General features: G+C 39.0%; 18 protein-coding genes and 1 long non-coding RNA gene across 37 annotated transcripts; 12 read left to right on the plus strand and 7 right to left on the minus strand.

Annotated features, from left to right (window-relative positions):
* Positions 1-4,143: 4,143 nt before the first annotated feature.
* LOC135582284 (zinc finger CCCH domain-containing protein 54-like) lies at positions 4,144-9,172 on the plus strand. The gene is made up of 8 exons (XM_065160450.1): positions 4,144-4,344; positions 4,868-5,792; positions 5,877-6,044; positions 6,121-6,300; positions 7,355-7,431; positions 7,542-7,709; positions 7,808-7,922; positions 8,753-9,172. Exons 1-8 carry the CDS (start codon positions 4,332-4,334, stop codon positions 8,823-8,825), a joined length of 1,719 nt encoding a protein of 572 aa, XP_065016522.1. The 5' UTR covers positions 4,144-4,331; the 3' UTR covers positions 8,826-9,172.
* Positions 9,173-9,474: 302 nt separating this feature from the next.
* Positions 9,475-11,736, minus strand: LOC135643464 (putative polyol transporter 1). The gene is made up of 2 exons (XM_065160462.1): positions 11,428-11,736; positions 9,475-11,200 (listed from the first exon to the last, which is right to left on the minus strand). Exons 1-2 carry the CDS (start codon positions 11,696-11,698, stop codon positions 9,786-9,788), a joined length of 1,686 nt encoding a protein of 561 aa, XP_065016534.1. The 5' UTR covers positions 11,699-11,736; the 3' UTR covers positions 9,475-9,785.
* A 5,180-nt stretch (positions 11,737-16,916) lies between these two features.
* LOC135672347 (uncharacterized) lies at positions 16,917-19,224 on the plus strand. The gene is made up of 2 exons (XM_065180808.1): positions 16,917-18,821; positions 18,907-19,224. The coding sequence occupies exons 1-2, from the start codon at positions 17,057-17,059 to the stop codon at positions 18,990-18,992; spliced, it is 1,851 nt and encodes a 616-aa protein (XP_065036880.1). The 5' UTR covers positions 16,917-17,056; the 3' UTR covers positions 18,993-19,224.
* Positions 19,225-21,162: 1,938 nt separating this feature from the next.
* On the plus strand, positions 21,163-26,868 carry LOC135643467 (protein SYM1-like). 2 transcript variants are annotated; one of them, XM_065160468.1, is made up of 4 exons: positions 21,163-21,780; positions 22,531-22,762; positions 26,337-26,461; positions 26,540-26,868. In XM_065160468.1, the coding sequence occupies exons 1-4, from the start codon at positions 21,424-21,426 to the stop codon at positions 26,636-26,638; spliced, it is 813 nt and encodes a 270-aa protein (XP_065016540.1). In that variant the 5' UTR covers positions 21,163-21,423; the 3' UTR covers positions 26,639-26,868. The 2 variants fall into 2 exon arrangements, with proteins under 2 accessions (XP_065016540.1, XP_065016544.1); XM_065160472.1 differs by having other exon boundaries at positions 22,534-22,762.
* Positions 26,869-28,150: 1,282 nt separating this feature from the next.
* LOC135672348 (uncharacterized) lies at positions 28,151-28,986 on the plus strand. Its single transcript, XR_010512951.1, has 2 exons — positions 28,151-28,598; positions 28,683-28,986. It is a non-coding gene; the product is annotated as an uncharacterized LOC135672348 (long non-coding RNA).
* A 2,898-nt stretch (positions 28,987-31,884) lies between these two features.
* LOC135643480 (QWRF motif-containing protein 2-like) lies at positions 31,885-44,332 on the plus strand. 3 transcript variants are annotated; one of them, XM_065160490.1, is made up of 12 exons: positions 31,885-33,532; positions 34,362-34,481; positions 35,543-35,659; positions 35,748-35,837; positions 36,513-36,620; positions 36,704-36,863; positions 37,006-37,074; positions 37,428-38,120; positions 38,217-38,301; positions 42,191-42,301; positions 42,481-42,552; positions 42,723-44,332. In XM_065160490.1, exons 1-6 carry the CDS (start codon positions 32,150-32,152, stop codon positions 36,764-36,766), a joined length of 1,881 nt encoding a protein of 626 aa, XP_065016562.1. In that variant the 5' UTR covers positions 31,885-32,149; the 3' UTR covers positions 36,767-36,863; positions 37,006-37,074; positions 37,428-38,120; positions 38,217-38,301; positions 42,191-42,301; positions 42,481-42,552; positions 42,723-44,332. The 3 variants fall into 3 exon arrangements, with proteins under 3 accessions (XP_065016562.1, XP_065016570.1, XP_065016576.1); XM_065160498.1 differs by having other exon boundaries at positions 42,726-44,332; XM_065160504.1 differs by having other exon boundaries at positions 42,236-42,301.
* LOC135643475 (formin-like protein 8) lies at positions 39,077-44,227 on the minus strand. Its single transcript, XM_065160484.1, has 4 exons — positions 43,107-44,227; positions 42,811-43,010; positions 40,660-40,901; positions 39,077-40,251 (listed from the first exon to the last, which is right to left on the minus strand). The coding sequence occupies exons 1-4, from the start codon at positions 44,225-44,227 to the stop codon at positions 39,454-39,456; spliced, it is 2,361 nt and encodes a 786-aa protein (XP_065016556.1). The 3' UTR covers positions 39,077-39,453.
* Positions 44,333-51,151: 6,819 nt separating the features above from the next.
* On the plus strand, positions 51,152-52,112 carry LOC135672027 (cyclin-D5-3-like). Its single transcript, XM_065180481.1, has 3 exons — positions 51,152-51,415; positions 51,506-51,598; positions 51,679-52,112. Exons 1-3 carry the CDS (start codon positions 51,152-51,154, stop codon positions 51,973-51,975), a joined length of 654 nt encoding a protein of 217 aa, XP_065036553.1. The 3' UTR covers positions 51,976-52,112.
* On the plus strand, positions 52,051-52,459 carry LOC135672028 (cyclin-D5-1-like). Its single transcript, XM_065180482.1, has 2 exons — positions 52,051-52,182; positions 52,277-52,459. The coding sequence occupies exons 1-2, from the start codon at positions 52,051-52,053 to the stop codon at positions 52,457-52,459; spliced, it is 315 nt and encodes a 104-aa protein (XP_065036554.1).
* Positions 52,191-56,936, minus strand: LOC135582299 (uncharacterized). 5 transcript variants are annotated; one of them, XR_010498277.1, is made up of 4 exons: positions 56,446-56,935; positions 55,841-56,007; positions 52,584-52,924; positions 52,191-52,498 (listed from the first exon to the last, which is right to left on the minus strand). XR_010498277.1 is itself a non-coding variant. In XM_065160513.1 (3 exons), the coding sequence occupies exons 1-2, from the start codon at positions 56,854-56,856 to the stop codon at positions 55,843-55,845; spliced, it is 576 nt and encodes a 191-aa protein (XP_065016585.1). In that variant the 5' UTR covers positions 56,857-56,935; the 3' UTR covers positions 52,191-52,924; positions 55,841-55,842. The 5 variants fall into 5 exon arrangements, 3 of the variants coding, with proteins under 3 accessions (XP_065016585.1, XP_065016598.1, XP_065016607.1); XR_010498278.1 differs by lacking the exon at positions 55,841-56,007 and adding an exon at positions 53,035-53,324 and having other exon boundaries at positions 52,191-52,924; positions 56,446-56,936; XM_065160513.1 differs by having other exon boundaries at positions 52,191-52,924.
* Positions 56,937-57,371: 435 nt separating this feature from the next.
* Positions 57,372-62,237, minus strand: LOC103980825 (tryptophan synthase beta chain 1). Its single transcript, XM_009397338.3, has 5 exons — positions 61,852-62,237; positions 60,332-60,688; positions 59,166-59,608; positions 58,970-59,064; positions 57,372-57,718 (listed from the first exon to the last, which is right to left on the minus strand). The coding sequence occupies exons 1-5, from the start codon at positions 62,194-62,196 to the stop codon at positions 57,543-57,545; spliced, it is 1,416 nt and encodes a 471-aa protein (XP_009395613.2). The 5' UTR covers positions 62,197-62,237; the 3' UTR covers positions 57,372-57,542.
* Positions 62,238-71,271: 9,034 nt separating this feature from the next.
* LOC135586847 (protein SOB FIVE-LIKE 5-like) lies at positions 71,272-72,648 on the plus strand. Its single transcript, XM_065180809.1, has 4 exons — positions 71,272-71,975; positions 72,063-72,170; positions 72,259-72,336; positions 72,444-72,648. Exons 1-4 carry the CDS (start codon positions 71,574-71,576, stop codon positions 72,510-72,512), a joined length of 657 nt encoding a protein of 218 aa, XP_065036881.1. The 5' UTR covers positions 71,272-71,573; the 3' UTR covers positions 72,513-72,648.
* A 3,366-nt stretch (positions 72,649-76,014) lies between these two features.
* On the plus strand, positions 76,015-82,592 carry LOC135643512 (NAC domain-containing protein 72-like). 3 transcript variants are annotated; one of them, XM_065160555.1, is made up of 6 exons: positions 76,015-76,128; positions 76,937-77,106; positions 79,186-79,436; positions 79,542-79,721; positions 80,685-81,027; positions 81,851-82,592. In XM_065160555.1, exons 1-6 carry the CDS (start codon positions 76,106-76,108, stop codon positions 82,135-82,137), a joined length of 1,254 nt encoding a protein of 417 aa, XP_065016627.1. In that variant the 5' UTR covers positions 76,015-76,105; the 3' UTR covers positions 82,138-82,592. The 3 variants fall into 3 exon arrangements, with proteins under 3 accessions (XP_065016627.1, XP_065016630.1, XP_065016635.1); XM_065160558.1 differs by having other exon boundaries at positions 81,908-82,592; XM_065160563.1 differs by having other exon boundaries at positions 81,837-81,986.
* Positions 82,593-84,065: 1,473 nt separating this feature from the next.
* On the plus strand, positions 84,066-105,292 carry LOC135643520 (myosin-11-like). Of its 2 annotated transcripts, XM_065160569.1 has the most exons (40): positions 84,066-84,204; positions 84,312-84,390; positions 84,905-85,033; positions 87,691-87,834; positions 87,929-88,074; positions 88,155-88,311; positions 88,419-88,477; positions 88,582-88,741; positions 88,873-89,022; positions 89,111-89,247; positions 89,337-89,483; positions 89,597-89,698; positions 89,798-89,855; positions 90,122-90,223; positions 91,933-91,970; positions 92,111-92,237; positions 92,315-92,485; positions 92,610-92,741; positions 92,849-92,958; positions 93,076-93,136; positions 93,512-93,689; positions 93,764-93,969; positions 94,091-94,210; positions 95,088-95,186; positions 95,395-95,616; positions 96,257-96,396; positions 97,863-97,974; positions 98,063-98,113; positions 98,221-98,304; positions 98,422-98,592; positions 98,675-98,830; positions 98,940-99,146; positions 99,337-99,480; positions 99,723-99,793; positions 99,872-99,971; positions 104,047-104,103; positions 104,506-104,562; positions 104,645-104,725; positions 104,798-104,880; positions 105,015-105,292. In XM_065160569.1, the coding sequence occupies exons 2-40, from the start codon at positions 84,376-84,378 to the stop codon at positions 105,136-105,138; spliced, it is 4,608 nt and encodes a 1,535-aa protein (XP_065016641.1). In that variant the 5' UTR covers positions 84,066-84,204; positions 84,312-84,375; the 3' UTR covers positions 105,139-105,292. The 2 variants fall into 2 exon arrangements, with proteins under 2 accessions (XP_065016641.1, XP_065016645.1); XM_065160573.1 differs by lacking the exons at positions 99,337-99,480; positions 99,723-99,793; positions 99,872-99,971; ... (3 more) ...; positions 104,798-104,880; positions 105,015-105,292 and having other exon boundaries at positions 98,948-99,141.
* An 872-nt stretch (positions 105,293-106,164) lies between these two features.
* Positions 106,165-110,856, plus strand: LOC103980829 (methyltransferase-like protein 2). Of its 9 annotated transcripts, none has more exons than XM_065160587.1 (11): positions 106,165-106,556; positions 106,652-106,865; positions 107,221-107,363; positions 107,452-107,472; positions 107,576-107,645; positions 107,754-107,847; positions 108,756-108,933; positions 109,064-109,153; positions 109,315-109,411; positions 110,064-110,310; positions 110,547-110,856. In XM_065160587.1, the coding sequence occupies exons 1-10, from the start codon at positions 106,278-106,280 to the stop codon at positions 110,213-110,215; spliced, it is 1,338 nt and encodes a 445-aa protein (XP_065016659.1). In that variant the 5' UTR covers positions 106,165-106,277; the 3' UTR covers positions 110,216-110,310; positions 110,547-110,856. The 9 variants fall into 9 exon arrangements, with proteins under 9 accessions (XP_065016659.1, XP_065016654.1, XP_065016665.1 ...); XM_065160582.1 differs by having other exon boundaries at positions 110,562-110,856; XM_065160593.1 differs by having other exon boundaries at positions 107,772-107,847; positions 110,562-110,856.
* Positions 110,857-114,087: 3,231 nt separating this feature from the next.
* Positions 114,088-115,353, plus strand: LOC135643566 (homeobox-leucine zipper protein HOX14-like). The gene is made up of 3 exons (XM_065160667.1): positions 114,088-114,389; positions 114,505-114,806; positions 114,882-115,353. The coding sequence occupies exons 1-3, from the start codon at positions 114,320-114,322 to the stop codon at positions 115,113-115,115; spliced, it is 606 nt and encodes a 201-aa protein (XP_065016739.1). The 5' UTR covers positions 114,088-114,319; the 3' UTR covers positions 115,116-115,353.
* Positions 115,354-116,657: 1,304 nt separating this feature from the next.
* LOC135643563 (deSI-like protein At4g17486) lies at positions 116,658-124,303 on the minus strand. The gene is made up of 4 exons (XM_065160657.1): positions 123,995-124,303; positions 122,788-122,999; positions 122,140-122,427; positions 116,658-116,905 (listed from the first exon to the last, which is right to left on the minus strand). Exons 2-4 carry the CDS (start codon positions 122,993-122,995, stop codon positions 116,661-116,663), a joined length of 741 nt encoding a protein of 246 aa, XP_065016729.1. The 5' UTR covers positions 122,996-122,999; positions 123,995-124,303; the 3' UTR covers positions 116,658-116,660.
* A 4,588-nt stretch (positions 124,304-128,891) lies between these two features.
* On the minus strand, positions 128,892-130,772 carry LOC135643556 (scarecrow-like protein 15). The gene has a single exon (XM_065160647.1). The coding sequence runs from the start codon at positions 130,631-130,633 to the stop codon at positions 129,065-129,067; it is 1,569 nt and encodes a 522-aa protein (XP_065016719.1). The 5' UTR covers positions 130,634-130,772; the 3' UTR covers positions 128,892-129,064.
* A 4,586-nt stretch (positions 130,773-135,358) lies between these two features.
* LOC135672349 (zinc finger protein GAI-ASSOCIATED FACTOR 1-like) lies at positions 135,359-137,921 on the minus strand. The gene is made up of 4 exons (XM_065180810.1): positions 137,643-137,921; positions 137,149-137,545; positions 136,825-137,024; positions 135,359-136,360 (listed from the first exon to the last, which is right to left on the minus strand). The coding sequence occupies exons 1-4, from the start codon at positions 137,779-137,781 to the stop codon at positions 135,591-135,593; spliced, it is 1,506 nt and encodes a 501-aa protein (XP_065036882.1). The 5' UTR covers positions 137,782-137,921; the 3' UTR covers positions 135,359-135,590.
* Between the last annotated feature and the right edge of the window lie 37 nt (positions 137,922-137,958).

The following is a 137,958-nucleotide window of genomic DNA, read 5'->3' on the forward strand; positions in this document are numbered from 1 at the left end:
CTAATTGCTTATCCTAAACCTCTCTGCTCTCGCCTATAAATAGATAGGACCTTTACGTACTATGAAAACAGGAGAAAGATCTAGTTTCTCTTTACAGATTCACAGTAATCTTGGATCTAAAGACGGTGTCATTGTAAATCAAATAGAGATATATTTCAGATGACATCAAAAGGTACGCATCATAAAATCAGAGCTAATTATTTGATTTTAATCTTGACATAAAAGATTGTTTCTGCATTTCATATAACATATTATAGATTTTATTCCAACCAATATTGCATTATCATCATTTGTATCAATTATAGATTTTATGCCAACCGATATAGCATATTATAGATACCACAATGTTACGACCTTAACTGGAATTGCTTAAGGCGTAAGACATCCTTGTGACAAAGACGCGAACTTAGTTTGCGTTGACCCTTACGGCAAAGACGCAAACTTAGCTTGCGTTGCCTAAGTCACGCTTCGCTCTTGCGATTTGTGTCCGCAAAGATCAGCCCACTTACAACCTCTTGTAGGTCCTGAAGAAACTATAAAAAAAGAAAATTGATTAGTTCAAAGAACGAGCGATGGAAGTCGTCTCACGAAAAGTGAAAACTTTAGAAGTAATTTAGCGAGCCCCTTCCGCGCATAAGAGAAAAGAGGGAGAGAGAGAAAACAATTACTTTAGAATGTTGAATAAACTGAAAGTCCAGAAGAATACCTTTTTTTCTATATTTTTAATATGAGAATTGAAACGTGCACCAACACTTCAGCACAATATAGCTAAAACGTAAATGCTCCAAGGATAGACTCATGGCCAACAACTCAAAAGCTACGTACTCGACACACATCTGACACTTCCGCATCATGAGGATGACACACCATAACATCTTATAGCTAGGTTAATCATGTCGTTGCTATATGTCAGATCTGATGGTGATGTTATCATTACATATTATGATAGTATAGTTAATCTCCCAAGCCAGGATTCTACTTGGATAGTTGATGATTCAGTTGCTTTATTTTATGTTGTTTGATGGTGTGGACTTTTTAGAAAGATTTATGTAGAAATCAATATTGAATGCAAAATTGTATTAAGCAACGTGAGATATGTTTTTGAAATACGTCTTAAATTAATTTTTATAGATGATAAAGGTTATGTCAACATCTTTGATAATGAAAGTTGAAAACTCTAAGCGAATAATCATGTACTTAGTTAAAAGAAAGACAATAACAAACAAGTGAAATCAATTCAGGGAGAAATTAAAATAGTTGATGACTCTACTAAATTATAACATAAAAAATATGGCCATATTATTCAAACTTATACTCATTGATTGTTTAGCTAGTAAATAATATAGAATTATATTTCAAATATTATTTTCTTCTAGAAAATCAAATATTTTAGATTTAGTTCATACTTATGAATGCTTAAACTCTTGGCGGTGCTTAATATTTTAGTTTTTTATAATTATTTTAAAAAGATTTGGACTTTTGCTTAAAACATAAAGATTAGATACTTAATGTGTTTTTATGTCGAATGAATAAAGAGGGTCATTTAGAACATATTACAGAGAACATAGTATCGGTTTTGAAGAACAGTTCCTATTTAGGAGAATTTAACTATAGGGCATTTGTTCATATTCCAAAAGTTGATAAATCAGACTATTATAGGTTATATACATAAAAAAAAATTAATTATAGATTATGGGGCCCTAAAAAGAAAAGATAAAGATATGATATTTTTTTTTAAGATTAGACTATTAAAGATTTTGAGAAAATTCAAAAGCAAAGTCATTCAATAAACATCCTATAAATCTAAGTCAGTACCTTCTCCTACAGTAGTCAATGATGATAATAAAGATAAATAGAAAGATTATAGTTGTATGCCCTTAAATGATGATAAACATGCTGAGTAAGGTCTTTTAGAACCATAACCTAGACATCAATTGAGAAGATACACTAAAGGTATGGCAGATAATGGTATAAAATATTTAATTTTTTTATGATAGATCATAGGTATGGCAGGACTACTTATGAGATACTTTTCTAATATCATTCTGTCCTTATATATGTTAATTATTGATAATTATACTAAGAAAATTATAGGTCTAAGGAGAATTGGGTAAGAGTTTTACTATAAAAGATTTAGGTTTAATTAAATATATTCTTGATATAAGGTTTATTTATGATAAAAAGAATAATAAACTTTGATTATCTTAAGATAGATATATTAAAAAGATTCTTAACAGATTTAACATGAGCTAGTCAAAACTTATTTGCTATCTGCTTATAGGTCATTTTAAGTTGAGTTCGAAATAATATCCTACGGATTATGGGTGATAAAGATAAAAATAATATATACAGAGTATCTTATGCCTTCGTAGTTGATAAGTATGTCATGGTATACATAATATCATATATTGTTTATATAATTGGTATGATCAGGAACTTCTAGATTATGTTTACGCTTTCGAAAAACTTGTGTTAGTTGGCTATATAGATTGAGAACTAACTTGTAATATTGATAGTAAAGATTGATTTGATTTGATTATAGTTTTTTCCCTTCAAATATTTTTTTTATATAAATCTTATCTCGTGATTTGCTTATGTCATTAATTTGATTGGCTTATATTATTAGATTATTTATAATATATTTAAAATTAAATTATATCTTATTTTATTCACATAAAAGAGAAAAAAACATATAACATTTGTAGTTTTCATAATTAAAAACTCTTCAAATATGTTTTTTTTTTTTCAATACTTATCACCACGGATTCTTTTCCTTAAAGTTATTGTCATTTGATTCACATAAAAAAGAAAAAAAAAATACTTTGATGTTTGTAGTTTTCATAATTAAAATCTCTTCATATTTTTTTCAACACTTATCACCTCTGATTGTTCTCCTTAGAGCTCAATAGCCATTCTAGTTTAAGTCACTGGTTAGAGCTCATCTGGTTAATAACTTGTTTGACGATCAAATCTCACGGCACCATGGTTTTAAATGATGAAACGCAAGTTAACATCACATTGTTTTCATCATTGAAATCTTCTATATCCATGAAGATCACTTGAATCACTCTTGGCCTAAATTGATTGGGTCATCGCATCCGGCCACCCAATCAATCAAACGTCAATCCAATTGCCTCATCTTGATAAGGTCAACCTTTACGTTTCTCATATTATTGGACGGAGAGAGAGAGAACGTTTTCTCTCTTTGCCAAAATCTCTTATATATATGCCACTATCACCCAATCAATCGACTAAACTAAGATTTTGCTCTATTTTCTTCTTACCTTCTTTTAAATAAATTCCAAAGTAGTTATTGCTTCACCCTCACAAAATCCAAACCCATCGATCTTTTCTTGTCTTTCTCATATATAAATAAATTATAAGAATACACATTATTATTCTCGTATATATGTTGGATTAAATTGAAGTGTCACATAATTGTAATAAAGAAAATATTATATAAAATAGACCCAAAAAAAAAACACACACTTTGAGGAATGTAACAAATTAAGATATGATGGGACATGGATCCATAATATTTACCATAATTTAATTTTCAAAAAAGCATGTTCTAAGCTATCCCCTAAACTCTCTCTCTCTCTATACTCATATATTAACATTTGGTATTCCAATACATGATTGACATCTTCATATCAACAAACAAATGTGACACAAGAATAACCATAATTAAGACCTGAAGTGAGAAGAGGCTGTGTAGTTTATAAGGTTAGATGAGTCAAAATCTTATGTTAATAGTTCAGAGACATTAATTACTCCCATTTCATACTCTAAAATCTCCCCACCCTGTGTTTTAACTCACAAACCTGATATGTGGAGCCCACGTGTCGGTACGTAAGAGAGCCGCGTGTATATATATATATGTATGAATGTATGTACACGAAACTATGCATAATGGAGTCATAAAGGATAGGAGGGAGATCGTAACGGAAATGGCCTGTTCTAACGGGACGCGATAACGGCCCGGGATTTCCACCTCACCCCGTTAGCGCCAATCCCCGGTTCGTAGCCGGTGGAACCGGTCACCCTAATAACGCGAGCAACTTTAATGACCATAATGCCCCTGCAGCATGTCATTACATATATGGATAATGTTCTGTCATTTGGGAGAGTGGCGGTGTCACGGGAGAGCGACTAAATCTAGCACCCAGATTTGCTGTGAGGACCAGAACAGCCGGCCAACCTGTACGCCGTATACAAATAGACGAGCCAACCAGAGAATGTGAATGTCGAGGAGCGGAACTGGGAATTGGTATCGGAGGGTTTGGGGAAGGCAGGTTCAGAGTCTCTTCTTCTGTCCATGATGCTGTGACATGGAGGGAGGAGGTACGCTGTCCCTTTTGTCTGGTAATTGAGGAAGAAGAACAAGTTGTCAGCTTTCTCACTTGTGAATGGTTTCTTCTTCTTCGTCCTCCTCTTTCTTTCTCTTTTATGGGAATGCGCTGTTTCTTGTTGCGGTAGAGAGATTTGTTTGGTTTCTCACAGTTTCATAGTTCTAGGTCATGATCTGTCATACTAACATATCACCTGAAATGGCCGTGGAGTCAATCCTAAATGTAGGTTATGGCCTTGCATTTTGGCCTGTGGCATCCTATATTGCCTTCTTATGTTGTAATTCATGATGATAGGCCTAAGAATGTAATGGGTATGTTGTGAATTATCTATCCATTGATAATGGACAATAATTTTCTTAACGAAATGAGCTTTGCTTTCTTCATAGTTCAGATTTTCCTCTTCATACCATGTCTTTTACCTGTTGAAGATGTCTTTTTGCAGAGCTAGAAAAATCCTTTTCCCTTTTATTTTCCCTTAAAGATGTTTTTTTTTTGCTTTTTTTTGGCATGCACAGAGACTAGATTTTATAGTATGGATTTCTTCGAATTGGCCAAGATCATCTTCGGTAGGGTCCAAAAGCTGGAACCTGAGAATGTTGTGAAGATCATGGGATGTATTTTCCTGAAGGAGCCTAGTGAGCAAGAAATGATGCAATTGGCATTCGGCCCTGACGCCATGTTGCTCTCTAAGATCAGTGATGCCAAGAACATGCTAGGGATGTTCTCTCCCAAGAACTCCATGTCCGACATGCAAATTGGTTCTTACCCTCCCTCTGTATCACACACCTTCTCCTCTCCCATCAATTTTCACATCCCAGCACCTTTTTGGGATCCTCAGCTTTCTTCTGAACAGCAATGCCCATCCCACAACTTTGATTTTGTTCCGCGACCATACAACACTGATTCGTTTGGGGACAGGAACTCACTTCAAAGTCAATCTCAACCGATGGAGCAACTGGATGCTGTGAACCACATCAACAACTACTACTACCACCCAGAAGCTACTGCATTCGGTGGTGGCATGGCTTCAAGGACGGGCAGGAGATCACACAGCCTGTCAGATTTACCTACCAAGGCTTGCCATTATTTCAACAAAGGTTACTGCAAACATGGGATGAACTGCAGATACTCTCATGCCCAGTCCTTTCCAGATGGTTACTCTCATGCATTTAGCTCCAACCTGACTGATTATGCAAATGAGGACCATGTGTACACGCCTAAGTCACTTGAGAACCTAGAAATGGAGATCACAGGGATTTTGAGATCAAGGAGAGGAGTGCCTGTTTCTATTGCCTCATTGCCCATGTTATACTATGAGAAGTATGGAAAGAACCTCCAGGCTGAGGGTTATCTTACGGAGAGCCAGCGGCATGGGAAGTCTGGTTTCAACTTGACAAAGTTGCTTTCCCACTTGAGGAAGAGCATCCGACTAATTGAGAGGTACTGCAAGTATATTTTTCTCATCTACACTGCATTCTCCAACTGTTTGCCTCTTTGTCTTATTCTTGGATGTCTTAATGACAGACCTCATGGTCAGCATTCGGTGATTCTAGCAGAAGACGCTCCCAGATATATGGAGTGCAGGAATGAGAGAAATGATTTATGTTCAACGGTTTCTAGTTCACACCAGATTTATCTTACATTCCCAGCAGAAAGCACATTCACCGAAGATGATGTTTCCAACTATTTTAAGTAATTTAATAGCAAGCACATTGAACATTCTGAATGACTCCATCAATGCTATTTCTCACTGGCAGCTTCTTTTCAGGCAATATGGTCAAGTGCGTGATGTTAGGATTCCTTGCCAAGACAAACGTATGTTTGGGTTTGTCAGCTTTGTCCATCCTGAGACTGTCAACATGATTCTTATGAAGAGAAATCCCCATTACATATGTGGAGCCCGTGTGTTGGTGAAGCCATATAGGGAAAAAACAAAAATCATTGACAGGTCAATTTCTTTTTTTTTTGCATGGTTTATTACTCTGAGTGTGCATTGCCTTCTGTAAAACTGCATTGCCTTATAAAATTGATGTGTTGCTTATTTTTTATAACTATTCCATAAGTGATCTCAAGAATGTAGAAAGTTTTAAGATTGAGATCATATGTTACCAAATGAAACATATGACTACCATCATATGGACAAGTCTACAGATTTGAGCTGATTTATTATAACTGTTGACAGATGTTAATTTTGGAAACTTGATCAAGTATTTGATAAGGTCAGGATTAACGGATATTAGCTGTCCTCTTGTTCCTAGTATATATCAAAATATAGATTCGTCATCAATTTGTGTAGCTGCCACAAGGCCTTGTTCTCCATAGAACAGTGAAATTTTCATTTCGATTTATAATTCAATCCAATGAAAATGTTGATTGTTTACTTAGGTTTTGATAGGATTTAGTAAAAAATCTGTTAATATTTTAGTTGTCTACGATATGTTGTTTATGCCACTATCTTTTGCTTCCTGCAGCATATGCCTGCAGAAATTTGTAGTATCATGGGGAGAAGTTTGTTATCTGGAAGGCTGAAGTCATGAAAGAAAGGAGGGTTCATGTAGAACTAGAATTGTATTTATTTGTGATAGTTGTAAGACTTTATATACCTGGTGAAAACCTGAGGCTTGATGAAGTAGCATATTTGAAATATTTCGTGTCGTATTTTAGGTTTAGAGGAAATCTTTAGCTATATAGTTAGAGTGGGGGGATATGTTGTAGACTCTAGAACATTCTGTTATTAACCAGTCATAGTTTGAATATCATGGTTCTTGCAATTCATTGTGAAACTTCATTATGAATAACTTTGATTGGGTGGTCAAAATTCAAACAATTCTTTTCTCATCCTTCGTAAGCTTCAGAAATGAGATTCTAATTTTTCATCACATTCAGAGAGTTGCTTGAAACAGTTTGGATCAGTTTAGAGAAACTCTTTTTTATAAAATCACACACATTTGTTCATCTTTATTAATGATCTCTTCTGGACTGAGTTATTTTTTATAATGTAGAATGTACTCAGAGAATATAAAGTCCATTGTTCGTTACCCTTCTCACCATCCTGACATGGATCGGGAGGTTACCTCTGGTGAGCAGGACTTTCATGTTTGAATTCATGCTTCAAATTAATTTTTTCCCTGTAAAGATTTTGATATTTATATGCTTTTATACTTCCACCTGCATGATAATTTTATCCAGTTCCTGAGGAATCTGAGAGTTCCAGGCTACTTAGATACCAGCTGATTGAAGATAAGGAGATGATGGAACTTGAGAGAGGGCATCGTTCTAAATTGAACTTAGCACCTAAGACATTAACCCATCAACATTGTCTGACCCAGGGCATGGAAGACTTGACAATTCTAGAAGGTACATACAGACAGTATCCCAATTTGGATTGAAAATTTTTCCTGCTGTTTTGATCAATTAGCTAACATCTAGTTTTTTACTTGTCAATTCTTGTTCAGGTCCCAGTAACTTATTATTAAATCATTTCAGTTATGCACTTGATACTCTGAACAATGGCTGTGCAAGTGACAATAAAGCTAGGCAAATAGGCAACTCATTCAGTGACCAGGAAAGGTAATCACAATGAGACCTTTTCTTGAAGATACTTGCTATTTTGATTAATTATATAATCATCATTGTATGTATTGCAATTATTTATATATATCTTGCACATGCAGTTTTTACAATAATCAGTAACTGAAAAATGATATAATAAGGAGTAGTGGTGTTCTTCTGGCAGATAATGACCGATTAATTCTTATCATCATGCCTTATCCCTCTTGAATACAATTCCAACTTCTGTTCTACAAGTTTCCTGCTCGTCATATGTTCAATTTCAAATCCGAAGAAAGAAATGTGTGAATTCTGAATTTTGTACTCAGTAGAAACTCTGCAATTTGACGGCATCCTTCACCATTTAACCAACAATTTTGTACTCAGTAGAAACTCTGCAATTTGACGGCATCCTTCACCATTTAACCAACAAGTGAGCTTTATACCTCCATTAGATCAGAAAGTAACAATTCTGAATTTTGTACTCAGTAGAAACTCTGCAATTTGACGGCATCCTTCACCATTTAACCAACAATTTTGTACTCAGTAGAAACTCTGCAATTTGACGGCATCCTTCACCATTTAACCAACAAGTGAGCTTTATACCTCCATTAGATCAGAAAGTAACAATTCTGAATTTTGTACTCAGTAGAAACTCTGCAATTTGACGGCATCCTTCACCATTTAACCAACAAGTGAGCTTTATACCTCCATTAGATCAGAAAGTAACTATGCAATCAGTCATTACATTTCTGCATTGTTATTTATGCATTCAGACATGCACTTATGGTTGACATACCTGTCAGAAATAATTCTTCTAATATGACTTTTCAATGGTGTATGCAATGCAGCAACCACCTCGAACTCCCAGAGAGCCCTTTTGCATCTGCTCCAGTAGGAAGCAGCATCTCTGCAGTCATATAAATACTCAGAAGAGAAGAATGGGAGCAGCTTTTCGACTCCTATGCATCAATGGCAGTTGATCTCTATACCCGAAAACAGAAAGATAAATGCTTCTCCTTTGTTGCTGTGGGAAGCCTAGGAAGATACAGCCACACATATAATGAAGCAATAAGCTTCTCATTGTAGATACCGAAGCAAGATTTCAGCGGTCTTACAAGATATGACTAACATATCATAGATGATTGGACAGAAGTCATCAGAAAGTAGAAATAAACATGAGATTGGTACAGAATATGTCATTAATTGCTAATTTCAGTGACTGTTTTATGTTAGTTGCAATAAGAAGATATGCCCAATCGATCATACAATGTTACATTTGTAATGGCATATATTCTTAGTCATCTGTTCTCCAAATAAAGCTAATATGGAGGGATGTATACAGGCATTACTGGTTTCAGCTTTTATGTGATATCCATTTGAAATGTACTGAAGGTAGAGAGTTTACTCGAAACATAGGATAAGGATTCAAAGATGATAATATTAATGATATTATCTCAAAAGAGGTAAAGCAAGAAATGTGGTGCAGAAAGAAAGAGTTGGGATTCCCAAGTCAAGGAAATGGGGAAACTCTACAGAGATAGGAAGACTTAGCTCACCAACACCCATATCATTCCACATAGCCATTCTTTGTCCTATACTTTTATTTGGACTCACAAGTCGGAATATTTCACACGAATCACAACCCCACCTCATTGACTTCATCACACTAATCATGCCATAGTTTCTATCTAATATTGCTAATGAGGACTTTTCTTCTTCCTGCCTTTTCCCGTCCACATCAAAACCTAGTAAGTACTAATACTGTCAAAGACAGAATCTTCTCATTTATGTCCGGTAGGTTCATTCTTCTTCTCTACTTGGGTCTTCTGGTAGGGTTTGGCCCTCTAACATTTGTTACTTACTACGACGTTCACACAGAACTCATATTTTCTCATTGCCCTCGCTTGCATTCACCATCTGAACTCCATTTGGTGCTTCCTCCGCGTCCTTTTTGGTCCCAAGCAACTCTTCCATGTCCTCCAGCGTCCTCCCCCTCGTCTCCGGCAAGTACGTGAAGAAGAACACCCACGCCGCCAACGCGATCCCGCCGTACAAGAAGAAGCTCCCGCCGATCGTGATGGCCTTGTAGAGCGATATGAAGGTCATGGTGATCACGCCGCTCGTCACCCGGTTCACTGCCACCCCGATGCTGGCGCCCTGCGCCCGCAGCCTCAGCGGGAGGATCTCCGAGCAGTAGACCCACGTGACGGGGCCCAGGCCGATGGAGAAGAAGGCGACGTAGGCCAGGATGGACGCGATGCACAGCCCGATCGTCCACCGGAGCTGCCCGTCCGGGTGGTGGTCGATCTCTGTGAGCCCCAGGCCGAGGGCGGCCAACGACAGGATCATCCCGCCGGTGCCGCTCAGCAGCAGCGGTCGACGTCCGATGCGGTCAACTAAGAAGGTGGCCACAAGGATGAAGAGAGTCTTCGTGAACCCGACGGCCACCGTCGTGGCTAGCAGCTTGTTTTTGTCGTGAATGCCGGCTTTCTCGAACACCCGGGGGCTGTAGAGCACCACTGAGTCGATGCCGGAGGCCTGCTGGAAGAAGTTGATCCCGATGGCGGTGAGCAGCACTCGCCGGACTCCCGGCGTCGGCCTGATCAGCAGCTCCTTCCACACGCCCTCCCCGTGGCTCTTCTTCGGCGCGGGCACGACGTCGTCGTTGCAGCCCTCAGGGATGCCGGCAGCGGCCTTGATATCTGCGAGGCGGAGCTGCGCCTCCTCGGGCGTGTCGGAGGTCTTGTCAAGAACCCCCTTGGCCTCGCCGAGGCGCCCTTGCATGACGAGCCACCGTGGGGATTCCGGCATGGCGAGGACGCCAACGGCGAGGAAAACAGAGGGGATAGCTCCGACGCCGAGCATAAAGCGCCAGCCAAGGGACTGACGGAGGTGGGCGAAACCATAGTTGGAGACGTAGCCGAGGAGGATGCCCGAGTTGATGAAGACCTCCGGGAAAGACGTGAGGAAGCCGCGGGAGGAGGCCGGGGCGATCTCCGCAGTGTACACCGGGGCGATCACGAGCGCGTACCCAACGCCGATGCCGGCGACGAATCGGCCGGCCATGAGGAAGGCGTAGTTGGTGGCAAAGCCCATGAGGATGGCGCCGACGAAGAATATGCCTGCCGCGAAGACGATGGTGTAGCGGCGGCCGATCCAGTCGGAGGTGAAGCCAGCGGCGTAGGAGCCGACGAGGGAGTAGAGGTTGAGGATCCCGAGGAGGATCTCTACCTGCACGTCACTGATCTTGAGGTCGTCCTTTATAAAGATTGCCGCTCCGCTCATCACTCCAATATCTGCATAGCAAAAGAAGAAACCACGTCACGATTTTTCCATATTACTTTCTATGTTATCATCCATCTTCTCGAATTGTGCATGTCATCACGTAATATCCGAAGATATAGTAATATAATCTTCTCTAATTCCTATCAAAATTACGATCTTGAAATTTCGATGATGGAGACCAGAAACCAAACTCTTACTTCTCTAAAGAAGAAAGGAGCAGAAGACACGAGCTAATTACCATAGCCCAAGAGGATGGACGCCATGGAAGCGAGAACGGCGCAGGCGAAGGCGAACATCTTGCTCCTGCTCTTCGCAGGTGCAACCGCCTCCATGATGTTCGCTTCTGGTTTCTGATCACCCATTACTGTGGATGAAGTGAAGGTTACAAGATGTGGAAGAGAGAGGGAGGGACCGAGCTGGTCTTGGTGAGCAGAGAGGCTTGCGCTCAAGGGGATTAAATAGGCGGGAGGAACTGGAATCACATCACCACCTTGATGAACAAAATGCATTTCTTTAAAGGCCCCAGATTCCGTGTTTGAAGAAGAACTACATGTGTGTAGTGGTGGATGATGTCTCTACCATCAATGTTTGCATGTATGGTACCGTCTTTTTCCACCGCTTCTCTCTTTGAAACCCTAATAACCTGCCTCCTCGATTCTACATCTGTATACTTGATCTCCAGATAAGGGTCACCGAGGAAGCGATGGTCAAATCATTTAGGTTATGGGGCTCGACTCACAAGACACAGATGTTGCTGTGGTCTATTATTTAGAACGTAGCGTGTGACGATATAATGTGTGTTCACGAGGACATACCGTGACAAAGTACTGTTCAACTGTTGTATTCTTATTCTAGTGTTCATAGCTCTACTCTCTCTCTCTCTCTCTCTCTTTCTCTCCCTCCTCTTCATGAATGGGACACGCACGGAAAATTTCTCTTTCACTCGAGCCTTTGGCTGTATTATTGAGGTGTGATGTGAGTGTGTGGATGGGGCGGACAAGTATTAGGTGGTCCTTCTCATCTTCGTAAGTAATGGACTTGTTTAGTGGTTCGTGGTTGGAATGCTTGTAGAGTCGTTCTTTGACGTGTTTCTTGTCGAGAGATGTATAATAATACTTCACTTGATGTGCACAGATGAACAGAAATTTGTGGAAGATTAAGATATCTATTTTGATGAGAATATTTCATACATATCCCTATAAAACTTACTATAATATATTCAATTGTTTTGAGAAAAAGTTAAAAATATTATGTATGATCCCTAAAACACTATTTAGAAAGTAACTCGAAAGGTGATAGTTGGAAATAATTCATAGAGAAATATAATAAAGAGATGAGAGAGAAAGATTAAACTCAAAGCTTTTAGAGTGAATTTTCAAAAAAAATCTTTTTTGTTTAAACTTTTCTCATTAAGTATAATCCATGTTCAAAATTTCTTAAGAGAACTCGATTTTTGCTTAATCCATGTTCAAAATCCCAGTCATCTATTCTTTTTCATCACTTTTCCTATTTATTGGTCCATAGCGTAAACCGGTGTTTTTATATTGTTATAGTGTTTTCAATAATACTAGAAAAATACTATAATTTAAAACATAGTGTTTTATAGTATTTTATAGTGTTCTATGATATTATTAAAAATATTATAACACAATGTAAAACATAGTGTTTTTATAGTATTTTTTTTATATTATTGAAGACACTATAACATAGTATAAAAATACTATAACTCGATCCATATGAAAAAGAAAATAAAAGAAATAAATGATTAGTTAGATATTTCAAGTATTAGAACAAAAAAAAGGAAGACTACTAGAGAATTCTGGAAACGAGAAGAACTTTATGGGGAAAGCCCATAAATTTTTCGAAAATTTTATTTTCTAGCTGATGTGAAATGTTAAAGTTTGATATTATCCTTATTAATTGGAGTATGCTTTACATAGGATCGAGGATGCTCAATGTCTGAAAATTTTATAGTTAATTGTTAATTTGATGATGCATATCATTGATCGATCTTTGTTCGATGTGAGAAAGCACCTTGGATTCTCAACTAAAGATTGATGGCTACCTGTGATGGCTTGCCACTGTATAATGGTAGTCCATTAAGATCGTCCTTGTGGAAACCTAAAGTGACAACCACCTCTATCATAGCCTCAACATCTTAAGATAGCCTATACAAATAAAACACAATCCTACCTGAGCAATAGGAAGAACACGTTACCATAAGGCTAATTTTTTGACATATATATTTTGTGAACCACATGAAACAAGTTTGCGTTGAGATATGCTTTCTATAAAGAAGAAATGAGTGGCAAGTAAATATACACGAAGACAACGAAGTGCACAGCTATCACAGGTCTCTATTGATTCTCAATGTATCGTATGATATGAGACCAATTAATCGAAGTATAATTAGGAAAAAAATCTACTTTTAAAGAACTAATTTCTTGATTATGAGTAATAATTTATGTTATTACTTTAGTTATTATTTTTGGCAATCGAGATTTTATACATGGAGTCCGCTTAGTCCGAAGATGATAGAGCAACAATTAAATATGCTATGCCAACATGATATCTTCTAAAGAGAATATTATCTCATTTTACAGGAAATCTTGCACTATGCAAACCAACAGATATCTCCTCACTATGAACTTATCGAACTGAACTTAAGCTCTTATGAACATTTTTCGTCCAACAAAAGCTAACTTGAGGAAGAGGTTTTGCTAAACACACCTTCGATATAATCCAACGAATTAAAACAAGACAAAAAAATATATGAAATATATATTTTTAGCCCGCAAGTTATGATTGCCATGTCACATTCTCTTAGAAAAAAATTCTTTATTTCTTCCGGACTCTATAACTCGAAATATATATTATATTCGATCAATTTTGTTACGTCAAATTAATGATCAAACTCATTTTCAAAAAGTGTGGTATAGCCTTATAATTTAATACGACAAGTAGCAAAATGTTATTGTGGAAGTATATATTTTAATACGACGTCGAGATAATCCTTAAATCATGACAAAATCTTAGTAGTCGAATATGAATTTGCAACCGAAGAAACAGGTGACTAAGAAATCAATACAAGCGATCAAAAGGTGTTCCGGGTTTTAAGGGCTCCTGGTAGAAACTAGGATAGGCGTCTCTATCGACATTGGAAGAGTAGGGGTGAAGTGAGTCAACTCTCGTGTCTTCCTCTTTAATCTTTTATGAGGGAGGATGAGGGCGTCACCGGTCAACGCGAGAGAAGTTTGCATGGATGCTTGTGGAGATACGTCCAAGCATCAAACTCATGTCATGAACGCTCTTTAGTCAACCAAGCTGAGCCTGCAAACAGCTTTTCTTTTGTCCTCTCTACATGTACATATAAGCTCGTAGCTGAGCTTGTCCTTTTGTTTGGGACATCATATCTTTGACATTTGTTTCAGGTGACGATCTCAGTGGGACATCATACCTATTTGCTTACTGGTTTGGTTGGTCCAAATTCTGAGGACCTGATCCGAGGTTGTCTTTTGTGTTAGCACGTTAATTAGATCATCTCTACATGCTTTGAAAGGTCACATATGTGATATGTCTGTATGTGTTGGAAGAATATTGATGTGTGAAATGAAGATAAAATAATTAAGATTAATTCTACATTGATAATAACATAAAGAGATATATCACATATATTTTTAAGTTTTTGGATTGAATTATTATCAAATAACCATCACCAATTTGACTCCTAACTCATCGTGATCTCCCGAAATTAATAGGAGAATCAATATCATCATCCAAGTTAGTAACGTCAAGATAGATAAAAAAGGATTGAAGGGAGAATGAGTTCGACCTCGAGGATTATACATGCAAACATTTTTTATACTTAGTGTCCCTCTAATCGCGAGTGATTTGAGAGATACGACTTTGAACAAAAAAAATATATATATGTGAAGAATATTTTATCAATTGATTGAGATATTGAGAGACATAACTTTCATGTGTCAAGTAGGAAAGTGGCAATCAATATTCCCCATATCACTCATCAATTTCTGATAGTGTTAGACTATAAAATCGTTATTATGTTCGACTTATGGGTTTGTAATGGAATCTAATATACTTTTAAGCCGCACTTAAGAATCTAAACAACTCAAGCCCAGAGCCCATACATGTAAGTAAAACATATATGCTAACACGGCAGATAGTGCTCAATCATAACCCATTGTCATCCACATCCCACTCAAGGAATAAAAAATCCCAATTTAATTTCAATTTCGATGCTTTTGTTGAATCGATGCAGACCGCGGCATTGATCCGATTGATGTTTCAAAAATAACAAAAAATATATATGAGTACCAAACTATATGGTTTGGCATTCAGATATATTGATATCATTAAAATTTAATCTATGAATATTTAAATAAAATTAAATATTTTTTGTCAGCCTAATCCGATTGACATCTTCACAGGAATAAAAATCTGATATAAAAATATATTTTTGGTCACCCAATTATTATAACAAGGAGTCATCTATTTTTCTTGGCATTAGTTTTATTCGACTCGATCAAGTCAAACCATCTCGTAGCTAGTTTGGCTACGTTCATTGATAATCCAATTTGGCTATGTTGATCGACAACCCAACGTGCCTTTTTCAGATAGACCGTCGCTTAAGGTATTGTATATGTTAATGATATTACATAGAATTATTACATTATGACACATTTGTATACGTTAAAAAATAGCAAACCTTTTTTACTTAGCCGTCGCTATTTTGCTTCAGCTCCACTCATCGCCGACCAAATCTTACACACACAGGAAAGCAAAGTAGTAGTATTCTTAATCCAATCTTGGAGGACCACATCTTTTTGCCAGCAGTCGTGCCTTTCTGAGGTGGGAAGCACTTTTGGTGGCATAAACAAACACAAGGAGGAGAAAAGCTTAGCTTTAGTGCCGTGATGGGAGTGTGTGTGTCCTTTTATTAGACTAGTATTAAACTCGGGGAAGAAGAGCAGCCAAAGTCTCCATGAAACACCTCCTTGGCTGGCTACCTTTCAAGGTTCCAAGTGAAAGATACTTACATGCTCGATCTTCCGATTGGATACGGGGATTAAGTTAATCGGAGGGGGTTTCCCTTCGATGATTACCCGCCGCAACTTTAGACTAACGTCATGTGGTTTAGATCCGTCAATGGAGTAAAAGATATGTTTGGGTGAGGATTAAGGAGATTACACTTGTTCTTTGGTTGAGTAACTCCTCAAGTACCGAGGGAGAGATAGAGTTAGTCATGTTGTTGTAATCACAATTACAATTACAATTACAATTATAATTATAATTAGCTCGTGCTTGGTTCGTTTGAAGTCACATTAGACCAAACTCAAACAAGATTTTATTATTACTTGGATCATTTAAAGCACAGTTAATTTAACTTCTTCATCGCAGGATATGGGGTGCATGAAGTAGAAGAAAGCATTCCCTTCGTGCATGTGTGGCTGGCTACGTGCACATGTACATACGTATGCACATGCATAAGCACACGTGCCAGATCTTCACCGTGACACCGGATTCGAAGGTTGTATTTAGAAGTGCCGTTGGACGGGATCCGTGAGTTCGGAGCAATGTGCCACAATCTTCACCGTGGCGTGGCGTGGCGTGGCTTAGCCGTAATTAATTGCACTGCTCCCGATCGGTAAGTACAACTAGATGTGCAAACAGTAACCCAAAGAATCCCACAAATCGGCCAATTAACTGTGTGCCCAAACCTTAGCCCTCATCAAAAGCAGCAACACGATCCCGTAGTTACAATCATGGCTCCCTTGTCATGCGCCGCTTCGCCTCGCTCTTCTATATCTCCTCCTCTCCTGTGATCTCCTCTCTCTACCGCTCCAAGTATGGAGAACACCACTTGGAACAAGAGGCTCAATAAGCACAAGAGCAAGACCGTGAGGATGGATGAGCAGCAGGAGGAATCTGGCTGTTGCTTCTTCTGCGCCATAAAGGAGCCCGACCCCAGGCTTCGGCAGCCGGCTGTCGCAAGCGTCTTCGATGAGATGCCGTACCGCGCCGACGAATCCGGCGTCCTGGTCCTGAGCGCGCTCTGGAACATCGCCATGACCCGCTCCGATGACCCCGAGCTTCCCTCCCTCGGTGCGCTCCGCTGCATGTCCCTCCTCATCGCCAGGGCCATCGCCGAGCCCGCCTGGCTCCTCCGTCACCAGAATATCTACGTACCTTACTATGCAGCGCACGTCCTCGGGTCGTACACCATCCACCTCCCCGAGCTCGCGGAGCTCGCCATCGATGCCGGCGCTGTGCCCCCGCTCCTCGACCTCCTTCGCGGGAGCCTGACCTGGGTCGAGCAGCGGGTGGCCGTCCGTGCTCTCGGCCACCTGGCTAGCTACGACAGCACGTTTCCCGCCGTCGCGCAGCACGCGGAAGAGGTGGTGGCGCTGGCCATGCGCGTCGCGTCCACCTGCCTCGACACCGTTTACACTGAGTTCGTCGCGGTAACGCCTTCGGAGCGGGAGCAGTACCATCGCGACCTCTTGACGAGGGGGCTCGGCGGGGCCGACATGGAGGACCGGAGAGCGGAGGAGTGGGCGAGCCAGCTCCAGTGTTGGTCCCTCTACCTGTTATGCTGCTTCGCGTACAGGGACCAATCCATTCATCATCTGCTTTGCCGTGACGTCGGGTTCTTGAAGGATCTGTGCCGGATGTGGGGAGGGTTGGTGAACAGCGACTCCCCTGCCGGGGTCGGACTGGTGAGGATACTTTGTCGAAGCGAGGCCGGGCGAGAGGCCATGGCGGGGTGTCGAGAAGTGGTCGAGAGCCTCTGCAACCTCTCGAGATCCTCCGACGATTGGCAGTACATGGGCGTTGACTGCCTCCTGTTGCTCGTCGACGACCACAAGACTCGGCAGATGGTGATGGAGATCGCCGCACCTTGCCTCGTGGACTTGGCGGAGCTGCAGAGCCTGAGCGCAAGGGAAAGGATCGGAGATACAATAACGAAGGCTCTACTGCTAGATTTCGACCATGGAGCTGGTGCTTTGGGTGGAGAAGCTGGAACAGCTGTCAAATTCCTATGGGAACTAAAGGTCGAGAGGAAGCGCAGAGAACACCGGATGTCAAACAAGGAGGCCACGGAAAGAACAGCGTTAGCTGCGTTGAAGAAGAGGCATGGCAACGAGAAATTCTGGTCGGGAAACGTCGAGGAGGCCACAATTCGATACACCGAAGCACTGGAGCTCTGCCCCGTGAAGATGAGGAAGGAGAGGCTGGTTCTTTACAGCAACAGAGCGCAGTGCCACCTGCTGATGCAAGATCCCGATGCGGCCATTAGCGATGCGACACGGGCGTTGGCGTTGGCTCGGCCGGCGAACGGGCACGCCAAAAGCCTTTGGCGGAGATCGCAGGCATACGACATGAAGGGCATGGCCAAGGAAAGCCTGATGGACAGCATCATGTTCGTTAATGTGCTGATGGACAGCGAGAAGGGGAAAGAAAGGAAACACACAAAGCTTCCTTACTATGCAGCACGTATGATCAACAAGCAGATGACAGCTACCGGTCTCTTCGCTGGATTGGCTTCATGGGACAAGAGAAGAAAGGAGGATCATGACAGGAAGAAGAACGCAGTAGCATCGTCTCCTTCCGGTAATCTCTCTACCATGATTCCTTGAGCTTATCATGTTTGTTTCCCAGATTACCTGGCTAAATGGATTTGGCTTTCACGTTGTAGGTTGTAGTCTGCCGACCATTGAAGAAGAACCATGGTTTTGTAGGAGAGAATGCAAAGGAAAAGGAGAGTGGAGTGAGAGGAGATAATGTGAGCTTTTGCGGCTTATATCTGTTCATACACAGACGAAAACGCTACCATTAACGTAGCAAAAGTTGCATGCAACGTGAGAAGCTATCTCAGACAATTAGACATAGTTCAACTAATTTCCACAGAAGCAAATGATGCTTCCCTCTCATGTAATTGTCTGCTGGACATGTTAGAGATTCATTATCTAGAAATAATTCCACATATCATGATAGATTAACGTTGAAATTATCGAAATTGAAGAAGCACACACACACACACACACACACACATATATCCATAAACAAAATGCTAGTGCTAGTAACCATTATTAGGATAATGGAAGCATATCATGTGCATCTAATTATTATGAAACAAGCTAGGGTTTCTGTCTTCATCATCATATATCATCTACATCACGAAAAGATCACGATATAGATGAATCATAAATCAAGTCCCAAAGTTCCTTAAAATGAACAGATTATTTCTCATGCTCAATACATTGAAATTGTCGAGGTTTTTTCCCCCCATCCTTTATTGGTTTTCTCTCATGAATTGGTACTATCACTAAATAACCCTAAAGAGTAGTTGTTGACCTCATCATTCATCTTCAATTAGACTCTAAGAAAGTGCAATAATATTTTATCATAAGCAAAAAACTACAATCCCTTGATAGTGAAAGATGAAAGTTTAAGCAATTGATTAGTGTGGAGAAACTTTTCCCATCAACTTGGTCAGCATCCTCCACCACAAGAGCTAATGAAGGGCCTAAATACTACAAATATTGTTTGTGATAACAAATTTACCTAGCTAATTGGTCCTCAAATAAAGTATATAATGCAATCATGAATGCATTGGCCATTTCCACACACAAATTCCTCTACAAACAAATGATGCCTTGGTTGATTTCGGTTGTCTATGCTAGCATTTTTTGGGATTCTCTTATTTTACTTCATGTAAATTAGGCTAAATTAACTTTCTTTTATAATTAGATAGAGATGGAACAATCATATGTCTGCCTAACTCCAATTGATCAAAACCAAGAATGATGACATGATAAAGAAGCACTTTGTTGGAACCTTTTCTAACTCTATGTTGCTTGTGACTTAATCAATGCTATTTTAGGACAGCGACCACCTGAAATGGCTTCATGCGCCCATGTTGAGACCCTAATAAATTGTCATATTAATGCCACTTAAGGCATCCATGGAATCTGTCTACTTTGTTAGCATTAATATATGTAAAGGTGCAATTGCCTTCCTAAGCCAATTTGATTTTGGATTAAGAAATGGTTAGCCATTTGTTCTTTGTTGATTAGGTATGCATTAAAATTACTCTCAGTTGGGTCCCCTTGCATTTTTTTTATATCATGCTTGTAGTGCTCATTTTGGACTTTTGATGCATGATGTGGAGAGGGGAAAAAAAATATACCATGAGGCTGTTGTAGCTTTTGTTTATTTTTGCCTCAAACCAATGAAGAAAAGAAGGTTGCTGACATGAAAGAAATATACAATAACAATGTATATAATTGGAAAATTAGAGAGAGAGAGAGAGAGAGAGAGGATAGAAATTAGCCTCAAATTACTAAATGATTAACACAAATTTCTTTCATATATTTGAGACCTTATATCTGGTTCATATATATTTTTTATATATTTTTAGGATAGAAATCCTAAAATTAATTTTAAAAACAAAAATAGAAACAAAATAAAAAATATTCTAACAAAAAGGATTATAAAAAACAAAAAAAATCAACTCCTTACAATGAAAACTTGAAGATAATGATGCTCAATGATCTCAGAAGCCTAGAAAGAATTTGTATTTATACTAATTTTAGATCTTAAAAATTAGTTAACTAATACTATGAGATAAAAAAAATATATATAAATAATAAATGAACAACTTTAGATTGTTTGAAAATATTAAAAATCTCATTCTTTACATTAACTGCCCCCATTATTCATTGGCTTCCATTAGCGTTCATATGAAACCGATGGACTCAAGAAGAGGCCTCCTCCCCTCCGGTCGTAGGCGAAGTGTTTTTGTTTTTGGAAACAAAGAAGGTACACGTCACAACTCACGTGACCCATGTCTCCTCAACGTTCGGCACGTCAGCGTCGCATGAGATGCTGAATCGCCCCTTAAGTCGCGACATAAAGTAGCCGTCCGCTGTTTCACGGGAACCCACATCCCCGAAATCTGGCAAAAAGTTCTCGCGATATGTAAACTCATACCTTTCTCTTTTCCACGCAATCGACAGCCATCGTCTCGTGTTGTCACGGGGACTTAAGGGGCGCGTCAGCCGCCCTACTAGGGCGTGTACTTATCAATCGCTCGCTTGCCCTTACCCTCCGTTCGGTACCGACTGACCGCCGCGGCCGCACTCAAGAACGACAACGAAAGCCGAAAGTCCCAACGATCGGCTACCGCCGCGGCCGCACTCGAATCGCAGAAATGAGCGGAGGCTTCCTGAGAAGTGGTGGCCGGAGAGCACACGGCCTCCTCCTCCGCCAGCTTCGACCTTCCCCGTTGTGCGGTGAGCTCTCCAAGTCCTCGTCGGCGCCTGTCAGAGCCTACAACCGCTCCCACCTCCTCTCCTCCAAGTTCAAGCAGACCTCGACGGGGCACTCCCCCGCCTCGCCTTCCCTGTACTCCCCTTCCTTGTCCCCCGCAACCGCCGCCGTATCTTCTTCTTCTTCGATCCGGAATGGGTTCGTGAGTTGGTACCTCGGCATGATCGAAGCCCGCCCTATCCTAACTAAAAGCCTCACCGCGGGGGCTATCTTCACCGCCGCGGATATCTCTTCTCAGGTCTGTTTGTTCTGACCTTGTGTCTCGTTATTGCTCTTTCTTGATTGAAAACCCTTTCTTGCTGCATGCGTTTGCGTAACTTGGAAAGTTTGGTTGTCTATCGAACTAGTGCGGGCCGTCAAGAATCAGGATTTTTGGTTCATTTGGCTGAATTGTGGTTTTTTGGTTGAAGGGGTCAGTAAATTTAACTTTGTTTGATGATGATTTTGGCTTTGGGAGGGTGGTGGCTTTGGTAAGGTGACTTTGTTATTGAATCTAGGGATTTGGTAGTAACTTGACATGCCATTTCTTTATAGTAATTTGGCATATCAATTAGTAATGTAAACTGATGACCATAGAGTTCAGACCCACTTTTAGCATGATTAGAAGCCCTTTGAAGACAAATTATTGCACCCCTTTTCACAATCAGAAGAATCAGCTATACAAATATCTTAGATGAGTCAGAATCTCGAGTATCATGCAGTTGGCTCCAGACAAGGCCATGCACTTGATCTGAAGCTTTGAATGATTGAGCAAAATGATTATCAATATGCCCTTACTAGTGTCATTTTAAGAACAAACATTTATGTTCTGTCCATCATTAGAATATCAGTTCCTTTTAATTAATATCTATAAATAAAATTCAACATACTTTTGTACAGTTTCAAATTCCCTTATACAGCATCTCCTTAAGAACTTTAAGCTCCATTACTTTAAAGTACTTCATACTTCTTGATAAAACACTGATCACTAATTTTTGTGCATTTTTAGCAGATAATCACACTCTCGTCCTCTGACAGTCTAGATCTCATAAGAACACTGCGAATGGCTGGTTATGGGATGTTCATTTCAGGACCATCTTTGCATTTCTGGTTCAATTTTGTTTCCAGAGTTCTACCAAAACGAGATGTTCTTACTACTTTCAAGAAGATGGCTCTTGGACAAGCAATCTATGGGCCTATAATGACTGGAGTTTTTTTCTCGCTAAATGCAGGATTACAAGGTCATATAGTAACATGTTCTTTTGTTTTATAATTTGCTTTGGTAACTGCATTTGTGTTGTACATGATGTACCATACTTTCTCATGCCTGATTATCATGTTCTTTAGTTGATCATTAGTAGATAATGTAACTTGGAAACGATTACTGTTTAGATGGTTTAAGTTCTGTGATGGAGTTATGAAATGGAGAGTTACATTTCATGTGTTGAAAATGAATTATTTTCAGCAGATCATGTGAGCACTTCTATTTTACTTAACCATATAACTAGTTTTGTTATTTAAAAAAAATCATTACATTAAATGACATATAAGATGGTCACACGTGAGTTTGAACTTGAGGCCTATCACTTGTGCCATAATACACTAACCAATCGGGTGTCTCAACGGAGACACTTCTATTGTTATTAGTTCATTTATATTTGTAGATCAATATTTAATATAATGTGTTGTGGCATACATGGTTGAGTGTCTTTGTAATTGTAGTTATAATCAAAGTTTATTGTGGTAATTGTTTGGTATGCCTGTAGTTTTTCTTCATTTTTAGGGTGTATAATGATGAATTGGCCTCTCTGTTACTGTGAAAAATAAAAACATCTTTTGACTATTTTTTCTTGGAATATTTTGGCATTGTACCATTGTGCAAATTATTGATTTTTCTTATTACATCTATCAAGGTAATTATAGCAAGAATATAAACAAAAAATTACCATGTTACTGGGCCTTGGTGCCACTGTAGTTTAAGATAACTTGGTGTAAGTTGCTGTAGTTGCAGTTATGTGTTAATATTAAGTTGCATGGAAGTGTGGATATCTACCTTTGGTTGTGCATTGTCCTTGAAGAAAGAAATATTTTTCTTTCCAAAATTTGTAATTTTCACTTAGGTGCAATACTGTTCCTCTTGGATTCAGAAAGCAGAGTGAGTTAACAGCATCTCCATATCTAATTAATAATAAGTTTCTAATCCTGAGAATCTCCTATTCAGATGTCTTAATTTATCTCAAGGCCTCTTGGGTCACTCTTATTTTCCAAGTGAGAAACCTTGCTGTAGTTCTGTGGCCTGTATGGAAAAGGTGTATTACTTGATTAAAAAAAATGATGTATTGCTTGGTGCAATGTCTACAACAGAATATTAACTAGAGCAGTCCAGCTGATCAGAGAAATCCCAAAAAAATAAGAAAAGACTCAACAGGGATGGGCAATATGCTTTGTCTCATTCCTGGAACCCTACCGCATGCTGTGAAGTAGGTCCAGCTTTGGTTTCTAGAGATGCCTGAGATGGTGTTTATGAGACTCATTGAACGTACTCAACAATGATGTGTCAGTTCAATATTGAATTGAATTTGCTTCTATGATTATATGGTGCAGAGCAGCTCTATGATTATTACTACTGAGTTGGCCCATTTTCCAGTCAATTTACATTGTTTACCGGAGCAGTGCACTTCTTCTACTTTTTCTCCCATTTTATTGCAATATAAGTTGAGAATCTATTAAGTTCAAAGTTCAAAAATCTTTTTTTGTGACTTTACATAATATTTATTCTGTTGTTTATGGGTCGCTTATATTTTAATCTTCAACCCAAGTTTCTGCTGGGTCCTGTTTCTTTTTTTCTTTTTTTCTGAGGGTGGAATTTTTTTTTAATGTCTGTTATCCCTTGAACATCTTCAGACCTCAGACAAATTTCTCTTGTTTTATTCATTGTTGTTGTTGATTGGGTGCCCAGATTATTATTATATATAACTTCTATGGATAACATCAGATGTGGAAGAGGAAATGACCTTAACTTCTTTCCTTCTCCCCTTCCCTCCCTCCTTTCTCTATCTACCTCTGGCACCAGACTCCACTGTGGCACTAATGAGGGCATCATCCTCTTTGCTGCCTCATCATCCTTGCCAAAAAACTGCTTCAAGTGAAAGGTTACTAACATGCCACCAATCCCGCTGGCAAGGCTGTTTGATGCCCACGGGTAGGGTGGGGGTTTTTGGTGTGTTCAGGTCACCACTGAACTGAGCAGTGATCAAGCGGCTTAAGAAGAAATATGGAGATCCTCAAGGGGTGCAATCTCACAAAGATGACAGGACTTGATGGAACATAGTGTTTTCTAGGACAACTCAACTACTTCCACTTCTCATTCACCACGGGATGCCTCTTTCACTTATCTCTCCCTTCCCCCTCCTTTCACTCTATTTTCAGACACTAGCAATTGGATGGGATAGGATAGTTGGATTTAGAACTGTGATCAAGATATTGTTCTGCTTAGAGCTGATTCTTTGTTCAGATTGGATCAACCAAGAATCAATTGTGATAAGGATTGGCTGCCCCAATCTGATCCATCTACAACCCTAACCCGGTGCTTGACTCTACTGAAAGTCTCTAACTAGGCAACCATTCAAGCAAGTAGACATTGCTAGGTGGCCGCTCAGCATTCGTAGTCAGGTACAAGGCATCATCCATGTTTCAAGGACCTAACTATCTAGAGGGCCTTATGCTAGGTGAACTACTTGAGCACCTGGGGCCTAGTAACCAGTAACCAAGAACCTCATTCTTTCAACATGACCATTTATCTACTATGGATAACTACTATAGGAAAAAGAGATGAAGGTAACTTATTTTAGTAACATAATATTTATATTCTAGCATGTTTTTAAACTATCATTAATCAGCTACAGATATTTAAAAGGAGAATAACTAATCTTTTATGCAGATTCTATAATATATAGTCATCTTGTATCAGTGAACATTGTTTTGTTATGCTATATTTTTCTGATGGCATTGTTTGTGGTCTTTATTATGTAACAATTTATAGCCTTATGTTGTTTGGAGATATCAGATTATTTGTGCAAAATCAACATTGTTATGAATGTAAATGTTATTTAAAATGTATGATGATGGCGTGTCTTTAACATTTTGTCATCAATGTTGTTTAACTTTTTTTTTTACAAACTTATACAAATTGATGCAAAAGGTTTATGGTCATCATCTTATAGAAAGAGGTAAAGTTCGATTCTAGTCACCCACCTAGCTTCTAAGGCATTTTGCCTAGGCTTCTAAGGTGATTTCCTAGGACCATGTAGGATGAGTGACAAACTTGGTTACATCAAATTATTTGTGCTTCTGTTAACTGCGGAAGTTAATGGGCCTCTATCTTCTCTGTTAATTCATTTGGTCTATGTGGGGGATACTTAAAACATTTGGATGGAATCAACTATGAATGTGACTTATATTCACTCACCCCCATGTACTGCTGGCATTTCCTTGTCAGCTTGTAGGGCTGGGTATCATAGGGATGCATGTGCCATCATGTATTTGAGGATTTTTTGGAGAGACGAAAGGTGTTCCACGCTATGCCATAACAGAGTTTGTTGTCGTCTTCACCCATAGATGTAACTTCATGTTTTGCTGTGTGTAATTGTCTTTCTTTGGCTTTTCTCTGTCTTGTTCATTGGTTTCTGTTCTGTGTGCCTGTCCTTTATTATAACATTAATGATAGTAGACATGTACTACTCATCATCTGTTTTGATTGGTTATATACAATGTTTTTTTTTGCTTGATAATGTTTACTGTTTTTGTTAACAATAGGTGAAACTGGTGCCGAAATCTTTGCCAGGCTAAAAAGAGATTTGATTCCTACTCTTAAGAGTGGGGTTGTGTACTGGCCTATATGTGACTTCATTACCTTTAAATTCATCCCTGTTCGTCTGCAGGTAACACAAAATCCTATATCGTCATTAGTTTCTGAATCTCTTAGCTCATCTTTAAGCGTTTCTCTTGTTTTCTTTCAGCCCTTGGTGAGCAATTCATTCTCATTTCTTTGGACCATCTATATCACATACATGGCAAGCTTGGAGAAGGCAGACGTGGAAAAGATATCGACTGACTAGATCGTCTTCATATCTCTGCCTTATCATTCGGATCCTTCCAAATTTTGTATGGCATGAAGATACTCGCTGCATTCTGAAAAATGAGTGCAAGTCATAGGATTAAAGAACCTAAGTCTTGGTTAGTATCAAGCATTATAGAACATCGTCAATCTACGAAAGATTATCATGACCAAGATTTCATTGTCAAACTCTTGCATTACATTTTTTCTATTAGTAAGTTTTCTAAATCATATGTTTGCTGGAATGTGGTTTTTAAGTATTCAGTGTAAGCAGTAGAATTCCTTTCCATGGCAACTCATCCCAGTCAATTGCTTGTGAACTATGTAGATTGCGATAGCTCAACATCTGAAGGAAAATGATGCGGATGTTATAGTCACCTTCTGAATATGTTTGACTTAGCCAAGGATTTGATACGACGCATTCGATTGCTTACCAATGCATATTCCATTATGATTCAGAATCAATTTCACCGAGCCGATTGCATTCGATGTTTGGAAATTACATGCCCAATTAGTCGGAAAATAACAATATTATTAGAAAGCAAATTTTGTATCCTTGAGCAAACTTAGAAATCACAAATATCACTTCATCAATACCCCTCTCAAATTGAAGCATGATGACGAGTACACTTGCTTATTTGGAAATATGTCAAAGAAAAAAATTACAAAGGGCAAGTCACAAAAGTAAGACTCTCGAAGCCAACACCTTATAATTAACTATCAAAATTTTTATACATTAGAGACTTGAGTACACATTAGTAAATTTTATATTATTTTTTAAGATGTGTTAAGTTAGTCTTTGGTTGTCCAATATGAAAGTTGAGTAGGATCTAACTCGATCCTTTGTTTGAGCATATCTCAAGTTAAACTTGTTATATTATTCAATTTCTACAATAGCTACATATGAGCCTCCTTTTATGATAGACTCTTTGAGCTGCCCATGTATCATGCGATGGGAGTGTTGGATTTTAACTATAATCATTGTTAGCTTATGTCTAAGTTCGAGATTGCATTGCCTCTTTAACACATGGTGCCAATCAAATATGACTAGTTGGCTCCTCCCGTAGAGGTGACGCTGATGGGTGGGCCAAATAACCCCATCATGTCGACCACATGGAGTCCAGGCCCTTACCTATGGGAGTCAACGTATCAGTTGCGTGGAACCTAAGTGTTTGCAATAAGAATCGATGTGTTGATCATATGACTCTACCATCGATCGTGTGGAGCTTAGATGGCTCCATCGTGTAGGCCTCGTGGAGCTTAGATGTTAATATATTTGCCATGTCATCTGTATCGACATCGTGCGAATGATTTCGTATACACCGTGTGGTGATTGAGATTACAGAATATGGTAACCCTTGGGTGGGTGGTCCCATCGTTTTCATATTACATGGACAGTGTTGCGGGCCCACACTGTACTGGCTGTTCCCTGGAGCGGTCCCCCGGACGGGATCAAATAACTAGCCCCGTAGCTGCCACGTCCAGCACGCATTGCTGCCCCCACCACCACCGGGCGTGTGTCGGTGTCGCCTGCGGGGCGCGAGTTTCTCCTCCAGTTATCTCACGGGTACTGGTTGCGGGTGACAACTCGGGGGTATTGCAGCGGATCATGCTCTGCGTCAGCGGCCTTAATCGCGTCCGAATTGGCGTCCACGCGTACGATTCAACCATCGCCACCCACGCGTCGATGGAGGAAAAAATATCTCCTGACGAATGTACGGTGAATGCTGACCGTCACCTGCCGGTCGAAGAAGGAATTAGCCGGTGAACAGAGAGGGTGGGCTTTTAAATCGGCGGCACTTGGATAGCATCAGCATCAACTGATTTCGGCCTCTCTCTCTCTTTCCCTCTCTGCGATTCTCGACTACGCCGGCGAGGGATGGCTTGGTGGGATCGGGTGGCATCACCGATGAGGAGGGTCTGGGCCGGCGTCGCCACCCGCGTCGGCATTCGCAAATCCGGTGAGTCCGACCCCCAACCGCAGCACGCCGCGATCTGACCGTGGCGGAGACTTGACTCCTCTTTCCCTCCGTGTTTTGCCGCAGGGCTGCTGCGGCTGAGGCAGGAAGTGAGCACGTGCGAGTACGAGGACGTGCGCGTGCTGTGGGAACTGCTGACCGAATCACAATGCCGACGGCGGCGACGAGAGGGATGAGACGCCGGGGAGACGGGTCGCACGCTTTGGGGCGGGCCCGCATCGGCTTCTGCCGCAGCCTCTAGACTCGTCGCACTCGTGCCGGCATCGTGATTCGGTTTCTTTACTTGGGTGGCCTCTTTGTAAATACCACCGGCTTGTATAATATAATACAGTAGTAGTATATAATAAATGGCCTCATAGTTAGTTACTCATGTGCATCATGATGCCGCTAGTAACTCATATTTTGGTTCATCTGAGTTAATCACATAATGTGCCACATTCCACGTAGAGTAGAAAGATGTCATGTTTTTAGTTTGCAAAACATCGATGTTGCTTTCATGGGTTTAATGCGATCATGTGATGATGTTTAAACAAACGCATCTTAAGAGTTAGCGCGCGTCTTTATCGTCAGGTACTACAACCGACGGCTTCGATTGCTTGAGCAACCCCGCTTGGGTTACGTGGGAATAGTGGCAATCGTGTCTTCTTCTGCGAGTGGCTCGCTTGTCTCCACCAAAAAGGGTAACATTCTTTTGAGGCCCTCGTTGTTGGACATGGCGGACCCCGTGCGCTCAACCGTCAATGTCACTATAAAGTCTTTTGGAGTGAATTTTCGAAAATACTTTTTATTTAGTTTTTTTGGGAAAATATTATCTTTTTTAGAAATTTTTTAACAGTATTTTTTACTTAATACCTAGAATATCCCTAATCATCTTTTTTTTTTTTTTTTCCTATGGACCAGTTTATAGGGTGAATCTAGCTATAATGTTTTTACAATGAGTTATAGTTTTTCATAATACTATGAAAAAACTGGAACATAGTATAAAAAATATTTATATAGTACTTTTATTAATATATTATAGTATTTTATTGGTGTTGTTAAAAATACTGTAAAATTAATATTTTGTATAATATAATATTTTTATACTACATTATAGTATTTTTATAATATTATTAAAAGCACTATAATACAGTGTAAAAATATTGTAATTGGACTGATGCACCCTATCTACTGATCCATAAGAACAAAAAGGGAAAGAGAGGAGAAAAAGGATAAGTAGTTAGCTATCAGATCAGAGATCTTTTAAGTATTAGACCAAAATGAGATACTGTTATGAAATTTTGTAAATGGAAGCACTTCTCAGGAAAATCCCAAAAATATATTTGTGTTTGAAAGTTTGTTAAAAATTTTTTCTTAAAAAATTGCTAATCTTATATATCTGAACGTTTTTTCATTCATGAATAATTAAGTGTTACTATGATAAAAGATTATATTTTAATTTATTTTATTTTAAAAAGGGTAAATTCCTACGAAAACATCTTTGGAGAATTTTCTTCAAAAACACATCAACGTTGAAAAATTCTAGCAAAATTTTTTTTTTTCCATAAATGATCATTTTACTCCTAGCCTCCACCAAATCTACTATTGTCTTCACTCTGTATTACTCTTGCTAGCGACTCGTGCACGAGGAAGGAAGGGGCACGGGGGCTGTCATAATCTCTACAGGCCTAATTGACCATCAATCGACTTGCCCTTGTATACACAATGACAATGATTGTCAAGATAGTCTCATATAAGGTAGAGGATGGGTGACAAGCTTGGGTTTAGGGTTGCAGACGGTCATGAGCAAAGTGTGTAAGGGCAAAGTTGGGAGGGTTAACAAAAGTAGGGGTAAAATGATCATTTCATGCAGGGTATTATATTAAAAATTCTCAAAGTTAAAAGGTTTTTTCAAAAATTCATTCTTTTAAAATATATATTAAATAAGATGATTTCTTGAAAAGAGCTCATACTTTTAGAATTTTTTATAGAGTGCCACTTTTTTGAAAAATTCTTATAGAGCGTCATTCCTTGTGTAAAAAGATTATTTTACCTCTATCTTTGTCATTGTCAACTTCACCCTGCATCGTTGTCCCCTCCTTTTAGATCTATTACTCACACCACAACCCTTGCACGAGGGAGGAGTAAACGTGGAGGCAACGATAGCTTTTGTATCCCCTTCTTTCTTATGCAAAGATTACAGGTGATTAGACGAATGGGAGAAGAGGCGATGCAAAAAGAAGATGACATAAGTCGAAGAAAGTGGTAACGATCTTCATGCACCCTCCTTCACACGAAGGTCGCGAGCAAGAACACCGTGAGATAGTGCAGGATGGAGATGACGACGGATCAAGAGTAAAATAATTATTTTATGAAAAAATTATATATATATTTAAAATAAAGATGCTCTATGAAAAAATATAAAAAATAAGAGCTTTTTGTTATAATTCACCCTATTTATTGTAATATCTAAAACATGATTGTGGACAAGGCAGAGGCAGGGATTTGCTGTTTACCTAAATAGTTTCGCATCTCGACTATCTAGTCTTGTTTTCCTTCAAACAAGACAAGACAGTGATACGCATTGCTTTGTTCTCATGAAGGAAATAATATTATGATTACTATGGTGTGTGTTTCTGCCATACTTCGCCTGTATACCGATGCTAACTTCGTCCCTACGCAAGTTTTACATCATCTACCCATAAACAAAGTAGCATAAAGAAGAGATACGAAATATGACATGAAAGCTTTCCATTTCTTAGGGTAGCTTCATATAATGTTTTAGTTATCTCTGCTATTATAATGCTCGAGTCTATATGACAGTGGAACGGAAGTATGGTTATTTCTTCTCTTTTCATTAACACACTGGTGAGAGGAGAGGTACGCATGTTACTGTCAGGTGTGTGGCCTCCTATTAAATGGAGCAGTTTGATGGACGAGTGTTGTTTCCTCATGCGTCTCTGCCTGCAGACAATTGGAAATGAGTCGTATGGCCAACTACATGCTCTCTTCCAGATCTCAACTCACATTGCTACTACTTTAATCTCCAGTTGACAGATGAAGAACTAATAAACTAAGCTTTGCCTTCCTAAGTTAGATTTAGCATGTAAAATGAAGTAAACAAATCTGCCTTCTCCTCATTCCAGCCACCCAATTCCTCTGCCCCATTTATTACAGTTCATGTGTGATCACTGTTGCGTCTTTGTCTTATGTACAATCTCCATAAGATTTACTGCTTTGAATCTGATGCCAATGTCTAAACCAACCCCATGCACAGCACAGTGACACTCCCATCCTATCTTAGCGTTACAGCAAAATATATTGCATTCATGACTGCTAACAATGGCTTAGAAGGGAAACTAAACCTCTGTCGACTCTTTCAGATGCAGGGCTTCTCGCACTCGTTCCTTTGCTTCGCCACTTTTCTAGTTCTCCTTATTCCAAGGAGTAGCGCCGAAGGTGGAGTCTGGTGCTCCGCCTGTGTGACCGCCTTCCTGTAATTGGAGAGGAAAGCCAGAGATCGACCGAGGGCGGCGAGCTCTACGATTAGATCGATGGTGGCCGCGGTCCCGGCAGCCGCCACCACTTCCCCCGCCGCGTCCCGGAACCCTCCCCGCAGTCACAAGAACACTTCGCCCCTTCCGCGTCGCGATGATCTCCAGAACCCTCGTCGCTCGCCGCTGATCCCCTCCGAGAAGAGCAATGCCGCGGCCGGCGCAAGGCAGCCTCGCACCAAGGAGATCGGTTCTCGCTACCTCTCATCTTGTGGTTCCTCCTCGTCCTCTTCCTCCACCTCCTATTCTACCGCCACTACGTTCTCTTCTTCGAGCGGTTCGTCTAGCTCGCGGCGCTTCCCGTCGCCGATGGCGGCCCCACGGTCCTCCACGCCGCCGGTATTGCCCCAGTCCGCCGCCCAGAAGCGGTCCCACTCCGTCGATCGGGCTCGGCCTTCCACGCCTCGCGCCGATCCCCGCCCGGCCCCTGCGGAGCCCTCCCCCGCCGCGCGCGCTCTCTGCTTGACGACCCGGAGCCTCTCCGTCTCGTTCCAGTGCGAGTCCTTCTTCTACCAGACCAGCCGCGCTAAGGCCGCCTCCCGCAGCCCCGCCAGGAAGTCCACTCCCGAGCGGCGGCGAGCTAGTGCCTCTTTTGCCTCTCCATTGAAGGTTGGTGATCATTTGGATAACTCTAAGCCCTTTGAAAACCACCACCGATGGCCCTCTTCCACAGCCCAGCCGTCAAATCCGTTGATGAGGATCTCGAATTGCTCTGCTGAGAAGAAAGAACCGATTTTGGCCACCGTCAGGTTCCAGCAGTCGATGATGTTTGATGATAGTGCGAGAAGGGCTTCGTTCGATGGTTGTGACCTATCAGCTTCATCCGATACTGATAGTGTGTCCTCTGGGAGCAATTCGGGGGCGCCAGAATTCAGTATGCGCCCGCGCGCAAAGGTGACTTCCAGAGGGATCAGTGTCCCAGCAAGGTTTTGGCAGGAGACGAATAGCCGGCTGCATCGTTATCCCGAAACTTGCTCCCCACTATCTTCGCCGGATTCAAGGTCTGTGGTACAGTCGAAGCTGGGTGTGATAAAGAAGTTGTCAATGGACAGCCCCTTGTCTTCTCCAAGGTCAGTTTCCTCACCGCTCCGTGGACCCGTGAGACCTTCTTCTCCAAACAAGCTTTCCGCTTCACCATCAAGGGGTATGGCAAGCCCTTTGCGGACAAGGAGTAATGTATCAATGAGCAGTTCACTGGTTTGTCAACCAGGCAATGCACCTTCAATTATAAGCTTTGCTGCTGAAGTGCGGAGAGCAAGGAAGGGGGAGAATCGGATTGACGAGGCTCACATGTTGAGGCTGCTTGATAACCGGCATTTACAATGGCGATGTGTTAATGCCAGGTTTGATGCTGCACTGTTATTGCGGAAACTAACTGTAGAGGTACTGTTGATGTTAATATCTTCCAAATTAGTGTTTCCTATATATTAGCTAATTTGTGATGGATTTCCTATTTATGTATTTTGTCCAGCATAATATGATCATAAATGTTATATACCTGTTAATTGTTTTTTCTGTCAAGTAGCTTGCTTTAGCTTAGATATCAACTTCTCTTGTTTCCTTTGGCACACTAATTTTGTTGTCATTTCAGTTTGGATTTCCATTTTCATAGAGAAAAGATCTAGCTTTCTTTATACATTTGAACTAAAAACACCAAAGTTAGTAGTTTTTTCCTTTTTCTCATGTGCCACTTATATGGTGATCGGAGTAAAGCTTAGTATATGTGATCAGTAATGTTTTTCATGCACTTCATTGTAATATTACAGAACTGATAAATTTGGTAAAACTTTGGAACATAATCATGCAATTGTCAATAAGCCATACATAGTTTTCCTACAACCCTCCTATTATGCAAGTGTTACCATTGCTTCATGGATCAAAAAGTTGAACAATTAAGAAGCAATGTTTATTAAAAGCTAGGGTAATAGATGTAGTTGAGATGGCTGGTTAGCGTTTTAAGAAACAACAAGTCGTATCGTTCAAATCAGATGTTGATTTAATTGTGGCTTTTCTTGCTAATATTGGCCTAAAATTTTAAGTTGTCCTTCTGGTCACATCATCTTTAATTTTGTGTTTCTTGCTTGCTTATTTTGTCCGAAATGTTATAGTTATGCTTTCAGTCCCTCTTATTTTGATCAGCCAATGCTTCTTTTTTATTTTCATTTATACCAGTGAAGTTATATTAGCTAATGCTTTCCTTTGATCCTTACAGAAAAATCTGACTGATGCATGGGTAACTACCAAAGAGTTGCGTGACTCCATTACTAATAAAAGGATCAAGCTACAAACTCTGAAACAAGATTTAAAGCTAATTTCCATTCTTAAGGAGCAAGTAAGCCTTTGTTTCTCAGTTTTCACTTTGTTTTAAGATGCCTGTGAAAGTCCTTTTTGTATGTTTTAGTTTCACTCTGAATCATTCTTTTGGTCATTCTGATTAATCAGGGTATGACCTATCAAACTTTTAGCAAGTTTTATAGTCAATTGTCAGATCAATAGCCAACTGCCTGTAAAATATGCCATTCAGAAGTTTCAGGCATTCTCTCATTATGCAATATCATGGTGCTAAAATGCCAAAGTGAGACCCTCCAGGTTTTCTCTCTTGAAAAGTGTGAATCATGGAAAGGAAGTAGATAATAAGATAAGAATATGAAAAGTGGACGACAATCATCTCTTAGGCACAACTAACTAGCCATGGAGCCAAAAGGTGTATCATGTCCCTCTTTGTTCAATGTTAAAAGACCACAAGTGAAGAGTATCTGAGAATACTTAAGTAATTTATGGTGAAATATAATGGACAAAATTAGCTAGAGCTAGTTATTCATTGTTGAATTGTTTCTCCTGATAGTATGTCTATAGAGTATTGAACTTGAGACAAAAAATTATCAGTTTTAAAAATTTGTCAATCTTGCCGCAGAAATTTAATTCAATATAGAGTTGCTTGAACTGGTCCTGGAGCCCTTGAATTTACAATAAATAATCCTATATCAGGTTTCTCCAGGATCGGTCAGTTTGGCAACTGTGAATTACTTAGCTTCTTCGAGAATCACCATGGTAGGTTTGTCTTTTGCAACCTGGATGACTAGGGTTTGAATCATAAAATGTCTCTCTGCTTGCAGACATAAACCCTCCCTAGACCCTACATGGTTTGAAAATCATGCACTAGTTTTTCTTTTCAATTAAAAGATCAAGCCAATAACTCTGACCAAACTACATTATGGATGCAACCAAGTAGTGGAAATTGCACAATGTGAAACTACAAGCAATTATCATTAGAATTAAAAACTCAACCAAACATCAGTAAAGTTGCAAAAAACAAATCTCGAGCTCTCGTATTGGATCAGTTTATAAAACCTTATCTGTATATTTGCACAATTTACAACTTGGTTAATGCAGATGGCCTATCTAGAGGAGTGGTCTCTTATGGAGAAAGATCACTTAAGCTCATTATCAGAAGCTATTAAAGCATTAAAGGCTAGCACACTTCGTCTTCCCATAGTTGGTGGAGCCAAGGTTTGTATTTCCTGGCTTTTCATATCAACAAATGAACTCTGACATCAATCCAGCTTTTGGGAAATACTATAGTTGTCTCATTTCACAGGCTGACCTTCTGGAAGTTAAAGATGCAATTAGTTCAGCACTTGATATAATGCAGGCAATGGGATCCTCAATTTGCTCTCTATTGTCCAAGGTAAACTGCCTCTACAACATTCATCTAGTCACATTTCATCAGGCCGAAAGTGATTTTGTTTTATCTTCCATCATCACTTTTGATGCTTTTGGAGCACAAGTCCAGTGTGTGTTCTAAATTGTTTGTTAGCTACCAATAATTTGCTTTTTCAGTATCTGCTTTGCCATTGCCATCTTCATTTAACTTGAACGTGGTTATATTTTGACTAGAATCACAGAAGGTATCTCAAAAATAGGTAATGTTTCTAAGATAACCTTTTCAATCCAGCAGTTGCACCAAATCATATATGAACTGCAAAGCATGAGAACTTTCAATTACTTATCTAAAATTCGCTCATAAATAAAACCAGATTTACTGCAAGGAATGGTGAAAGGATACGAATATGTATCAATGGGAGAGAGAGGCACAAGAAGCTTTAAGACATGCAAGCATGCAACTTAATGACAAATGAAGCATCACATGGTGCTATCTCAGTGCCTGACTTGTGTCCTTATAATTCACTGGCATGACACAGTGGAAGCTTTTCATTTGCCACCTTCAGTTCATTATTCATTCTACTGTATTTTGCCTAGAAAAGCCCCCTCTGATATCAAATGCATAGTTTCAATTATCGACCACTGGCTTATCTGATCACAGGAATTAGCTTAACTACATTGGTATTTCGCATTTGTACAGGTTGAAGGAATGAGTAACCTGATATCAGAAATCACTAAAGTGGCTGCACAAGAGCGAGCACTAGTTGACCGATCCAGAGGTCTCTTGTCCACCGTAGCAGCTTTGAGTGTAAGTCTAACTTCAGTCCCTGCTTAATTTTTTCGCTATTCCAGGTTTCACATGGTTATTATTAACACAAATTCATGAACCAGATAAAGCAATGTAGTCTGCAAGGACAGTTAATACAACTGAAGAGAAGAGCCAGCCTGATATAGATACAGAGCAGATGCTCTTACCAACCTTGTGATCACTAACATCACATCATACTCTACTTCTTCTGACCGGAGAGTTTGGAGGGAAATAAAGCACGAGGTATGCCTACCTATCTTGCCTGGGGTGACTGATTTGTGTATTTTTCCTTCTTCCTCCTTTTTTTTCTTCTTCTTCTTCTTCTCTCTTTGCCTTTTTTTCCGGTGCATTTGTATCACCACAAGGATGGCCTTTTCTGATGCAGGGATTACATTGCCTGCCGACAGAGTGGTTTTCTTCTGCTGCTGCTGCTAATAAAAGAAAAGCTCATTGTGTACGTATGTGATGCCTTTGTTTCCTTTTGTTGGGAAGAATAGGAAGCTTCTTCACTCTGCATCTCATTTACATTTAGCCGTGCATGCTTCAAACTGCTGATGAGTACATCACATAGTCGGTCACAGAAGCTCAATGCAGCCGACCCAAATGGTGATGATGAATATTCAAATGAAACTATGTTGCTGTAATAGTGATGATGAATATTCAAATGAAAAAGAATATAGGAATGGTTTGGTAAACCGTAGAGGAGGAAATTATAGAGCACGTGTCAAGAGGTGACGAGTGAGTGGACAAAGATAAAATCTTTGTTTTTCTTTCAACAATACACTAACGATTGCTATGTCTCAACAGAGGATTTGTATGAGTGGATCATTTCTTATACAACAATCTATAAGCAATCACTCAACAACGACCGAGCTTGCGAGTGTTGTGAAGACCGACACACGGTTCGAACGAATGAGACCCAATCCTCACAGACACAGGTTGAGGAGCCTCTCGGCTCGACGGCGCAGTGGTCGCCTCACCGGCTCTCACCGCTAGTTGTCACTGATCCCTCCGTGTTTGTCGGCGGCGTGGCTGGACGGCGCCGCTTCTCCTCCCTCCCGCCGCCGGGGGACCGACGACACAGGTCCGGATCACAGGCCGCCGCATCGTCTTCGTCGAGTGGAGCACGCCGCCGCTCGGGCACGGAGAATGAAGAGAACCCCCTGTCAAGAAGGAGGGTAGTGCCGCCGTAGAAGACACTTTTGAGTGTGGCCTGATAGAGGTGCCAGTTGCGGTCCGCAGCAGGCCCACGGCGACGTTCACTGGGCTGATGTTTCACCCGTACCATTCGTACATGTGCAAAGATTGGAATAAATCTGCAACCAGAGACTCGTCAGAATGGAGGAAGGGATCGGGAAATGAGAGCATTTGGAATCAAATCGTGACTTGTAGGCACGAACCTGGGCGTTGGGAGGGGTAGACGGCGGAGACGAAGGGCATGAGCCGAGAACTTGGCAACGAAGATGTGGGCCTGGGCGTTGGTGGATTCGACCATTGAAGGCACGGCCGCAGATGATTGTTCAATTTATTTTATTGATTATTTTGAATTTCTATCTATAACTCGTATGATCATTATTTTTGAAAAAATCGTTGCAGCCTCTGCGGACGATTCTGCACGTGTTGCGACTCATCTCCTCCGACGATCTCTCGGCCACCGCTGCTCCGATCCTCCTCCTCAAAGGTCAGCAATTTATCCTCTCTCTACAATTTAGTTCAGTTTTCCTCTCCTTATTGAAGTCATAGAAGAAATTTAGTTTTTCTTTTTCTCTTTTTTGTTTCGGAGACTTGAGCGACAAGAAATCAATGGAAGGTGAGTCCCGAGAGGAGCAAAGGAAAGGGTGAAGAGGCGGTGCGATCACCATAGAGTTATGCTAAGGGTCGCCGGGGAGGTTGGGTGATTGTCTGTGTGGGCGTGTGCGGTCACACTCCACCACAGAGTTACGCTAAGGATCGCGGATAGAGAGAGCGAGTTATTTGGAGGTGTGGTCTTGAGGCTCTTCTTGATCTAAATCTATCAACCGATCGTTCATGAACAGTTCCTAGGGGAAGCACACCCACCATTTTGTATTTAAACGGGAAGCTTCATCATTTAGAGTTGAGATTGACCAATTCCAGATGATGGATCTCATGAAAGATCAGTTTCTGTGAAAGATTGCTTAACCCACATTTTTTGATCTATTCATAATGGATTGAAGGCAGGATATGGATCACCAAACTAAATCCTGATTATATACTTGTGGAGTAAATTGCTGGACAATTCCCTGTCAGGGAATTGGCTTGTTGAGGATCAGTTCGAGTAATTCAACCTGATGAACTTAGACACTCCTTCCCTCACCATTAGACAAAGGATCAATATCTCTTTCAAATAAAGTTCTTAGAAAGACTATTCACACTGTTCTCTCTGCTATATTTCTCATGAAGATATGATATGCAGAAGAAGAAACTGATTCTGGCTCTTGAATTCAAAATGCTCAGCAATTTTAGCCTCGATGTTCTCTTTCAATCTAATTTTAACATATCCACAAGGAAAAAGATACATGTAAAAGGAACAAAGTACAAACTTCTACAACCATCAACTTAATCGCATCAGAGTAGATCAAACTCAATTCTGTACTCTGATGAGAGCCCTTTCCCTAGCTTTGATCTGTGTGAAATTCTGTACAATGATGCCTTCCTTTAAGGTTCTTTTTTTCTTTTTTACAGACATGAGCCTGCAAATTGGAAATTTCCTTCTCTTCACCCTCCTTGCTCATCTTTTCCGATGGACAAATTACCATTTTCCTTGTCACCTGATTGTCTTCATATAGAATGACTGAGAAGTGATCTTCTTGCATTAGTACTGTGATGATGAACTATCATCATCATCATCTGACTGCACAACTCGTCGCTGTTCATACCTTTGGAGAACTGGTAGAGATGCATTGACAGATATGCGAAAGGATCTAGCTGAACCCATCGATGTCCTCTCCTGCAATCTGCCCACTTCCTTGCATACATTATCTAGTACAGATAGGAAGTCCCTCACCACCATGAAGATCCTAAGAGGGTGAGCTTCCTTTGCTGCATCTCCATGGAAGTACTCTGTAGTTTCCTTTACTATATTCATCACCCTCTTCTCCTCAGCCTTGACATGATCAATTTTCCTTTCAGCCTCTTCAAGAAACACCTTCATCGTGTCAAAAAATTTCATCCCTTGCGTGCATGACTTCTCTAGCTGTAAAACTGATTTTATCTTCTGAAGCCCAATGTCTAGCCTCAAGACATAACTGCTAAGAACATCTGAGTCCATTCCTGCTGCCTTTCTGATGTTCCCAAGCTCATTACTCAGCCCAGCCACCACTTTTAAACCTTGTTTCTTAAATTGTTCTTCCCTGCTACTGTTAGTAGGATTGTGTACTGTCAATGGTTCAGTACCTGTTCCTTCTGAATGGATAATCTCTTGCACGACGAAGTGGAGTAGGGTTGTTTTTCCATCAGTTCCCTTTACATCTGTCAGTTTTAGAAGAGTGTCGAGCTTGAAGGCTTTCGCTTGACCTAGGTTGGTGCCCACATTCATCCTGTTTCCAGTCCTCAGAACAGCTTCCAGGAGCTTAAGGAATAGTCTACTGCTTGTTAAATCTTCACATGCTGCCTGTAGAACATTTGAAGGAGGCAATGACCATTAGGTATGCTTATGAAAGTAGAATAATATTTTTTTTCAATTTACCAAATTATGTTCAGTAAATCTAATGTCAGGTATGGTTGTTCAAATGCGCCGAATTATTGAAAATAGAGTTTAGAAGAAACAAGAAACATCATAATTTGGAATCAGGCATTCGCCATTCTTTGATGGTCAATGTTATAAGTCAAAGGATAAGTATGGAATTAGTGATGCATGTTTGACTATTAAAAAATAGGAAAAATTATAATTATTTAGCACAGAAAGAGTTTTTCAAGATAATATATTATAATAGAATATTTTCAAGGTTTGTTTCATGTAGCACTAATTTGAAGACATTTGCCTGTATTTCAAGATGAAGTATCAATACAATAAATTTACCTCTAGAGTTCCAAAAGATTTGATTAGATATTTGACTTCTGTCTCAAAATTAGCTCTGTAAAGCATTGCATCAACTCTTTTAAAGGCAAATGGTACATCTAGCACTGCTTTCAGAAAGCGCTCAGCTGAACCTAGCTTTGATATGTCACCCATGTAATCATGCAGTCTTAGTTCTTCCTCCTTGGTGGGAGCCATCTTGATTAAAGTTTCCAAAAGCTCAGCTCCTAAGCATTCAGGATTACCTGTTGCAGACAACTTTGGTCATCCAACAATATTTAAGTCAACAATAATACATAGGATTTATCACATTGGTACTCATCATCAACTATGTTTTTTCCCATCAAAGTTGGTAGATGCAGCATTTCTAAGTTATAAGGCTCCATGATTTTCAGAAAGATTTGATCATCCGTTTATCTGATGTCAAAACTTAAAGTGGCTTCTGTGATATTTCAACAAGCAAACCTATACAGGCAACAGCTGATGAAAACAAGGATACATGACCATTGATCTGATGACAACACTCGAAGTTTCTTTTATGTGATATCTAAACAAGTTAACATATACATGACACAATTTATGGAACCTGGGGATGTGGTGTACTGTATGATGTTGATCACAGTTTCACATATATCTCCTTGTATTCTTCTAGATCTTTGTAGTTTTTTTATTCCATTTCTAAATTTTAAAACCACAACATAGTTCATCATCATCTGGACAGATACATGAAGCTGTTCTGCATAAGTTTATTTGTATTATCAAAGTAGTTAACTATTACTTAGTTATGGTGGTCTTCATTGTTTAAAGATGTAATGAGTTAATTCAAAGCGGCTTCAATTAACTGCTTTAATGTTTGTGGTGGACAATGGCCAACCACGTAGACAGTAGTACTTCGTCAGTTGGGCTCTCCTTAGATATGATTTCGTTCAAGTTTTTTAAAGCAGTAACTACTTAGATACGTTTAAACTTAGATCTGGTCTGATTGTCACTTAACAAAGCTACCGGTGCTTATGTCTAAATTAACATCAAAGATTAAATTGCACAGCATTCCCTCATTTTAGATGCTGTTGATTCCACAACCTTGCCAAGAATGTTAACATTTATCGGGAACTAACTTCTAACCATATCATCTCAACTACTAAACATGAGAAGAAAGGTGGTCGATGCATTGGAACCACAGAAATGGTCACCAACTCGATAATTCTTGTTAAATGTCATCCACAGAGATGATCCTTGAATGAAATATTGTGATATTACCAACATTAGACTTGGAAAAGGACGAGATTGTTCTATACATGCTTGTGGACCTATTTGCAACATTGAGGTTGTCACCTTTCTTTTGTCGTAGGCTCTTACTAAGTTTAGAATAATTTCAGAGGGTTATCATGTAGTTGTTCAAGCTATATTACAATTGATGAATTAGGTCAAAGCTCTTCTAGCCTATATTTAGAGCACAACTTTAGCACTGATACTGAATTGATTGTTAAATACTTTGAGATTTTTTTCACACAACCTTTAATATTTTGAATTGCAGTCATAGTTGCCTGAACTGATGGGGGAAATCTTCCATGATGATCAGGATTCCACAAAAGGGTGATCGATCAGCTAATCATGTTCCCTTCAACATATCTGAACAGAATAAACAGTAAGTCTTAGATCAAAAATCTCTCCTGGAATTAAATTTATGTTGAATTTCTTTTATAAACAAGCAAAGATTGTTTGGTCACTGCCCTAATACTCCATTCCTCTTTTCTTTTCTGTCTAATTTTCTCTCTTGAATATTTTACTTTGTCTTTCATTCTTCCTATTTTCTGATCTTTGCAGATTTCAATTAGTCCAATGCTAAGAAACCTTCAGCCACATGTGGTCAACTCAGTTCCTTCATTTAGTCACAAGGTAAATGAACTTAGTTAACAGCCTATTAGCTTCACGGACAATAGTTAAATGAACTTAGTTAACAGAGTAAATCATATGAACTTTCCATTGTTTTGATCATAGAATAGAGGAACCTGCTATAAATTTGGTAGATTTCCTTGAGCAATAAGTTGATTTTGGTTGCATTACAGCAGGCCCAGATTCCATATGACTGAGGATTACGATGGAAGTCATAGAGTAATTATCATCTAAAGTGGGTGCAGAATATAGAACCCTTACCATCTAATAAAGCGTCGTGGACCTCCTCTCTCGTCACATTCAATGCCCTCAAGAGTATTGCTATGTTTTGCGACTTCTTGGGATCCAGCACTCTCTTCTCCTCATCTAATGGCAGGACACGCTGTCGTCTGCTTGTTGCTTTGGGAAGAGAACTTGAGGTGATGTTGACAAATAGAGTCTCGATTATGTCCTCGTTCAACCTGCCAAGTGAAGACGAAGAGAATAATGCTCAGTCATGGTATTGAAAGACTTGAAACATACAGGGAGTGGGAAGAAATCTTTAGGTGAAATCTCACTGAAATGAGCTTGATTTCATCTGGTCCCAGACCATTGCTCGATTGGAATTCGCACTAACTTTGTCCCAGTGAAGAGGCTTCAACTTGGGCTTCGAGTCGCCCTCCAATTCCTCCACCATCTCGTGTACTTGATGCGAAGAACTGGCAGCAATGCCAACGCCGTGCTTCGTCGGAGGAAGTGGTATGTTGATCCGTGTTGCTTCAGGAGGAAGTGGATTTAGCAACCTACGCCTTGAAGATGCCGCAACTGGAGTCGCCGGAGCTTTAATTGGCTGTTCAATGTTTCCCATGGTTTCAGTAGATGGTGGTGGCTGCGGCGGCGATGGAGGTGGAGGTTGTTGGTCCATTGGGAGGATCATCTGTTTGACCGCAAAGCGGGGTGCAGTGTCTGCCGCGGCCACGGCCAACAACTGCTGCTCTCCGCTGTTAATACTTGGGGGGCTCCTACGGGAGGCCGGGCTACTCGGGCTCTCGCTGGTGGCGGACACCACCGACCGCTGCGGAGTGTAGAAGGTGTCCTCATCGGATAACGTCATTGGCGGAGGGACCATTCCCCTCAGCGAAGCTGTGGAACTCAGCGGCGGCAACGGCTGGAGCTCGGGGCTCGGGTGATGCATTTCCAGCACCCGCTCCGTCGCGATGTTTCCGTAAGAGGATCCGTTCTGCCGCCCGCCAGATACCGCCGACGTATCCATGATGCCAAGGTAGAGGAAATCCGGCGCCGCGGAAGCGGGCTTTCGGTCCACCCACTGGCCGCCGCTGCCGTCGGGGCCGACAAGCTTTCCGGCTTCGGGCGAGCTCCGAAACTTTAGCCGGTACAACAGGAACCCCAACAAGAACAGGACCACGAGGGCTGGGACGGAAGCGGAGAAGGCGATGACGAAGACCTTATTGGACGCGGAGGAGGAGGCCGCAACGGCGGGCGTTGAGGGGACACCGGGGAAGAAGCTGCTTGACTCGTCCGGAGGTGGGTCAACGAAGTCCTGAGGGGGCGGTGGTGGGGTCCACTGGATGGGGTACAGCGGCTGGTGGAGGACCCTGCGGCCGCCGGCGCGGTCGTCCGAGGCGGAGGCGGAGGCGACGGCGGAGCAGAGGAGGAGGGCGAGGACCACCAGTAGCATCTTCGCGACGAGGACCCGTTTCGCTTCGGGGATTAAGAGCGACAACGGTGGAAGCTTCTAAAAATGGCCGCGGGGATTACTAGTATATATTTGTTATTATCCTAATATCGTTTTCCTTCCTGTGGTCAAATAAGAGGGGCGAGCCGAGCTGTTCGTCCGCGCCGTCCGACCGTGGCTCGTCAATCCTTTCGTCTGGCAGCACGTGGCGCAAGCATGCGGTCTTCTGCTGTCAGCTTCACCCGACACGCCGATCCGCTGTATCATCGCCCACGCGAAACAAGCGAACAAAGAATCCCTGGTGCCCCGCGCACGTCCTGCCGTTTCCCATGTGCTGCGCTCAGTCACGGTTCTGACGTCAAGCATCCCGCGTGACGTACAGGTCCCGGTACACCGTCCATCCGTCAACGGACGGCCCCGATGAGCGGATCTTGTGTGCACCGTACACGCACGTGAGAACGCAAAGAAGACCCAACAACCCGTGCGCGGCACCCCCTAAAAGGTCCGGCCCGGTAGTTTTCTCTCTTTTTTTCCGAGCCTTTCATTGTGCCATAGGATTCGTGCACACAGAACGCTTCGGAGATGGATCGTTGCTTCGATGGCCGCTCATCCACACCGACGTGGCGTTCCTCGACTCACCTGATTACCCACTCCGCGCCTACGCTCATCAACTCGTGGGACCCGCACCCCAGAATAGCAAACACTTGTTTGCCGATTACTATGTAACCAAACCAAATCAGGTTTGAGTCGATGCAAGGCTAATCCTTCCAATGACAATGGATTTGGTAGTAGAGATGCAATGAACCCAAACTTCATTCCATCACTTGCATGCCGTAAAGATTAGTAATCTCGTTTTGATGTCTCGATCGCGACATCAACTTTCCCCACTATCAGCAATTTCCATCATCATCAATATCGCTTGGATTTAAAGCTACGCTAATGAGCTCAACTCAGAACGGAGATGGTGAATGACAACCTACTCCCTATTTGCATCTTTAGCCGTGACTCAACTCGCGACGCCCGCCCTCTAAGTCGTACAATTCGTGCGAATAGTAAACATGTATGGATATGCATATTGTGGTTGCTCGAATTCTATAAATTACATGAACCCAAGCAACAGTTGGGACTTTCTCAACTTCGTTGTTGTGGTTGTCATGTCATAGGAATTGGTGATGCAGATCGAGACGATCATAACTGAGGATAGAGATTCTAATATCAATCACAGAAATGTCTTCTGTACGTGGCTTTTCCTTTAACATACACACACACACATAACCTATTAAGTCTGGATCATATATAAATATAATAGCACGTACTCCAATGGTTAGCTGAGTTGATGGTGACATTAGTTGGTTGCTTCATATATTGTTAAGGTGGGACGATAGACCATTGAGATTAGTATTTTATGGATAGTGGTCTATGAATTGATCCGTCTATTAATCCAAAGCCAAATCCTTTCACCAAATTTCTGAATGCTTCCAATGATATTTCCCATCATTGAGGGAAGTAAAACAATGCGAGACACTTTCGTTCCAAACCATCAACACATATACTCTTCGATTTTCTCAATTTATAATGTGTATATAAACCATTTTCTCAATAAGAAAAGTTGAATTATCATAATCAGAGCATATCTAAAAAGGAACAAATTATTTAGAAAAAAAATTAAGAAACAATAATTGAGATAGCGTGGCGAGTCAACAGTCAACATGTTGGGTCAACGATCGTGTCACCCACCGATCAAGGTAAACTGTCATAATCATGTTGTTGATGATGATAAAAACTCATCAAGCAAGCTAAATAATACTCATTTGGCTAGGAAAACTAGTTTATGTAGTTAGATAAGGATAGTGCCGAAAAAGAAAACCCGGTTGGTGCAACACCTACCTCGATTAAAATTAATTACGTAGGTCTCACATCTCATCTCATGCCAATCTAGTAGTCATAGTATTGTGTATCCACTAATTATTACGTTAAGTTGATTATTATGTGAGAGAGGTATTGAGAAGACCTACATGAGCTCGATAGAGATTATTGTGTTGAAGAGAACGAAAATTCTATGAATTATTTGAAGAAAACAAACGGAGGTAAGCCAAAGAAACTGTGTGCTCTCAATCTCTATGACTCATTTAGTTTATTGTGTTTGATGTAAGATAGCAACATGCATGCTGTTAAAGTATTCGAAATTGGGATAGATTATGACTCATAATTTACATAGGACATACTTGTTTTAAGAACATGGACGTCATGGAATACGTAGATCTTACCATCATATATGACGTACGAGTTATGCTTTGGGTTGACTGAGATAGGGTGGTTGATCGTCTCGCCATAAGCAAAATTAATTAGGCTCTAAAGAATATGGTTTTATGTTAAGCTTGTGATTAATCAAAGGATGTGATGGCACGGAGAAGCACAGATGGTAAGAAATGTGAATCACTAGACTAAGCGGAGGCCAAATGGAGGACAAGTGAAGACTTAGCATTTCATTTGAAATATGCTACGTTGATTAGGTTAATCAATTATTGCCTCATAAGTAAATACAAGATTCAAAGAATTTGATGTTGTCAATGGTTGTGTTTTTAATGTGGATTTCTATGTGTGTGTGTGTGTGTGTCATTTGTATGTTAGAAACCAAAATAAAAGCAAACAAGTCTAAGAAATGTTTGGATTAATTTCACACAGAAAGTTAAGTTATTTGTTGGATTTGGTATTAGTACGTATTATCTATTGCTACATAAAAAGTTTAATCTATTAATGATTTTGAATGGATTAGAAACGGGAGATGGTCTTAGTACTTTTATTTTGTTCATACCTCAAAGTATTTAAAATTATATATAGATTTGATAGCCCAATTTTAATTAGGTTTTCTATTTGTTTAAGGCTTATTATGAGAGATTGAATGTGGTCGTGAGATTAAACTATTTTTTTAAAAAAATTATAACCCGTAACTTACTTAGATTTTATAGAATAGGGATGTGTTTTATATTGTTAGTAACATCAAATCCTTAGAATTTTCATTTTAACATATGGCTAGATGTGGCTCTCGATTAATATGTAAGGATAATTTGTCATTTGATTTCTTAGCGACGTGTACTTCTACATAGTGATTTTTTATATGACATGCTGGTTGAACCCTTATCATCTATTTATTCAAATTTTATAAAATCTAACTTTATAATTTACATTGCCTATATATCTAGATCGAAGTAGGTTTTAATTATGCAGAATTAACTAATATTGTGATCAAGGCATAAAGCAAAATGAAGTTCCAGATTCAAGAACGAGATTTTATTGAGGGTTCAAGAGTTCATCGGAAGTCCGAACGTTCGTCAGAAGTTCTATCGGAATTGGTCAAGATGTTTAGATGCTTGCCAAAGAAACTCGTCGGGACTCGCCAAGAAAATCATTGTGAAGTCCAAGAGCTTACTGGGAGTCTGTTGGAATATTGCCGAGAGATACTTGGAAGTTTGTTGGAAGATCGTTGAAAGCTCGTTGGAAGAAACCTAGACTTATCGGACTTATTTAGCTTATTGTATGCATTAAAATTTGTAGTTAGCCTATAATTAAGTTGAAATTGGGCCAAGTAGCCAATTGGGCCTAAGTTGGGCTAAGTAAAAGGCCCAACAGGTGGAACCATCATGGCATAGTCTCCGAGACTATGTCAAGCGGTGGTACCGCCCAAACACAATCTCCGAGAGACTATCAAGTAGTGATACCGCCAGACTAAGCGGTGGTACCGCTAAGTAGTAGAGTGTCATGCGATGGTACTATCCAGTGTTAGAAAGCACTGGCGATGGTACCACCAGCATAGGCGGTGATACCGCTAGTACCCCGAAAACCGAGGATGAGATATTTTTAGGCTCCAAGTTTGAATCCACTTGAGGCCTATAAATACCTTTCTCATTCCTGGTTAACACACACAAGTAAAGAGAGTTTAAAAGTAAGAAAACGCTGTAATAATCACTTGAGAAATTCTATCCTCTATTTCTAAGTTTAGAATTCTGTTTAGGAAGGAGTATATCCTTATAAAGATTGTCTCTTAAACCTATGAAAAAGAGAAGAGGGGTATAAAAGGGTAGTTGATCTTTACCCGTCGAAAGAAGATCGTTAGTAGATTACGGTGGCCTCGACGGAAGAGGAATCGGGAGTAGATGTATGTCACGACGACCGAAGCACTATAAACTTGGTTTGCATTTTTATTTGTGCAATTTACTTTTACTACAAACTGTTTTACTTGCTTATTGCTTTCACTATATTTACGAACACGCTTTTAAGTCAAGTATATTTCCGAAATTAATTTTTATCGTACAAAGATTTTTAAACCGACATAATTTTTTCACTACACTAATTCACCCCCCACTTAGTGTCGACTCGATAGTAACATATCCATGTGTTCATTAAATTACTAATATATTCTCTCTTTTGTATATCCTTAGGTGATCTTACGGGATTAGGAGAAAACTGATATATTACATATAGATTCATAAGAATATCACACCTTTCAGAATAAATCAATAAAATCTCTAATAAAATGGAGGAATTTATAAACAAAAATATTATAATTTATACAAGAGACATCCCCTCATCAAAACAAGCCTATAAAACGTTTGGAGGTAACGGTAAGACCTTCTTAATACAAGTAAATAAATAGTGGGTGTTTAATCGAATATATGATCGTATATGAATCGAGTGTTTCTTCCTCGAACATTTCGCCATCAATTCACGAGGCCCATGATAGCGTATTCCAATCCTAGTCCGAGAGAAGAGTGAATGTGATTCAAGAATTGACTACTCCTCTCTCCCTGATGCAATTAATATAAAGTTTACACCAGACATTAATAGTTACTTCACTTCAAGTGGCTTCCTAATCTGTCACATTAGTCTCATATCACAATCCAATTCATCAGAAAGTTCATTATCGAGAAGTCCAATTGATTGTGTTCTTGATGGTAGCAATAAACTAAAACCTCATCCGATGAGAAACACAAAACAAATCAATCAAGTCAAGGGGGTTGAAGTTGACAAAAGACTACAGTAATGGAGGCATGTTCGAAATCGGAGGTCACCCAAAAGACTTGAAGACTAGCCTGAAAATAATGCTCCAATAATTCACGAATAAGACAGGGAAGCAGACCGATGGATGCCAACTTGGCTCGATTTGGATCTTATGCGAGTCTAGTCTTTTCCCTATCTGTCTGTCATCTACAATTGTGCTGCATGAGGTTGCGTTCCAATGAGATTCCTGATGCAGTCTTCCGAAGCATGGAGACGAGCATCAAACTTGGTCACCGGACTCTACTGCATGTCCGGATGCGTCTGTAAGGGGCATCAGTTTACGTTAGTACTGAGAAAGAAATCATATCCCTGCAGGCACTACTCATGCACAGGAAAGAATCGGGCATGAGCAGCGAGATCACAGTGTAGGAGAGACAACCACATCAGATGAAACAAGCATTCAAGGAACAAGATGGTCAAGCGATGATCTCCTTCCAAAAGAGAGAGAAAGTTCTTAAGACCAATGTATATCTTATGTGTTATGAGATAAACGTCAAGACGAACCTAAGAATAATTCCATATTACAAAGACAAAGAATCGGACCACTCATAGTATGAGAGCTCAAGTGTTTGCGTTTAAACATTATTCAGTCCCCATGATAGTCCTGATTCGATTTCATTCGAACGAACTCGAGTTTCTTAGATTCTCGATAATTCATTGTGATTAGTAAGGAAATATTTCATTCTTGAGGAAGGTGAAGGATCATGTGACTATGACAACATGAGGATGATTGCATACATATATATATATATATATATATATATATATATATATATATATATATATATAGGACACTTTAGTACGTAAAGAGAAATGCATGAATTAAAAGTCTATTAGCCTACGAGTGATGATGTATGTAATAAAGTCACACTGGTGCAGCTGCAACTGATGAAGTTGAAGAAGTACAAACCTTCTTCCTTTAGCATCCAACACAAGGAAAACAACAGATAGAGAGTAGCCAACTATTTAATTGTTGACGGAGTATTTATCTATACATCTTGATTTTAGTATTTATCTACATATAATTAGAACCCTGACCATGTTTGATCTTGTCGAAATCCAAGATATGACTCAAAACTCTAATCTTTGGAGTTAAATCACGTGCATATTGTTCTCTAGTCTGATTGCACTGAAGATTTATGATGATGAAACAAAAGTTCATATAATATGAAAACTATTTTAGACGTCATTTGGCATCAAACTTACTCACACGAGAGTGATTAGTTGTCACGAAAGAAGAAAGGATAACGAGAGTAAAGTGCCATTTCAGATGTTGTATAATCAATCTTGCCTAATTCATGTGACATTCTTACTATACTTTCTCATAAAGGATCCGTAACTTTTGTACAGTCTCAAAGGATTTATATACACATTTGATGTTGCACTGATTATTATTAATGAGTAGATTAAAATTTCATGAAGCCAATCGATTTTTAAGCAAAGAGTCATTTCACAACTACATTTTTGTTAAAGTATATTTTTACTATAAAAATAATAGTTATAATTTATTTTGTTTGTAATTATTTTATATTGGATCGGATCTAAAAATTATCTCATTGGCTTACCGCCATTGCCTCCAAATGGTTCAGTGGCGAAGCCTGCAGTGAAGGGCCCCACGTCTATTCTCTCACTCTGTTCTGTCAACAGCTCGAGATTGCAAAAGCGCTGCTGGAGGCCACTCTTCTCCTCCTCCATCGGCTCCTCCTCCTCAGCTAGCTACATCTATGGCGCTAATTATCCTCTTTCACTCTCTCCTCGATCCATTGCGGTAAATTTGCCGCGGATTTTGACCGCGGGAGAGTGAAACATTCCCACCTCCCTGTTCCTTCGTCCTCCGTTCATCACGACGACCGGCGTCGAACAGTTCTGATGGCCGAGTCAAGTGACTGTGCTCCCCCATCCGCTCTTATCTGGGAGGAAGACGGGCCGGGTTTGGATGACGAAGACGACGACGGTGTCCTGAAGAATGACATGGCGGCGCTCTGCAACGAGATACTCGCCCTGGAAGCAGACGGCGAATACGTAGAGTGGCTGGTGAGCAGAGAGAAGGATCGCGAGAGCAGAACTCGCGACTCGTCGCCCGAGAGCTCGTGCGACCCCGCTCGTTCTGGTGCCATTCGATGGATTGTTGAAGTCGGCTGCCATCTGTCGATACGTCGATCGGTTCCTTCGTCTCTTGGATTGTCTGTTCCTGATGGTTTCCCCCTTCGGTTTCTCTTGCAGGCGCAGCGCTGTTTCCGATTCGGATTGAGAACGGCGTACACCGCGGTGGCGTACTTTGACCGCTTCTTTGCGCACAAAACCATTGACACAATGGTCAGTGCCGCACGCGATCCATTGTTTGTTTCTCTTTAAATGCTTTGTCGACTGAAGCTTCTGGTTCATGGATGGAGCAGAAAGGCAAAACCTGGGCAGTCGAATTGCTGTCGGTGGCATGCTTGTCGTTGGCGGCGAAGATGGAAGAACACAGCGCGCCTGCGGTCTCAGAATTCCGAGTGAAAGGCTACAGATTCAGCAGCGAAGCAGCACAGAGAATGGAGCTTTTTGTCTTGAGTACATTAGAGTGGAGGATGCTTCCCGTCACGCCTTTCGCTTATCTGAACGTCTTCGCATCCAAGTTTGATGAACGTGGACAGAAGGGATTGATATCCAAAGCCATCGACTTCATCTTTGCAGCTATGGAAGGTTGGTAACAGTCGCTTAATCTGATACCTATTGATCTTTAAAGCCAAAGGAAGCTTGAAACCATAAGATGGATAAGTGCAGTGATGAATTTAGTGGATTTCCAACCATCAACTATAGCTGCTGCAGCAGTTCTCGCTGCATGGGATGCAAGGTTGACTAAAAGGTTGGTGGAATCCAAGACGAGTCTACTCTCGTGCTGTGGATCGTTGGACGCCGTAAGTCCTGAAGCTATAAGCTATGCATATATTGGTTTCTTAGGAAATAGAAGTTGACTCATGTGTTAATGCACCAACATGTTTGTGTGGACAGGAGTATGTGTTCGCCTGCTACAGTCTCATTGTTCTCGAGTCACACAAGGAGAAGGCGAGAGCAGCGACGTTTCTGGCTTCATCCGGGACATCACCTGCAAACTGTGAGAGCACCACCGACACCGGCACCGGCTGCACTGTCTCTCTTGCGACGACAAGCAGCAAGAGAAGAAGGTTGCAATGATCCGAGTGGAAATCGGATGCTAATGGACCATGACATGTTCTGCAACAAAAGTACGGTTTATTAGCTAGCTTCATAGAAGTATGGCTTTGAGGACCTGGGCAGAGAAGGGGGTAAAAGACGTAGCTCAAAGTGAAAGGAAGGCCGGCCGAGTGCAGTAAAAAAAGTCCGGAGGAAGACAAACACATCCCCGAGGACAGAAGCCATCGAGTGACTTTGTAGGAATGAATTGCGAGTTGTCCTTTTGTTTCCCATCTATTGTCACTCGTCCATGAATGCTTGCCCCCTTCTTTTACTTGTTTCTTATGCTTGGTGTTGGAAGTGGTGAAGCTGATGGTCTCAGAGCAACGAGAGGCTTCTGGTGCTATCGGATGCAGCAGCTGTGCCAGGCGGCTGCACTGTGTTTGGAATTGCTCGGCGCTTCCTGTTGCTGCTTTGTGGCGTGCCACCAGCTTCAGATTCCAGTCACTGTTCAATTCCAAACTATGCTTCATCAGTACATAATTTGCTCAAAAAGCCTTAAACCTAAAACAAGAGTTCAAAACTAGTAGTGTCCATCTGTATCCACAAAAGATAACCTGGCTAAAACTGGTTTAATATATGGATCATCCACCACTTTATATCACTGGCAGGAGTATGACAAGCATCCAAGGTTCACTGCAACTCGTAGCATATAGAAGAGTCAAGTTGACTCACAAGGAGGACTTGAATGGCTACCTCAGAGAACTTCTTCAGTGCCCACCACCTGCTCCTGCAGTTAATTTTCCTTTCCTTGCGAGGTGTACTGACCTGAGCAGCATGTGGGTGATGATGTTCTCCACCCCCCTTGTATGTAAACAGGTGTCGCTGATATATATAGTTTCATCCCCTAATAACACATTCAAAGCAGGACTGGAACATTGCCGCTTAGAACTATTGGTACACAGGCACAACAGCAGCAGAAACGGAGAACAATCGAATGGGTAGCTTGACCTGAATGTTACATGCATGAATCCTATGGCTCTAAAAGAAAGATTGCTTCAGAGGGGGAGTCACGCAAAACTTTGCAAGCCAATGGTCTGTGTTCTCAGGAAAAGTAAATGAAAAGCTAAGACTTAACCAGCTCAAGGAGGACAGGAGAAAAAAAGGGCTCAGTCATAAACTCGCATTTAATGATTCATCAAAGCAAGGAGGCAACGACCAGAAGAGCTCAGTGTAGAACGAAGTACTGCCTACAGTGTTCTTTAGTTGCATGCTGTAGATGGTAGCAATTGGCTGTTAGACAAGTAGAAGGGTTTCCTAATGGCAATGTGCACTCTGTGATTTGTAGTGATTACAGATTATGAGTTTTAGATTTCTGGCAAAATTTTGTTGCACACCAACTACCCACTCGTATGACATGTCAATGACTATGAACTCACTAGCTTTGCTGGTTCTCTTGTTCTGTCCCTTTTCTTTTACTAGAAGAAAAAGGTGGAGTCATCCAAATCTATCTAAAATGTGATAATGTTTGCTCCTTTAAACGCCAGAGATTACAAACATGCCTTCACAAAACTACACCATACTGCATCAGAAAAAGTATATCTAGTTTTTCTGCTATGACTTCATAGGTTTGTAAATATATATCATTCACTCACAGCATGACTATCCACAACCTTCCACTATCCTCACTAGAGGAACTTTTGGCTTCTATCTCCAAATCTTGATTGCCTCTAAAGGTTTACTCTATTCACACCAAAGCTATAGTGATACATATTAACTATTTGAAGTTTCTCTATAACCAAAAGCTCCATAGATGATTCATCTCTTATTTCAGTCATGTTACTGAGTGTTCATTCTTTTCAGCTACTATATCATCTCATCTAAGTTTGTCTTTGCTTTGTCTTTGACCAATACAATTACTATGCCTCCCTATATTTCGCGACTCTCCACGTAACGAGTCGATTTAATGAAAACTCAACCCTAACTTTTCTGCGGTCATGATTATCTTCATCATGATGCATTTGGCAAAGTCCAGATGACCATATAATAATAAAAGAAATATTAGTAGATGATTAAGTTGACACAGAGTCGCAGACTCATAATTCTGAACAAAAGAAAAATATATCTTCCAACTCTACCACAGCTGTCCACAAGCACAAATTTACCTTTGAACAGGAAGAGTAGCTTAGAAAATGGTTTAAAATCTTCAAGTGAATGACGGCATAAAGACAGTTAATTTTGCCACAAAGATATAGGGGAAAAACCTTCGAAAATAACAAATACATTTATTGCTCTGTGATCTCCTTTAATATTAACATTATTGAAATCCCACGTCCGAAATATGGCAGATCAAAACAGAAAATGATGGCATCAATGAAGTCAATGAAGGGGTGTCTGTGGAACCACAGGAAACTGAACAATTATGAATAGGAAAGTGATGATCAGAGCAACGACACACATACACATTACTTTCCAATGTGCCATGAAACACACCTACCTTCTCCATTTTCTCTGCACCTGATCTCTTTGATTGCATGCACAGGAGCATAATATGATGAGACACTCACAGGACCCCAATTATGTGAAAATATGTAATCGATCAATTTAGGGAATGATCAAAGAGATACTTTCCATCTTGCAATTTGAATCATTCATAAAGTAGATTCCTCTAGTACAACAATGAAACTATAGTCAACCGAGGAGCAACACCTGTTCTAATGTGTTTTGAGCATAAATACAAAATGAAATTAGCTTTCTACATGCAGGGTTATCTAATGTGTTCAGGAGTTGAGGAACTTCATTTTGTAAATATATCTTATGCTGAATGGAAGAGTATCAACTGATGACACTGTAACTGTCCACTACTTATTTGATATTTTCTTAATAGAAAGAATGCCACTTCTCTCAAGAAACATGAATATTACTCTAGAAAGCTAGCAAAGTTTCTGCCATAATTTAATACTGATGAAGCAACCAATAGACAAGACTTTTTTTTTTTTTTTTTCTATCAGAGGTGCAATTTTTCCATGATCATGCAAGTTTTGCTTCAGTGATGTCTCTGAACCAATCCCTGATTCTCGAGTTTTCTGGCATTGTAGGCAACCAAAATATTGCGCTTGGTGCAGAGGATGGTTTTAATACTTGGTCAACCAAGAGCAGTGCTGATATTGGATTGACAAAGCCAGATAATAGTGCACTGTGCATTGCTCCTGTTAATACGAAATCGTGGTTTCATTCAAACAAAAAGTGTAATTTTCTAATGTATAAGGTTGAAATGCACAGTTTTATCTCTGTTAGACAAAAAGACTATTTTTGCAACTTGGGGATTGATCACTTGCATAGCTAAATGGTAATGTGAGTGAATTACCATGAATCTACTGTTGGCAATTAAAACAGAAATGTCAGGGATGTCAATTACATCACCTTTAGGACTTAAATCTTTTGCCCCATTTAATAAGAAGCTGTTCTATGTCAGCATCCATTCTAGTCCCTCTACCTCCCCACACCAACATGTGAGCCAAATCGCCCACCGATGATCCATCTACCTTGTGCACCGCCTTGAATCCCATCCTCGTGTAAAACCTCACAAGCTAACAGGAGAACTATGTCAGCGAACAGATAATGAACCCCCAATACATATATAATGGATATAATGCTTTAAAATTTTTTATAATTTGTTTCATATATATCAACTATTGTTACCCTTCTCCTTTCTCCCTGCTCAAACCATACTTCCACCTCATGACCTTTTCAATCCTACTAATATTTCCTGAATTCGACTTGTTCTTAGAGTTTATTACCACATATGCGAAGATGTCAAAGATTGTTCGTGAAATTCTACAAATTTTATTAATATATATGCTAAGGAAGAAAAAGAACTTTATAGCATGTATGCAATTCCATGTGTGTTGGGCTAAACATGCAATTTAGACGTTCCCTAAAGCACTATAATATAATGCAAATAGCTGACTACAGTTTAATGACTAGGGTTTTGGGAGAGGGATATATCATATACATTACTTATGTACCTTGGAATGAAAGATAGGCGAGTCGTTTATGGCGAGGAGCTCGGCCCGGCGGCAACCTCGGTCGAAGCCGTGGCGGACGGCGGCGGCACCAATGAAGAGGCCGAAGCCGAAGATAGAGCGGTCCATGCGGAGCGTGTCCCGGCTGAGCCTCATGGAGTCCAGGTGCAGCACCTTGCCCCCGACCCACGGCCTGACGACACCCTCTGCCCTCCCCAGCTCCGCCCCGCCCTCGGCCTCCGCCCGCACGCGGAAGAAGGGCCCCAGCGACTGGAGGCGGAGGCGGAGGCCCTGCGTCCGGGAGGCGTCCATGATCTCGGACATAGTGGCAATCGACGCCGACCTCTGGGAGGCGTCCGGCAGCAGCGGAGTCATGGGCGATACTTGAGTGCGAACGAAGAAAGAGGACGCCATGGGAGCAGCGAGCCCAAAGCGTCCGGTGGCGAGATATGAAGGAAGGGTAGCGGATCAGGGATTGCTGTGGACCCCGTGTGGTTTCCTTGATAACCATATCCTCCGTTCGTGTGCGGCGAACGTCGCCACATCACAAACCGACACACACAAATATATATATATATATATATATATATATATATATATATATATATATATATATATATATTCTTTTTCTTAGTTTTTTTCATGAAAGTGATTTTTTATATTTTTATTATATGTACATTATACATCGCCAAGATTAAAATATTAACACCATGCCATATTTAAGCATGAACTAATAAAATTCATACTTTTCACGACCTTAAATTATTTCTGATATTCTTTTTCTTAGTTTTATTCAGAAAAAGAGTTGTGGAAAGAAGAGACTACTAAAAACAGCAAATGAGAAAATGAATGTTCTCACCGCTGCAATTGCTGTGTGTGAGGATGAAAACCATGTCATTTCATTACTAACCAGGTGGTCTACGAGCATGTTAGAGTACTCGAACATATATTGCTGAGGAAACTTAGTTCGTTCCATCAAAAATACAAGACACTGTAATACAGAGTAGCAGCAGAATTTATTGATAGGTAATAGCAGTTTAAACAAGGTTCGCATACTACAAGAGACCCAACTGCTGAAAGTATAAGGATTGACAAGGGCTCTATAGCTGGAGATGTTTAATGGCGGTTTGGACATCCTTATCACCTCTGCCACTGCAGCAAACCACCACCTTCGTGCCGTTGGGCAGAGTTGGACAAAGTACTTCCAGGTGAGCCAGCGCATGAGAAGTTTCAAGAGCTGGGATGATACCTTCCAAACGAGACACTCGCTTGAAAGCTGAGCAACAGCAGAAGCAGGAAAACATCAGTTAGCAAAAATCAGAAAATGGCTGTAGGAACACTAGTAACAAGCAGCAGTGTCTTTGAATGCAAGCAATTAAAGGATGCAGGGGTTCATATTCACTGCAATCATGAAGTTGATCCCAATTATTTAGAATCTATTCAGTAGCAGAAAGCTGATTAAAGATGTTTCTGAGATATCTTCTGTTCCACATCTGGCGCTCCATTACTAGGCCAAACTTGGAGGTTCAAGCACATAAAAAGTGACTTTTGCTAATTGTATGCAAACTAAACCAGTCAATGGTACATCCCTAAATGCTTTGCATGCATGTTATCGACTTCTCTTCAACTCATAAATGACTTAGTCCTTGAAACTTGTGAATTTTTCTGGTAAAAAACAATCATTACACTTCAGTATTAGAATAATATACTACTCAGCTTCATCTTGAAGATATACTTCACATCTTTCTTTGATTGAATTCTCTGCAGCATCAGATGATGTTTTATCGATCAATTCCTTTCACCTCCACTTAAATGCTTTACTAGAATACATCCTGGGCATTGCTCATCTTTTCCAGCCCTGTCAAATGCACATATATGTGTAATGTATGCATACATAAAAGGGGCATAACCGGTGCATGAGGCTCCCACCAATGCGGGGTCTAAGCAGGGTATAATGTCCGTACACATGCAGACAATAAATCAAACTCGGACATGCATATGATATTCAGATTCGAAGACAGGAACGAAGAAAGCTATTTTCTTAATTAAATCATATAGCAGTGAAAAAGCAAAGAGAAACTGAGGATATATATATAAGAAGGTTATAACACTTCTGATGTGGCTACGGGTGCTTCTATTGACTATTGGAAGACCACAACTATCGACATCTAAAGTCATTGATATATGATCATAGAATGTGTGAAGATGATGACTATCCAACACAGGTTCATCAGGATTGAGACAAGAGTCAAGGTAGCAATGATCTCAATACATGCTTCACACGTAAAATTTCGAATAATATAATCCCATTGTCCTCTTTACTTTTATCCATGGTCCATCTCTTCCTACTTTTTTGCTACCTTCTGCACCCATATGTTGGCCCGTAAACTATGAAAAAGTGATAATTTGACTCCCTCTCTATCACAATTATACACACTACGAATAGGTGGTACCATTACCATTTAAATGGATATAGTTAAAACTAGAATAGAACAAAATAAATGCAGAAATTAATAAATTATATTACCTTCCAAAGCCTCTTGATCTGTGACGCTATTGTATTCAGCACGTCCAAGATCCTTCAAATAGCTATGCTCAGGTCCAACGCCAGGATAATCCAAACTATCATATGAGAAATAAATTATCCGAGTTAACTGACAGTTCATATAACAATGATGCTACTGAAAACTGCATAGATCCAATAAATACAGAATCATACTGACCCAGCACTTATAGAATGGGGCTCAATTATCTGACCATCATCATCCTGGAGCAAATAACTCATGGCACCATGAAGAACCCCCACCTCTCCCTTTGTTAAAGTTGCTGCATGCTTTCCGCTGTCTAATCCAAATCCAGCTGCCTCTACACCGACTAACCTTACATCTGTATCATCAATAAATTCATGGAAGAGTCCCATGGCATTTGAACCACCACCAACACATGCAACCAGCACATCTGGTTTCCCACCCCATTTCTCTAATGCCTGTTTTCTCGTTTCTTTGCCAATTACTGCATGAAATTCTCTAACCATCATTGGATATGGATGTGGGCCTGCAACAGACCCTAAAATGTAATGTGTTGTTTCTACGTTGGTCACCCAGTCACGTATAGCCTCCGAAGTGGCATCCTTTAGTGTAGCAGTGCCAGAATGGACAGCTCTTACCTGCATGGAATTAACCATAATCATGGTGACATTAATGTATTGATAAATGCCATAAACAACCACAAGAATCAGGAAACTGTAGCTCTTTTCAGATTGACTCCCATATCATGTATCTCCAAATTTCCAATTTGCAGCATACTACGATACCAGCCAAGGAATGAAGCAAGATATATCAAATTCTTTAATAAAAAACCTAATAAGCATGTCAGAATTGAAAATCAGTAAACTTAGCATTATTATCACAAAAAATTCTCAAATAAAAAAAAATTGATTACACTAATATGTTTTTAATAATTAGGAGATATCTTAACTTGAAAAATATTTGCAGACTCAAATGTATAGTCTGAGCAACCAAAGGAGTTATCTTATGAAGGACTTGAGAATATACAACTAAAACAACATTGATGTCATGAGAATATGGAAGGAAACCATTCAGACAAAGGTGGTCTATTCTCATATATCGGCAACCAAAAGGCACTAATTTTCCAACTGTTTAGCAGAAAATCATAGTGGCTGCTTAAATTGTTCACTTCAGTGTTGAAACAATGCAGCTTGTGGTTGTTGAATTTGAGACATTATTCCCAAATAGCAAGCATGCAATTGCATGATGGTCGACAATGTCATGTTATGCTTGATATATACTAAGATAATGATGCTAGACGAATCCTCTGCCCCAAACCTGATGTCCCACTGTGTACAATGTCTCATATAATATATACAAACCTCTGCTCCAAGAAGCCTCATTCTGAACACGTTGAGGGCCTGTCTCTCCATATCTTGGGCACCCATATAGACAATACATTCCAAACCAAATCTAGCGCATACTGTAGCTGTGGCAACTCCATGCTGACCAGCACCTGTCTCAGCTATGATGCGCTTCTTTCCCAATTTTTTGGCAAGTAAAGCTTGTGCAACAGCATTATTAATCTTGTGGGCACCAGTATGATTGAGATCTTCCCTCTTCAAATAAATGTGTGGGCCCTCACCATTAGGGCGCCTGTAATGGTCTGTGAGCCGTTCTGCAAAGTAAAGCGGACTTTCTCGGCCAACATAATCTTTAAGAATCCCATCCAATTCTTTCTGTAACAAAGAAACTAAAATAAGGAATGAGGGAACCAGAAAATGTGAACCTAGCAATCAATCAGTAGTAGACAATGCAGGAGTCACACTTATAGATAATCATTGCATGATGTAATAAGAAGTCTGAAATAACAGTGCAGACAGACAAAGCCCACCCCAAATTTCTACTCAAATATTTAGTTTTTATAGCATTTAGACTTTAAATAAGCATCCTAGACAGTCAAGAAGAATTTCAACTAATTTGAAGGTCAGAGCCAAATAGCCAATGCAAAAGAAATGAATGCATTAAACAAGCTAGTCATTCCTCCGTAAAAAAACAGTTCAAACAAAAAAACTGCAACAGTAAATGTGACAATGTCCATCTCTGACCACAACGACATCAGAATTATGAGAAGATTACCAAGGATATTCAACTGACAGAAAATGATCTGACATGAAAGGATTCACATAAAAAAAATCATGATTAGATATCTGATTATCTGGAAGCCCATGTCACACGGCTTGATCAAGTAGACCAGTAGTTCTAGTATACTGTTCCATCTAAGAAATTTTCACAGAAGATGAGTCACAGACGTTTAACCAGTGTTTCTCTAAAAGTGAAGCAGCAATACTAATAAATGATAGGAAAGTTCAACCAGCAGGTACTCAGAAAGTCAATGCAGGTTATTCCGAAAATGATTAACATGCAGGTAACTACATATATGAGATTCAATGAAAATGTAAATGATCCTCGCACCATCTTATTAACTTCAAATCTAAATCAAGATATGAAACAAAGTACCACGATCACGATCCAAAACCTCAAAAGAGTACATTTGTCTGACAAAAAAGAGAAAAAACAAGCCATAAGGCATAAATGATGAATCCTTCCTTGATCTTTTATGATCAGAAGGGAAGACACAATTTTTTATTCTAAAAGAAAATAAATAACACAGCGAATCCAAAAATGAAACAGAAAGGAGCAAATCCTATTCACTTCATAAACAATAGCAATCCCGTCATCGCAACTGAGTAGCTTTAGAATCGATCCATATCAAACGAAAACCCAAAGTATAATATGCGGCCAAAGATTGGCAAAGACCAAATCTTTTGAGTGGGTCAACGGTGCAAGAAGCATGTATAACCATTCAGATTACAAAGTTACAGATAAAACATAATCCGACCTGGAAATCTTCATCCTTCGAGACAGCCCAGAACGCGGCCTCGAGCTCGGAGAGTGCATACATCAGTGTCTCCGGCACGTACTTTCCCCCGAACCGCCCGAAGCGGCCAAAGGGATCCGGCCTCAGTCCGACCCCGGGCGTCCTGTTCTCCGCCGCCTCAACGACCGTGGCCCCATTGGTCATCGTGCACGACACGGCAGCAGCGAGCGTCGGCCGCGGAGCGGAGGAAAACCGCCTCGGCCTCTCAAGACTCGGAGGAACTCGCACGCCGAAGAAGGCCGACGGCGGCGGCTTGGTGAGGCCGAGGTTAGGGTTTCCGAGGACGGAAGTCGCGGTAGCAGCCATTGAGGCAGTTGTTGGCTCAGTTTCATTACCTCGATTCGGTTACCGTCCGGCTCACCGCATATAAGGGCATGTCATCCCGCGACTCAAGCCCTGCACACGATTAAAGGCATAGGAAACTGTGATCTGAACCGTTGATATCGAACACATGAAGGAAACGAATGGAAGATCGAGTTTGTGCATACGATCTCGTTATGAGGCAATGGTGATATGTGATCATCCTGATTCTTACTATATCGTCACTGCATTTTTTCTGATATGTCTTCAACTGTTTCCTTCTTTTTCTTTTTCTCTTTTTTTGTGTGCTTTTTCTGTCTGATTGAATTGCTTTATTAAGTATTTTGTGTTCAATTTTTTTTCTTTTTTGTGGCGAGAATTCATAAGGTGAATCCCGGATAGGGTCTTCTATGACGCAACACTTGACACGTGGTTCAATTAATTTTTGTCCGTGTCGACGCAAATATGTTTAACTTATTTTCCTCTTATTTATTTATTTATTTATGGGTAATTTACCCAAAAATTCTTAATGAGTTTTTTAATAAAAGAGCGGCCCTTTTTTTTCATATAGGATCAAAATACCCTTAGTAAAGTTTAAAAAAGACACCCAATATTTATAGATGTTGGTTGGTGGTTAATTTAGGTTGAACTGATTTATTAGATTTAAATCATATTTAATTAGTTTAAAAAATTTTAAGTATTTAATTTATTATCATTAAGGCCTAGATTGTACTTTATTTTTTTCTAAATCATTTTTCTATCTATTTCATCGATATAATAAAGTTGTGCAAGAAGATCATTATTGTCAACCTTCTAATCGATGGTAGTTGTTATCATTTGTTACCAATATAAAACAGGGATAAAGTGATACTATCAACATTAGCTTCTTGCCAACAAGTTATCATTAGAGAGGAAAGAAACGGGGGGTCATGATTATTGTAGGGAATGAGGTAGTAGGTGGAAATAGTATGTGGGTCTTGCTATTGTTCGTCGTGGCTATCGTTGAGTGTTGAGGCTCTAAGATCAATGTAGTTGTCTGTGGCTATTGGCTCTATGATTGATTATTATATTGATGAAACATTTGTCATATTATTGAATGTATGACATAAGCCTTCATTGCGTGAAGCATAGGTTGTATGAACTGAATGCAATATCGAATCATTTACTATGATAATAAAAAAATATATATTATGAGATGAATATATCTTTTTTAAGTTTGGTATTGTTAGTTTAGAACGAAGAAGGCAATAATAGATTCAAGATACAATGGCAAGATCCCTATAAGGCGTTGTTTTTAATCTTTTTATATAGTATAATTTTAGTCAATTTGTTTTTGTCTACATTAGTTTATAGGAAGTTATTTTTTATGTATACTATACACATATAATTTTTCGCCAAGTACACAGTAACATTATAAAACTATGCTAACTTTTAGAGTCTAAAGTTATCAATTACAGATGTTACAATCTTTGTTATATTTATGTTTTACTTAAACTGATGTTACCATTTTGCTAATTTTTAAGATCTTTTTTATTTGAGTTACACTCAAGTTATGAATTGACATTCTGGTCACCATGTGTCAAATTTCATTAAATATACTAAATCATCCAAAATTATGAAAAATAATTATAATTATATTATTATCATGTATAATAGTTATGGATAAGTTTCGATTGGTTTGGTTAAATTTAACATAAATTATATTAGACTGATACTCAATTATAATATAATACTATCCAATGATGATGGTATCATCTTTATCCAGTGGTCTCCTAATCATGGGTATTTTAGCACCTCAAATCAAGTGGTAGTATCACCCAAAACTACAGTATTTTTTTTTAATATTTTATTTTCTAAAATCATCAAAAAAAATAAAAAGTGATACTAAACATATTAGAATCATATTAAAATATTTATACAAAGGTTTGGATATGTTTGGTAATTTTTTTTAAACTTACAATCAAAACACAAACCCCTTATTTGGACAATTAATCATCCAAAAATTAAAAAATTAAGAATTAAAATTAAGAATACTAAATCATATTAGGATATTTATAGAGGAGTCTCAATAGGCTTGGTAAAAAAAATATAAGTTATACTCGTGTTATAATTGATCATAAATTCAAAACATAAATCCCTTGTTAAGATAATTAATCATCATAAAATCAAATAAATTTTAAAAAAAAGTGTCACTAAATATAGTAAAATCATATTATGATAGTTATAAAAAGCTCGGATAGGTTTGTTGAAAGAAAATTTCTTAAGTCACACTAAGTTACACTCGATCATATATTCAAAATATAAATCTCCTATTTAGATAATTAATCATCCTAAAATAAAAAATTAAGAAAAGTGATACTAAACATACTAAAATCATATTATGATAGGTCATATTATAATAGTTATAGAGAAGTTTTGATAAGTTTGGTGAAAATTTCTTGAGTTACTCACGTTACACTCGAATTATATTTGATCACAAATTCAACTAAAAGCATTTTATTTTGATAATTAGTCACCTTAAATTCAAAAATAAAGAAAAAATAATATTAAACTTATTTAAGTTATATTAGGATAATTATAGAAAAATTTGAATAGGTTTAAGAAAAATTATTTGAGATATACTCATATTACACATAGGTTATACTCAAGTGACACTCAATCATATATTCAATCTAAAGCACCCTAAATTTACACACAAGAGAAAAATAATAACTATAAACCAAACATATAGAAGCAATTTAGAACAACGTTAATCAAATTACTAATATAACATCACATTGTCAAATAATTTATATAACAACTTAGGTGATAATTAGATTTTATATCACTTAACTCTAATGTCCCAAAATATTTTAGGTAATTTTCTATTCCTAAAGAAATATGAGTTGTATTTTAAGACTTGATATATTTTTAGCCTATATTGAATATGGACTACTAAGAGCGTAGCCCTTAATGGATCTTTAGGTGTCGTGGAACATACTACGAAAAATAATGGATTGTCAATGGATTAAATGAATGATCCTCTATGGTTAGAGTTACAAGATGACTAAGTCCATGATTTTTGAGTATTTCTGTAACCTTTCATCAAGGTATGTGTCATATAAATAGTTTAATATATTATATAAATATATAAATATAAATAAATATATATATATATATATATATATATTTAAATATATAAATAAAAATATAATTATTATACCTCGGTATTTTTAACTAATAGTAATTGTTGAGATAAGCATTTGATATATTTATTGAGACATATGCATATCTGCAAATGAACTCCTGAGTCGATAATTATCTTATTCTCAATCATCGATTACAACCTTAAGTCGATAATAATCTATTTGTTGATGCTCATCCGATCCCATCTCTATAGTCATAATTGATCAAGATAATGGGATAGCATTAGCATATCAATATACTCATATGACTATATTTATCAAAAAATTAGCAAAATTAAAAATCAAAATTAATATATATTGAACTTTTTATGTGTACATAGAAAAATTATATTTAGCTTACTATCAAGAGCGTACATAGCCTCTCAAATATCCAATCATCTTGGTATTACCCTTGAAGTTTCAACTTCTTTATACAAGTATCAACAATAGAAATCTTAATAGCGATATAAGAATGGATGATTATTGCCTAATTGCAGTTTTTAATGAATTTAAATCTTTAATATAAGATAATAACATAGGGGGTAAAGTATAGTTTATTTAATAGAATAAAATATAAATAAAATTATATAAATAAAAAATGTTAACATTATCATAACTATATATTAGCCTACATATCAGATCTTCTATATTTTATGTAATAAGAAATTGATCTCTAAATATATAACCTAAACCCATTGCTTCAACATTTATTATTTGTCTAAATTTGGGAATCTTCTAAATTAGAATAACATCTCTCGTGTTAACCTCAATTGGGACACTATCAAAGGAAAAAAGAATTTCTCCATCCAGTGTTACAAAATAATATATAAAGTATATTGATACATAAGAATGTTAGGAATATATATTATATAATAAAAAATATATTCTTCTAAGAACATGAAGATAACATAGCGAGAAATAGATATCATGTGACATTGATTCCTACCACTTAGTTCATAGACAAAATGTCTACAATAATTAATGTAACAATAATTATTAACTATGTATTGTGGAGGGGTTGACATGCAAACTAACAAAGCACATAATGGTAAATAAGGGATTGATGTATGAGGGGGTGAAGATGGAAGAATGGGTGATTTAGACATCTTCAACTTTATACCTTAAAAAGGATATTAATTAATATAAAATAATAATAATTAATATAAATCACTAAGTTAAAATATATATTACCTATAGTAGTCACTTGATCTGCTTTTTTACCCCTAAGTGGAAGGGATCTACATAGTGACACCATGTTTATAGAAAAAATTAAATATTATAAATACAAGACATTATATCTAAAGTTTAAGCAAATGCAGAAAAAAAAAGCCAGAGAAAATGACTATTCTAAATATTTAGTATCTACAAATTATTTTCACTAAGAAAAATATCCAACGAGTATTTGTCCAATTTCATCAATTATGATAAAAATTATAAACCCTCTAAGATAATTAGACAAATACTACAATAAGATTTGAGAAATATTACTTCTTGTAAGAGAAAGCTATATTTATAATTTTGCACCTAACTGTAACTAAAAACAAGAATTAATCAACCTATCAACAATAATCCCAGAAAGTGTTGCAAATGTAACCATGCTTCTCTTAAATACATCCATTAAGCTTAATGATCTACACCTAAGATCTAAAAATCTTGACATCTCCCTAATAAAAATTTCACCAACAATGACTCTCTTTTAGTTTTAGATAATCAATCTCCCATTATCTTACTAAAAATAAGAAAACTCTTACGTAATTAGTGAACAATCAACCAATTTTAATCATATAAATATGAAAATCCCTAATGACTCTCGAAATGACAATAGAATTAGTGCATATACTTGATGAATCAATGAGAAAAAATAATTTCAAAAAAAATTTCACTTTTTCTTGAAAAAAGTTTATTATCAGAAAGGAAAAGATGTCACTGTTGATGAATACACTACCATTTACGATTGGAGAGGAGATAAGGTCACTATTAACATAATTATTAAAGAGGAGCAGAAGAGTTCATCACCACCGGAGAGGGGAAGATGTCGTTATCGTTCGCAAATATCAAATATGAGTAGAGGACTTTGTCATCGCCATTCACCATCGAAGAGGAAAAGAAGATTTCACCATAGGAGAGGATATTATCGTCATTTGTAAATATTAGAGAGGAGCAAAAGATTTCACTATCAAAAGGAGCAAAAGAGTTCGTTGCTACCAGAGAAGAGGGGATGTCATTATCATTCATTAAAGGGGCTAAGGAGGGATAGGAGCATTGGTTGCCATCAATTATATAAGAGTTTCAATAATTTGGTGTAATCCTCATATAAACCTTTTATCTTTTGATTCAAACTCAATCAGATATATTTTTGTAGGATTCGACCCAAATCCATTTGACTAAGATCGCAATCACAATTGAACCAAACTAGCTCTTAGATCGACCAATCGATTTAAAAAAAATGATCAAACCAATTTGAAGAGAACTTTTAAAATTTTAAACAAAGGGGCATCCCTGATAAAAATAAATAAACATGGAGCGTCATCTAATAAAACCTCATAATTATTTTTTTGATAAATTATCCTTTATTTATTTTTTTTTTTCAAAAAATAACAATTTGTGAGCAGAAGGTTTCAGCATTGCATATAATAATAGTATATTATGAAGCAGCTGTTAATAGTATGATAAATGAGAAATTTTTGTATCATTAAAATAACTCAAAGGGTAGTTAAATAGTTGACAAAAATTCTCTCCCTTAAGACTTGCTTATTTTACTACATTATGAAGCAAGCGGTGAATCCTATATTCCTTTTAAGGGTAGCATATCTTAATTTTGTTTGGTAAAAGAAAATTTCTGAGCCACGTTGACTTGTGTCACACACCGTTGTCAACGAAATAATTTGTCAAATTATTGAGAATTTAATTTGTTTGGCCTCTTTATTGTGTCCTACTAAAGTAAGAGATGTGAGCAGTAAGCAGTCTGCTATAAGAGCAGATGTCAAAATAAGCTAATTTCATGTCACACGATATACATATCTTTCATATTCTACCAAATATATCAATCTAAGAGAAGAAAATAATAATAATAATAATAATAATAATAATAATAATAGTTATAGTTTTATTTTTATTGTTAAAAGAAGTCTCTTTTGTGGAGTTCTTCTTACACGAACTCTCAGATGACAGTGGCAGAGACAATAGATGAAGAGATACACAAGTGGATTCCCAATTTTGTTTTGGAAGAAGAGATCGATCACCTTTGATTGTAGTCGACAAGTTCATGCACCTCAAACATCAGCCGTCTTTTTCCCCTCATCATGTTCAATGTACATGCTGAAGTCATAGTAGCCGATGACAAAAGACCTTCTCTCAATGTATCTTATTCTGTTTCTTCGTTTGAAGACCTACTGCTTGCAAGATTGCAAGACTTGTGTGCAACCACCTGTTATACAACATTGAGCTTTTCCTTTGCAAAGCAGTCCTTTTTGTCATAGCTTCTTCCTCATGTGGATCAGATCATTGCCGCACCACTTTTCTGAGTCTGCTTTGATGATTCACTGAAGTCCTGCATCTGTTGTTGGGTGATCACTTGGCATTTGAATTCATCACAATGAAGGCAGAATTCTTGAATCATGAGCTCAATCATGCATTTAGGTGGTGGTAATGTCTGCACTTATTCATCTGAGTTCAGACGTCTTTAGCAATGAGCAAAGCTTCTTTTTATTCTTTTGACAAAGAAAAAGGAGTATTTTTTTTTTTTAAAGAACTTTTAATTTTGAAATTTTTTTACAAAGTGCTCTCATTTTCAAAGATTTTTGGAGAGCGCTTTCATTTAAAAAAATATTCACAAAACACAACTTCTTTAAAAAAAAAGATGATTTTGTCTCTACTCACTAGCCATCACCTCTTCCCCTAGCTCCGCCTATACTTTCGTGCACATGTCCCCCCACCATATTTTATCGTTGTCGATGACGACTCATGAACTCTCACCCATGGCCCTCTCTACACTATGACTATATGATCGATTGCTTTCGCCATAACTCTCCGTTGTTGACTATCTCAATCATTATCTTGTTAGAGGGGGTTATGGGTAAGGGCAAGGACCTACAGGTCACCTCTCTATTCATCATCTCCATCATCCCATCGTTGACTTTAGCGAAGGTGTTACGGATGAGAACAATAATAGAAAAAAGGAAAAGGAGAGAAGAGACGAGAGCGATGGCCAATGGGTAGAGATAAAGACAATTTCATCATTTAAAAAATGAGTAATATACAAAATTTTTTTAAAAAATATGTGCTAACTAAGAATTTTTCTCAAAAAAAGAGGACTTAAAAAAAAAGGGTGCTCTGTAATATCATCATTAAAAAAAAGAAGAAAAAAAACTAACTGAGAATTTTTTTTTCAAAAAATAACAGCTTTTTGTGGCAATTTGCCCCAAAAAGGACAATTAAATGATTGGGAAAAGGTTGGAGTCATATCGTGAAACAAATCACAATGTCTGCCATAGATGCCAAAGATAAATATCATTATTGCCTTCTGCTCTCATTCTGAGAGCTGAGAGTTGAGGATTGATCCACTAATCTTCTCTGTTCGCCATTGCTAGAGCTGATATAACTCTGAAACTTCCGTTCTATCAGCTCCTTTTACTCACGTACTGGATCAGTACTAGTGACTGGTTCCATGACACCGAATCAATGAATCGAATGTATGACTGTCGACCATCACCAGAATGAACTCATCATCATTGCATACCATCTCAGGCACCTCAAGAAGCATGATTGTTTCAAGTGGAAGTCAAAAGAGATGGGAGCAATGGCAACCTTTCTTTGGGGGCAAAATGGGGCAGTAAGTCCCCCATCATGTGCAGGTGCATTCAAAGAGGGGTAACAGCAAGCAGCACAGGCCTGTCTTCCTCTTTCTCTTGGTCCCATGATAGGACCAAGGGGATCCATCATTTTGATGATGATGGCACATATGACTTGAGCTTCAAGGAGTCAAAAGGGTCCCATATCATCTCCCAGTTTACTATCATTAACTTAAGTATTTTCTGTCAGTATTTATATTCCTCATAGATGCAAATTATATCAATAAACCTTTTTTTTACCTCCTCATTGAAACTTTTTGCCTCCTTTCTTTCTGATCCTTCCTTCTCTCTGTTTCTCCATATATTACACAGCTTTAATTGTTATACTCAAGTCCTATAAACTGCTCTGCGTGTACTAAATGGGAATCACAAGACATTGTTACATGCGATACATTTTGAATATTTCGCTTATGCTTCAGAAATATCATCAGTGACTCTTGCCATGCTAATCTACTTCCATCAGTTTACTGCGAACACAGCATGGTTTAGATTCTGAAGACAGAAAACGAAGAGAGAAGGGATGGGATTGATTCCACGCACTACAGGCATTGATGTTCTTGTGTCTCTCATGAACAATGGATGGCACCAAGCCGGGGAAGCTAAGGTCGAAATATCCAATGTACTCCATTTCAATTGCTATTGATCTGTGTCTGTATCTATTCTTTCTACACCAGTAAGCAAAGAAACACTGTTACTGATTCCAAAGGCCCCAAGGAAGGAGGGGGGATTAAAGAGGCTAATCCATGACGCGGTATTTGGAGGCCGTACGCGGAGTTATAGGCTGCACCTTCCCATGTTCCGTTCACGGGATCTGGACGCAAATAATGAAACCGGTGTAGCGTGGTACTCTTTGCCTCGCTGTATCGCATGTGAAGCCGTTGTGCCTCCGTTCTTTCTACGGATAGAGGCAAAGACTCCCTCCGATGGTGCATGTGTGTGATGGACACCAAAAGAGAATAGAGAGAGAGAGAGAGAGAGAGAGAGAGCTCTTTGTATCATAGTCTCTCTTTCTTTCTTTCTCGCTCTGTGGTCTCTGTTTGTGTAGTCTCACTGTGCAGGTTCATCAACAAAGCGCGCCCAGTGCCCAACTGGCAGTCTTAATTTTCATGTGCACTGAGGAAAGCAAGGAGGTGGGAGGGGTGGCATCGAGACAGGGACAAAACTAGTCTGGGAATTGGCTCTGATGCTCTTCATTTCTTTCTGCCTCCAGTCTCCCTCCCAATCCCGCCACCACGTCCTCCTTTCTTCCAGTCGCATCTTGATTGTACTACGCCTACTGCTACTGCCACTATCTTCTCCATTTCAAACTAGTCCTTGAGGTGAGAGGAGGAGGAGCTGTCTTTTGCCAGAGTGCTTCTCCTATATTGTAATGCTGGGGGAAGGGGAAGATGTTAGCTCAGAGTGCAGCAGCGGATGTCAATCTGGTTGGACCACCTACCTAGACCACTCCTCCTGTGAGCCTCTTGTCTATAACAAAGGTGGTTTCTTTCATGGGAAGGAGGAGGAGGAGGAGGAGGAGGAAGACCTATCCATGGTCTCTGATGCATCCTCTGGGCCACCGCACTTTCAAGAAGAGGATGAGCATTGCTTCTACTATCTTCACTCCAGCACTTGCTTTGGAGGCAATGGCTGCCTCTGCTCTGCCTTGGTTCCAACAGCTGAATTGGCCGTGGGTGGTGGCAAAAAGAGGAGAGTCGAACCAAAGCAACAGGGGAAGCATTCCTCTCTTCTGGATGACACCGCAAGCTCCCCTCCCTTCAGCTCTTCCAAGGCATGCTCCATTCCCTGACACTCGCTCTCAGTCTTGATCTCACCCTTGTTGTTTCCTTGATCTCTTTGGGGTTCATTTACCTCGCAGACTAGTAGCTTTAGCGGCGACGACAACAGGAGCCGCGGCAGCCATATGATGCCACCCATTGCAAGCGTTTTGGAGTTCTCTTGTGGCTTCTCCGCTACTCATTTTAAGGTGCATTTGAGGTTCTGGTACTTTTGTTTCTTCGACAGTGTTCTTCTTTGCTGCGTTACATTGACTACAAAATATGAGATCATGGCAGAGAAATCATGCAGTGGAGAAGCAGATGGGCGGCTATCTTCAATCCTCTGCTCCTGTGAAACCAACCCCTTCAATACCAGTTAAGTGATCTCCATATTCTTCATCTACATATCTTCAAAGGTGAAAGAAATCTTCAGTTCTTCACAGTTTTTCTTTGACTTACCCCTGTGCACTTTGTATCAACAGGTACCAAGGAAAGAAGGCGGGAAGACCATCTGCTCGCAAGAAGAAGAAACAAAAAGGATAAATGTCTGAAGATCTCAGAGAAATCTTGCTTGGTCTTCTGTTGTACTTCTCTCATCTGTTATTATCCTTTTTGTCATGTCATTGCAGTGGGAAGCAATCAACCTGAGCAGTAGAAAAGAGAGAAATAAATAATAGCCTTCTGTTTCCCTTCTTTATTCCTTCTTCTCTCATGAATGAAAAGTAACAAAATGAAGCTTGTGGGTTATCTGCCCATACCTACTTTCCGTGGCATCAGAGGGAGCTACCAAACTCCTTTTCAATCCTCACCTCCCACCTTCCCATGGAGGATTCACAGCAATCCAGACTGTCATCATGAGATTACAAAACAACACTTCTTTATCTCAGTTCTAAGCCACATGCATAGAACCATCAGGGTGTACTTTCGAAATGCACATTCAGGCTAAGAACCCTTATCCAGTTAACAAGTTCATAAATTCCAAGATAAGAATCAGTGACCTAAAAGCATATGGAATGATGGAAGAGGAAGGAGCTACCAGAACATGTCACTTGTCCAAATAAGCTTCATGCATGGTCACTTTCAATACCAGCTTGGCCTAGAACAGCTCATTGATGAGCTAGCTGTGAAGGGGATCTCATGTGAGTCAGTGAGTGACATTAAAGCCACCCTAATATAAACAAAGGAATAAGATGCAAGCTCTCTACTACTGGCACTGCCAGCATTTTTGGATCAAACGGAGGCATACATAGCAAGCTTACCCACTATGAGCATGATGCAACAGCTAAGGACTGGTGAAAGAGAAACATGGACACCTTTTCCACTATTTTGAGAAGCTCTAAGATTCTTTAGATTTGATTTAAAAGGAGATAACACAAAAACCAGTTCTAGATAAAAACTCAAATGCCTGTATTTTTCTAGGACAAAGTCTATCCAAAACAAAGTTTGACTTGGTTAATCTGAAAGATCTAATCTAAGTGGCCTGAGTCCTTCATCCAGATATTTCATGCCGAGAGGCCAATTTAATATTATGATCCCTCTCCTTATTGAAATCCAATATCTCTGTCTCCTTTTTCTAATGTCTTCTGCCTCCTAGGCTGTCCCATCTGGCACTGTCTCGAGTCCTGTGCCATGCAACTACAACATGAAAGAGAGAAACAATATAGTTAAAGAAAGAGGATTGGAGTTCGGAATGATCACATATCACAAAATCTAATATCAGGGAGAGAGAGAGAGAGGAGAGAGAAGCTAGCAATAAGCAAATAAAAGCTCCCGCCTCACTGCAATCTGATGCTGTTCTCAATTAAAATACAGCCCTGAAGTGCACTACGTCTTTAACTTGAGCACTTAGCCCCAGAAACTCTCAAACCAAGATATCACCATGAGCAGAGTAACATGTTACATTGGTACTCCCAATCATATTTGCTGAGTATGAGTTCTTGGTGGTTTGATGCAAAAGCTGGTAAGAACTTTGTCAGGCTATAAATTTTTAAGCACATCGATGAGATGAAAGATTGCTCACTTGACCCTCATTAAGAATCACTAGGGAAGAAGACAAGCTATCAAATATGCAAGGTTTGGCTTAAACCACAAAAAGAGATCAAATAGACACCAGGCTGCAGAAGTCAAACCTAGTCTTTCAGAGAACATAGCTCTTTGATGGGGTGCTGCTTTTGAGTTGGTTCACTCATCGCAAGCCTTCATAAATGAGTCTTTAACCGAGCAAGCAAACACATGCACATGAACCTTAGCAGTCAAATCCAGTCTTTAAGACTGCACACCCTCATCATCTTTGTCAGCCTTTGCGTTCACCACCTTTATCAGCCTTAAATGGCAATTCATTGGCGGTAGTGAGTGGGTCTGATGCCCCCATAAATATTCTCTTCGAGAACAAACATGTGGTATGACTGACTCACACCTTCCACCTCCATCATCTTGGTCCTGATATCATCAAACACCCACTGAATCCTTTGAAGTCTCAACAAACCTTCCTCGTTGCATCTGATCTCAGAGAGGAATCTACCATCCCTACAATAGAAAGAATCGATCCAACATAGTCTCTTCATTGTGAGAATGAAAACATTAAAATTTGATTTTAATAATACTTTTGTCATTCTATTATGTTTTCATGATCTAATAACCTGTATTTCTCTCGATATAAATCTTACGGAACCATAAGAGATTAATAATACACACTTAAGATATTAGAGAAATTATCTAAAACACTAATTTGTTTAGCTGATAAATAATATATATTGTCATGTGAGACAGACTTTTCATTCGGAGAACATGTACTCAGTCTCGAAATGATTGTCCTTGGCGGACCACTGTGATCAAGTGCAGTCAACAAGGACAAGTGGCCGAGACAGTGAGTGCATTCGGTCAAACGGAGGCAACACGTTGCACCGTGTTACTCGCGAGCCAGTGAGAACGCAATCGGGTGCGATTAGGACCGAGATCTAAAAGTAAACACCGTCTAAAAAATGTCAGCCGAAGAATGTCCAAGTTATAGATCCTCATCGATCGAGCTTAAATAAAAGAATTCAAAGTCACAATCTCTTTCATACCATGATAGAAAACGTTCGATTCATTTTAAATGGTAAAGACCGGATTAGATCCCCCGAGTTTATGAGAATATGATAGTATCTTTACTAGCTATGATACATTAATATTTTAATATATAAATATATTCGACTTTTAATAAGTTGATCTGATTTATCATCGTATCAGATTAATATTTAACATATAAAAATTATATTAAATACGATTTCGACAAATAAATCAACGTGTTGCTACGATCATTCCACAAAGGATGGAGCTCATAATAATTTTATTTCAACCCAAGTCAAATTGTACCTGAATTCATTATAAAACCGATTGAAAAATAGACGGATATAAGCATCCAAAGAATTCGCTAAAGGAAACTATCATGACCGGTCTTAATCAAACACAGTGGATTACAATCCACCATCGCGTTTCTATCCCAAAAGACGTCCTTTGCGTCGCGGTTTTGGGACGGGATTCGCCATGCGTCCTTTGTCTTCCCCACGTGAGTGATCCGTTCACACTGGAAGAAGCTTTTTACTTGGTGTGGTCCAAGGTGGACTGGGCCCCGCCGTTCCACCGACCAGGGCCCAGTTGTCTACTTTCACGCCGTGGCGGGTAAAATTGTCATATACGGACGGGATCTTCGGGTCTCCGAGGGGCCCCATTCGTCGAGAGACGTGTGGAACTGAAATCCTCGGTTTCATAAACGCCGTCTATCGCAATCATAAGCATAGTTTGGATTACATCATAATTTAAATTTCTGATTTTTAATTTAATTATATAAACTACTTTGTCATAGGTTGGGCATCAATTTAATCGAATATATATATATATATATTCAATATCTATTATATTATTATAATATGCACCCAAAATATGCTTGGATCATATTCAACGGCGTAACGATGGCATGTCGGATGACGTCAAGCAGCGGCGGCTCCGTGAGTAGAGATTAATCGGAGGGTAGAAAAAGGAGTGCCTATTCGCTCCACTTTAACTAACCATGGGTTTAACCCCTCGGGTTAAGAGCTTCTCGCGCTCTATATAATGAGCTCACTGGCCGTCGCGCTTGCCTTCGCTTCAGCGTTTCGATATATCGATGCGAGGAGTTCCGGATCCCAGGTTAGATTCGTAGCCTTGGTTTCGATTCCTTTCATTCGGTTCTCGGTAGTTTGAGTTGTTGGAGATTGATATTTCGAAATAATCCGACCATCGTCATCGAATCGGTTCTTTGATTTCTGTTTTTCTGGATTCTTATGGTCCGTGGAGTTGTTTCTTCGGATCGTTGTGGGGGGCTTTATGAGAGGTTTGAGGGAATTGTTAGGTTACCCATTAGTGGCTTTCTCGGAGTCTTCTAGGGTATTTGGTATTGTTCCGAATTGTGGTTGCAAATTGGGCCTTTGCTGATGGTCTTCGTCGATTGTTATGGATGCGTTTGCGTACAGATTCCGTTTTATGTTATCGGACCAAAATTTAGCTTTTTATGTTAATTCTTTAATTTGTCGTTGGCCTTTGATTCGTGTGAATTTTGAACAGAGGACAGGAATCATAAGGATCTGTTTGTTCGATCAGATTCATTTAAGATTTCCAATTGATGGTGTTTTTTCGCTTGCGTTTGTTATCTATCCACTTCAAAATTCCAGATTCGGCGTTCCCCCTTTCGGATGTTGCTGTTAGCTAGGATTCTTTGTTTTGCTTGGCAAGCAAAGAAAAAGGACGTTTTGGATTGCCACGACTTATAAATTCCATTTTTCTCTAGTGTTATTGTCATCTATAGAAACTCTGTTTTTGCTTGTCAAGCAAAATAAAAAGCGAGACGGTTTATTATTGTCCACCCTTGCTATCCTCTCCCGTGCTTATTTGTTCTTTTAGAAAGTTTTTGTTGCACTTGTATTTTAACCCCTTCCTTTATTCGGCCATGTTAAATCAGGGTTGACTTATATCCTTCAGCATCCAAGTCTGTCCCAGTGGACATTAACATCAATTCAACTGATGATGAAGTTGTACTGTACCTGGAAGGCAGGAAAGTTGGAGATCCCACTCCAAACAATGTCATCACTGAAGTGAACCCTTTTGGCGTCGAACCATGGGATTCTCCTGGTTAGCTTTGGTTGAGATTCGAGTAGCCTATTTTATATCGTTGTTGTTGATGGTTTCACGGTTAAGGTATCAGATATCAAAATATTAATCCCCTGAATCTAGTATTGATGGCTACTTGAGGATTACTTCCATTGCATGGTTATGCTTTTGGTTCTCAAATCATTAAAATTATGAACTATCATCTGGGACTTGTTGGTATTTTACATTATTAAAAAAATAATAATTATAGCATCACAGGCTTAACATGAAGTTATCATGCCTGAGATTTCGGATCCGGATTCTTATCTTGTATGCTTTACTATTCATTTTTGGGCTAAATCTGACTTTTCATATTGTGGATTCTCTTAGTTTATACAACGGTTGTTGATAGCCTAGGACAGTATCTGTTGCTTTAGCTTAAATGATTTGGCTCATTGCTGGTTATAGTAAACATATGAAGAGAAGGAAATACTTTCAGTAATTCCATATAATTAATGTTTGGCGATGAGCACCTATATTTCTCCAGCGTATCTAAATATGGACAAGAACTAATGGTATGGATATCCTGAAAGTCACAGGAAGAGTTTGTGGTTTGGACAATTATAAGTTAATTTTCCTCTGTAAAACTAAGAAACTTTGGACTAGGTTTAACATTCATTTTTTTAGTAAGATTTCATTCAAAATGCAATTAGGACAATGGCTCCTATGCTTTGTCAGGTGATGAAATATATTTTAGTTGACAATATCTTTAAGCTGGCTGGAGGTTTCAATTTTTTATTATGATGTCAAACTGAAAGTAACAACGCATAGATAAAAAGAAAAAAACATGTATATATGCATGGGTACGTATCTGTATAACTCATGGTTTATGCACCAAAGGTAATACCTGAATGTGAAATCATAATATTTGCCATGCTTATATTATTTGACTGTAGATCTCAATGCAGTAAACTGATTACACAGCTATGTCAGTTTCAGGTCTAGAGGATGAACAATTACCATTTTAATGGAATGTAACATCAATCATCTAGCAAAAATAGCATATCTTTAGGTAACAGGAACTTGATGGTGCCCATTGTTAGCGTATGAACAGCAACATTTGTTAATTGAATTTGGTTATGGTTGCCTCTCTTTGTTTGTGCTTTCTTCTGATATCCGGTTAGCCACTCATCTAGATGGAGTGATGTTTCTTGGATCTAGAAACAAAGTAGTTTCATTTGTGGTTCACCATTTCTAGTCCAGCTATATCTTTCTATCTACACATTGCAAGCCCAGAAGATCAGAATAAGACATAGAACATTAGGCCCACAAGGAAACTAAAACATATACATTGATTATACAAGATAATGCACACATCATAGATCAGTCATGTGATGAGTAACACGAGAGTTGTAGCAGGATTCTACAAAAATACAAAACAAAAATGATTTTAATCAGAAGGCAAAATTTTGGTTGGAAATCTAATGTTGAGTGCATGAAACTACAAAGATTTCATATGAATGCATTGTCAACTTGCCATTCATAAAAAAGATCACACTATATGTAAGATGGGGTGATATGATTTGAAGTCTTTGTAAGGAAACCATTGAATCTATTGGGCAGCCATCTGTTTACTAGAGTTTGTACTACAAGTTGGTTAACATGTGCCTGAATAAGATATTCAGCCTCTCCTGGCATCAAATTTTCCCTGCCTTTTCAATCTGAAACACTAGAAAGCTTTAACTACACTGAGGAGCTGAGTCACTTAAAATAAAATGCAGAAAAAATTTGGTACCTGTACCACTCAGAGGGGCCACGATCTCCTGAAGGGGGATGTGAAACTACAAAGATTTCATATGAATGCATTGTCAACTTGCCATTCATAAAAAAGATCACACTATATGTAAGATGGGGTGATATGATTTGAAGTCTTTGTAAGGAAACCATTGAATCTATTGGGCAGCCATCTGTTTACTAGAGTTTGTACTACAAGTTGGTTAACATGTGCCTGAATAAGATATTCAGCCTCTCCTGGCATCAAATTTTCCCTGCCTTTTCAATCTGAAACACTAGAAAGCTTTAACTACACTGAGGAGCTGAGTCACTTAAAATAAAATGCAGAAAAAATTTGGTACCTGTACCACTCAGAGGGGCCACGATCTCCTGAAGGGGGATGTGAAATCAAAGTAACAAGATCTGGGTACTGGAGACCAACAGATGATGTAAAGATATATACAGGTACCAGCACCATTGGTAGGAAAACAACACTGGAATTTTGTAAAGGCAAAGTACCTTTCGGAGACAGAACTGGGTGGATGATGCATGAATATCAGGCGGAACAGCAGAAGCTGAATGGATATATTTACTCAAAGGTACTCAATCAGTCTTGACACTAAACTCTTCTGGTGCCTAGCTAATATGTAATTTATAGAACTTCATAAATACCTTAGAATTTCAATTTTCACATGATTTTGCAGGATAGCAGTTCCTTGTTTAGAATCTTCCTGCAAACTGACAGAAGTAGAAGTCAAGGGGAATTGAATTATTCTACAAGTGCTGGTGCATCTGGTGGTGAGTATGTAGAACAATTGTTGTTGAGCCTTCTAGAACAAGAAGAGATCAACTTATGTCTGACGGTTTCTGCCAACAGTTCCCAGGTAGAGACTGTTTCTTTTCTTCAAGTTGTGGTTCTTGCTCTGCATCATTGCTATTAAGCGCTTTGCACTATGTGTGTCTTTTGGTTCTTTTCCAAATGGCATTGATGGTTGAACATATCTTGGAGACTCTTTCAAAATTATTGTTGGTACTCTTTAAATTTTATCGTAGCCAGGATTTTTAATTTGATAATTACTTCTATAACAAATGTCAGATGTAGAGCCCTGATCTAATTGATATGATTTTTGGTCCATATTATACTGTTTAATTATTATTTTATATCTTGGCATTCACTAATAAATTCCTTTGAAAAACACCACCCGCTCTCTCGAATATCCGAGCTCGCTCCACTATGTAGTAGCAATTTTAAGTAAATTTGCAAAGTTGATTTGGTTTGAGGATTGCTAAATGAATTACAAAGTGATAAAACCAATTAACTGGATCTATCTGACATGGGATTTCTTTCCCTTTATCACTCAAATCTGTTGGAGAAGCCATAAACTGGCCAGGACCATTCCAAGATCAGCTTAGAACCAGCTAGAAATTTTTCGCAATAGTCTAGACTTGAACTGGTTAAATTGGTGGGGACAGTTGAGCCTGCCCGCCATAACCTGCCTGAACTATCCTGGAAGCAACCAGGTCCAGTTCTGATTGAGTGGTTGTCAATTCTGGCTGGTGCTGGCCGAGTCTGACCAGTCCTCCTAAAAAATCAGGCTTTTCTTCCCGGATCCAACCTGTAGCACCCAGAATTTTCTGTGTATGCTATCACTGTTTTAAGTGAGAATTGCACATGCAAGCCAAGCTGGCAGTGCCTACTTGTATTTCCTGTGCTGGTATACAATATCACATAGGCTTAGTATTTGCACGTGGTGCATACCACACACTTGAAAGCCTTGAGTAGAATAGTATAAATGATTTGATTATAAATTTTGTGCACACTTTAGTTTGACATAACTCCAACGCAGACTGTTGCTGAGACGGATCAAGCACAATCAGCATTGTCCAGCAGAAGGCCTGATGAACCTGTACCCGAGAATTTTTGTGAGAACATGTATAGAAATTGTGACTTTTCAAAGGGAGAATACTTGGAATTGAATGATTTTAATAGTCCAGAGACATCTTCAGCTAGTTCAGACAATTCCAGCCGGATGTCGGTGAATTCTGATGAAAACTTTGATCCTGATGCACTTTTAAGGGATATTGAGAATGATCATGGCCTTGGTGTTGAAGAGGAGTATACAGAATGCAGGTTCAGTATTTCTGCACCTGTCAAATCAAGTCAGGTGGTTATCAGGCCTCCGCCATCAGGTATGCTAATATTCCAGCTCCTTTGAAAACTTATGCAATTTTTTGAGAAGGTTCTTGTTACTCATAGAACTAGCAATTGGCTTTGTGAGGGAATATTTAAGCCTAGTTAGGCCCATCAGCCTTCAATCATATGCTATTTCATAACCACCATCTATATTGTACACTTGGATCATTCTTCCCAGTTCCCACATTACATTTTCATTAGTAGCTAAACTTCTGCACTACCTTGTTTATACTTTGTTTAGTTATCATGCTTGTACCACAAGTCAACCTGAGCACTTAAACTTTGATGATTATACTTAGTGCTAAGATTTTTAGGTAGAACAAGCTGTAATGACTGCAGCCCTTTTTATGACACTTTGTACTCTGTTCAATCTTGAATGGACAAATCCATATTCAGATATATTATTGTCATTTATCATTATAGGGATGATGAATTTGCTTCTACTTTATAAACAAAGTTATAATTCTATTGACTATTAAAGGCATGATTTTGTATTTTTTTCCATGAATTTCATCTAAATCATCAGCATTTTAAATTGTTGCCTCATAACTGTAATTATCAATTAATTAAATTATAATGAAGATAGAATTTGAAGTCCTAGCAAACAACTCCATTTTAAACTTTATAGAGAGACTAGATTAGATTTAATTGTCCACTCTAATTTTGTAATATCTTTCTTGGTTTTTTTATTTATTTCTTCATTTCTTCGAATGAATTTTGGATGAGATTCTCTTATTTATGTGTCTACTTTTTATCTGCTATAACATATTTGCTAAATATAGCTTTTACAGCTTTAAGTTGGTAGTCATTTATGCACAGGTTCAATTAAAAGAAATGGTAATCTTGCAATCTATGAGAACAATAATTGTGGAACAGGCCATCTGCTGGACAGAAATGGATTGACAATACAGCCAGGGCATTCTTCATCGACTGATAAGATGCAGCAAAAAGGAAAGGCTTCTACAACTAGCAGGCCGCTTGGTAGTCATGCCAACGAAATTAATGATAGCTCACAGCGTCTCAGGGCTTCTGGGGGGAATGGAAAGAACTCCATTCATAAGTTTGCAAATATAGGAAAAAAATACTTCTGCTTTGGATCATTTTGATCTTAACATCGCCGGTGATATGATTGACTCAGTACATCACTGATATTGATTATATGGGGAGAAAGGATTATCGTAGCAGTATTGTCACCTTTTCCAAGGTTTCCTTGCTTTCAGATCCCATAAAGAAGTTACCCTGATAATTTAAATGTTTATGTATCAGCTTTGAGTGATCACAAGGAATGTAACACCCATCTTGAAGTTGTCAAATAGTTTTCCAAGAAGTGCCAAGGGTGGAAGATGTGTTTAGGTGTCTAGGCTTCATCATGTTTATTTAACACAAGTCTTGCACATTTACTTAGCTAAGTATGAATATATGCATCATAATCATCATTCTCAGCACCATTAGTTGTAAAAACTGATAGCAAGACAGTTGTATATTTTGTTGATATATGTATTTGTTATGTTTGTATAACTACATTGTCCATTCATAATTAATTGATTACACTTTGACATCATGTATACACTCCCATGGAGGGCTCTGAGACATTTTCTTTTTAATGGTTGTGATTGGTTGTTAGAATTTTGTGGTGCTCATAATAATGCTGTTTCTCTTTTGAATTGCTTCATTAGATAAGGCTTCAGTTAGCAGGAAATTGTAGGATATGGATTCATGTTTGGGACAGGAATTTGTAGTGAACGAAGAATATAAAAACAAGCAAAGCAAAACAAAGAAAAAAGAAACACAATATCTTTCGTTCTTAAACCCAGTTTTGAAGGTGCATAGTCAAAAGCCATTGACACTCTGAAGACGATGATGATTCTTCAGTGGCGGTTTGGTAGCTGATAAAAAGGATTTTGGTTTTCCGGGAAAAAGAATGGAGAAAATATTTTTTTCTTCCCAAGAAAAATATAATCCACTGGAAAGACAGGTGTAAATAATGAAAATAAAAGTATATTTTATAAGAAAATGGTTAAGAAATTTTTATGATAGTTATGATCAGATAGTAATTATATATATATATATATATATATTATAAAAATCATGATGAATTTGAAAATAACTTGTTTGCACTTACTAATTTTAGTATATGCTATATACTTTTCTCCAAACATTAAAATCCTACAAGTATATATACTCTTGAAAATTCATCTGAAAATCCAAGTTAAGTATTAGTAATGGTGGACTAGCATTTTTTTAAATTTAAAAATAATTTACAAATAAGTTATCCTTAAGAATCTTATAATTATTATATACATTAGAATTTCTATTAGAAGTCAAATGAAAGTGAACTGACGAATGATTAACCCTTATGATCCAAGCTTGTCAAACAAATGCTTAAGTTAAGGTTAATAGTGGTATCATAAATCTAAGTTTTCACTGCTAATAATAGTATCTAACCTAGTGATAATTTTATGTTTTAATACCATTTATGATGATTCGCTCTTATGAAATAATTCTCATTAGGTTCGTCGAGTTTGAATCATTATCTCAAGATACCTAACTTGAAATTAACAATATAATACTAATCAAATTTTTATAAGTTAATCTTAGTTTTTTTTGCATAGTTTCGATATGAAACTAAATCGAAAGGTTATATTAATTAAAAAAATCTTGAAACTCAAGTTTTTTAAGGATATAAACCGAATTATAGAATGGAGGTATAAATACAAAATTATTTACTTCAGAGGGGTTTATATGCAAATTGTTCTTTCTAAGCCGTTGTGGCGGTTCGAAAGCATGACATGTTATAAAGCACCAAACCGATTTAGCGGTCCGTTTAATGTGTGTGTGTTAGAGAGGGAAGTGAGGGCAGAGGGAGCTCCGATGGAAATGGCGCAGGTGAAGGGAGGGAACGGCCACCACTCGCGGCCGCGGGTGACACGGGCCGTCTCGTGGCTCCCGTCGCGCAGCGTCTCCGAATGGCGAGGGTGCGCGCTAAATCGCCTTCGGTCCAAACACGTCCCGCTCCCCTTCCGCTCGTCTCGTCTCGGGGTTCCCCGCCCTGCTTCCTTCCGCCACATCCACATCCTCTTCAACTCCTCCATCGCCGTCGACGCTCTTCTTTTTCCCTTATTCTTGTTCATCCTCCCGAGGAGAGGCATATGGACGCGAACCAATCCAAAATGGTGCGGATCCCTTGCCCTTATATCCTCCTCGTCCATTTTGTATTTTTGGCTTACGTTCTTGGATCTCCGTCTTCATATTATGTTGTGTCTCTGTCCGTTATTCATAGGTACAAGTGTAATCGTGAAGTAGAAACAGAAACTACGGAGGCTTGACATTTCAGGAAGCTTGTGATGGCATCAGTACCAGTAAGTTAAAGATGAGAACACAATGGATATATAATTTAGATAACCACTAGAAGTATACAATTTTTTTGTAAATTTTAATGTAAGCATGAACGCTCAAGCGGAATTGATGCGCTTTCAAGCCTAAGTTCTGGTTACATTATGTTCTTCTTTGGGTCTCCTGGAGGGGAATCTAGTTTGCTTGGAGGTGTAATTAAGCGAAAATGAAATCCATAGTTTCGCAAGAAACTGCTAAATGGTTGGTGTGGTCCATATATTGAAAGGTGTAATCTGCATATTGATATGTAATTTTTTATCTTATGAATAGATTTATCAGTAACAACAACAAAAACATTCCATAGTGTCTCATTTATTTGGTGTTGGCCATTGGTTTGTTTTCCTGCTATTGAGATCTTATCGATGAATTTACGACGATAATTGTTTTTCACGTGGATGATTATGAAGATATAGCTAGTGCAACATTTCCTTTACAAAACTTTGAACATGATTATAATTTTATTTTTTCTAATTGCTGCAGGGAACTCCAGTTAATATAAGTATAGGTTCTCATGTATGGGTTGAAGATCCAACATCATCTTGGATTGATGGACAGGTCACTAAGATCACCGGTGAAAATGCTGAGGTCCAAGCTTCTAATGGGAAAACAGTAAGCTGACTGCTACTGCTGAAGTCCAGATCCATTCAAGCATTATTATTAGTAGATTTGTATAGACTTACTCATGAAATTCTATTCCGTCTGATTATTATGTAATCTGAAGGTTGATAGGTAAATATAATTTATGCCAAGATTAAACATGGATGGTTCATCAAGCACAGACTTCTGTAAATTCCAGCTCTCCACTTGTACAACATGACTTATTACTTCTTTCTGGACAAAATTTGGTAACCAACTCATAGATAGCCTCAAGCAAATTTGGTTTCAGAAGGACAAAAAGTTGTTCACATTCCTACTCATGAACTTATAAGTTCATGAGTTCCTATTGTTTTCTAAGTTCATGAGTTCATGAGTTCCTATTGTTTCCTACTCATGAACTTATAAGTTCATGAGTTCCTACTCATGAACTTATAAGTTCATGACAGAAGGACAAATTTGGTTTCAAAAAGAAAAACTTATAAGTTTTTCTTTTTGTTTTCTACCTTCTCTCCTCAATTTCCTATTATTTTGCAGTTTGGAAAATGTTTTTACTGTTAAAGCTTATTGTCACTACTACAAGTTCTTTTCAGATATAATTTTTTTAAGTTTATTTGATATTTTCTTCAAATTTGTGACTACAAATAGGATAGCAAATTTTAGTTCACCATTTTTGTCATCCAAGACTCTGATGATTTAATATATGGATATTACTTAGTTTAGGTCTATGCAATGATATGCTGAACAATCTACTGGTGCACCAATCGCATCTGTTTGGTGTGTCTTCTGTTTATTTATACCTTATTCTTGACTTCCCAAATTTTAGTTGCTAACATTTTTCATTCCATGTAGTGTAGCAATTGTGCTAAACTTAGGGCATATTATTCTCCCTTGAATATTTACAAACAGAATTTACTGCAGAAGACCATTGGGTTATGTTCTCCCCTATTCTCATTTTTTTTCATGATTATATTATTTCTTTAAAGGGTTACCATGTCCTTTCCTTACACTAGGTGATGCTTAGTGTGAGAACATTTGTTCTAATATGTTTTTTTATGAGTCTATTGGCCTGTAAAACTCTTATCATGTGTTTTTTTAATCAAGCCCAGCTGATGTTAATTCCATAATCCTTACTAGGTGCTAATTTATGATTTCCTTCTGTCCTTAATGGACATCTCGGTAGAAGTATTGGTTCAGGTTACCAGAACGGAAACGAAAAATGACTGGTTGAGGTTTGGGACTTTGGGTCACTATGTCACTGATCGAATCGGTGGGTCATTTGGTGGGACTGCATATTTAACAAAAAAATTTAAAAAAATATAAAATAATTCAAAGTTATATGTAGTCCAAAAAAAATCTAGAAATATCAAAATTAATAAAAAATGAACAATCTTGAACATAAATGAAAATAAAACCTTAGTTATATGTAATAACATAAGAAAATAACATCAGTCAATACTCAATACACTGTTCAAGAATATGAAATAAATAATTTATCTAGCATAATTGTCATGATAAGGATATAACATACACCATTAGTTGTGAAGTTGTCGAAGGAAGAAATGGATAGAAGGTGAGGAAAGACTAAGGAGAGGGATGAGCGAAGGAAGATGAGCCGAAGAGAGAAGAGTATGAAAGAGTGGAAATAGAAAAGCAATAAGAGAGAAATGAGAAGATGAGGGAGGGGCGGTCGATGGGAGAGAAAGCAGAAGAGTGATCTGATGAGAAAGAATTTTCTCTCCTTATCTTTAATTTAATTAACATAAATTCGTCTGGAATAAAAAAAAAATGTAATGGACAGTATTTAAGTATTATTTACTATACTACCAAATAATTTGTTCCTGGTGTTTTCGGCCCAACCACCTAGTCTGGTCCTATTATGATAGCTATGCATAGAAGGACTGGCAATTGAAAAAAAAAAGAGAGGTGGGATTGCCACTATGGAACCGTTGGTCATGTACATTCTAGAAGAATTATAAAGGATCCCAATCCATGACAAGCATGTCATATTTGGACTGCATCATGGAAAGAATTTAGGTCATTTCTCACCATTGAGGTGCAATTTATGAATAATCTTTCCGAGGAGAAAGTCCTTTGTGGTTTTGAGCTTCCTGTGATAAGCTCGAAGATTGATTTTTGTTGCCAAAGATCCTTGTAAATTACTGTTATCGAGCCACAATGTCTAGAATGTGTTTGTACATCTTCCATTTAACCTGAGATCCATGACATTGCCTGGGTTTTCGGTACGTACTTGCTGATATGTCTCCCTATGATCAGTATTGGAATCCATCAATAGGGTATTCTTGTTGATCTAATTTCCTGTGATAATTACATGTGGCTTCTTGAGGTCCTATGTTAAATATTCTTTTCACATTTGTTACTCTATATATTAATATAATAAAAATGATAATTGATCATAATTGGAAGAACACATGCAAACCAACACCAACTGATTCACTTGATCATGTCTATTTTCTCTCAATCTTGTAAAGTGCAATGCTAGTCTTTATCATTTATACTCAAATATCTAACTTAAAGATAGAAATAATATAGGTATATTTCACTCTTAATTTTCTTGATTCGTATGTTTAAATGCTAAATTAAATGGAGAATATACTTTATGAATCAAGATGTGTATACAGTGCTAATATGTATTTATTATGATTCACCAGGTTGTTACTAGTCTATCAAAAATATATCCCAAAGATATGGAAGCCCCACCTGGAGGGGTTGATGACATGACAAAACTCTCTTATCTGCATGAGCCTGGTTTACTGCAGAACTTGTCAACCAGATACCAACTGAATGAAATTTATGTAAGCTGTACCTTGTTTATCATCCAATTTACTTTTCAGTACATATGCTCCTTTTTTATTTTATGTTTTAATCTGATATGTATATTCTTGGCAGACTTACACAGGAAATATTCTAATTGCCATAAATCCATTTCAAAGGTTGCCCCATCTATATGATTCTCACATGATGATACAATATAAAGGAGCTCGATTGGGTGAGCTAAGTCCTCATGTGTTTGCAGTGGCAGATGTGGCATACAGGTTTAATTTATTGCTTTTGTGTACTAGATTCATAATCCTACAAAATCATAAGTTTGTTCCTAGCTATGTATATGAAACAGGGCAATGATAAATGAGGAGAAAAGTAATTCCATTTTGGTTAGCGGTGAAAGTGGTGCGGGTAAAACTGAGACAACAAAGATGCTTATGCGTTATCTTGCTTATTTGGGTGGACGGGCTGCTACTGAAGGACGAACTGTAGAGCAACAAGTACTTGAAGTAAGTTGATGATCTCTGATAATTAGTAAGCACAGTTCAACTAGAACTTCTGTAGTAGTCTATTTATGATCTGTTTCTGAGGGGTAGATAAGTGATTGTTTTTCCAGTCAAACCCAGTTCTTGAAGCATTTGGAAATGCAAAAACTGTCAGAAATAACAACTCCAGGTAATGCATTAAGAGGTTTTGATGTCAAATAAAATATTATTTTGTGACATGCTATTATCTTCATGAGCATCTGTATTGATCCATATGTTTTACAACAAATGCAGTCGTTTTGGCAAGTTTGTTGAGATCCAATTTGATAGGCAAGGTAGAATATCAGGTGCTGCCATCCGGACATATCTTCTTGAGAGGTCCCGAGTTTGCCAGGTTTCTGATCCGGAGCGTAACTACCACTGCTTTTACCTTCTATGTGCAGCACCAACAGAGGTGTCTTTTTTGTAATAATTATTTATTTACTATGTAATTTATGTATTATGATGCTTAATGGTGAAACATCTTTTTTGATCTTAAGTTTACTTCCCAAGTATTACAGTAACTAATTTTGCATCTCATTCCAGGTGGTTGAAAAGTACAAGTTATCAAAACCAAATTCATTTCATTATCTTAACCAATCAAATTGCTATGAGTTGGTTGGTGTGAGTGATGCCCATGACTATTTAGCCACCAGGAGGGCTATGGATATAGTTGGAATTAGTGCACAGGAACAGGTAAATATTGATTTTTTAAAATGTAACTGCTATTGCATCTGTGACTAAAGCAATATTGTGAAATTCATCTTTTGGATCCTTTTCCCAGGATGCAATTTTTAGGGTTGTTGCAGCCATTCTTCATCTTGGAAATATTGATTTTGCCAAGGGACAAGATATAGATTCATCAGTTTTGAAAGATGACAAATCTAAGTTCCATCTGAAGATGACCGCTGAGCTTCTTATGTGAAGTCCAAATTCTAAATGCACTTGTTCTTGTTGCTTTAGATGCTACTATTTCAAAGTCGTTGAAATAAGAATGTATGATATTTCAGGTGTGATTCTGCAGCTCTGGAAGATGCACTGTGTAAGCGTGTGATGATCACACCTGAAGAAGTTATTAAGAGACCACTTGATCCTCGTGCTGCAACCATTAGTAGGGATGGCTTAGCTAAGACAATATATTCTCGCTTGTTTGACTGGTAAAGAACTGTGATTACTCAATCTCATACTACTTTAAACTTTCTTGAACCATTAATGAAAATGATGAGTCTTGAAGAATTTGATATTATACTTTATTTCATTTAATTTACAGGATTGTTGATAAAATAAATGTCTCAATTGGACAAGATCCAAATTCTAAGTCACTGATTGGGGTCCTTGACATTTACGGTTTTGAAAGTTTTAAGACAAACAGGTAAAATAACAAAAAGGAACTTTATTAAGCAAGTGGCAGTAATAAGTTCTTTTTATCCCTAATGTGATCCTATTCTATATTTACCTTTTTTTTTTGCAGCTTTGAGCAGTTTTGTATTAACTTCACAAATGAGAAACTACAGCAGCATTTCAATCAGGTAAACTCTTCGCATATGGTAAATTCATTCTTGTCTTTGTTGATTAAAAAAAATTCAGTAGATGTAATATGTAATGCCCAATATTTCAAGGTTGGTACAACTCGTCTTTTCAGCATGGGAAATTAAATATGAAACTTCTTTTTTTCTCTATTAGTAGTTTTAATAGCAGGTAGAGAGTTTTATTTGATAAAGGAAAATGAAAACAAAGGTAAGTACTTGAGGTGGTTCTTTAACAACTGAACTGGATTGCAACTTGTTCTTTTCAGCATGTTTTCAAGATGGAGCAGGAAGAGTACACAAAAGAGGAGATAGATTGGAGCTATATTGAATTTGTTGATAATCAAGATGTCCTGGATCTTATTGAGAAGGTTTTCTCATTTCTCTTTTACTTGCACATGATCCATGAATGTTAGTTTTGTTTTTTATGGAAATTTTTCTGGAGATGTTAATCTATATCCATCATTCACATGTTTGTGTGGCACGTATGTACTGTATATGTGTGCTAATGTCTGGTAATGTCCAGATCTTGATCAATTATGTTCTAAAAATGGGGCATGGTGTCTTTCATAGTGGTTTTAAGTCTAAGTTTCATGCAGTGCATATGATGGTGGTATCTTGTGGAATCGGAGTGATGTTGAATTGTTGATGCATTAGCACCACAATTGCTGATATTGTGGGATGCTATGATGTACCCTAAGCTGACCACTTTCAACCTTATCTCTGTTTGCAGCTCAAATTAAGACTGGTCCCACTCTTAGGTAGCATTAACAGAACAGTCAAATTCTAAATGGAAACATCAAAATGAGTTCTCATATTTGTTAACAATTAGTACAAATAGTGACTTGATGCTTGTAATTCTAGAATGGTCAGAACAAAATTATATTTGTTCTGTTCGATAACCAGCATGCAAAAAAGTAAAATGTACTTAAGAACTTTAGATTGACCCTACAGGTGTGAAAATTTGCTCTAACATAAGTAGCATAACTGTGTTTAACAAAATGATGTTCTATCTTTCTCTTGAGCACAGTAAACATGTGCACTGGATGGTGTTGTGGTATTACATCTTGATGGAAGGAGGGGTTGGTCTATTGTTTTGCATGAAGTAAATAAATAGTTTAGTTGTTTGCCTTGGCTTATTTTGTTACGCTACATCTTAAGTACTTTTGAATATTAATCAATATATGCCTTATTGGATAATGCAACAAATGTGTTTTTTAACATCTTCCCTGATTACAGTAGTATCCTGGTGTCACTTTTTGCAAATGGTGGCCTTTTAAATTAGTAAAGCAACCTTTGTGCATTTTGTTGGTACTAATGTTAAATTAAAGATGATCTATATTCATGATGTTATCAAGAAGAGGAAAATGAGTTCTAGTTCCCAGTAGTTTCTGTTTGGAAAGAATAATGACAACGATTTTGTTATACATTGTTGCACATTTTTCGCTTTATGTGTATTTATATATTACGTAGATGCATAACATGCTCCTTGGCATGGCAACCCCCAACAATAGGATTCCCTCCGAGATTCTCAATCATCCAGCTATATGGATGGGAGCAGATATTTTACACTAATGAATTTCTATGTATCTATTTGTGCAAAGAATTGCAATGGTCATGTCATGAATCTAAAACATGGCTTGAATGGGACTCAGCAAAATTAGGGTTTTCCTAATGAAATTCATATTTATCTTTTTATTTATTAGCATCTTTCACCAATTCTGTTGAATGGATCCCATGTTTGCTACAATTGTACTACATGTTATGATTGATTAACTACCAACCAATGTTCCAGAAAACATTGGTGCATTATTCTTTCATGTTCATGTTACTTCCCGTAGTATTTCTCCATATTTATTTAAATTTCTTAGTTCATTGATAATTCACATGACCTTCTCCTCTGCTTGTTGCTTCTTATGTTATAGTATTTCTCCTTATTCAATTCAATAGATAACTCATATGATCTTTTTGTCCTTTGCAACTGATGAAGATCATAACTTTTATGCAAAATGGTTAGATATTTGTAGCATTGAATGGAACATGCATGTTATGAAACTTAGGTTGCTATTTTCTATTGCAGAAACCTGGAGGTATCATCGCACTCCTTGATGAAGCATGGTAAACTTTAGTTTTCTTTTCTCTTCTGTCTAGTTCTTTTCTAGATTTGTTTTTCATTTTTTCCTTTTTCTCGGGAGAGAAATTTTTTACATTTTTTGCAATGTACAACCTTATGATGTTAATCATTCTTGTATCAACAGTATGTTTCCAAAATCAACACATGAAACCTTTGCGCAAAAGCTTTACCAGACATTTAAAACACACAAGCGCTTCATCAAGCCCAAGCTTTCTCGTACTGATTTTTCGATAAGCCATTATGCTGGAGAGGTTAGATAGCTTGATTTAGCTGAAAAACAGCTATAAGCATTGAGACTAATTTCAGTGCATTTGTTTTCTGCTATTAGGTTTTATATCAATCTGATCAGTTCCTGGACAAAAATAAGGATTATGTTGTGGCAGAACACCAAGATTTGTTGAGTGCTTCAAAATGCTCATTTGTTTCAGGCCTTTTTCCTCCTCTGCCTGAGGAGACATCCAAGACTTCAAAATTTTCATCCATTGGTTCTCGATTTAAGGTGTATACTTATCTTCCTCTTTTTCTATAAAAGCTAGATTTTTTTCTTTCTAGAGAATAATTTGGGGCCTTTTGTTTTCTTTTGTAAAATATGCATCTCACTCTAGATTAAAATTTTGCTGCAGCAACAACTACAGGCATTGATGGAGACATTAAATTCCACAGAACCCCATTACATTAGATGTGTGAAGCCGAACAATCTTCTAAAACCTGCCATTTTTGAGAATGTCAATGTTATGCAACAATTACGCTGTGGCGTGAGTACTTTTTGGACATTTTGATTGTTTCTGACTAAAGATGTTATTTTATATTAACTGTTTTAAAATTTAAATAATCATTTTTATTTCTTTTGGGGTGTCATTAGGGTGTTCTTGAGGCTATCAGAATTAGTTGTGCTGGATATCCTACTCGTCGCATATTCTATGAATTTTTACATCGTTTTGGTGTTCTTGCCCCAGAAGTTTTAGAGGGAAAGTAAGTTCAAGTGTCCTTCATTATGATGTTCTGCATATGGTTTTGTTAGATATATATTGCATTCCATGACTTTGATTGTATGAGGAGCTTTTGTTTTTGCTTTGCATTCTTGAACAGCTACGATGAAAAGATAGCTTGCAGGAAGATTCTGGAAAAGACGGGGTTGGCAGGTTTTCAGGTATTTCCTGAACCATGTTCATCATCATAACATTTTGCATGGTTAAATCACTGTTATCTTGAGTTGCCATGTGTATAGATGATCTCTGTATTATAATTTTAGCCATCTATCACTACTGCTAGCTTAAGTGCTTAACTAAAAATCTAAAATTGTCCCTATTAATTTACATGACAAAGCCACTTTCCTTTGAATGAGTTTGTGTCATGAAAAATCTGCTTGCACTACTTTGTTTATTATTGTTTCCTGGTAGCAATTTATCTGTTGCCTTTGTTTTGAATTTGTTGATCATTCATTGACATGTATTTTTCATGTCTTGACCATGTATCTATTTGTTGTAAAATTCATGTAGTTTTAAACTGCTTCCTGATTTTACAGATAGGCAAATCAAAAGTTTTTCTTAGAGCTGGTCAGATGGCAGAGTTAGATGCTCGACGAGCTGAAGTGCTTAACAGCGCTGCAAAAACTATTCAAAATCAAATACGAACACATATTTTGCGGAAACAATTTATTGCTTTGCGGAAGGCTACCATATATGTGCAGTCATTATGGAGAAGTGTGTTTAACTCATTTCAATATAAGCTGTGTAATCTTTGGTTTTATACTCATCAAACATCTTTTTGTTCATAGGGAGACTGGCTTTTAAGTTGTATGAAGGCATGAGAAGGGAAAATGCTGCAATAAAGGTTCAGAAAAATTTGCGTCGTTACAAGGCTAAGAAGGCTTACACACGATTGAGATTGTCAGTTCTTGTCCTGCAAGCTGGTTTCAGATTTTTGGCTGCTCGGAATGAGTTTAGGTTTAGGAAGCAAACTAAGGCAGCAACTGTTATTCAGGTTGATTAGTTTTCCTTGTTGTCGAATTAATGAATAATTTGTTATTTTGTTCACTGTTGTACATTCTCGAAGACTTCAAATCCTCTATGTATATTCTTATCTTCTTGTTTGCTATTTGCAGGCTAAATGGCGTTGTTATAGAGCTTATTCATACCATAAGAAGCTAAAGAGGGCATCACTTGTCAGCCAATGCAGATGGAGGGGAAGGGTTGCAAGGAGAGAGCTTAGGAAGCTCAAATTGGTACGTACTTTTATAATGTACCACTATCTAGACAGGTTGAGGGTTTAGGCATGGGGTTCAGAGCTGTTGATTGAGTGATCAAGCAAGAGAGATAGAGAGAGAAAGGCAGACCTATTAATAAAGGATTTTTATATAAAAAGTCATAAACTGAAGCGAGACCACCCAAAATGGGCTAGTCTGCAGCCCCATTCTCCGTTGGACTGTTATGCACCTCCCTGTTCACTTTGGTCCGAGCATTTTTTTCAAACATGGTTTTAAGGTGTTTTTGCATGTTTTCCTTTCAACGCATTCTTCTTCGTTTCACTATTTATACCCCTGCAGCACATGGGCTTTGTCTGCCAGTTATCTCCTAAAGTTAAATGAAATATTAGTTTAAATTTAATACATAAAATGCTACCTCCTAGATTACCACAATAAATTGCACCTTTGTACCACTGCCATATACATTTATAGTTTTTTTTCCATGAAAGAGAAATTATATTACTTTAAGAAATGATGACAACCAATGGTTAGCTCATCAGATTACAAAAGGGAACTCTCACTAGCACAAAAGTGTTGAAAACAATAACGCCATATACATTATAGTTACTCTCTCTAGTTGGGTATTGCCAATAGCAGAATGAAATAAACAAGCTACATAAACCTGATGTCCTCTTATTTACTTTGGACTATCAGAGAGTAGTTTTAAGTTTTAATTTGAGATTTTGATGTTTGACTAACTGCTGCGAAATGTTGCATATGTGTGTGTATATATATGTATGTATATGTATATCAGTATGTGTGTGTGTGTGTGTATATATGTATATATATGAGTTGCTTATGGTCCTTGATAAACTTGTCATATTTAATTCATATGGATTTGATTTGTTTGATTCAGGCTGCACGAGAAACAGGTGCTCTCAAGGAAGCGAAGGATAAGCTTGAAAAGACAGTGGAAGAACTTACATGGCGTTTGCAATTAGAAAAGCGTTTGCGGGTAAGTTTTGGACATTTTATAATGATTATCTTTATGGTTAGATGTGCTGGTGCCTGGTGCTGATCTACAGTGAATAAACATGAAAGAAATTTAAGGCAGTCACATTCAAAATTTGATTTTATCATTACATCTATCAATTGTACACACACTGTTGCATTAACATATATTACTAAGGTAACAGGGCTAACTTAAGTTTTAATGGATACAGACAGACTTAGAGGAAGCTAAAGGACAAGAGATAACAAAGTTACAAAGCTCTTTGCAAGCAATGCAAAGTAAAGTGGATGAGACAACAGCAATGCTTGTCAAGGAACGAGAGGCTGCAAAAAAGGCTATTGAAGATGCACCTCCTGTTATCGAAGAAAATACTGTTCTTGTTCAAGATACTGAGAAGATTGATTCCTTGACGGATGAAGTGGAGAACTTGAAGGTGTTGGTCTTCATACAATTGGACATGTATTCACAATATTAGTAAATACATTTATATATTTTTTCGATATTGCTGAAACATACTGGGTATGCAGTTTCTTTAATGGTTATGATATAAGATATCATTTTAAAGTAAGCTTAATTCTTTCCCCTCTTTACTACTATCACTTCATCAACTGCAGGTGGCAACATTAGAAAGTTGATTCCATGGTAGAATGTAAATGGGGTTTACTTACATATGAATGAGAGCTTTACCAACATGAAAACTGAAAAGCATGCTTAAATAGCTAAGTACTTAGGCATCTTCTCTTTTGTGTGCAAATTGAATGCATTTGTATGCATCAAAGATTGATATTGAGTTTAATATGGATCAATAAGATTTCGTTAATTGTATATAATTTTATGGTCATCAAATTAATTAAAATTTGGTGGCATTTGCTTGCACTATAGTTCTGCTTACTTTAGAAAAGAAGGTTTCTATTGATGCAAATGATTCTGTGGGCAAGCTTTGATTCTTTTTCTTTTATACATGTCGCATATAATCTGTGAATTTTTTATCTGTTTATATATTAGAAAGTGCCTTCTATCAATATGAAGATCTTGGCTTATTTCATTGTTTTCTTGTTTTCTGCCCCTTTTAGGCCTCATTACAATCAGAAAAACAACGAGCTGATGATGCTGAAAACAGATTTAATGAAGCACAAACAACTAGTGAAGAAAGACAGAGGAAGTTACATGAATCAGAAGGAAAATTACATCAACTTCAGGAATCTTTACACAGGTTTTACTTTTTTCATTGTCTTACTCTTATGTTAAACACATTGGGAAAAATTCCATTTTATTTGAGATATAAATATGGACGGATGTCAAAATAGAGCTATCATGTAGATGTGACGATGCTTGCTGAATACGGACATCTGTTTGTCGTGAGCCATCAACTATCCTTTTTTTTAGAAACTTGATCGACATTGCTCATAGGTCAAATTTTCCTGGTCAGGGTGACTTGGAAAAAAGTTATTGTTTCTGGAATTGATCTGGCAGATCTTGGAACTGATTTATGCCCGAGAGGTGAATGATACCAGACTGTTGTTAGTTTTCTGGAGTAGGTCATTATTTATACAATTACAATTCTAGACAGTGGATGATATTTACATTACTTGAAGGAAGGAGACTGTAGATAGAGCAACTTAGGTTGCATACTTTTGCAGCTCAATGATTGGATAGTCAAATTTGAATCTAGAAAACAGATTTTGAGTTGACCGATACTCAGGCAACTATGAACTTTGTTCGTTACTGTGATCTGTACTTTATAATTTGCATAGCACCTCAACAGGAGATGTTTCAGGCGATATTGCCAAGGAATCTTTCTTGCAGCACTCACTCTTGATCAATAACTTATGTCAAAATCATTGATGTTATTAGAAAACTGGAATATGGTCTTGCAGATCAATTTCAGATATAAGTTTCTTTTTTTTGAAAAATAAACTTGTATTACTTCAAGAATGTCATATACAATTTGAACCAAGCTCTTCCGAGCTTAGTAGAGAACCCAACACAGTAGGCCATCTGTCTCGCCAGATTTGGTGAGTATTTACATTATTTTCATAGGTGGCCTACCAATGCACACACCTAATACTTTCCCTATATACATGTGATATGGTCGAGAATTTATTCATTAGCATGTATAAGAAGTAATCAGTTCGATGTTATCTTATTCTTCCATTACAGGTTAAATCCTCTTCCCAAATTAAATAAACCTTTCGGCACTGCATACTCACTTTCTTTTGAATTTAAGCACAGTCCTCTGGTCTCAAACAAATGCTCCATTGATACTTGAGCACATGAGAAAAATATTTTTGGCGCAAGATGCAACTTGGTGCATCAATTTTTAGCGAAATCCAGTTAAGGTTGCTCTCTAACTTTTGTTCACGAGGACTGATGAATTGAAATTCTTCAGGTAACATGTGATAGTTAGGAATGTTCTAGGGTTGTCTCACTTATAAAGGTTGTGCACAAGAGTTCTGAAAGACTCCAAGAGGAATAGAGACATTTAAGACAAATCAGGAGAACTTTTATACTTGTAACTTTTCCTTATGTCATAACCTGAAGTGATGTTAAATGACACAGTTGAGGATTGTGAAAATGCTTTGTATGACATTTTGCATATTTAAGGTTCATTTTGCAACGAATATTAGTACTAGAAAATGCCATTTTTCAGATACCTTAATTATATTCTTTCTTAACTAGGCTTGAAGAAAAGCTGGCAAACCTAGAGTCCGAAAATAAAGTACTTCGTCAGCAGGCTGTATCCATGGCACCCAATAAATTGTTATCAGGACGTTCTAAATCAACTCTGCAGGTGAATGTAACAAAGTTTTGGTACTGGATTCTAAAATGGCACTAATATTAATCTAGACTAAACCCCCTTTTTTATGATTGGTTGACAGAGGAGCTCCGAAAATGGTCTTGTTATTAACAGCGAGACCAGAACAATAGCAGTAAGATGAACCGATGCAGCTTCTTTTGTTTTTCAATTTTGGATACTTTATACATTAAAAACTTCAACTTGATATTTTCTCAACTAATATTGATTTGTGTGATTTAGGATCCACTTAGTGCATCATTCAACATGAGGGAGAATTCTGAAGTAGATGATAAGCCACAGAAATCTCTCAATGAGAAACAGCAGGTTAAATATCTGACTTAAACTTCTATTTATCTTCTTTCCTGCAAAGTTGGTGCTCCACATGTTGATATTTGAGTGAATTCTGGCACTCCCATATTGACTTGTCAACTCTTATTACAGGAAAACCAGGACTTATTGATTAGGTGTATTGCACAAGACCTAGGATTTGCAGGAAGCAGACCTGTTGCTGCCTGTATTACTTATAAATGCCTTCTACAATGGCGATCTTTTGAAGTTGAGCGAACAAGTGTGTTTGATCGAATTATTCAAACAATTGGTCATGCTATTGAGGTTTGAACTAATCCCTTGTTACTACTATCATTTTTTGTACTTGATGAGCTTCACAATGGATATTATTCATTGTATGTTGAAGACCCAGGATAATAATGAGGTCTTGGCCTATTGGCTTTCCAATGCTTCAACTTTATTGTTGCTACTTCAACGGACACTGAAAGCAAGTGGCGCAGCAGGAATGGCACCACAACGCCGTCGGTCATCATCTGCTACTCTTTTTGGCAGGATGACTCAAGTATGGGAATGTCTTAATTGTTGTTAAGATGCTTTTCACCATCGCCATCTTTTAAGTTTGTGCTTGGGGGAAAAACCTAGCAGTGATATTCTACAAATTTTATTCTTAGAGTTTCAGGGGTACACCGCAAGGTGTGAACCTTTCTTTTGTGAATGGAAGCTTGACTGGTGGAGTAGATAAATTGCGCCAAGTTGAAGCAAAGTACCCTGCTTTACTATTCAAACAACAACTTACTGCATATGTAGAAAAAATATATGGAATGATCAGGGATAATTTGAAGAAGGAGATATCTCCCTTGCTTGGTTTGTGCATTCAGGTATGCCTTGCTTGTTTGTGCTCTAAAACTAGGCTAATAAGGTTTCATGTCATGTTGCTGTCTTGCTGGTATTATTTACATAATATTTTACAATTTTGACCATCAAGTTTCTCTTTAGCTAAGGTAGCATCTACATGGCATGCTTGATCATTAGCATGTTAGGGTTCATTTTTGTACATGGATGATGCAGGCCCCACGAACATCAAGAGCTAGTCTAGTCAAAGGATCTTCTCGCTCACCAGGACATGCTCCTGCACAGCAAGCTTTGATTGCCCACTGGCAAGGGATTGTTAAAAGTCTTGACAGTTTCTTGAACACATTGAAAGCAAATCACGTCAGTTTTTTTTTCTACACAGTACTGAGTTATTTATTTATCTTTTTCTTTCTTGAGATAGTATTCTTGAATTATTGTTGGTCTTGGTTACAAATTATGATCAGGTTAGAGAATTCAATACAATTTTTCCCAAAATTTGTCAGAATCGTTCCAGTCCCATTTTCCCTGCATATTTCATTTATTTGCTGAAAATATAATTATTTATCCTATAACTTCTTATTTGTGATTTCTTGTATAATTAGGTGCCTCCATTCTTAGTTCGGAAGGTGTTCACACAGATATTTTCCTTCATAAATGTACAACTATTTAACAGGTACACTTTTTAGACTACACCAGTCTCTGCTATTATTGTAATAAGAATTGTCATTAATGGGCTCTCATTTCTTCACAGTCTTTTATTGAGGAGAGAATGTTGCTCATTTAGCAACGGTGAATATGTTAAAGCAGGATTAGCTGAACTAGAACATTGGTGCTACAAAGCAACAGATGAGGTAGTTATCTTCGTTCCAGTATATTTTTTTAAGAGCTGCTTATACCAGGACAAGGAAGTTGGTCTGAATTTTATCAGTAGCATTGGTTTTTATCTTGGTTTGATTACTCTACTGTTTTTCTTCTATTTGGTAAAATTAATATTATAAATTATATAATAGTACATGAAAGTAGGTATTGATTACTTGTTATATCATTTCATTCCTTAACTACTTTTCTCAGAATAGCCTGCAATTGATAAAAATATAAGATATAAGCTTAGATATATAAGTTGAGAAATATACAAAAGAAAATAAATTATATAATAATACATGAAAGTAGGTATTGAATACTTGTTATATCAGTTCATTCCTTAACGAACTGCATTTCTCAGAATAGCCTGCAATTGATAAAAAATATAAGATATAAACTTAGATATATAAGTTGAGAAATATACAAAAGAAAAACAATTTAAAAAAGCAAGGGTATGAGATCTTAGTTGACGTGCTTTCATCATATTAGCAACTAGCAACTAGTAAGTTAGCATCAATTCTTATGCTAATTTCTATTTGTAAGAAGTAAATGTCAAAACCTATTGACAGCAGTGAAATAAAAGTTTATTATCTACTCATTTGTTAAAACTCTTGTTTGTATCCTTCCATTTCCTTGTCTAATCTACATGATAGAATAACACAAGAAGATCTATCCTCCTCTTGCTCCAGAAATCTTAGGAAGACTTAATAAGATGCCATTCTTATTTTTATGAATTAGTAGAATAGGGTTCAGTCATTGGCTTGAGCTACATGGACCATCAGCTGCTCATGGGTCCGAATACTCTGTGAAACTATATGCCATTTAATATTTTTTAGTGTTTTCGCCCAATTCCTTCTAGTATCGTCCAGATTGGCATCGTAGTGGATCAACTTATAATCCTTTTGGGACCACTACCATCTTTATTGGACATATGAACCATAAGTTCCTTAAGTTTATCTAAAGCTGTTACTGCTTAAAAAATATGATAAGTGCAATTATTTCTTATTCTATATTGCCTAGTAAAACCTCTCATTCATCTCAAAGTTGTCTTCTTAACATTACTTATTACAGAACATCCTTAAATTTATTTGCTGCTTACCTTTTAACCCAAGGTTTTGATTCAGTCACCAATGTTAGAAGCAAGGTTTATGAAACCAGATAGTATTTACTGATATGACCATGAATTGGTACATGAACCACCATTTTTCGATGCTATTCGACCGGTCCTATTGCTTGGGTATGTTAACCTCTCTTGGAATACCACCCAGTTTAATTGTTAAGACGGGTACTAAGTGGTAGGACAACTTCAACTGTCTTTTTGCCTTTTTTTTCTCCCTTTCTTTCTCTCTTTCATACGATCCTTCTCCCCTCCTTCCTATTGCTTCACTGCTGCTTCCTTGTTCATCTCCAACCAATTCGTCTATTCCTCTGCCTCCTCTTTTCTTCCTCTTTCTCTCTGGTCCGAATGGTATGCCATTCTTTATTGGTATGTACTGGTCCGGCTTTTGGCTGGTATCAGTAACCAATGAGATTTTAAATATTGGTTAGAATTACCTCCTCACCTAGCTGTCTTGTGCTAACCTTTTTTCAATTCATTAATCCTTTCTTGTAAAATATATTTCTTGTTGTCACTAAAACTCTATTTTGCATAGTTAGTGTCTTAACACTTCTTTAATATATAACACAAACTATGAGACCACATTAATATGCGTTAGTTACTCCAACAGCACTATAAACTCTCAAATTTGGTGAGGTAAGCTTCATTTGCCAAGTTTCTACGTAACTTCTGCTATTTCAACATTTAGGACAATTTACTCCACAAATAGAATAAACTTTGAGACCTCATGAATATATGCACTACTTAATCCAACAACACTATAAAGCTCTTGGATTTGGTGAGACAAGCTTCATTTGCCAAGGTTCTACTATAACTTCCACTGTTTGGAATTGCTTGCGATCTGTATTTTGTTGGTTCAATCTTTCGAATACCCTTTTATATAGGAGAACTATGTTTTCTATGATCAATTCATACCAAACTAATTTCCTTTCATTCATGTAGCTGACATCTATAGCAATGGCGCACTGTATTTGATTTGTGACTTAAGCTTATATTAAGTTTACCTAAACCTTAGTTTTCTTCTTTCTAAAAGATTTTTACAACCTGAGACAGCTTATTATGATCAGGAGTTAACGATTGTGCCTTTGCTTCTCGCTGTCCCAGTGTTCTAAATGCAGCCTATTCAGTCACATGGGCAGCCCATGCAACCTATGAGCCTCAACATGCAGTATATACACATGCAGCTTCCTACATCTATGCAGCCACTTGTGCTGCCAATATATATATATATATGAAAATTCCAGCTGGCATAATGTAACAGCTTATCCAGCTCATACATCTAAGTGGCTGCTTTTGCAGGTTTTATATAAATGAAAGCGTGGCTGCATGTACCTGTGATCTGCATAGCATGAACCCAAGATTGGAAATTGAATTATGTTTCCTCTATCTTGCTACTATTTCAGTTTTATGTAGTATTAATAGTGTAAAAAATAAATTTAAGATTGATCTTGTAACTCTTCACTTAAATAAATTAGAATAGTAATATTGCCCCTTCAGTTTTTATTTGACAGTTGCTCATACTTATCCGCTTATTTTTGCATATTTGTTTGTTTGTCCTTGATTATACTTCATTAGCATTCTAACATGTATGACATTTATTGGCATATGTAGCTACATACTGCATATGCTTTATATAGAATGCCTTGACTACCTAAATATTGATATTGCTTCTTGTAACATTGTTCCATCCTCTTTCTTAAGTTGACTTCTTGACTACTTTTGTTTGTTTGTTTGTTCGTGTGCACCTGCATCACGTGAATGCTTCGTAGACTGCATTGACCATCTGGTTGATATTCCTTTATATAACATTGTTCCATTCTATTTCTTAAGGTGACTTCTTGACCGCTTTGGTGTTGTTTGTTGGAATCTCAATAACTGTGTTTTCAGTTTATGCCTCTCCATAGAGAAAGAAGGGAAGCTTCATTTGAATGTGGATTTTTACCTATAGAATTGTTCCTAGGTTTATTTTACTGAATCTCCTTTAAATTGCAGAATGAAATTTCATGTCCAAATATGATCTCTTGGTTTTTCTCTCCTCTTTCTTACAAAAATTTCAGCCATTAGATTATCTCTCAGAGGAAAATAGATTAATGCATAAGAATGAAAAGCTTGTAAGCGTCAAACTTTTGATCAAGTAATTAGCTGTTTGTAAATGAGTTATGCTTTCCTAGGTCTTGGAAGAAACCTACTGACTTTCTCACCATTTTGATCATAGTTATTAGAATCAGACCTGTCAGTCAAGTTTCAGATCAATGGGTCATTGGTTGAACCGGTGGGCCAATTGATCCTTCTGTAAAATTACTATATATAATATTGAAAATAAAATATAATTATATATAATATTGGAAATATAAAACATATGTAGATATTATTGTAAAATAACTTTTATGATATAATGAAAGAGGACGATAAGGACGAAGTAAACACATTCAGTGAATGAGAGAATAATGAATTTAATATAGTTTTCTTCTTTTATCCTTATAATTAGGAGTTAAAATGTCCTTGGGAATATTCAAATATCTTTGATAATAAATAAATACTTGAGGGTATTTTAGCCTTTTTAAAGCTCTAGCATAGCAGATTGGACTGGCTGGTCTGATCCAGGATCTATAACTATGAACTTTGACATATGAAAATATTTCATTGAGATTATATCTTTTAAATATTCTTTGATATTCTGTTTATGATCATAGATAATCAAACGCTTAAAACAGATGTGAGCGATGCAATGTTTTAATCATCAAACTTGTGTGTGAATTTTTGATGCCAACTATGTTGTTGTCCTTATTTTTTGAGGAGCTTAATAAGAAACAATTTGTATCATGAAACACATCATGGTCTAGAGGCCATATCGATATTGCTTTATGTTGTTTCAGAGTTACAATGAGGTTACCCCATTGATGATGGCTTGTTAATTTTTCCAAGAATTATTTGTTTTCTGATTGCAGTATGCAGGTTCAGCATGGGATGAACTAAAGCATATAAGACAGGCTATTGGATTCCTGGTAATGATTGTCCTCTTCATTTTCTTATAGTGTATGTCACATTGAAGAACCAGGACAGCTGCTTCATCATCCACAACATAATCCTTATTTTAGAGGAAGTTTGTATGCCTAATTTGACCAGAGTGGCCAATATAAATATTGGCCTACCCCAGCTTCTTTGTGAATTTTTTGACTAGTTAAATATTCTTGTATTCATAGACTATTCAGTAGAGGTTGTGCATCTTAAGTTGACCAGGTTAGCAGGTTATTCTAGAACCTTAACACATAACAATGCACCTTGTTTTTTGTCCACCTTGTAAATAGATTGAAAACTGTGTTAAAGGTTGACAACAAACCGAAGTACCTCTTTCCAGTTTGAGAGTTTAAAGTTAAAACTGATGACATGAACTATGGCATATTCAGGTGATCCACCAAAAGCCAAAGAAGACCTTGGACGAAATTAGCCATGACCTTTGTCCAGTGAGTGAAAGTTTCTGATATTTCCTCAAACCTTTCTCCCTGATGTCTTATTGATAATCCAGCAAACTTCCTACATTTGCAGGTACTTAGTGTGCAACAGTTATATCGGATAAGTACAATGTACTGGGATGACAAATATGGTACACATAGTGTGTCCCCTGAGGTAAAAATTCATGGTGGATTCATTCATAAGAAATGGTTCAAGCTATGACCATAAGTTGTGACAATTCATTAGGTTATATCGAATATGAGGGTGCTGATGACTGAAGATTCGAACAATCCAGTGAGCAACTCATTCTTATTGGATGATGACTCGAGGTAAAACATTATGTTTACTCCATAACATGTTAGCTTAATTTATGCTTCAAAAGAAAAAAAGCAAAGTGCCCATCGCTTTATGATCTTCAATTATTATTACTCCATCTGCTCATTCTACCCTGTTGAATATGCAGCATACCATTTTCAGTTGATGACATATCAAAGTCGATGGAACCAATTGATATATCTGATATCGAACCCCCTCCACTCATTCGGGAGAACTCAGGTTTCATGTTCTTGTTGCCACGCTCCGACTAAGAGTCTAAGCCAGTTAATTATTCTTCTCCAGTGGATCAGGGATGGTTTGAGTTTCATGCAAGTGGGGTTCTGATAGTCAACATATTCGACACTTGAAAGATCCGCATCCTCCCCTTAGGTTTAGTGCATTCTCGTGCATTCAGTTTGAAACCAATAGGAATCAAGACTGAAATCTACAATGAAGAATAGGAGCAAGCCTCTCTCTCTCTCTCTCTCTCTCGTGGGGCATTTTGTATGGCTCTCTTGGTTGTATGCCTGTATATTTAATCACGATATAGAACAAATCTGTTTGCTTTTTGCGCTCTGTTAGCTTGTAGCCAACTTGGAGTTTACACCCTACCATATTACTCCAGAAAATGTAAAGCAGAAGTAAAGCTGGCTTTGTTTTCATGGTTTCTTAGGATACCTTCATTCATGATCTTATTCTACATGCAACAGCTCGTGGCAAAGATGCAGCTGTTCATGGGTTCATGTACCTTATATAGAAACTTCTTTTTGTAATACAAGATTCCAAGTATAGTGGTTTTGCTAACATTGAGTCATGATTTTGATTCGGATGCAAGAAGTTGGCCTGTGACCAGATGAAAGAACACAGCACAGAAGATTATTTTTCCTTTACGAGGTATTATTATTGGCCCTTATTTGAGTACATCTTGATTTAATCATAAGAGATTGATGGATTTACTATGATTAAATTGAGTTAAGTATTTTGAACAAATGATTTAGTATCAACCAAACATATATATATATATATATATATATATATATATATATCTATGAATGTTCTAACATATCTTTCTTATTTTTCTTGCAACATTAGTATTAATTGTCTCATTTTTCGATTGTAATTTGATAAACGTGCGCTCGATCAATTCCTAAATGTGTATGTTATTATTATTATTATTATTATTATTATTATTATTATTATTATTATTATTGTCGTAAGGTGAAAAGGGCATATTATTATTTGAATGTATTTGTATGGCAACAAATAAAAAATAAATAGTTGCATTCGGCTAATGAAAACAGAGCAGCTATGCCTGCGTCCGGATTAGGTCATAGCGAACCGGGGTCTCACTCTCTCCCCTCCACCCATGGCGATTCCGCAGTCCGCGGGGTGGTCGAAAGCTTGAGAGGAGATGTCGGACGAGGTCAGATCATTCTTGGACACCGGAATCTATCGACTGGTTCGGGATGGGTCGAAGGTGGTCTTTCTCGACCCTGTTCGAATCCTCAACCACTCCTACTCTCGATTTTGGGTATCTCCGTCGGCTTACTACTCCCGCTCCTTCGAGACTACCACCGCCGCATTGAAAACCGATGCCGTTGAGGATTCTCGGATTCTGAAGAAGAGGAAGAGGACGCGAGCGCCGCGCGATTTGAACGAGAGCGAAAGAGCCTCGGAGAAGCGCCACCAAGTACTGGTCTTCCCCCTTTTTCGTTGAAGCTTGATATTCCTCCCGTTTCCTTTGAGGGCAAAAAGTTCCTCTTTTTATAAAGAAATATCTGACAGGAAGCGAGAACTTTTTTGCTGAATGCGCACAAAGCATTTCTCGAAGCTGCTGAGCTCCAAGCCTTGCTTCCCGAATTGGTGAAGTCTGAGGTCTCCTTGCCTACTAGGAGAGCTTCGGAACAGAAATTTATTCAGCTTGGAAGCCTCTGGCAAGCGCCGTTGTACGAGATATCACTTTGTTTTAGGAACAAGAACTTGTCAGATGATACAGGAGGTCAGGATCCTTAACTGACATACAAAAGATTTGCATAAGATGCTTTAGCAAATTCTAATATTGTTCGAAGGGCCTGGAGTTTGCTTTAAGTAGCTCCTTGGTGAAGTGCTTGCAAACAATATAATAATCATGTGGAGTTGTCTGGCTGTTTTCTGTGGTAAACTTATTCATGCAGTTATATCTTTTTGAAATTAGAGTTTGGTTTATGATAGATGGTGATGTGATATTTTTCCATGGAAATTTTGGAACATTTGTAGCACGAGTTCTTCTTCCCACAATGTTCTGAAATTATGATGACGTTGGTAAGTCTACCACCAAGACAACCAATTAACGTTCTTTCATTATGATTTGTCAGGTTATAGGCTTGGCGATCATGGCGGAACTATTATAGTGCACCGATTGTATAATAACTTAATTTGTAATGAGACAAATGAAGATGTGGAAGCTGAGTTTCAGAGCAATCACTATATATTACCCAGTAGAAGCTGCTTCCACATGGTACCATTTGACACTTGTGATTATTCTGTTGCTCACTAAGAGCATTAAATTTTTTATTATTTTTACTGATGTACCTCTTGGTTTGTAGACCACTGAATTCAGAATTAAGGTACATAGGCTGAGGCTTGTTTTGATACTCTTTGGCCTGCAATGTCTAATATGATCTCGCTTGTGTATGTCTATGTTGGGTTTGGTGATCTGTTGAATGGAAGTCTGACTTACGACAAGTTCGCAATCTTGTTACTGGTAATCTTCACAAGTCAAATCAAACACTCTCATTTGGTAATTAACTTCTGTAGAGAAGGCCAAGTCATCAACATTCCTGACTGTTCCACTTCTTTCTTCCAGATAATATAAATAATTATTTTCCTTACTCTTCTTCTAATGCAGTTGAAAAATGTTTTACAGCTCACTCGAAAGATGGTTTTAACTTTATTGTGATTGACCCACCATGGGAAAATGGGAGTGCCTGCCAAAAAGCAGTGTATGTTTCATCAGTTTCAGCTTTTAGCTTTTTGCATGTTTATTTGGTATCTAGTGCAAATAGATGGTGCAATTTCTTGATTTTTCTGTTTCTTGGACATTCTAGAGTAAATGTGTTTTTTGACTATCATTTCCAAATACTTGTCTAAGTATCCAAGAAATGCTGTATTGCTTTTATTATAAGTAAAGGTAGCTGCTTAATCGCAATTGGATGGTCCAGGTGATGTAAGCAAGCCTCGTTGATCATTTGAACACTATGACAGGTTTAATTTTGGAATAGATTATTAAAGGAACCATAACATTCATGAAACGTGTGAAGTTATCCTGTATATTCTGATTTGATATTTGAACCGGTAAACGTACAATCTTGAAATGGTATGACCTTTTGTAATCGGTATGTTAAAACTAGTTCATACCTGATAGTTTTTGCTGATATAGAGATTGAGTTGAATGTCTTCCATAATCTGGAAAGAGTGTTACATGGCTCCCCACAGTTTTGTTGCATCAATAATATCCACCCACACCCTGGTGCACAACCCCAAGAAGTAAAATATATTATGCTTCACATTACCTAATTTGTTAACCAAGCATCATGTAGTATGAGACTCAACCTACTGATGAGAAACTCAAACCAATTTCCAAAATTTAGTGCCCGTTCTTGGTGATTTACCAACATCTTTGTCCACAACTTTCATATGGATGACTGTCACATTCATTGTTGGGAACTTTTGAATAAATGGTAATCAACAAGTGCATGCTTATATTAGTCTAAGCTTGGTAGGTCCTTCAAAAATTATTGCTGTCTTATTGTACTTGGATATAAATATTCCTATCTCATGTACGATATCTGAGTCGTAATATCTATCTTATTGAAATGAGTTTCTAATTATTTCCAAGTTTCTGTTGCAGGTACCCGACGTTACCTAACAGATACTTTCTGTATCTTCCTGTCAAGGAACTTGCTCATGAAGGGGGAGCCCTTGTGGCACTTTGGATGACTAATCGGGAAAAGCTACGCATATTTGTCGAGAATGAACTATTTCCTGCTTGGGGAGTGACAAAATTTGTTCTCTCCTATTGGTTAAAGGTCACTCAGAATATCACATTTGTTTGCTGCATTTTTTTCTTATTCAAGTGTTCGGCCAGTTTGACTGTGATGATCTTCAACTCTGGTGACCTGTGGATGAAATCTTACTTATTTATAAAACTTGATATAGGTGAAACCAGATGGATCATTGATCGGTGAACTGGATTTATTTCATCACAGACCGTATGAGTGCCTGCTTCTTGGATACATAAATTTGCAGGTAGCTTCTTACCCGATATTTTTGTCGAGTATGGATGACAGATTTTGTTGATAAATATTTTCAATTTTTGCTGTCAGGTGTGCCATTAATATGTGGATATGATATTTATTCACAACAGTATTTTTTTATTTCTCATGTATTTTTTATTTAATTTTCCATAGAATGATGACTCAGGAGCCATGCCATTTGAGTATTTGGGAATCAATCAAGTCATTGTCAGCATTCCTGGTGATTACTCGAGGAAGCCTCCACTGGGACGTATCCTTGCCTAGGATATGTTGCATCTTTAAATATAGCATAACATGTCATATATACCTACCTATCTCTTTTTATCTGCTGAAGATGTTTGTTGGATAAGTTCCTTCTCTCTTTTTTTTCGTTTTCCTACATATAGCTATGCAATGTTCATGTTTGTCTAGTCATTTGGAAGTACATTTTGCTTGAACAGGGCAACCTTTTATATGTCTTTCACTACCATAGGAAGGTTAGATGTGCATCCCCTTTTATGTGGAGAGTTGGCGTCTTTAAGGCAAACGTACGATGTGCTTGTTTTAATGATGCTTGTGCATATGTAATGACTATATTTTTATTTCATAGTAATTAAGGAGATGAGGAGGTTATTAAAACTTCATACAGAATCCATCATGGTAGTAAGGCTGTTGGAACAAACCCAGACTATCACATAATTTAATATAGAGCTTTTCTTGTCAATACTAACCCCTGCAAATGAAATTCTGTCCATTACCCAATGCTGTGTGTTTCTTCATCTATTCACGTCATTACGGTTCTTTACACTATGCAACTAGTTTGAAGCAGCACATTTTGTGTCGTAAGCTTTTTTCATGATATATTCAAGGGAAGAACCTCCTTTTTCTTTTAAGAACCTCATTTGAAACTTGATCAATATCAGAATTATTGAAGGATCATATACCAGGCCCCAAGCCCGCAAAGTGCATTGAGCTTTTTGCCAGAGAACTGGGGGCAGGTTGGACTTCATGGGGGAATGAGCCACTTCACTTCCAAGACTCAAAATACTTTGTGGAAAGAGACAATGAAAGATAATGCTCCTTGATGGGATCTTTCCTGCTGGAATTAAGGCAGTCTCTTTGCCATTGTTTGGATGCTGCAAAGAAGCATTTTTGACTCTGATATCTCATGTAAGTATCCGTAGTGATCGTTGTAGTCTTTTCTTTGAAATGGTCACAAGCATGATACTTTCTGGTTATCATATGCATTTCCTAACAACCTTTTGTTATACTTGTCTTTCATAGCTTGATTTCTTTATTTTCTTAATTTGAGAATCCAAAGAAGCTGGATTCTTTCATGATTAATCTATTTGGTTGATCATTTTAAGTCCCTTGGAATCAATTACATGCTAATATGTAGCGGGTAGTATCCTGTGATGTAGCTTTTCAGGTACTTGGAGAGACCAATCTTCGAGCAGAGCCCCACAATCACAATCTCGAGATGAAAAGTTGGTGGATGCTGCTTTGTTAAGGACTGATTAAGGTGAAAAATCTTTTGCTTTTAACTTCTGATGTTATGATGCTTGGGATAAAGAGACATAACAAGCGGTTGATTAGCCTGTAGAACCCCCTCCACTGCTTGAAGATGGTATGCATCTGTTGTTTATGCAGCATGCGGTATAAAATTCCATTGTATCATCAACATTAAAATGTGATTCATAACTTGCATTTTAATCACATTAGCATCGCATGATACTTCGAATGGGGACCGAAAGCATTCTACTCGAACGAGTTTTCTGTCAGCATCGGAATGGCGGAAAAGATTTTATACGGTTGAATTCTGAGCTAAATTCCTTCCCGAAGAACTTTTTGTAGGATATTAGCTGGTGATCCGAGGAACAAACCAGCATCAAATCTTTTACCACGGCGGGATAAATACGAGGAAAAAGGTAAAAGAGTTAGAATAAAAAATCAAGGTTTATCTCTTTTCGATTCATTAATATTAATTGACTCGACATCTTCTGACTATAATATTTATATATTTCTTAGCATATATTCATATCATTTTAATAAGTGTTTTTTTTTTAATCTTTTTTGCAACCTTACCAAAATATATTCCTTAATTTCTGCATTTCAATGTTAAAAGACTCGATTGTGAAAAAGGACCTTTTTAGTAACTTAAACCTCTGACCTATGTTCGATTTCCTTATCCAACAGAGAGTGGTCGATTAAGGCTTCCTCAACATCCCATCAGAGGCACTTGGAACTTCGTGTCATCTCCCAAACACCATCAATAGGTGGCTCAAATTGTGCCACGATCGAAGGATTTCTATAATCAAGTGAGTTGGGTGATCATACGATCTTACATCTTAAATATTGATATGGTAATAACAATATATCATATCTTCTTATCAAAAGGGAGGATTCGAAATCGTATTCAGTTATATTTATTATTATTATTGAATATGTCAATTAACTTAGTTGATAAAGATTTTAATAACATATCACATAATTTTGGATTCAAATCTCACTTATCCCTCGGGGAAAATAAATTTTTGAGTTAAAGCTGCTCACAAAATAAAGTCGGATGGTCTGAAGCCTTCACTTTCCGTTATACGATGAACTCGAAATTATTATTATTATAAGTCGATCGGAAGATCCATTGAGTTGATAAGATCCCTTCCTCGAATAAAAAGAATTGATCGTGTGTTACTCAAGGCTCCACGTTATAAAGTTTGACGGATGCAATTAGTTTACTAGATTGCAATGTTGATTGCGTGGATTTGTGGAAGAGCCAGCCATGATCTAGTAACAATCGTACACCCTTTGAAGGATTAGATAAGAGTATTTATTTGGCTAACGCTTCTGATTGGAGGTTGGTAATCGGGAAACAGGGGATGGGGAGTGTCCGGAACAAGAAAAAGATGTAATCTTTGGTTTATGTCAAAGGGTGTTGTAGTGGCGGAGGAGAGACTTTAGGCATGTGAAAGAATCCAACACAAAGGAAGGGCACGCACATGTGTTCTCAACTCATGTCGATTTATATTACACTGCCAATCTATCTGTCTTTTCTTCTAAATAAGTACAACGCCTTTGCCCTCCCTCTCCCAATTGATTAATGGTGCTTAGCCTCTTTTATCCTAATCACCTGCTCTGCCCAAATCGTAAGAATGGAGTGGAAAGCATGCTTGCTGTCTTTTACAATGGTGAACTCGATCTAATCTGTTTGTTTCCCTAAGTTGAGCGATCTCTGTTCGTAATGAATGGTCTTCTTGGCCTAATATTTTTCACCAACATCTACCTCTGTAAATCCAATTTGGCCCTCACGAACCTTTTACGAGTCACCAGCCTCTTCATGGCTTCTCCAAAGTCCAAACACCAAAAGATTGCTTCGCGCCAAATCATCGATGGAGCGAAACAAGTGAAACATCACTTGAGAAGTGACTGCTGAGGCCTAAAGGTGGCAGAAAAGATGGGGGGGTGGATTGCTCCATATCCATCAGCCTCCCATGCCACTCATGGTTATGTTAATCCTGCCAGCTAGAGATCAGTGCAGAAATGATTATGGTATGTTAGATAAGCATTGCCACCATTGCAGGGAAAGTGGGAAAGAAGAACAAGACAGTGGCTGCTAGAGATGAGTTGAGGATAGGAATTGCCTCATAGAGGCGAGATTGCAGCAACCCCAAAAGCCAGGGGGGGGGCCTTCCAAGTTTCCATTTCATCCTTTTCAGGGAACCAGATGCAGCTTACTGTGTCAACAATGGACACAGGTCAAGTGTGAGACGGCTCTGCCGAGCTTTCCAAAAGTTGATGTCACTGGTTGTGGTAGCAGCATATGTAAAGCAAGAATCACTTGGAGACATTGGTCAAATCATGATCTGATAAACTAAACCATGGACAGTTGGTGCATGCTTGACCACAGATTGGTGAATGGAGATGTGCCACCTTCCTCTGTAATGTATGTATAGTCTGCAACTTTGTTGGGAGATGCATAGGGTTGATCTTTATCCCCTGCTGAGACAAAGACCCTCCATTGGCACGGAGAGGATAAGATGACTGACAGCATGAAGAGCTCATCACAAGATACCGAGGCAACAGGTCCCCTCCTGAAGGAGTGCCAAGCCATGGCGACGCGTGTTGAGGTCTGCAATGTGTGCCCCATGTGCCTTCTTCACCAACCCTTGCGGCTCTGCAACCTGCAGCTGTTAGAGAAAGGCTTGGCGGCAAATGCAGGGATTAGCGACTTCACCAAGCTGGAATAAGTGGATTTGACTGGCAAAGTAACCTCGGTTATTGCCCAAATTTGGACTGTTCTCTGAGCTAATTACCAAGTTGACTTCTTTTTACTATTGGGAGTATGAGCCCAGGTTTAGAAGATCATAAACAGCCAGAAATTACATACAATATATGGGTTGAGTCTGCATATAAACCTTAGTTGATCATACTTAGCAACCATGATCACTCTAATCCAGTCTACCACGGCACTTGCTTTGCACATGCAGGGTAGATTACCCGAGGCATGGAGAGAGTTAACCTCAGAAACGAAGAAGAGCCATGAGGATGTGCAGGACAGCCTCCAATCAGGAAACCAAGCAACTCTCTCACCCTCTATCCAATTAACGGAGAAAGACGATGGCTTACGACTTGCACCTAAGGGAAAGGACAGTGGCATACGACTTGCAATAGAGGGAAGAAAACGTTGTCACGAAGGTCAAAAAAACACAGCAGAGTGGCCATTTTGCTTGTCTGTCTACGCAGAACACCAGAGAAAGAAAATGTACATTATATTCGACGTTGGAGTGTCCAACAACGTCGTCAGATCACATTGTTTTCATGGCGTCCCGACGTTAACCAAGTAAGGAGCCGAATAAAAATGGCAGGGAACTCCTCTCACCTCGGTTTCACCCCCATACACGTCTCTCCCCATCATGAGCCATGGCGTTCGTGTCATTCTGCCCGTTGTTCCATGGCCTTCGAGTCCACCAAACACCTATAAATAAGCCGCGAGACTTCAACCATGGCAAGTAAACATCGGTCTCCCTTCCCCTCCCCCCTCCCTTGCAGTATTCTGTGTAGGGTAGAGAGCTAAGCTACCGAAACGGAAGATTCAGAGCATCCTTCTTCCTTTATAGTTGAAGAGAGCGAAGAGATTGGGCACTGTTGAAGGGCGGAAGGTGGACCGTGCACGAGAAAGAATATGACCGAGGAAAAGAAGGTGCAGATCCCCTCCCTCTGGGCATCTGAACGCTGCTCTCAGATGCCTCAAGGTCAATCCACTTCCCAATCCTTTCTTTTGCGTTCCTCTTCCATGTCCATGTCCATGTCCCAGTTTCTGGTGGTCACTCGATCATGCATTGCAAGAACTGACTTGTTCCTTTCCAGACTCGGTCGGCGAGAAAAGGACGCGGCGAAGGAGGAAGAAGGCGAAGGGAGATGCGAAGAAGAGGCGACTGAGTGAGGATCAAGTGAAGTTGCTGGAGATGAGCTTTATGGACGAGAGGAAATTGGAGGCAGGGAGGAAGGCCCACCTCGCCGCCAAGCTCGGGCTCGACGCCAAGCAGGTGGCCGTCTGGTTCCAGAACCGGCGGGCGCGGCACAAAAGCAAGCAGGTGAAGGAGGCCTACGTCGAGCTCAAGCTGGCGCACGACGCTGTCGTCCTCGAGAAGTGCCACCTCGAGAACGAGGTTCGTCCATCTCTCTTTGTTTGCAGTGTCAAAGCTGACTGCAGCAAAGCTGAGATCACATGTTTCTAATGGCAGGTGTCGAAGCTAAAGGAGAAGCTCTCGGAAGCAGAGGAGGAGGTAAGGAAGCTCGCCTCCGGCATGAATAGAGCTTCTGGCGGCAACGGTGAGAGCGGCGATGGCAGCCCGAGCTCGTGCTTCTCAGCTGCGAGCCTCCAATGGCAGCGAGAAGAAGCTGAACTCATGTGCATAAACGAGTACGATTTCACCAACTACATGATGATGGAGTGGGCAGATCTATATGGTGTCTAGAGATTGTTGCTGTAATCATCATGATTCATCGGATCACCCCTCGTCCATTGTCGTTAATCTCCTCGCTAACAGTAACAGGAGCTTGTAGTAGTAAATTAAGGTTGCTGCAGTAGTCTTAATGTATCAGAATGATGATGTTGCAAGCATCCAGTTCTGTAAGTCTTTTAAGTGACAGAAGTACTGTTGATCTCCCAAGACAAGCAAACTATTGCCCGTGTCTAGTTTCATCACTCAAAAACTCTTTCTAAGATTGGCAGGTTTGGTCAAAGAAAAGGAAAGGAAAAAGAAGATAGATCAGAAGCCCAAGGTGCAGTAGGGTGGATGGAATTTGTGCACAAATGATTTGAAGGAGTAATCTTTCTTGAGAGAATACAAAAATCTGGGAATTAAAAGGAATCTTGACCTGGTGAGAGAGACATGAGTTTGTAATGGCAGGGCTTTCAATGAATAAGTTTGAAAGAGACAGTACCAGGAAAAATCAAAAGCTGCTCATGGTTGTCACTTTCCTGCAGCTCAAGCAAATAGACCCAGAAGTGGTTGTGGTGAAGTGACAAACACACTGTTCCTTGAATCCACTGTTCTAATATCTATCATTCACAAGTATAAACAGACAATATATAATGCATTTAAGGATGATAAGAAAGAGAATAAAAAATAATGTCACCATGAGCAACTTACCAAGCAATAGTAATTCATGACAAGTTGCAGAGTCATTCAATGCAATACCAAAGAATAGGTTGTATCTTGCGAAAGCATCATTATCGTCGGCTAAAAAATAGAACTAAATCTAAATAAATAGAATATCCTCATCTCGAAAAATTCAGAACATCATGTCGCAGCTGAAGAACAGTAAGTTTATCAAGCATATTCAGTGGTAAAATTGCACAACAAAATATATTTCTTTGCCAACCAATATTCTTGATATATCGGAGCAGAAGCATAGAGCATTGTGATTATTCAGCATTTCTATCTATTGTGTAAAGTTTCAAATTTTCATTTTCATCATTGTATTGCATTATTCAGGAATCCATCAGATGCTTTCTCGGTGGAATTCTTAAAGCCCCATTTTCTACTATACAACTCAAACAATTGCCAGAAACTATTTTTGAGTTTGGTTCATCTAAGTTCTGTGCATCAAAGAGTAGTTCGAGCAAAAAAGAAATTGTTAGCAGTATGACATTAAGGCCAATCAAGCATGAAATTTCAGGAAAGGACGGACACAGTTATCCCAAAATTTTGGGTACCTCTAAGTTCTAAACAAAATCATATAAAAAACAGAGCTAATCAAACCTACAAGAGTCTCTGTTCAAGTGAGCAACCTAGGATAACAGAAAGTATCATTACCTTCATTTAGTTCTTGACATCAAACTAACATTTTTCCGTAACCTTCACATCCATGACGAGCTTTTGTAACAAGGCCAAAGCTTTTAGATGTTATGGGCTGCCATCATTCTGTACTATGATCAACATTCTTGACAAGATCTCTTGCAGGAAAAAGATCTCAGAAGCCAAGGCTGTTTTGTTGATCAAAAGATCCTATAATTTTCAGGTATCCTTCAATGGAATAGCACCAGACCTTCTGAAATCCCAATGCGAAAGGGACCCTCTAAAAGGAGATGTCAAGAGAAGAGAAGAAGCAGAGAACTGTCTCTGTCGCATAGAAATCGAAGATAGACAGCCGAAAGCACTTCTCAGCCTCCTTTTCTCGCCATCCTCAGATGGAGAGTCTGGGCCATGTTGAACAGCAGTTATTTTAAGTGCCTCGGGCAGTAGGCAGTTGCAAAGGGAGCCTGCAGAAAAATAGGTTGTTATTTGATATGTCCAGAAAATTTGATATAAGAAACAAAATAAAATAAAATGATCAAAAAAATGAGTAATATAACGCTGTCCACAAACAGAAGAAGAAAAGACATCTTGATTTCAAACTTATTGTTTGACCAGTGAAGAATGCTTCCATGTCTGAGGTTCAAATTCAGTACATGTAGTAAAAAAAAAAGGTTTTATTTCTCCATAGCATTTAGTTGCAACTCGAACATACACAGATTGAACAAATCTACATCATCGTAAAAGATGCCAAGGATGTCATGTATGCTGAATGCATTTGGATCCCAGTCTGCAATCATCAGACTAGATGCCTACAAAATTTCACTCAACAAGAAAGAAAACTACCATACATTGTTGAAAGTTGAAACAGATGCCAAGTGATTTCCCACAAATCTAGCACAAATGCATCTTCTCACCAGAGGACAAATGTCCGAGAAAACTTCAGAAATCATCCCCAAGAATCACCAAATAGAACCCAGTTTGTTAAAATCTTAAAAAACTGGTAGATAATTTTGAAGTATCCAACAGGGATTAAAAAGTTATCTGATGATGTCAATATGCGAACCCAATACAAGTTTGGCAATTAAAATATCCAGGTTACATAAATGTTTGTGCTTAGAATTGGAGAAACAAATAGATCTGTAGTTAACATCATGAACATCAAACTACAACATTTAAGGCATGGGAATTATATTGCCATTTGGCACTAAATCTTCTTTGGTGCTCCACCTAGCATCCAAACGAATCAAGTGTTCTGTACCTTAGTTGATTGCACAAGGTATTTAGCTACAGACAAGTCAATGACAAAAAGAAAATCATAATCTGGTGACCTACAAGATTTTGACATACTCAAATAAACAATTCTATAAGAAGGTTATATTAATGAATTACTCTACAAATGCTAAATCAAATTTATCACATGGATATCTTCCATTATTTCAAATCATACAACCAGAATCGTTAGCTGTTGATCCCAATGCTGGACTAGCTCCAAACTGTCCGACTTCTCCTTCTTTGAGCTATGCCAATTTGAAACCCTAAGACTTATCAGGGATCGAACAACCTCACTGAACTCGGTAGGATTTACAATCTTGACCACTTCAGGTCGAGCTTGACAATCTTGGTTGATAACTAGTTGAATCTAAGCTACCTCAGAGAAACTAGGTATTTCTATCAAATGTTGGGGATGGAGGAGCAAGGAAAAAACAGAATACTACGATACGAGTAAAAAAAATCCTTTCGATTCAAGAAAACTGATATAGTATTTAAAACAAGAGGATTGATATAGAACACTTACAAGATATTCTCAAGTGTATTCTCCCTTCTATCTTACTTCATGAACTACAGTCCTATTTATAGGACCTAGTGGTAACTACCCATATCATCATGTCACCCATGATTGAGGTAGTTATTGAAACTACCCTATAACTTCTAGATCATGGTAACTACCTAGATAACTATTAGATCATGGTAACTACCTAGATAACTACTAGATCATGATAACTACATAGATAACTACTATGAATCAATTCTCAATACTCTCCCTTGATTCATAGTTATATACACCGATTTACGACATGAAATAAACATGCTTTTGAACTGGAAGCGACTTGATGAGGATATCTGCAACTTGCTCATCTGTTCCACAATACTTCATTGCTATGGCTCCACTTGCTACAAGATCCCGGATGAAATAATAGCGTATTTCTATATGCTTCGTTCTTCCATGAAATGTTGGATTCTATCTCAATCATGAGTGACATGGTGATATGGGTGGTTACCGCTAGGTCCTATAAATAAGACCGTAGTTTATGAAGCAAGATAGAAGGGAGAATACACTTGAGAATATCTTGTAAGTGTTCTATGTCAATCCTCTTATTTTAAATACTACATCAGTTTTTTTGAATCGTAAGGATTCTTTTTACTCGTATCGTAGTATTCTGTTTTTTTCCTTGCTCCTCCATCCCCAACATTTGTGGTATCAGAGCCTAGTTTCAATCTGAACTGGGCATTATGACTTTCAATGGTAATTTCATGTCTCAACCCCTTATTTCCATCTTCTCGGGCAAATGCTATGGATTTTGGAGTATCAAGATAAAGACTCTATTCAAGTCTCAAGATCTTTAGGACTTAATAAAAAATAGATATGCGGATCCAGATGATGAAATCAGGCTGAGGGAAAATAGAAAGAAAGACTCAAAGGCATTGTTTATTCAACAAGCTGTATATGAGATAATCTTCTCAAGAATTGCAGCAGCGACAACCTCATAGCAAGCTTGGTTGATACTTCAAAATGAATTTCAAGGCTCATCAAGGGTGATTACGATAAAACTTCAAACCTTCCGTCATGAGTTTGAAATTTTGTTCTTGCTGCAATTGAGAAGTCAAAAGATTTATCTACATTTTCATTTGATGAACTAATGGGTTTTTGCAAGCACATGAAAAGGCTGAACAAGTCACTTGAAAAAAACGAAGAGAAAGTATTTCAGGTTAAGGGGGAGTTTTTTACTTCAAAAGAAGACAAAAAATCAACAGGAAGAGGACGTAGCAGAGGAGAATTTCATGGTAAAGGAAATGAAAAAGGAAGAGAACACTTTGATGGGCATGATGAACAAAGGCAATCAAATTATAATAAAAAAAAATTACAAGAGTGAAATTCAATGTCACTATTGTAAAAAGTTTAGTCACATGAAGGTAGATTGTTGGAAAAGAGAAAAGCAAGCAAGCTATGTGGAGGAAAATGAAGAAAACAGTAAATTGTTTATGACTCATTCACAAGTTCATTATATCTCAAATGATATTTTATTTATGGATAGTGGATGTTCTAATCATATGTCAGCCATAAAATCAATATTTAGAGATATTGATGAAACTCACAAGTTGAAAGTTAGACTTAGAGATAATAAGCAAATCTAAGTGGAAGGGAAAGGAACAATTGAGGTGAAGAGGGAACGTAAAATACCTTGATAATTTTTATTTCACAAAGAAAGTATGCAATAGATCTACTCAAAAAATCTAACTTTATCAAGGTATTTTACCTTCCCTTGATAAAGTCTTCACCTCAATTGTTCCTTTCCCTTCCACTTGGATTTGCTTGTTATCTCCAAGTCTAACTTTCAACTTGCGAGTTTCATCAATATCTCTAAATATTGATTTTATGCCTAACATATGATTAGAACATCCACTATCCCAAAACCAAATATCATTTGAGATATCATAAACTTGTGAATGAGTCATAAACAACTTACTATTTTCTTTATTTTCCTCCATATAGCTTGCTTGCTTTTCTCTTTTCTGGCAATCTGCCTTCATGTGATCAAACTTTTTACAATAGTGACATTGAATTCACTCTTATAATTTTTTTTATCATAATTTGATTGTCTTTGTTCATCATGCTCATCAATCTTCTGTCACGTTCTCTTCTTGCTGAATTTTTGTCTTCTTTTGAGTAGAAGACTCCCCCTTAACCTGAAATACTTTCTTTTCGCTTTTTTCAAGTGACTTGTTCAACCTTGTTTCATATGCTTGCAAGGAACCCATTAGTTCATCAAATGAAAATATAGATAAATCTTTTGACTCCTCAATTATGGCAATAACATGATCAAATTTCGGAGTTAAACTTTTCAAAACTTTTGCAACAATTATATGATCAGAAAGATGTTCACCATAAGATTTTATTTGACTAACAATTTCAATCACTCGAGAAAGAAAATCTTGCACCAATTCATTGTTTTTCATGAATAAAATTTTAAACTCACGACGAAGGGTTTGAAGTTTTACCGTAATCACCCTTGATGAGCCTTGAAATTCATTTTAAAGTATCAACCAAGCTTGTTTTGAGGTTGTCGCTGCTGTAATTTTCGAGAAGATTATCTCATGTATAGCTTGTTGAATGAAGAACAATGCCTTTGAGTCCTTCTTTCCATTTTCCCTTAACTTGATTTCGTCATCTGGATTCGCATATCCATTTTCTATTAAGTCTCAAATATCTTGAGACTTGAATAGAGTCTTAATCTTGATACTCCAAAATTCATAACATTTACCCGAGAAGATTGAAATAAGGGGTTGAGACATGGAATTGTCATTAAAAGCCATAATGCCCAGTTCAGATTGAAACTAGACTCTGATATCACAAATGTTAAGGATGGAAGAGCAAGAAAAAAACATAATATTACGATACGAGTAAAAAGAATCCTTTCGATTCAAGAAAACTAATATAGTATTTAAAACAAGAGGATTGACATAGAACACTTACAAGATATTCTCAAGTGTATTCTCCCTTCTATCTTGCTTCATGAACTACGGTCCTATTTATAGGACCTAGTGGTAATCACCATGTCACCCATGATTGAGGTAGTTCTTGAAATTACCCTATAACATCTAGATCATGGTAACTACCTAGATAACTACTAGATCATGGTAACTACCTAAATAACTACTAGATCATGGTAACTACCTAGATAACTACTAGATCATTGTAACTATCTAGATAACTACTATATCATGGTAACTACCTAGATAACAATTATGAATCAATTCTCAATAATTTCAATAAAAGATAAAAGAAAGATGCAAGAGAGGAAGAAGTAAAAGAAAAAGGACAATAATAAAGCACAAAGAAGTTTTAAAAGAAGAGAAAATCAGAACCAACAAAAGTGAAAAAAAGTCTGCTGACGTATATTCGTTTATCACCCGTAAACTTTTAGCCTAGATCACCTTTTCTGAAAAGATAAAGTCAAGGCTGCTTTTGTTCCATGAGTTTTTAAATTTTTTTGGAATATAATTTTTCTCTATTTTTCTGCCTTGTATAGTATATATTTTCATTTTGTGACTTGTTTATATGCTGTTGGTGAAAAGGACAGAATAGCTCAATCCAACTGTCAAACCCGATCCAGACTCCAGATTGTAGTGTTGGTGTTTCAGACATTGTTTTAATTGCATTGCTAAGAAACTGAAACAGTAATGTTTAGATCAACTTTTTCCTCCCTATATTTTAAGTGGCTTCTAATACTTTTTAATGATAATATTAAAATATTAATGACGTCAAGATGTAGATATGAAGTGAAAAACAATATTTTGAGTTGTGCAAGAGGTATCTCGGTTGCAGAAAACTGTTGAAATAGTTTGCGGCACTAGCTAGTACCCACAATTCTTCTGAAAACACAGTTGTTTATGCTTTAAACAAAAAATAGAAGCATACCTATCCTAGCAAGTCGGTTCACCCATTTTGGAATTGAATTGCCAGTTAACTTATAACAGATATCTTTGCAGAAGTGGTTGCAGTTCTTCATGATCAAGTGGTAGGTGTCTCCATTGTAATTCACAGACTGAAGTTCCATAAATTCTCTTAGCTGCAATGGGTCTAAGCACGTTGTACCCATGAATATTGATTTCCTAAACCTGAAGCCTGGACATTGACGAGGCTCAACCTCAAAGACTCCACTTGATGGATAGTCATGTGCTCCAAATGCATATTCCACCCCATGAACTACGATAACCAATAAAGAGGATTAAAACTAATATCATGCCTGGGAAAAGTGCTTTAATCTTAAGAATTTTATGGGTAAATATAGGAATCAAGAGGCTTCTAGCCCTACAGAATTGGCATGGAAATAACAATTTAGCCAGAATGTAAGAATGTACACAAGTGATAAAGCATGTATTGTACTGAAAAATACGAGCATTTTGATTAAGGGTGAGCTTGACTTAGTAACATTTTGTGTTCAAAAAGGAATTCAGGGATTACTTTAAAAAATTGCAAGAATCTTATAAACATTTATGCATATTAATAGACAACAATTTTCTGTGAATTCCTTATCCGAACCAAAAAGGCATCAGCAGACAATACCTTCAACACCTGTGTGATATATCCCAAGGCCTGCCCAGTACATATAGCCATTTATTGGTGTCAAGTCATATACATTCAGGTAAACCGGTGCATTTCCTGATGTTTGGCTTGCCGATCGAACCTTTGGGAACATGCAAAAATGGGTGGAAGACCTACTTAGCCGAAGAGGCATGAGGGATTTCCAACCCTTCTTTGAGCACGACTTCATCTTCCTTCAAATGAAGAAAAAGGGAGGGGGAAAAAGTCAACAGTTAGTCAAACTGAAGAGGAAAACACAAACGATTTACAGTGAGATGGAGTTTTCAGACAAAGTGAAACCCGGAAGAGCCACCCAGAAATTTCTGAATTCTTGTTTCACAAAAAGTAATCTTAGTAACAGATGTCAGTTTATTGTCACTTGGAAGAATTATACAACCATGAAACTTAAAAAAGAAGCTTTTAAGATCAAACAAGTGTCAAACTAAGGCAATTGAGAGATATCAAAGACATATAATTGAATTTAGGAAGTATGAAGTCCAAACGTCGCAAACTAGATCTTGTCAGAACATGAAAGGAAGCTGACATTTGCAGGACGAATCTGAAAACAGCATAGAAGGTATAATTCCATAAGACCCGAGGTATCAAAGGACTTCATCAAATTCAAAGGACAGGACAGTGACAACTGCCTGGCAACTAGTCACGACACTTGAGCAATAAAAGAAAATTACTAGGGCACTTGAGGAGAAAATAGGCAAATTAAAAGCAAAGATCAGAGAAATGACCTACGCAGTGAAAAATCCGATCTGAGAAAGGTAACTTGATGCACACTGGCAAGGAAAATGTCGGAAAACAGGTCTTGACAGAAAAATCGAAGCACACAAGAACAGATTTACATTCTTTGAAGTACTAACAAGTAAAACCACAACCATTGCATCTACATTGCCTGAAGAGAGGAGGAGAATAAGATGTTTACAGGAAAAAGATGTTCTTTTCTGCTACTATAGCCTCGCAAGAACACTCGGATTTGCCCTAAGGCGACGAGGAACCTACGCACATTTAGCTGAATCCATTCAGCGCCGTCAAAAAAAATATATATATTTCCATCAATTCCACGACATTTAACAGATCACAAGCAAACGGTATCCTAAAGGACCGAAATTGCAAGAGAAAACACAAGAAAATGCCAAAAAGAGGAGAAAGAAAGCAAAGAACAAAGAGACGGACTCACCCTCCTCAAGCAAACCCCCGAATCAGGTCATCGACCGCCACAATGCACTAGGAAAGGCGTCATTTTGAGATCCCGAGGGATCACCACCGGCCGACCGCGGCACCAATCAAGGGGGAAGACGAGGAACAGGTGGGGGAGACCGGAGAGGCCTCGAAAGATTTTAGAGATGTGCTCCCGTTGTTTTGCTTCGGCTTCGGAGAGATCCCCGAACAGATGTGGTTTATATCATCAGGAAGACGGGAGAGCGAGGCTTGGCCTCCTCTGCCTGCCCTGTTACAGGCACAGTAGAAACAACCAGGAGACAGCCTATTTCTCTGGAGGCGCGCTCCTTCGATACTTTCTAATGACAACACGATAAAAAATGCTCCTCCTCGCAAGAAGATAAAAGTTCAAACGTGGTCATCTTTCTCTTACTTTTCGCTTGAATAATCGATTGCATTACCGGTGATCGGGAGAATGGTGAGTAGATGATGGCATTCCAGATTCTTGTCATCAACATTCATTATGCAACACCTTCATCCAACTCATTACACCCTGCAGCATCCACACAACAGTGCTGCAAACAGGCATCTGCTTTCCATGCTTCAATTCTTTTCTCTATCCTCCCAGTGTCAGGGGTGGTCAAGGACAACGTCAGAGGCCAAACGCCAAAAGGCTGCAGTTTCACCGAGAAAGTTTAAAAGTCCTTCTGCTGCCAGTCTTAGTACGGGAATCTGCCTGACATATACTGTAGTAAACTTTTGGATGTTTGCATGTCTTTTACCCACTGGTAGCATACAGTGAACATTCAGATATCACTGTGGAGCTGGAAGAGCTACAGTAATATCCACACAGCTTTTCCTAATATTATTTATTTCAGGGTTCATGGTTCATGGTTCATGGTTCATGGTTCATTGTTAGGTAGATGCATATAGTAATGCATCAACCTGAGCAAGACTAATAGTACAAGACCACTGTCAAAGTGGAATGATCCGAAAGATATATAGGTTTACTAGTCCTAAACTATAGCTTGTTAAGAATTGTGGGCATCAAATTATCCTGTCCAGGAATCTTGGTCCTACATATTTTGACTGGTTTATGAAGCTTGCCAAAGAGCCAGACGAGGGTTGTCGTGGAATAACAGGGTTTGCATGCATGCATGCACTTTTGTTTTTGTCTGAGCAAACTTCACTGTGCTACAAGATTGCAGAATCATCATCACATCGTTACTCTTATTGCTTCCAAAATTTGCAGAATTCAAGTTTCCCGTGCATTTAGACTAGATTAGGAGCACTTTTGCTGAACGTTACTGATGTCTTCAACAGCTGAGTGATCCTAGTTCTTCATGAAACTAACGTTGCTGGGAGACTCATGAACTACTACTGTGTCGTCTTCAAGTAGATTGATATCTGAGACTAAAGGCGTTGTAGTTTATGAGCAGGAATCGACTTGAGACGACGACGGGGAAGTGATGCGAGAGCATCTGCGCTGGCGAAGCGGATGATTTGACATCCATGCATGTGCTTGCGTCAAGATCCAAGAAAACGAGACCTACAGTGGAATTGGCATGTGAAGAATTGGAACGCGCGGAATGCCAAGAGGAACAGGCGACGTGTTTTGAGCAGGCTTTCCATGAACAAAGAGGAGCCGAGCAAATGTGTGATGAGCGAGCTTGTCGACAACAACAACTGTGCAAGAGATCCGCGATCAGGATGATGTCTGAGACGCCCAAATCGTCCGGTAGGGGGAGTTCTCCTCTCCCTTGTTTCTATTACGCATGGCGGTTCCCAATGCGGCCCAAAATCCTCGGCCTTGTGGACAGATTGGAGCCCACACAAACGCTATAATTGGAAGAAATTGGTCAGAGGAATTTCCAATTTGAAAGTCGATGACCTTTGTACACGTGTCCTCTATGTCAAAAGAAAAGATGAGGACTCGTTGATATGAAATGTTGCCAATGTTGTAAGTGACAGGTTTGTGTCAATTTTTTTTCTGTCTATCGAGAATTAGATGGTAATGACTTGTGCCAATGTTTTTTCTTCTAATTAATAGGTGCAAAAAACATCAAATGTTTCAGCGTCATGTGTATATGGAATGTTATATTTAGCAAAGGATAAGGTATAGCAGATTTCCTCGACTACGATCAAGCTTCTTCAGTAATTTATTTTCTATTTCTGCCAAAGCCTTCTGCTGCTCCTCTGGGTGTCGGTGTGGAAGCTAGAAGGATTGGTTTTGACTTCGTTCCTCCACTGCAGAAGACCGATGATTCCTCTCCCGTCTCCTCTTCCTCTTTCCTGTCTGGCTGGAAAGGGCAGCATCGTTGCTTACCTCTCCTCCAGTGCCTGCGGGCTTCTTCTCTCGCCTCTCCGACTCCGTCACCTGCTACCTCTCGGAGCACCGTAGCTGGTCCGAACTCGCCGACCGCTCAGCCACCTCCCACCCTCACAAGAACCTCGCCTAAGCTGTCGTGGTGGTCATCGTCCTCACAACTGCTCCCCGGCCAGCGACCTCTCCTTCTCGTTCCCGCATCTCACTCGAGCGAGAAGTGTCGCTGCCACCATCCTTGCTGCACAACCATCACTGCTTTCCTGCGACAGCAGGAACCATTGCAGTTCTTGCAGTAGCAGCCGCTTCCATCTGCCGCTGCATCTTGCTTCCTTTACTGCAGTAGCTTTCGCTGCATCTACTGCTACTGCCGCTTCCTGCATTGAGGCCGACGGAGCTTTAGCAGATTTCTCATAAATTTCTCCTACTACAGCATCGCTGTAGATTTCTTTAACATCGCTGCAACATCACTGCAGCTTCCTCATCGTTGCAGTAGTAGTTTTCAGCAGCAACAGCTGCAACAATCTGCAGCTACTCTTCTCACTCATTTCCTCCCTCACTTCCTCCATCTACCGTGAAGCATTGTAGTAAAAAAAAAAAAAAAAAAGAAAGGACGCTGGAATGCCTTCGTTATCTTCTTCATATTTCAGTTCCTATTTATGCAGTAACTCACAATTCTTCTCCTACAAGGCTTATCTCCGTCAATGCAGGAACTCACAATTCTTCTCCTACGAGGCTTATCTCCATCAATGCAGCTACACTAATCCCTTTTAAGTTATCAAAGTGTGACAACTTTGTGTCCTAATGTGCTCAATTTTTTAATCTCTTATTTGGATATAATTTGCTAGGTTACGTTGACGGCTCCTTCAATTCTTCACCAGCTATGCTCAACATCCCCGGAGAACCTAGTCCAGTACCTACTCCAGCTCACAAACTGTGGTTGCGTCAAGATCGTCTCATCCTTCAAGCTGTTCAAGCCTCAGTTGTTGGATCCATCGCTCTATTGATTTTTGCATGTGTGACTACTGCTGATGCATGGTCTAAACTACAAACAACCTTGGCAAATCATTCACCTACTCGCTAGCTTAGTCTTCTATCCAAGCTGATGGTGACCAAACAAGAAGGAAGCATTATCACTGATTATCTATAAAATATCAAAGTTATTATCGATGACTTAACTTTGATAGATCATTCCCTATGTGACGAGAAGATCATCATTCATACCCTAAATAGTCTTGGAGACGACTACAAGGAGTTGGCGACTGCAATTCGGGCACGTGACTCGCCAGTCTCCTTTGAAGAACTCTATGACAAGTTGACTGACTATGAGATGTATTTGAAGCGTGCGGAGAAACTGCTCGAACTGTCTATCACAACTCAAGTCAGTTATAAGTCTAAGAGGAAGAATACTCGGTACCCTCCGCACATCACCAAAGGTATTCTTGATCCTATGGGTCCCATGCAACACCCCCCTTATCGTCCGAACTTCTCGCAAAGTGGCAACTCCAATACTCGTTCGCCTTGTCATCTTGCCCCTTTAAGCCACCAACGACGGATCGCCTGCTAGTTGTGTGACAAAATCGAACACTTCGCTAAAGTTTGTCGGTCTCGGTCTCGACCTCAAACAAATATCCTAATCTCCTCACTACTCTGACGATTAGCCAGCCCAACTGGATTGTGAACTCTGGTGCCTCCCATCATATTATCTCTAATTTTCAGAATCTGTTTCTCCACAATCCCTATGGTGGCGATGAAGATATCATCATCGGTGACGGTAATGGCCTTCCTATAGCTCAAACTGGTTCCACAACGCTTACTTCTGATACTACTACATTTACACTCGATGATGTTTTATGTGTCCCTAATATTAAACGCAACCTTATTCTATTTCTCAGTTTTACAAAAATAATAATATTTTAATTGAATTCTTTTCTGATTCCTTTCTTATTAAGAACTTGAGCACGGGGCATCCTTAATCCAGGACCCGAATAGAAGAAACATTTACGAATGACCGTCAGCTCCATAAATAACCTAACTCACTATTCATTCATCCGTTGCGGCTCTAATTGATATGTGGTATCGTCGTTTTGACGATCTCTCGTCTCTTATTTAGCATAAATTACTTTCTAATTTCTTTTTTTTTATATTTCTTAATCGTATAGTTGTATAACGCTGCATTGTGATGTTAGTAATATATTTCTAAATCGTACAGTCATTTGGTTCATTTTCTATTCCCACCTTTAAATTATTTGAAACATACTATTTGTTGGCTCCACTCGATGCATAGCGATTCCCAATGCGGCCCAAAATCCTCGACCTTTGTACAGGTGTCCTCTATGTTAAAAGAAAATATTTGAGGACTCGTTGCTAATGTTGTAAGTGATAGGTTTGTTACCAATTTTTTTCTTTTAATTAATAGGTGCCGAAGACATCAAATGTTTCAGCGCGTTTGGTGTAAATGGAATGTTATATTTAGCAAACGGATAAAGATAAGATTTCATCATATCTCTCTATTCTGTTTAGTTCAGAAAAATCCTCTAATTAGTTGAAAAAAATTTTCTTTTCTAATTTATATAAATAGGAGAGGGATATGTGAATTCAACCAAGTTTCTTCAGTAATTTTTTTTTTAATCTTTTTTCTAATAATTAGAAAAAAAATACACACGAAAGCAGCATCCAATCACCATGCGCGCCAATTAGTGATTACAATCGACAATAGAATATATCTAAGGACACGGAGGACGGCGGCTGCGGGGCCCGCAAGAATTAGCATCTCCAGGCTGACGTGGATGCCAGCTCCCTCCCCCTCCAGCTCAGCACGAGGGCTCTGTTTCTCCTCGCCACGTGGTGGCCGTCCACCGGGGCTCGCTGCACCAGACACTTGGCCTGCGACTCGGCTATCTCGCTGAGGTGTAGGGGAACCCATCCGGCCCCAGCGAGCATCTCTCGCCATAGGCCTAGCCGCACCGGCCACTCTCCCACCGTGGCCGCCACCCACGGCCGCACCACCGCCCGCTCCACCTGTTGCACCGCCCCTTCCCCAGCTCCCGTCGCGGCCGCCGCTTCCGCCACCGACTCCAGCAGCGCCGCATAGTGTCCCACCCCCTCCGACACCCTCCGCTGCAGCGATAGCGTGGGGTGGGCGCCCGCTACCCCGGAAGTGGCGCCGCCGTCCGTGTCGACGAACACCACGACCCGCGGGGATGCATGGCGGACGAAGCGGAGTAGCGTGGCGGTGGACACCTGTGCGCCGTCGCCGCTGCTGAAGAGGCGAAATGCGGAGGGCGTGAGGACGACGGCCGTGGGCTCCCCGGCGCCGGAGAGGACGATGTCATTGAGGGCGAGCTTTCCGAGGCCGCCGACGCGGACGAAGTTGACGACGAGGCTGATTTTGAGGTTACGGGCGAAGTCGCGAAGGTTCTCCGCCGCAAAAGCCGTCTCAGCGGACTCCTCCGCGATGACGGCTGTGATGCGCACGGCAGGCGGGGAGGAGAGGGAGGCGCCGCTCCTCTCGGCGAGCTCCTGCGCGAAGGACGACCACTGCACGCCGAGGCCGAAATCGAAGTCAACGAGGTGGATGGACCGGGCGCCACCGTCGAGCGTCTCGATGAGGATCTGGGTGGCGGTGAAGGTGGCGAAGTGAGGAACGGGAGAGAGGTCCGAGAAGACCTTATGGTCATCGATGTGTCGTACGAGCTCCAGGGCAGGGATGGGCGGCTCGGTGGTGGAGGGGCAGAGCAGGCCCAAGAGCGCCTCCTTGAAGAGAGAGACAGCTCTTTGGAGAGGGGAGACTACCGTAGAGGGTATGTGTTGATTGAGCCGCGACAATATCACGCGTGCCGCGTCGAAATCGTTGGATTCCAGGTAATAGGCGGCGCGGATGAGCGACTCGAGCTGGGAACGGTCGAAGCCGGGGGACGGCGACGAAACGAGGTCGCCGGCGGCGAAAGAGTCGAAGGGGATGTCAAAGTGGAAGTTGAGGAAGGAGGGGTTGACGTCGTCGGGAAGGGGGGAAAGGTCAGGGGTTTCAGGAAGCAACCAGGAGGCGGTGTACCATTCGTCCGAGGAGGGGAAGTGGTGGTGAGAGTTGCCGCCGCCTCGGAAGAGGAGAGGGGGGTCGCAGACGCCGGCGGGTGCGGCCGATGGGGCGGTGACAAACCTGGAGGTGAGGCGTGGGTCGAGGACGGAGGTGGGCTCGTAGAAGAGGTTGGGCGCGAAGAGGATGCTGTTAGTATTGAGGTTGTCGGGAGAGGAGTCGAGGAGGAGGGGTTTGGAAGGCACAGCCAACCGGCGATGAGTCCGAGGGGAGTCAGTGCGGGCCTCGGAATGCTTCATTAGAATCACCAGCGTAGCGTCGGAAAGGGAGCAAAGGTTCTCGCTAACTCTCGCTGATCACATACACATGAATCCTTTCTTGGATCTTGGGACAGGAGCGAGGTAGGAGCTTTTGGTTGTTGCCAAGAGGTCGTCCGTCATAAAGGGGGGAAGAGAGGGAAGGCGAGAAATGGCACGGGGGGAAACGAGCACTGTGGATGCGTGAAAACGATGAGGAGAGGACATGGGTCAAACAGGCCTTCCCTTACGGCCGCCGAGAGGATTCAGCGTGAAGCTGTTGCTTTCACGTAACTTTGTTGGTGGCCGCCAGTGAGACCACTGACACGCAACAGTGTTTGGGCTCAGTGGTCCTGTTGCTTGTGATATCACTACTCTTTTACTTCTTTTGGTCTCTCTTCTCCCTCGGGATGTCACCTCGTGGATTTGCCGTCTCGTGCGAAAGGAGGGATGGTGATGTTTGCACGCTAGACTGTTTCCCCTTCTCGACTAACTAAAACACTCATCGCTGTCTTGTCGAGAAGGCCAACTTTACCTTCAGGAGGTTGTCGAGTAACTTCATCAATGCTACTGCTAAACGTACTGTAAATTTGGTGCCAATTGATGATGCAAGTTATAACGAAGACGTTCACCGGTAGGTTCCAATCGAGTAAATATAATTGATGATCAGTAGCTTCTCATCTATCTTGGTCCTTTGCCACCCTCAAATTATTACGTGAAAATTGCATGATTCATCGTTCTCTTCCGTTATCCTGGATGTCTGAAGTGTATTTGAAGCCATATAACTCCAAACATGACGATATTATCTACAGTGAGCAGTCAACCATTGTACAGTTAATGGATGACTATCGATTATAAATCATGGTCATCGAGTCTTCGGACACAGGAGGAATTACAGAAGCCTCAATATCTGATGTGGACACACCCAACCACTTGTTGATGCCAAAAGACAAATTCTAGCTCCGATCAGTATATATTATATGCTGTGATGTCCCGATTTAGTTCTACTAAAAGGACGAATGCAACTATACGTAAGGTTGGATCAATCTGTTAATATTAATTTAAGTATTACAAATAATATGCTTTTCAACTCTTCAATTATCAAAATCCATACTATAATATTTAATAGCATGCAAAATTATCTTTAAATAAGTTGACAAAAAAAAAAGAAAATAATTAGATCTACGTGGAAGGTCTCCTCATTGCCTTCTATTTGAGTGTGCCATGAAGACCAACTTTCTGTAGGACTGCCGTGTAGGGGCACCCTGGACGCCAAGCCATACTTTGGAAATGATATGATGCGACCATTTTGATGTAAAGCAGAAATGATGAGAACATTTGGTGCACGGTAGACGCACGATGTTCCTTGTGAATGTCGCCCATAAATACATGGGATTGGAGGTCAGTGGAGATCGATGTCATCAAAAGTCACTTTTGTCTTTGCTAACTCGAAGCTTTTGTTAACATGGACTCGTCTTTGATGATTCCTGAGGCTTTTGACAGGCTTGGCTTTAATTTCCTGTTGAACAGAGGTACACTAGAATTCTACATTGTAGACTCCAACCTATCCAATTCCTCCTTTGATTAGATCAACAAGTAGAAGCTTTCTCTTTCCGAAATGTTAATGCTCATCGACCAAGAGGAAAATATTTATCCAAATTATATCTCCACATCTAGACAGAACGATGAGTCGTATCACATCTACGCCAAGAGATCAAGCGTGCAGAACTCGGAACTCCCCACATTTTTGTGTGTGTGTACGTGTACACGTGTATGCACTGGCAAGCAAAGGGAGCAGCGTGGGTGCAATGCGCATGCAAAGGGTCACTTGCACGACGACGAACATGGCGATCGTCGACGACAGGTGTAGGCACCACGTGAGCGTTGGGCCCACGCGGGAACGGACTGCCGCAGCCTTTCCTCGACCGGTGGGTCCGGTCGGCCCCACCAGCGTCACTCGTTTTGTGGTTCCCACGACATGGGTAATCTGGCGGCCGTCCATGCATGCACCCAAGCACGCATCACATCAGGCAATGAAGGAGCCACGTCACCGGCAAAAGACCCACCTGTGGGCCACCATCTCACGAGACGAGCCGTGATGCATTTGACCGACGCATCGGGTGACGGTGATCGGATGCTTACGAGTCACATCCTCTTGTTATCTGTTTTCATTGTGTTTCGGCACACAACATAATGTCATCACAGGTTCTTTTCGGAGGATAATCTACCCACGTTATAGATTAAATATATATTTTAGTTTTATTTTAACTCGTTGAAAGTGAAATATTAAATTAGATCGCATCGTGCATATTAGATGTCTTATGATCGGAATCGATCGTATTAAAAATATAAAATATTTAATAATCAGAGTCTATCATGTTGGAGATAAAAGATATCTCGTAGTTGGATTTAACTACATCAAATATATAAATATTTTATAATCAAATTTAATTTAATAAAAAATATAAATTTTTTTTATGATCGAATTTGAAATTAATTATTGTAGATTCTAGTTGTTCCAAGTGTCGAGGATTTAGTACCGATCTTAATTCTTGTTAAGACTAAATTAGTTAAATTTAATATAAACTAGCGTACGTAAAGATATTTAAAGTGAGAAAAATTTTATAAAAAATAATTATTCAAAATGATTTGATATTATTTGGACATTAAACGTCAACCGATCCATCGAGCATTATGGATGATATTATTGTGTATCGTGTCGATCATACGAGCTACAACTAAATGTTTAAATAAAAATGATGTGAAGTTAGAAGGTTTACACGCAACATTCATTATTAAATTTCATAAGGATTCTTTTATTTAAATAAAAAGTCCATCGAATTCCTCCTCGGTGATTTTGGAGGCATCCAACCCGATTATAATCGATATTTACGATTTACCAATTAATAATAATAATATAAAAGTTACATAAAATAATCATGAGGTAGAAGATAGTCAAAGATTTCGTGTCTTCGTGTATAGATTCAGTGCATCCGCCTTCAATGAATGTGATTATTTTGACGACAGAACCAGCAATCGGTCCGGACCGACAACCTACCCTGCAATTGGACCCCTAATGGATGGGCCCGGACCGGACCGGTTGTGTTTACAGATGTTAAATGCGGGTCGGTCGAACGCTGTTTCGAGTCCCATTTCTAACACCTCAACTACTGTTAACCCCATCTCATCTAAAACCTCGTCCGGTTCAGTGACGAGGTCTCATTTCATGGTTCGAACGCCGAGCTTATATTAAATCCAGACCGTCCATCGGATGAAATTGCCGATCATCATGATCAACGATACGGCTTGCAATTACCAACTGAACCATACTATAATAATATAATTAGAAAATTTTGAAATATAAAAAACATATATTTGTTGTGTGTTTGTGTTTTTCTTAACATTCATATTCAAATCGAATGAGAAGATAGGAAAAGGAAAGGTAGAAGATAACGTGAACTTGCAACCAAACAGCTATCCCTTGAATGAGATCGAATCCGACATCAATTGATTTGTGCGAGGATGGCTGACTTCAATTTTTTGTTTCCCAAACACAAAAGAACTCATCTTTCTCTGCCACACACATCTTTCACTACGACATTATTATTAGCTTTCTTTATATTTCGAGGACTTACTACTGCCTGGATAACTATGTAGCTGTTTGCTGAAAATAGGCTATCCACATTTCTTTTTTTTAGTTTCTTGCATATCGGGTGATTGTTAAATCAATATATTTATATTTATATTTTTCTTAAAACGTATTCATATATACCCTCCATAGCTTTTCCCCATCACCTAATATCCTTTTATAATAGTTATGATGACAATAATATTAATGACATTTTAGTTATGAATAATTAACCATTGAGAATATAAGTATAATTGATAATTCAACCAGTATAATATATTTGAGTGATTTTTCTATAAATGTTGCTCTTTTTAGGATTCTTTTTAGAGCCTCATGTTAGATTTTTTTTTATGCTCTTATTTTCATATAATATCCTAAATATTTATCTTCATCACTCGGCTCTTGCATCTTATCATGATCATCTTTGCCTCGCTTGTGACTCAACAAGAGGATTATCACTGGGCAGGACAACGAGCAACGACATATCGTCCTCCTTAAGGATTATATTTCTATATTGTAATCGTTCTTGTCAATCAGGAAAGTGAGAACCTATGTGATGTGGGCACAAATGGTAAGAGCTCAAGTGGGGAATTGGATAGTGACGGTATAGTTCCAAACCCGAGGAAGATGGAGTCAATATTGATGATGAAAGAAGACTTATGACGAAGCTACCACTTTTATCTTTATCAAAATAGATGGACATGAGTTAATAAAGGTCGACAACGGATGCGTCAAGGAGACGAGGGTCTGATGGTAATAACTTGACAAAAAGACGAAAACAAGGAAGGAGGGCATGCTTGAGGATCTTTGTGACCTTCGCAAAGATACGACAATCATAGAAGATGGAATGGAAGCAACGAGAGCAACGATTGAAGATAAATATTTTAGAGTATCATAGGAAAATAAAACACCAAAATAAGATGGTCTTCTTCTTGGCCTCTTTATCATTAATACCAAACTCGGAAGGTAGCGAGGCGCATTATATTATAACAATGTGTCCTTTCCGTGGCCATACCAACATTAGGTTGCCACATTAATGTGAGTTTGTGTTGCATCGATGCTGGAAAGGAGGGAGGATGAGACAGGTTCTTTCTGACTCATTTACATTAATTTTCTATCACTACATTTAGACTACTATATATGAGACACTCTTACAAATTAAAACCTATTTAAGTACGCTCTCAGCATTTTACTATTCTCTTCCTAATGAATAAATACAAGTGAAGGGAAAAAGTGCTGCTTTGTTTCTTGCTTTGCTTGACGGCCGCTGTCAACTAGCGTCCGATGAGAGCTCCACTCGCGCGAATAATGAAGGGCACCGGCGTCCTGTCGCTACAGAACTGAGGGGCTAGCCGGCTTCCTCTCCGCTCCTTTCCACTCTCCAGTCGCCGCTGCAGATCTCATGTCGATTCCACCGCCGGCCGAAGTCGTCAATGCCGATAGCCCGCCTTTGGCGGAACCACCGACTGCCCCCATTCCTAAACCCAGCAAGTCCAGCGTCGTCGCCGGCTTTGCTCTGAACAACGACGAGGACCCCGTCATCAGGTCCGGCTCATAAGCGAGTCCGAGCCCCAGCCATGCCGATAGCATTGGTGCTCCTGGCTCCGTTTCTGGTTGGTGGTGGTGCTGCTGCTGGCCCCATTGCAGGTTGCTACCCTGGATCAACTTCTCCTGATGCCCTGTTGGAGCATCGAGGCCGAATCCTTTGAGGAAGGATGACCCGGTCGGCGTGGCGACCATATGAGCTGCCTTCTGCAGCAGCGCGGTCGCGGACATGTGCGGGGAAGGCGCCGGTGGTGCGAACAGACGTCGGCCATGAGCTTGTGCCTGCGGCGAGAACAACGATGCTGGCCCTCCGTTCGTGGCGAGACCAAGCGAGGGAGGTTCCATTAGGGGCCGGTCGTCATGGCCCACGGCGCCCATGCGGTCCGACAATAAGGTGGTGGTGTGAGCGGCAGCGGTGGTGATACTTGACGCGAAGAGGCTCGCAAACAGGCTAGTGTTGCTCCTGCTGCTGCTACTGGCGGTGGCGCAGCTGGTGTTGGCGATCGACGTTGACGGAGGCGGCACGTACTGTAGCGATCCAATTGGGTTCTCCAGCTCTGCAGAAGGAATTGTAAGCGGTAAGCACGCCATGGGAAAAAGAAAGGTCCAAGAAGAAGAAATGATGCCATCGACATGAGTAAATCTCCCGTAACTTTAGATTCATTCCGACTGCTTATGCTCAGTAGCAGCAATGCAAAGTTCTAATCACACACAACTTTCGCAGCTCGCTCTAAAAGTCCCTTCTTTTTACCTTCATCATCTGCCCACAAAACTCTACCTTTCTCTTCTCCATTTGAATCCGCAGGGAGTGCTTCTCGGGCCGACAAAAGATCCCAATAAACCGTGTCTTATTTCTCGCTAACTTCGCGTGTTTTTGTTTTGTATTGCATCGAAATCTAAGATCCGATCAGACCCCTTCGTTTCTCTTCTCCTCCCATTCCCTTAATTAATAGCATTCCGCAGACTGAAAGAAGCCATAGAAGAGAACAAAGGAGGAGGGAGGAGGAGGAGGACCACAGACCTTGCCGAACCAGCGGCTCCACCTGTTGTAGCGAAAATGGTGGCGCGACCACTGCGGCCGCTGCTGTCGTTTCCGAAACTGCAGCTGCCTCTCCGTCGTCCTCTGCAGAGGGCTTTGGGTCTGTCGGCGGCGACGCTGTCTTCGAGCTCTCCTCCGCCAGCGCATCGCAGATTGCTCTGTGGGTGACGAAGCTATCCCTCCTAACCAACCAAAGCGAAACACCATATGAAGGAAGCGAACAATGAGATCTACGATCGGAATCGAAGACCACGCAACAAAAACGAATCATTTGGGTGGGGAAGTTATCGGGAACGAGTCGAGTACCGGGAGAAGAGGGTGCCGCAGTCGCAGCGGTACTCGCGGGTGCCGCAGATCTTGGAATGGGCCTTCCAGTCGGACTGCACGGCGTACTTCTTGGAGCACTTGTCGCACGTCCACTTTTTCTCGCCGTGCTTGCGGCAGAAGTGTTTCTTGATGCCGGTGAGGTCGCCGAGCGCCCGCGACGGGTCGTGGTGCACGCAGCCCGCCTCCGGGCACACGTACACCCGCTTCCGCGGCTCCTTCCCCGTGCGCTGCCGCAGCTTCCACGGTAAGTTGTGCCCCCTCCGGTGTAGCTGCAGGTTCTGATCCCGCTGGAATCCCTTGCTGCAGATCTCGCACACGAATCGATTTGTGGCCAGCAGGGTCCTCGGCGACAGCGCGACCACCTCCGCCTCCGGATCTACCCACCCCACACAATCCCATTCGAATGACCACAATAAAAAAGGGGGCAAAAAAATTTCACTTTGACACCATAAACCATTTCCAATTTCACTCACCTGGCGTTCCTGGGAGGTTCCTCTTCTTCTTGACCACCGCAATCGACGGAGGCGGGAGAGGAGAAGGTGGCGCAGGGGCCCGGACCCGGTCAGAGGAGGAGATGCTGGCCTCGCCGGAGCCGGAGTTGGAGATAGTCATGACAGAGGAATCCTCCAATTCGATCACCCAAATCTCTCTCTCTCTCTCTCTCTCGCTCTCTCTCTCTCTCTCTCTCTAACGCTGACACACGCAGAAAAGAGAGCCGAAACAAAAAGGAGAAGCTTTCATCAGCTACCAGTCTTTTAACACTATCAAACACCAAGCTCATCCAAGAGC

Source organism: Musa acuminata, chromosome BXJ1-4 (genome assembly GCF_036884655.1).
Source record: "Musa acuminata AAA Group cultivar baxijiao chromosome BXJ1-4, Cavendish_Baxijiao_AAA, whole genome shotgun sequence".
NCBI classification, from domain to species: Eukaryota; Viridiplantae; Streptophyta; class Magnoliopsida; order Zingiberales; family Musaceae; genus Musa; species Musa acuminata.

What these genes read in the sequence shown, in the direction of transcription:
- LOC135582284 (XM_065160450.1), top strand. An exon ending in AAAACAAAAATCATTGACAG is followed by an intron (nt 6,301 to 7,354) that starts GTCAATTTCTTT and finishes TTTATAATGTAG; the next exon opens with AATGTACTCAGAGAATATAA. An exon ending in AGACTTGACAATTCTAGAAG is followed by an intron (nt 7,710 to 7,807) that starts GTACATACAGAC and finishes ATTCTTGTTCAG; the next exon opens with GTCCCAGTAACTTATTATTA.
- LOC135643464 (XM_065160462.1), bottom strand. Translation starts at nt 11,698, where the DNA reads ATGCATTTTGTTCATCAAGGTGGTGATGTGATTCCAGTTCCTCCCGCC. An exon ending in GTCCATCCTCTTGGGCTATG is followed by an intron (nt 11,201 to 11,427) that starts GTAATTAGCTCG and finishes TTTGCTATGCAG; the next exon opens with ATATTGGAGTGATGAGCGGA.
- LOC135672347 (XM_065180808.1), top strand. Translation starts at nt 17,057, where the DNA reads ATGGAGAACACCACTTGGAACAAGAGGCTCAATAAGCACAAGAGCAAG. An exon ending in AGTAGCATCGTCTCCTTCCG is followed by an intron (nt 18,822 to 18,906) that starts GTAATCTCTCTA and finishes TTCACGTTGTAG; the next exon opens with GTTGTAGTCTGCCGACCATT.
- LOC135643467 (XM_065160468.1), top strand. Translation starts at nt 21,424, where the DNA reads ATGAGCGGAGGCTTCCTGAGAAGTGGTGGCCGGAGAGCACACGGCCTC. An exon ending in CCGCGGATATCTCTTCTCAG is followed by an intron (nt 21,781 to 22,530) that starts GTCTGTTTGTTC and finishes GTGCATTTTTAG; the next exon opens with CAGATAATCACACTCTCGTC. An exon ending in TCATCCCTGTTCGTCTGCAG is followed by an intron (nt 26,462 to 26,539) that starts GTAACACAAAAT and finishes GTTTTCTTTCAG; the next exon opens with CCCTTGGTGAGCAATTCATT.
- LOC135643480 (XM_065160490.1), top strand. Translation starts at nt 32,150, where the DNA reads ATGGTGGCCGCGGTCCCGGCAGCCGCCACCACTTCCCCCGCCGCGTCC. An exon ending in TTTCCATTCTTAAGGAGCAA is followed by an intron (nt 34,482 to 35,542) that starts GTAAGCCTTTGT and finishes TGGTTAATGCAG; the next exon opens with ATGGCCTATCTAGAGGAGTG. An exon ending in CCACCGTAGCAGCTTTGAGT is followed by an intron (nt 36,621 to 36,703) that starts GTAAGTCTAACT and finishes TTCATGAACCAG; the next exon opens with ATAAAGCAATGTAGTCTGCA.
- LOC135643475 (XM_065160484.1), bottom strand. Translation starts at nt 44,227, where the DNA reads ATGCTACTGGTGGTCCTCGCCCTCCTCCTCTGCTCCGCCGTCGCCTCC. An exon ending in ATGAAATCAAGCTCATTTCA is followed by an intron (nt 43,011 to 43,106) that starts GTGAGATTTCAC and finishes TTCACTTGGCAG; the next exon opens with GTTGAACGAGGACATAATCG. An exon ending in CCACGACGCTTTATTAGATG is followed by an intron (nt 40,902 to 42,810) that starts GTAAGGGTTCTA and finishes TGTCTGCAACAG; the next exon opens with GTAATCCTGAATGCTTAGGA.
- LOC135672027 (XM_065180481.1), top strand. Translation starts at nt 51,152, where the DNA reads ATGGCCGAGTCAAGTGACTGTGCTCCCCCATCCGCTCTTATCTGGGAG. An exon ending in CCATTCGATGGATTGTTGAA is followed by an intron (nt 51,416 to 51,505) that starts GTCGGCTGCCAT and finishes TTTCTCTTGCAG; the next exon opens with GCGCAGCGCTGTTTCCGATT. An exon ending in ACAAAACCATTGACACAATG is followed by an intron (nt 51,599 to 51,678) that starts GTCAGTGCCGCA and finishes TGGATGGAGCAG; the next exon opens with AAAGGCAAAACCTGGGCAGT.
- LOC135672028 (XM_065180482.1), top strand. Translation starts at nt 52,051, where the DNA reads ATGAATTTAGTGGATTTCCAACCATCAACTATAGCTGCTGCAGCAGTT. An exon ending in GCTGTGGATCGTTGGACGCC is followed by an intron (nt 52,183 to 52,276) that starts GTAAGTCCTGAA and finishes TTGTGTGGACAG; the next exon opens with GAGTATGTGTTCGCCTGCTA.
- LOC135582299 (XM_065160513.1), bottom strand. Translation starts at nt 56,856, where the DNA reads ATGGCGTCCTCTTTCTTCGTTCGCACTCAAGTATCGCCCATGACTCCG. An exon ending in CGCCTATCTTTCATTCCAAG is followed by an intron (nt 56,008 to 56,445) that starts GTACATAAGTAA and finishes TTCTCCTGTTAG; the next exon opens with CTTGTGAGGTTTTACACGAG.
- LOC103980825 (XM_009397338.3), bottom strand. Translation starts at nt 62,196, where the DNA reads ATGGCTGCTACCGCGACTTCCGTCCTCGGAAACCCTAACCTCGGCCTC. An exon ending in TGAGGCTTCTTGGAGCAGAG is followed by an intron (nt 59,609 to 60,331) that starts GTTTGTATATAT and finishes AATTCCATGCAG; the next exon opens with GTAAGAGCTGTCCATTCTGG. An exon ending in CCCCATTCTATAAGTGCTGG is followed by an intron (nt 59,065 to 59,165) that starts GTCAGTATGATT and finishes CTCATATGATAG; the next exon opens with TTTGGATTATCCTGGCGTTG.
- LOC135586847 (XM_065180809.1), top strand. Translation starts at nt 71,574, where the DNA reads ATGCTGGGGGAAGGGGAAGATGTTAGCTCAGAGTGCAGCAGCGGATGT. An exon ending in CTCCCTTCAGCTCTTCCAAG is followed by an intron (nt 71,976 to 72,062) that starts GCATGCTCCATT and finishes TTTACCTCGCAG; the next exon opens with ACTAGTAGCTTTAGCGGCGA. An exon ending in TCTCCGCTACTCATTTTAAG is followed by an intron (nt 72,171 to 72,258) that starts GTGCATTTGAGG and finishes AGATCATGGCAG; the next exon opens with AGAAATCATGCAGTGGAGAA.
- LOC135643512 (XM_065160555.1), top strand. Translation starts at nt 76,106, where the DNA reads ATGCGAGGAGTTCCGGATCCCAG. An exon ending in CGAACCATGGGATTCTCCTG is followed by an intron (nt 77,107 to 79,185) that starts GTTAGCTTTGGT and finishes AATAAAATGCAG; the next exon opens with AAAAAATTTGGTACCTGTAC. An exon ending in TTTCTGCCAACAGTTCCCAG is followed by an intron (nt 79,722 to 80,684) that starts GTAGAGACTGTT and finishes ACTCCAACGCAG; the next exon opens with ACTGTTGCTGAGACGGATCA.
- LOC135643520 (XM_065160569.1), top strand. An exon ending in GAATTAGTGCACAGGAACAG is followed by an intron (nt 89,023 to 89,110) that starts GTAAATATTGAT and finishes TCCTTTTCCCAG; the next exon opens with GATGCAATTTTTAGGGTTGT. An exon ending in CAATTGGTCATGCTATTGAG is followed by an intron (nt 98,593 to 98,674) that starts GTTTGAACTAAT and finishes TGTATGTTGAAG; the next exon opens with ACCCAGGATAATAATGAGGT.
- LOC103980829 (XM_065160587.1), top strand. Translation starts at nt 106,278, where the DNA reads ATGTCGGACGAGGTCAGATCATTCTTGGACACCGGAATCTATCGACTG. An exon ending in CCTCGGAGAAGCGCCACCAA is followed by an intron (nt 106,557 to 106,651) that starts GTACTGGTCTTC and finishes AATATCTGACAG; the next exon opens with GAAGCGAGAACTTTTTTGCT. An exon ending in AGTGCCTGCCAAAAAGCAGT is followed by an intron (nt 107,848 to 108,755) that starts GTATGTTTCATC and finishes TTTCTGTTGCAG; the next exon opens with GTACCCGACGTTACCTAACA.
- LOC135643566 (XM_065160667.1), top strand. Translation starts at nt 114,320, where the DNA reads ATGACCGAGGAAAAGAAGGTGCAGATCCCCTCCCTCTGGGCATCTGAA. An exon ending in CTGCTCTCAGATGCCTCAAG is followed by an intron (nt 114,390 to 114,504) that starts GTCAATCCACTT and finishes GTTCCTTTCCAG; the next exon opens with ACTCGGTCGGCGAGAAAAGG. An exon ending in AGTGCCACCTCGAGAACGAG is followed by an intron (nt 114,807 to 114,881) that starts GTTCGTCCATCT and finishes TTCTAATGGCAG; the next exon opens with GTGTCGAAGCTAAAGGAGAA.
- LOC135643563 (XM_065160657.1), bottom strand. Translation starts at nt 122,995, where the DNA reads ATGAAGTCGTGCTCAAAGAAGGGTTGGAAATCCCTCATGCCTCTTCGG. An exon ending in ATATCACACAGGTGTTGAAG is followed by an intron (nt 122,428 to 122,787) that starts GTATTGTCTGCT and finishes TGGTTATCGTAG; the next exon opens with TTCATGGGGTGGAATATGCA. An exon ending in GAACCGACTTGCTAGGATAG is followed by an intron (nt 116,906 to 122,139) that starts GTATGCTTCTAT and finishes ATTTTTCTGCAG; the next exon opens with GCTCCCTTTGCAACTGCCTA.
- LOC135643556 (XM_065160647.1), bottom strand. Translation starts at nt 130,633, where the DNA reads ATGAAGCATTCCGAGGCCCGCACTGACTCCCCTCGGACTCATCGCCGG.
- LOC135672349 (XM_065180810.1), bottom strand. Translation starts at nt 137,781, where the DNA reads ATGACTATCTCCAACTCCGGCTCCGGCGAGGCCAGCATCTCCTCCTCT. An exon ending in GAACCTCCCAGGAACGCCAG is followed by an intron (nt 137,546 to 137,642) that starts GTGAGTGAAATT and finishes TGGGGTGGGTAG; the next exon opens with ATCCGGAGGCGGAGGTGGTC. An exon ending in GGAGCCGCTGGTTCGGCAAG is followed by an intron (nt 136,361 to 136,824) that starts GTCTGTGGTCCT and finishes TTCCTTCTGCAG; the next exon opens with AGCTGGAGAACCCAATTGGA.